The sequence below is a fragment of the Phyllobates terribilis genome, unplaced genomic scaffold, assembly GCF_046119375.1.
Source record: "Phyllobates terribilis strain yellow unplaced genomic scaffold, ASM4611937v1 Scaffold_1__5_contigs__length_1240528914, whole genome shotgun sequence".
Lineage (NCBI taxonomy): Eukaryota > Metazoa > Chordata > Amphibia > Anura > Dendrobatidae > Phyllobates > Phyllobates terribilis.
The window spans coordinates 709,951,356-710,079,892 of record NW_027362761.1 but is presented as its reverse complement, the minus strand read 5'-3'; the positions used below and the strand labels follow the sequence as shown (position 1 = coordinate 710,079,892).

At 45.2% G+C, this 128,537-nt stretch overlaps 1 protein-coding gene across 4 annotated transcripts; it reads right to left on the bottom strand.

The window, feature by feature from the left end:
• Positions 1-11,114: 11,114 nt before the first annotated feature.
• Positions 11,115-79,246, bottom strand: DAZAP1 (DAZ associated protein 1). 4 transcript variants are annotated; one of them, XM_073686257.1, is made up of 13 exons: positions 79,091-79,246; positions 68,577-68,617; positions 50,274-50,440; positions 47,984-48,049; positions 47,335-47,448; positions 47,130-47,178; positions 42,899-42,981; positions 39,717-39,870; positions 31,526-31,555; positions 31,290-31,433; positions 31,018-31,194; positions 30,639-30,700; positions 11,996-12,107 (listed from the first exon to the last, which is right to left on the bottom strand). In XM_073686257.1, exons 1-12 carry the CDS (start codon positions 79,117-79,119, stop codon positions 30,663-30,665), a joined length of 1,092 nt encoding a protein of 363 aa, XP_073542358.1. In that variant the 5' UTR covers positions 79,120-79,246; the 3' UTR covers positions 11,996-12,107; positions 30,639-30,662. The 4 variants fall into 4 exon arrangements, with proteins under 4 accessions (XP_073542356.1, XP_073542357.1, XP_073542358.1 ...); XM_073686258.1 differs by having other exon boundaries at positions 11,998-12,107; positions 31,290-31,421; XM_073686255.1 differs by lacking the exon at positions 30,639-30,700 and having other exon boundaries at positions 11,115-12,107.
• Between the last annotated feature and the right edge of the window lie 49,291 nt (positions 79,247-128,537).

Here is a 128,537-nt window from a genome sequence, read left to right as displayed (position 1 = left end):
GCAGTCATCAAAGCAAAAGGTGGCTACTTTGAAGAACCTAGAATATAAGATATATTTTCAGTTGTTTCACACTTTTTTAAGTACATAATTCCACATGTGTTAATTCATAGTTTTGATGCTTTCAGTGTGAATGTACACTTTTCAAAGTCATGAAAATACAGAAAAATCTTTAAATGATGTGTGTCCAAACTTTTGGTCTGTAGTGTGTGTGTGTGTGTGTGTGTGTGTGTGTGTGTGTGTGTGTGTATATATATATATATAACAAAGAACTGGAGGGGAGATTGTTAGCTCCAGTGATCTAAACATAGAAAAATGCACCAGAACACGAAGTGATGAGAATGGTTAATCAGACATGTGTAGTGCTAGGTTGATTACACACCTGTTTTCAGGCATTTCCACTGAAGTTGGATCAGCCTGCAATTTGATTTTACACTTTGATTTGGAGTATCATTCCAAATCCAGACCTCCAAACCTTCTGGGACTGTTTTACCACTTGCTGAGTAGGCTAAAGAAATGACCTCCCTAATCTGCCTACCAATTGTGTGTTTTAAGGCTTTAAGCCCTTTTCCTGGAACCCTGGTAGGACACGAACAATGAACTATTCTTTCTACAGTTTTCCGTAGCAGACAGGTATCTGACTATACATCTTCTAACATCCAAAGTATGAAGTCTTTCTTCCATCTGGTTCCTTGGATTAGAACAAAAGGACAACCTCCTGCAATCTGTGAAATGTATGTAAGTACATGGATAAGAATGAAGTGATTAACCAGAGTCAGCATGGGTTTGTAACTAACAAGTCATGTCAGACTAACTTAATTTCCTTCTATGACAGAATCACTGACTGGGTGGATCAGGGAAATGCTGTAGATATAGTATATCTTGACTTCAGCAAAGCATTTGACAAAGTATCTCACACCATCCTTATTGAAAAAATGACCAAGTATGCAATGGACCAGGCAACTGTTAGGTGGATTCATAACTGGCTTAGTGATCGGACTCAAAGGGTGGTTGTAAATGGCTTCACATCCAGCTGGATGAATGTCTCAAGTGGGGTACCACAGGGCTCCGTTCTGGGACCTGTATTGTTCAACATCTTTATCAATGATTTAGATGAAGGAATTGAGGGTAAACTGATTAAATTTGCTGATGACACAAAGCTAGGAGGGATAGCTAATACTAGAGAAGAGAGAGAGAGGATTCAAAAAGACCTAAATAAACTGGAGCAGTGGGCAGCAACCAACAGAATGGTTTTTAACAGGGAAAAATGCAAAGTACTACATCTGGGCAATAAAAATGAAAAAAGCATATACAGAATGGGAGGAATAGAGCTAAGCAACAGTACATGTGAAAAAGACTTAGGTATACTAATAGATCATAGACTGAACATGAGTCAACAGTGTGATCAGCAGCAAAAAAGACAAATACAATTCTGGGATGTATTAACAGAAGCATACAGTCTAGATCACGTGAAGTCATTATCGGTCTTTACTCCTCTTTGGTCAGACCTCATCTGGAATACTGTGTACAGTTTTGGGCACCACATTTTAAAAAAGACATAGACAAACTGGAGCAAGTTCAGAGAAGAGCGACCAGAATGGTGACTGGTCTGCAAACCATGTCCTATGAGGAACGGTTGCAGGATTTGGGAATGTTTAGCTTGCAAAAAAGAAGACTGAGAGGAGACTTAATAGCTGTCTACAAATATGTCAAGGGCTGTCACATTGTAGAAGGATCATCTTTATTCTCATTTGCACAAGGAAAGACTAGAAGCAATGGGATGAAACTAAATGGGAGGAGACACAGATTAGATATTAGAAAAAACTTTTTGACAGTTAGGGTGATTAATGAGTGGAACAGGCTGCCACGAGAGGTGGTGAGTTCCCCTTCAATGGACGTCTTCAAACAGAGGCTGGACAGACATCTGTCTGAGATGATTTAGTGAATCCTGCTTTGAGCAGGGGGTTGGACCAGATGACCCAGGAGGTCCCTTCCAACTCTACCATTCTATGATTCTATGATTAAATCTTAACGCTACTTTAGATAGGTAGGCTGGATAGGGCTTAAAAATTACTCTGTCATCTAGAATGTGTAAAAGGTGGAGGTATAGAAAGAGCATGAATATCATTGACTCTTCTGGCGGATGTTAATGCTACCAAAACGGCTGTCTTAACTGAAAGAATCATAAGGGGTGCAGATTCTATAGGCTCAAATGGTACGTCCATACCGGCTGCTAGGACCAAATTCAAATCCCATGGGACAAATTATTTCTTTAGAAATGGGCCTAGATCTCGATAACGCTTTAATAAATTAGGACACCCAATACTAGCGAAATCACAGCTGTACAGAGCCCCGAGGCCCGCCACCTGGACTTTTAAGGTACTGGTGGATAGACCTAAATAGAGACCCTTTTGCAAAAATTCCAATATACATCCTACTGGCGCCCCGTCCTCGACTCTAGACCCTGAAGAGGATAAAAACTTTCTCCAAATTCTAGCATATATTCTGGTCGTGGCCTTCCTAGTCTGAAGCAGGGTGAAGATGAGATTAGGAGAAAACCCTCTTTCCTTTAACAGCGCCCTCTCAAATTCCACGCAGTCAAGTGGAGGTTGGCTACTTGCGGATAGTGCACTGGCCCTTGAGAAAGAAGATTCGGGATCTCCAGAAGAACCCATGGATCGTAAACCGACCTTTTCCTTAGCCATGAGAACCATGGTCTTCTGGGCCAAAAGGGGGCAATTAACACAATCCCTGCCCGGTCATCTCTGATCTTTCTTATGACCACCGGGATCAAAGGCTACTGTAGAAAAGGCGTATGCCAGGCTAAAATCCCAGGGAATCAGAAAAGCGTCTACCAATCAAGGATCTTCAGTGAGGTCTAGGGAACAGAACTCTCACCTCTCGGTTTAGCTTGCTGGCAAACAGGTCTATGTCCGGGAGACGCCACATCTGAACTATTTGGTCGAAGATGTCCTGACTTAGCTCCCACTCCCCTTATTTTTGGCGATTGCGGCTTAGGAAGTCCACCCTGATGTTTTCCTTTTATATGTAGAGCCATCAAAGAAAGGATATGACCCTCAGCTAGCTGGAATAAGTGATCTGCCCCCCCCCAGGTGATTTATGTAAGCGACTAAGACTTGATTGTCCGAGAGGATCCTGACCTTGTAGGGATACAAGGAATTTACTTACTGCCTGCTTTACAGCCAATAGTTATTTTGAATTTGACAAAAGTGTTCTCTCACTCCTAGTCCAGACTCCCTGGACCAAATCTCTCTCTAGGTGAGCACCCCACCCTCTGGGGCTTGCATCTGTGGTGACAACCCACGTAACTTCATTAACCCAAGAACACCCCCCCCCCCCTGGTCAGGTTTGATCTGTCAAGTCACCACTGGAGGGATTGCAAAGTTTGTAGGGATAGTTATTCCGCCTTCCAAGTGCCCCCAAAGGGAGATCTTGTTCTGTAGAACATCCCATTGTAAGTTCCTGGAATGGAACTGGGCCCACAGAATGACCAGAAAGCACGATGTTAAAGAACCCAGGAGGGACATTGCACTCCTAAGGGACATGGAGGGACTTGCACGGCTCTCAACTCTTGATTCTGGATTTTTTATATTTTATGTACTGGGAGGCGACATTCCTGCAGCTCCAAGTCCTAGAGGAGCTCTAGAAACTGTTGAACTTTTTTGGGATCTAATCTGGACTTCTTTAGTAGCCAGCCTAGGCCCTTTAGGGTAGCCATCACCTCCTCTAATTGACCCGTACAATGGTGGATTGGATTGACTTGCCCACTACAAGGAAGTCATCTAGATACGGTATGATCAACCCATCCTTTTCCTGGAGATGAGCCATCACCTCCACAATCACCTTTGTGAACACACAAGGAGCTACAGCTAGCCCAAATGGGAGGGCCCTGAATTTAAAGTGCCTGACTACTCTCTCAATGGCTATTGCTACACTGAGGTATTTCTGATGTTCCATGTGTATTGGCACATGATAGTAAGCATCTTTCAAATCCAGGACTGACATGAAACAACAGGGAAAGAGCATATTTATTGCTGACTTAATGGAGTCCATCTTAAAGGACTAAACCCTCAGTAATTTGTTCAAGGCCTTCAGATTTATAATAGTCCTGAAGAAACAGTCTGGCTTATTAGACATAGAGAGCAGTAGAACCCCTCCCCTTTTTCAGACACTGGGACTTTCCAGGAGGACAACTTTCCAAACTAGGTCCAAGATCTATGTCTCTAGAGCCAACTTGTGAGGATCGTGGGGGAGTCAAAACAAGTCTTGCTTGTGGAACTGACTGGAATTCTAACTTCAACCCAGTTTTATCACCCTCCGCAACAGCACCACAGGAGGATACTCCCCATCCTAATAGGGACAGGACAGGAAACTCAAAGATCAAAATAGCATCCCCCTACTTCCTGTGCTTTTCCTGTCCCTATGGGGCATGAGGAGGTCCTCCTGCGATGCTCTGTAGCCAGCGACAGATACTGCGATTTCATACCTCTTGAGCCGGGCAGCTGAGGATGAATGCTTCGGCCTTCCCCTCCTAGAGCTGCTCCTGTCTCCTCTGGACCCAGGACTCTTCCTGCGCCTCTGGGTAAAGCAGAGCGGCATGAGCGGAGGGCCTCCCTGAGCTCCCCAGCTCTCCTCCCTGCTCAGCTGGCATGCAGTGGCCATGATGCGGTGGCGGCGTCATTTCCGATGCACTCCACACTGGAGCACATCGCCGCATCAGAGCTGCCCTGTACACTTCCAGGGCGGGCCTCTGGTGGTCTGGCGCATAACCGGACATCACTTCCGGTGCGTTCTGGGTCATCGCTAGACTCCGGGGTTGGGGGTCCTGGTCCAGCTCATATCTGTGGCGTCATCTGGTGCATTCCACAGTGGAGCATACCGCCAGATAGGAGTCCCCTACAGACAGCCAGAGTGTCACTTCCAGTGCGTTCCACGGTGGAGCGCACCACCGATTTACAGTGTATGGCACTGTGCACATGGCCAGAATGTCTCCACCAGATACAGCCCGGCGATAAAGTTAATTGGGAAAGCCTGTGACTCTGCTTGCACCTAACGAGACGGAAGAGGGGGAGGATCATCCTATCGGATGCTGCACTGGGGTCTCGGGTCCTACATCAAAGGAGCCCAGACTGAAGATGTCACAAGGTAGAATCTTTCTATAATTGAGGGTGGTTGTGCCTCTTGCTCTGCATCTGCAAAACCCAGCTCTATCCCGAACCCAGTAAGTATCTACCTTTGGTGGTTTCCATCTTTGGAGCAGGAGTTCTTAAGGAATTTATATCTGCCCGTTCTCCTTTTTTTTTTTTATATAGGGAGACAAAGGATCCTGCTCCTAACAGCAGACAAGATGTCTCATAACTGTGCCATCTGTTCCAAAAAATTACCACCTTCTCACAAGAAACGCCTGTATCAAAATTGCACAGACAAAATTGTTAAGGAAGAACAGCCCTCCTTGATGGAAGAGTTAAGGGAAATGGTACGTCAGGAGGTCCAATCATCCCTAGCCTCTTTTTCCCAGTCTCTCAGTAACACCTTCAGAGGCTAAGAGGAGGAAGATATGTGTGGAGAAACAGTCTCTCAGGAAAGTCCAAAATCCTTCTCTAATGAGTGGTGGTAGGAAGGAGAGTTGTCCTTGGGGACTGAACAGACCTCAGGTGGTAAAAAAAAAAAAAAAAAAAAAATATTACTTTTCATCAGAACACATGGAGGAGCTTCTCACAGCGGTAAGAACCACTATGAATGTGGAGGAGGAAGAAACCACCCAGAACACAGTTCAAGACGAGATGTTTGGGGATCTCAAAACACAAAAGTGCCCAGTGCATGAAAATGTACAAAAATGAATACTTGAGTGGGAACTTCCGGAGAAGGACCTACAAACACCGGCGGAACTGAAAGAGGTTTCCACTAGACGAAAAGATATCCAAATGCAGGTCAGAAATACCCAAAGTGGATATTCAGGTTCCAAAGGTGGCAAAAAAACAACAACTTTGCACTTTGAGGATTCCTCGCAACTAAGAGACCCTATGGATCGCAAGATGGACAGCTTGCAAAATACAGGAGGTTCAAGATGGAATCGTTAAAGACCACCATTCCAATAATAGGACAAAATTTCACAAAGGCAACTATAGACCTTTGGGATGCCTACTACCACATCCCCATTTATCCAGCACATAGGAAATATCTAAGATTTGCAGTGGCTAAGCAGATACTTCATTACCAGCTCAACGTCTTTCAGTTCGGCATTTCTTCTGCACCTGAGTATTCACCAAAATGATGGCGGAAGTGATAGCCTTCATCAGAAACCAAAATATCTGCATGGTTCCTTACCTTGACGACCTTCTAGTAATAGGCCCGTCAGAATCAATCCTCAAAGGTCACTTACGAGAAATCCTTCATCTCCTTACATCCCTAGGGTGGCTGCTAAACTACCAAAAATCCGATTTGTTCTCCTCTACCAAAAATAGCTTTAAAGGGATCCTGCTGAATTCACGGGACCAGATGTCTCTCCTGCCGGAAGAGAAGCAAATTCAGATACGATCCAAGTTAACATCTTTGAGGGATCAGAGGAAAATATCTTTGAGATCTGCGATGTCAGGGAAATGGTACGTCAGGAGGTCCAATCAACCCTAGCCTCTTTTTTGCCCAGTCTCTCAGTAACACCTTCAGAGGCTAAGAAGAAGAAGATATGTATGGAGAAACAGTCTAACTCAGACTTCTCAGTAAAGTCCGAAATCCTTCTCCAATGAGTGGTGGTAGGAAGACGAGTTGTCCTTGGGGACTGAACAGACCCCAGGTGGTAAAAAAAAAAAATAAAAATAAAAATTATTACTTTTCATCAGAACACATGGAGGAGCTTCTCACGGCGGTAAGAACCACCATCAGAGGAAAATATCTCAGATTTGCGATGTCAGCCCTAGGTTCGATGGCTTTGTGAATCCTGGGGGTAGCATGGGCTCAGGTCCACACAATAAGCCTGCCAATCCTACATTTTATCCTGCTGGGACGGTGCTCCGGGATCCCTAAGCAAAACCATCCACTTATTAGGTCAGGTAAAAGCCTCACTCAGCTGGTGGTTCAATCCCAGAAACCTGAACAAAGGAGTAGCCTGGGATCAAAATCTTCAACAGTCACAACAGACACCAGCAGAAGAGGATGTGAAGCCAAAGTTTTGCATGCCACATTTCAAGGGTGAGTGCCTCAAAACATCAGTCTCCGCTCCTCCAACTTCAGGGAATTGAAAGCAGTGGAAGAAGCACTAAAAGCTGCGGTGCACTTGATAAAAGGAACCCATATAAAACTATATTCAGACAACATGACCACAGTTGCTCATCTACGCCAACAGGGAAGCACAAAACTGTCTAGATGACTTTTTTTTCGTCTGAATCCATCTTTCTTGCCTAAGATAGACTCAGAATTTCACATGTCCCAGAAAATTGTGCTGCCTTCCTTCCGTTAAAACCTGTCCAGTAGTAAAAAGATGGAGTTCCATACTTTGGACATACGAAGAACGGTCCTTCATTATCTGCAAAGATCAAGATCCTGGAGGAGGGATCAAAATATCTTGGTACAACACCATGGACAAAATAAGGGGAAAAAGGCTTCAGAGGGCATGATCGCAAATTGGATCAAGAAAGCAAGATGTAGAGCTTACGAAAACCAAAAATTGGTACCTCCAGAAAAGTTCCCGCCACATTCCACCAGAGCCGTATCGGGCCCATGGCCTGAAAGGGCAAGACCCTCCATCGAGCAGATTTGCAGAGCTTTACCTGGTCCTCGGTCCATACCTTTTTGAAACATTACAGACTAGATCTAATGTCTAATACTGATCTAGCCTTTGGGAGGAAAGTCCTCCAAGCCATTGTCCTTCCCTAGGGAATGATTCTTTGGCATTCCTCCTGTGGTGCTGTCGTGGAGGGTAACGCAAAGAGAAAATAGAATTAGACCTAACAGTAATTCGATTTCTAGGAATCCTCCACAACAGCATGAGTAATCCTACTATTTTAGTTGCATCATTGTTGGTGTAAATAAATGTTGAAGCATTATATAATTATATATATATATATATATATATATATATATATATATATAATTTTTGAGAGGAAGTAGGGGGGTCTATTTGACCTCTGTTTCCTGTCCCCATTAGGGCAGGGAGTATCCTCCCGTGGTGCTGTCGTGGAGGGTTCCTAGAAATCGAATTACCGTAAGTCTAATTTTGTTTTTATCAGGCTAAAAATACAGCTACTGTTTGAAATTCCCTCCCAGGCAGGGAAGGAGGAGGAAAGCTTTCCCTCCACCTGGGAAAGGAGTCATTGACCAGATTTCCTAGCATCTTGGGAAGAGATCAAAAACCTGAAGCCTCTACCTTGCATTCTGCGATATTCCCATCTATCTTGCTCCCTGGGACGTTTTCTTCAGACAAACTTCCTCTTTCGGAAGGATCGTCTGTATGGATAGGCTAGGGAATCCCTTTTTTTGGCATCCCCCGCTTTCTCCAGAATTTCGTCCAAGGCTGGGCCAAACAGATACTCCCCCTCACATGGAATGGTACATAAATCTTTTTTTGGCCTGAATATCCTCTGGCCAGCACTTCAACCACAAGCCCCTAAGGGCTGCGTTGGACAGGGCGCCCAACTTTGCAGTCAGCCGAACAGAGTCTGCAGAAGTGTCCGATAAAGCCGCTGCTCGCCAAATAAGCGGAATAGTGGCCAAGATGTTGTCCCTTGCCACCCTGTCCTTTAACTAGAATTCCAGGCGATCCAGGTCAGATCATTAAGGACCTAGCCGTGCACGCTGTAGCCACAAGTTTCAGGGCCCCGTTGACGTTTCCCATGTACCCTAAGAAAGGTGTCCGATTTCCTATCGAGGGGATCCCTCAATGCCGCCATATCAAAGGGCAGAGAAACTTTCTTGGAGGCCTTTGTTATTGCCATATGCAGGTTAGGGGCTTTGTCCCAGAAAGATGAAGAAGGCTCGTCAAAGATATTTCCTTTTAAAAGGATAGGGGAAGAGAGCCCCTCTTTTCCAGCTTTCTCCACTCCTTCTGGAATCTTTCATTTAACGGAAAGGCTTTATGCTTTTTCTGGTCTTTTCCCTGGAACAATGTCCTGCACAGATTTTTGCGGCCTAGAGTCCACTATGCTCATCGTGGATCTGACTGCCTTAGTCTATCCACTTCAAGCAGGAAACAATGATCCCCTGAGCCACTGTCTGAAGAGGAGGACTTGCAGAGTCATCCTCGTAATCAGATTTAGTGGAAGTATATGACACCGGGGATAACTCCCTAGCCCCTTTAATCTTCTTCCCTTTATGCCGCTCTGAGAGGGATTTAAGGGATTCTTTAACCTCCGCCCTCATGATGGACCTTAAGTCAGTGACGAAGTTAGCGGTCTACTCTGCAACTGTCTGCTCTATGCAGGACTGGCAAAGCCTCTTCCGACAGTAAGATGTTATTCCCCGATACCTGAGTGCACATTCCTTGTGCTTAGATTTAGCAACACATTTCTTTCCCTGGCAACAAATGAGAAAAAAATAAAATAAAAAAATCTGTCTCCATTCTCCTGAAGGGGACAGGCGAGCTAGGAAGCACATGAGCAATGGTGCCAGCTTGTTTTATACTGGCCCATGTGCTCCTCCCTGATACTACCCGGAATTTCTAGGTCACATGGCTCCTGCATTGGCATCAGTACGCCCATGTCAGTCGGGTGCACGTCGCCACCAACACGCCTCTCGGCGTGCATCACTGCATTGCGCCTGTAAGTCATCCGGGCACACCTTCCCGCGTCATACCAAGCAAGCCTCCCGGCGTGTCACACAGGCCCGCCTCCCAGCCTGAGTCATCAGGCCGGCCACGCTACATCAGCATTCTGAGCTACAGGGAGGGGACAACAGCAATGGAGCAAGCTCAAACCATAGACCACCTGCCGCATTGAGCCTGCCCGGGGATGCGGCTCATCTGCGTCTGCACAAGCATGAAAGTCCCCTTGGACCCGCTCTGGCACTTCCAGGGACCCTGCATCGGCAAAAGCAGAGAAGGGATAGCTGCCTGAGCCGGCCAGCCAGGCCTGGGAAAGGAATACTCCAGTCTTCTGACTCCGGTACGCCTGCACGAGGTTCCCCAGTCAAGGACAGGAAACCAACTGATGCAAAGGGGAAGAGGTGCCGCCCTTTTTTAGCCTGTAGGTATCCTGTCCTTGGTGGGCAGATCCCATCTCTCATGGTGCTGTCATGGGTGATCGATAAAAGTTGTGAGTTTGTCATGACCGTAGTAAAAGAAACATGACGATATGGCTCTGTTCACACTATCACAACTTATGACAAGAACCGTGGATAAACAAAAAAAAAAAATTGTACTGTATTTATTAGAACAGAGGTCCCCAACCTTTTTTGCACCAGGGACCGGCTTTAAGCAAGACCAGTTTTCCACGGCCCGGTGGGGGCGGGGCTTTGGTCATATGGGGGTGGGGTTATGGAGGGGTGGAGCTGTATGGGGAGGATGCTGGCGGGACCTCGGTGTACAGCGCTGCTAAGTAGCAGCATTGTACATTGAGCGTCAGTGTATACAGCGCTGCTGCTTAGCAGCGCTACACACTGAACACCGGTACCGGGAGCCGCGTCACTGAAGCCAGTCTGCTGCCCCAGCACGCCCCACATAACATGTTCTGCCGGGGGCGTGTCAGTGAGGAGAGCCTGCCGCCCCACCCCATCAGGAACACACCATGCTGTGCAGGAGGGCCGCGTCACTAAGACCCGCCCGACGCCCCACCCCGTCCTGCATAATGTTCTCTGCCGGGAGCTGCGAGCTGTCACGGCTTTGGCAGAAAACCAGGCGCAGAGCCGCGGAGCTAGCTGTCAGCGGCGCCGCGGACCGGCTGAAAAACCCCAACGGCCCAGTCCTGGTCCGCGGACCGGCGGTTGGGGACCTCTGTATTAGAAGACAGGGGGACATGATCATACTAATACAATTAGATTATTCTGTGAAATATAGGTATAGCCTTTTAAATTGTATCAGAGGGGAAATGTGTATGTGAATAATTTTCTTTTGTTCTGAATTTGTTGAGATAAAACTGAAAGTCTCTTAAAAGAAAGACACCACAAGGTACAATCCAAAAGGATTTTTTCTTTATTCAAACCAGGAGGTATTCACCAGTTAGTGCAAAATGCACTGCAAACCTTCAGCCTGAGGAATTTACATTGAGAGATGGCTCCTTTACCCCGGATTATCAGCAAAAGGATGCGACAGGCACGGGGCATAAATCAAGTCTCTACATCGGTGACTTCGGAGCAGGTGGCTGTTCCCTGCACTCTGTCTCATGTCAAGTAACAAAATTAAGAACTACACTCAGTAGGAACTCATTGGGTAACTTGGAGATGCTGACTTATTGCCCTCAACAACCCACAACCCCAAAATAAAATTAAGGAAAATATATTCAGAAGCAAGGAGTTAAAAATTTTTCTGAACTCCAGTGTCACCGGAAACCCTGCAATTAAATTAAAAAATAAACCTGCATACATAGTAGAAAATTTTCTTTTAAAAAATTCACAATCTTTAAATGTATATATTTTATATCTTTAAACATAAAAGTTTACAATTCATGGTAAAACAAAGGCTCAGAAAAGAAAAATTCCCCCCCACCCCCCCAAAAACAGGAAAACAAAAATGAACCAATAAACCTGAAGAGTTCTGTTAAAGCTGCAGATGTTTTCAAAACCCTGTTTGGAACCAGTGACTCATTGGCTTTATTTGTGCTGATGGGTCAAAAAAATGATGTAAAAACTTTAGTCCAAACACCCACAGCTTCTCCTTCAAACGTACAACCTCCAAAAGTCTCTAGCAGGATGTGTCTTCACCAGGTGATTGTCACAAGTTCAGAGGTGGATGTACCCTCTAGTCTCCTCTGTGCATACGCTTCCCTGATGTTAACGTCTGTAGGGGTGGAATTGCACATTGTGATTCTGCCCTCGTCCCGCGCCACTTCCCCCAGCGGCCGGGCCTGCCGATGCTGGTGCAGTGGGTCCTGTTGTATAAGATGGGGGCTGTTGGCTGAGGTCCGAGAAACTCTGTCCAAACCCACTCATGTCCTGTCCATATCCTACAATGAATAAAGGACAGTATTAGGTTACATATGACGAGTATAACTTGTCACTACTCGTGGCCATTTTGTTGGTAGGATGCACTTCGTTACTAGTAACGGTACTAACAGTTCACATAGGGATTGTGTACTTCACAAGGGCATAGCAGAAGCAATTTTTGTATCAATTGGCAAATGTACCGCATTTTTCGGACTATACGACGCATCGGACCATAAGACGCACCTAGCGTTTAGAGGAGGAAAATAGAAAAAAAAATGAAAGCAAAAGATGTGGTCATGATGCCCTGTTAAGGGGGAGGGGGTCTGCTGCTGACACTGTTATAGGGGGTAATGTCCCCCAATTCTGTTACTATCCACCATCCTGGTATATATGGCCCCCTATTTCCTGTTATACGTGGCCCCCTCTTCCTGCTATGCATGCCCGCCCCATCCTTCATCCCTCTTCCTGGTATGCATGCCCCCACCATCCCTCTTCCTGGTATGCATGGCCCCCTCCCACATCCCTCTTCCTGGTATGCATGGCACCCTTCAAGTTTAAATTACCATTTAAATTTTTGCTTGTCTAATGTCTCCAGTCCATGGCTGCTTACAGCTTAAGATGTGGTGTAGGGATGAGCGAGCACTAAAATGTTCAGATGCTCATTACTCGAACCAAGCAATTCCTAATGCTTGGGTGCTCGTTTCGAGTAATGAGTATAATTGTAGTCGATGGGAAATCCGAGCACTGTTCTGGCAGACCCTACAAGGAGGTCTGGGGGGCCAGTGAAAATGCTGAAATGGATGGGACAAAGTGCTGAATGGGGAACAGCATGGGGAAGACCCCTGGAATAATCTAGGACTCCCAAATCGCTACTGAGAACAATGGTGTCATACTTTTACTCGACTTTAAGAATTGACAATAAAACATTCAAAATTGATGAGAAATTGGCGTTTACAGGGAAAAAACTTAAACGTTCTTTCCTCTATGACTTGTATATAAGGCAAAATGTAAAAAGGATTTAAAAAAAAAAAATTTAAGTAAACCAAAATTGAAATTAAAAAATTGGAAATTTCAGTGTAATTTACGAAGGAAGCAAGAACTGCCAACAATTTGATGGAACAGGGACCTCAGGTACACCCTGCATTAGACAAAGGAGGGCCTCACACATGTTCAAATTGTAATGTAGTGTTACTCCTAGACTCAAAGGCTATGCACCAAGTGCAAAGCCTGCCAAAAATTAAAAGCAGGGTCATCCATACACACTTGATGGCACCAAAAGAGTGCCTCCTAAAAAAAAAAAAAAAAAAAAAAAAAAATTAAAAAGTGTAGTTGTTGCACTTCTACACTCAAAGGCTTTGCACACGCTGCAAAGCCAGGAAAAATTATAAGGAGGTTAATACAGTCATCCATAGATCCTTGAAGGCAACAACTTGCGGGCCTTATTCAAATACTGAAGTTTAAAAACACTGTGCTGCTGTCATCTGGTGGTGTGGACAAGTCGGGGCTAATCCAGGCTTTGTTCATTTTTATCCGAGTGAGCCTATCAGCACTTTCAGTTGACAGGCGAAAGCGCCTGTCTGTTATGATCCTCTTGGCGGGACTAAAAACTCGCTCAGACAAGATGCTAGCGGCAGGGCAGCACAACACCTCCAAGGCTCAGGTATCCAGATTTGAGACCCAATAGTTGAAGGTCGTAGAGGAATTAGGGAATACACTGTTTTTGTCGGCCATGTATTGTTTGACCATCTTTAAAAACTTTTCCTTCTTTGTCAAAAATATCCGATCAGGGCCTGGACGCTGGGAGGGTGTCATAAAATTGGCCCAGCCCTTTGATAGTGTACCGCTGCCTCCGCTGTACCTGGTGTGTGTTTCCCTCGCCTCTCCTCCTTGGTTGGGCAAGGAAGCTTGCCCCTGCTGCTTGTGTCTGGTGGGAATTTTTACAACATTTTCTACAATGGCCTTTTGGTATAGCACCATTTTAGTAGACCTCTCCTCCTCAGGAAGTAGAGATGCAAGGTTCTCCTTGTAGCGTGGGTCTAGCAGGATGAACAACCAGTACTCTTTTGGCAAAGATGAATGTAATGCGAGGGTCATAGGAAGGGCAGTGGTACATAAAATCAGTCATATGTGCCAAGCTCCCTCCAGCCAACACTTCCCTGTCTACACCATGACTATTACTCTCCATCTCCTCCTCCATCTCTTCCTCCTCATTCTCCTCCTTAGCCCATCCACGTAGGAGACGGGTTGAAGCTTGTGTGGGCACTAGCCTCTGTTGTGCTAGCAACCAGCTCCCATTCCTCCTCCTCAGCCTCCACTTCCTCATTGTTACCCAATCCGCGCTGAGCAGATGAGATGAGGCTGGGTATTATCTCCGTCTCAGGTCTTCTTCCATCTCCACCTGGTATGCATGCAAAGCTTCAGCTTTAACTGAGCAGTGACTGTTTAAGTAGGCACAGAAGTGGGATTGTTGCGCCGATTATGGTGTCTTCGCCGCTCACCATCTTTGTGGCGTCCTAAAAGTCTTTGAGAATCACACAAATGTTAGACATACATGCACACAGTTATGTGTGGAGGCTGCCCAGAATACAGACTGAGCTGGTATTCGACAACTGGCTTCTGCTGCTCATAAAGCCTTGCCAGCATCTGTAGGGGGGAGTTCCAGCGCGTGGGTGAGCTGGCACTGCATGCGCAGCTGCAGAACTGCCAGAGTGGTGGCAGCTGTAGCAGACTTGTGGAAATGGGCGCTGATGTGGCATACCTTTACCAGATGCTCTGGCAAATCTGGGTACGTTTTCAGAAACCGCTCAACCACCAAGTTGAGCACGTGGGCCGCCACCAGGTTACGACCATTTTCACACACGACCATGCCTGGTAGAAGGCTCGTCTGCGAGAGCAACAGATCTGTCTGGTTTGTTATTCCTTTCAATAACTGCATCGGTGTGCGATTTGTCTCCTAGACAAATAAGCTTCAGCAGAGCCTGTTGCCACTTCGCTGAGGCAGTGCTGCAGAGCTTCCAACTTCTGGCTGATATTGACGACGTGCTCAGAGATAAATCTGAGATGGAGGATGAGCAGGAAGGGGTGCAGGAACTGGTGTAGGAAGTCCTGATACAAGTAGGGCCAACAATCCTCAACATCAGTAGCACTTTTGCCATGCCTGGGTGGGACTCTGCCCCGGCCTCCACAATGTTCACCCAGTGTGCAGTCAGGGAAATGTAGCATCCCTGCCACAAGCACTTGTCAGTGTGTCGGTAATTAAGTGTACAATGTCAGTAACTTCGATGTTAAGGACACGGGTGATGTTCCTGAACACGTGCTGGTACAAGGCGGGGACGCCAAACCGAGAGACTGTGTGGCAGCTGGGAACAGAGTACCGAGGGGTGGCTGGGGACAGAGTACCGAGGGTTTGCTACCACCATGAGTCAAAAAAAAACAAAAAAACTTCAGTGTCTACAATCCTAAACGGCAACATTTCCTCGGCAAGCAGCCTGGAAATGTGTCAGTTTAGAATTTAGACCTGTGGTGGGTGGATGGGAACTTTCTTTTTCGTTCCAAGGCCTGTGTTAGGGACAGCGGAACACTGTGCTGGGACAAGTTTTAGGAAGTGCCTAATGATGGTGCCTTTGAACGTGCAAGGACAGGTGCAGGGCGGGAGGCATCTGCGCCAAGAGTTAAAGACAGGGATTGGGAAGCACCTAGCACAGTGGAAGAGGCAGTGGTGTCACCCACTGGCACCAACTGTGGACACAGGCAAAAGGACCACCGAGTTGGGTGCTTAGATGAGATGTGCCTGATCATGCTGGAGGTGGTTAGGGTCTTAGTGGTCAGGCCCCTGTTGATCTTGGCATGGCACAGTTTGCAAATTACCATTTTTTTTTTTGTGTGTCTGAACGCTCTTTAAAAAAAAGCCCCAGATGGGGAACACCTAACTCTTTGACAGAGAAATTCACGAGTGTCGGACCTGTGGAAGTTTCCTGCCTTCTCCCTCTGGTCACCCCACTGCCTGCTTCGGTGCTGCCAATCTCTCCCCCTCAGCGCTGCTGGCCTCACTTTGCATGCCAGCTTCCCAGGTTGGGTCGGTGACTTAGTCATCCACAACCTCTCATCTTCAACCGCCGCACCCTGGTCCACTTAACTTGGTGACTTAGCAACCTGACTTATCGGCAACTGTGCCTCATCATTATCTACCTTCCTAGACAAAATTTGCAGTTCCCCCACAGTTATCTTCTTGTGGCCATGGCTTAAGTTTTGTGCATCACTAAACAGCATCTCCTCCCTCTTGGACCATGCAGGGTGAGAGGCCACAACCAAGAAATTATGTTGTAAAGAGCTATTCAGAGTGTCATAGTGTGGGATCACTGGTCTCCTGGGACTCGACATGGTGGGAAGGAAGGAGGATCAGATTGAGGAATAAGTGATCCAGACTGTTAGCTGGTGAGACCGGACCGTGTGGAAGACTGGGTGGTGCTGGCAAGCATGCTGGAAACATTATCTGCTATCCAAACTACCACCTATTCGCACTGGTGTGGCTTCAGAAGTGGTGTCCTGTGCCTCCCTGCAAAGTGGGACAGGAAGTTATTTGTCGTGGATTGGCGTGTTTATTATGCTCCAGCAATAGGCGTAGTCACGCCTGCCCCATGTCCACCATCAGCAATTCCACTTCCCGATCTCTTATCGCACACCTTATGCATTTTCTTTTTAATCAAATATTTTTCACTGAAAAACTACAAATTCAAATTTTCCATCTTTCAAATAACAAATGACAGTAATTTCATAAAACATGAACAAAGTATCTTAACTTCAATTTCCTAACCCACCCTAAACCCAAACCCAGTTCTAGAATAACGGAGTATAACATTCGTAGAAGGGGGATGAAGATAAAAAAAAAGTGAGTAACAAAGGGATAGAATATTAATAATGCCATCTCTAATTAGAAGATTTGTGGGCAACCCTGGAGTATCCAACCAAGGACTCCATATACAGTACAGACCAAAAGTTTGGACACACCTTCTCATTTAAAGATTTTTCTATATTTTCATGACTATGAAAATTGTACATTCACACTGAAGGCATCAAAACTATGAATTGACACATGTGGAATTATATACTTAACAAAAAAGTGTGAAACAACTGAAAATATGTCTTATATTCTAGGTTCTTCAAAGTAGCCACCTTTCGCTTTGATGACGGCTTTGCACACTCTTGGCATTCTCTTGATGAGCTTCAAGAGGTAGTCATAGTTTTGATGCCTTCAGTGTGAATGTACAATTTTCATAGTCATGAAAATACAGAAAAATCTTTAAATGAGGTGTGTCCAAACTTTTGATCTGTACTGTATTTTCGAATTTGCGAATAGTTACGTTTATGATATAATCTGGTTGGAAAGAGGAGGCCATTTATCCTTCGTTGTAGCTCTCCCATAGATGGAGGATGTGTGTCTAACCAGTGAAATGCAAGAGGTTTGTGTGCTTGAAATAAGATTCAAGAGATACCTATGCCTTACGCATTTTCTAATTGCTAAGTATCTGGAAACCAAATTTATTGTTAATAAAAATAAAAAATTGGTCACATGCAGCAGGGAAAGCGGCTTTTTGAAGTTTAATACCACTGTAATGTAACACTAAGCACGTTAAACTTTATGGATGACCATATAGTAAATTTTTTTCAAAGAAAAAAAAAAAAGGAATGGTCACATGCAGCAGCTATACATTTAGCAATGGACTGCAAAACCCTAAGCCCTGCCTATTAGCTGTATTCTGCCACTCTCCCTGCTCCTGCAACTGTCCTAAAGCTAAATGCTGAATGTATTTGATACAAACAGCAAAGCACAGGATTAGCCCTTAGGACTGTTAGTATGATGGTTCAGTATCAGCACCAGTATCACCACTACAGGACTCTGATTAGTTAAACTGTGCACAAACAGGCCTAGATAACTGCTCTCTCCCTTCAATCACAACTGTCCCTGAACTATGGAATAGCGTCCCGAGCATGGCAGCACCTGTCCTTTAATGATCTCTGATGAGGTAATGCGGCCAGCCAATCACAGTAATACCACTACAAAGATGGCTAAGGCATTACAGTGACTGGCAGGTAGTCACTGGCTGTGTAACAGGTGCCAAACATGAGGGGCGGGAATTTGAGCTTTAAATCTTAACACCAGCCAATGCTCATTGAGTGCCGAGCACCCAGATACTCGAGTGATATCAGAGTATCACAGAGTACGTTCGCTCATTCTTATAGTGAACTGGCAAGTGGCTGATCAGCAGTAGGGAGATGCAAACACAGACTCCCAGGGAATCATTGACTAGTGATAATGGAGCAGCAGGGATTTTTCATCTTAACAGCCCTGAAAACTTATTTATAGGGATTGTTCACGACATATTTTTGTATTAAAATGAGCCGACGGGGGTCATAGAAAAAAAAAAAAAAACCCACACATCACCAACTAGACCCCTGTTGCTCCTCCACATCACTGACCATCACCCACCAGTTTCCTCACTTCCTTTTCTGGTGGGCAATCATGTGACCTTGGCAATCAATCAGCGGCCATGGATTGGCTGCAGCCTTCAACGTTCAATCTGAGCTGTAAGAAAAAAGATCTTTTTCCGGGACAAACAGAACGTCATGGCTACGTGGGGACAATACACTGTCCGTGCATTTTAAACATTTCCCTGTCACTTGTGGGCAACAGCATGACAATAATACATTTCATATCAAGTTAACGGATAGGACTTTTCATTGATGCAGACTTGCAAGATACTGTTTTGTTACTGTACAAAAATAACGTGACAGGAAAATTTAGCAACGTCAAAAATGGTATAGGTACCTATGAAGTGTTTAAGGGGGTGGTGGGGAAGGGGAAATTTCCGCCATCACCATGTAGAAATGCGGGAGTAACCATAAACTACAATTTAGTAACCAACTAATTTTAAATACCATCACTTTTATCTGCAGCAGATCTACCAGTTGTCTGAATGCCGCTGTTCGGCAGCTTTTTGCACATGTACAGCGTGTACAGAAGGTTGCCAGTGTGTGGGGGTGGGGTTATACAGGGCTCATGAATATGCTTAACTACCTGGCAATCGATTTACTAGTCCTCTAATGATGATCTCCTGCTGATGAAACAGATTTTATGGAAACTACAGTAAGCAGCCCAGTAAGTGACATTGCTGGATTTTGGGTCTCTCTCACTACATTATTTTGCTCTCAGAATAGGTGTCAAAAACCCGATGACAGATTACCTTTAAAATTCAAAAACAAATGTTTTTCAGCATGAGGGACTATGGGTCTTTGACGCCATACATCTGGGGATATGTTGCAACAAATTAAATTGGGATCTGTGTACATCACATATATCCATAGAACTAAAAAGTATACATAATTATAGATGGGTAAGATTTATATTTGACAATACTTCTTGTTTTAGTAAAGCAGGGGTGGGAAAGCTTCAGCCTGCAGGCCGTACACTGCCCACAATGTCATTTTTGCAGACTCCTGGGCACTGCTTGGACCGGTGGCCCTGTTTTGCCATGCCTTTAATTAGTCTTTATTTTCACACTTGAGCACGCACACGCAGCGTTCACTACTTAACAGTGCGGCGCATGGAATGAAGGATTACGTCCGGACGCTGGCCAGTGCAAGCATAAGGACGTTCTTTGTGGGTGAAGTTAGTGCACTCTGCACTCCCGTCCCCATTAAGAAGGCAGCAGTCACAGTGTCTCCTATGTGATGTATAAGCTCCAGCCAGTCTCCAATGTGATGTATATACAACAGTCCCAGCGTCTCAAGTGATTATATACACTTTTCTCAGCATCTCTTAGGAGATGTATATACAGCAGACCCAGGGTCTCCTATGTGATGTATTTATACCAGCCCCAGTGTCTCCTATGTGATGTATATACAGCAGTATTGGTGTTTCCTATGTTAGGTATACAGAAGACCTCCTACTGCTTGAGTTCTATAAATGTAACGTGAGCACTAATGAATTTCTCACGGTCAGGAAACATACCTTGTAATATGCATCTGTGTTCAGAACAACTTATTGCTGGGAGTAGTTCTTGACAAAACTTACTGCAAAGAGTTGACTTTCACCCATCACATTAGGGGTGAGTTAAAGAGAATCTGTAACCGCATTTTAAACTATATAAACGATTAATATGGGCACACAGGCTATAGACTGCTGAAAAGAAAGATACCAGTATGTCTCATATCACATGCTTTTCCAGGCTATTGCCAGTACGTTGCCCGGAAAATAACGGCTTCCACACTTCATCTCCATATATTTCGCCCCCTATCAGCCTTACTCTGTCCCTGTAACGCGGGAAGAGGAATTCTCCCACATGCGCATTACTGTTCTTTCCTCTGCATTCTTCCGCCCTTCCATGGGCATAGGTGCCATTCCCAGCAAGATTAGACACGAGCGCCAGAGAACACTAGGAATGGAACATACGCTGATGGCACTATTACACATTTAATAGGTTTAAAGAGGGAGAATTTTTTATAAAATGTGATAATTGTATTAAAATTCCTATAGCATTTTATAACCTGTTTACATGCAGCATATAAACTGCAGATTAAATGTATATTTGGTTCAGAATGAACGCTAAAATATTACAAATAAAGCACTGTACAATATCTGTAAACTGTGTAAAACGCTATCCAGATGACAAAGGAAAGCCGAGCATGCATTTGAGAGCCTGCTTTTTTTAAGTTTCACATTTTATTCCCAATATATACATATTTTGCAAATTTTAATTTTCCTCCAAAAAAAAACAACCAATTAGCCAAAGGCTCAATTCTGAAAAGTGGATATATAAATCAATCTTAGACCAAGGAAAATAATATACACCCTATAAAATTTAACTTTTAATAGATATGTTAAAAGTATCCATAATAATATACAGTACAGACCAAAAGTTTGGATACACCTTCTCATTTAAAGAGATTTCTGTATTTTCATGACTATGAAAATTGTACATTCACACTGAAGGCATCAAAACTATGAATTAACACATGTGGAATTATATACTTAACAAAAAAGTGTGAAACAACTGAAAATATGTCTTATATTCTAGGTTCTTCAAAGTAGCCACCTTTTGCTTTGATGACTGCTTTGCACACTCCTGGCATTCTCTTGATGAGCTTCAAGAGGTAGTCACCGGAAATGGTTTTCACTTCACAGGTGTGCCCTGTCAGGTTTAATAAGTGGGATTTCTTGCCTTATAAATGGGGTTGGGACCATCAGTTGTGTTGTGCAGAAGTCTGGTGGATACACAGCTGATAGTCCTACTGAATAGACTGTTAGAATTTGTATTTTGGCAAGAAAAAAGCAGCTAAGTAAAGAAAAACGAGTGGCCATCATTACTTTAAGAAATGAAGGTCAGTCAGTCCGAAAAATTGGGCAAACTTTGAAAGTGTCCCCAAGTGCAGTTGCAAAAACCATCAAGCGCTACAAAGAAACTGGCTCACATGAGGACCGCCCCAGGAAAGGAAGACCAAGAGTCACCTCTGCTTCTGAGGATAAGTTTATCCGAGTCACCAACCTTAGAAATCGCAGGTTAACAGCAGCTCAGATTAGAGACCGGGTCAATTCCACACAGAGTTCTAGCAGCAGACACATCTCTACAACAACTGTTAAGTGGAGACTTTGTGCAGCAGGCCTTCATGGTAAAATAGCTGCTAGGAAACCACTGCTAAGGACAGGCAACAAGCAGAAGAGACTTGTTTGGGCTAAAGAACACAAGGAATGGACATTAGACCAGTGGAAATCTGTGCTTTGGTCTGATGAGTCCAAATTTGAGATCTTTGGTTCCAGTCACCGTGTCTTTGTGCGACGCAGAAAAGGTGAACGGATGGACTCTACATGCCTGGTTCCCACTGTGAAGCATGGAGGAGGAGGTGTGATGGTGTGGGGGTGCTTTGCTGGTAACACTGTTGGGGATTTATTCAAAATTGAAGGCATACTGAACCAGCATGGCTACCACAGCATCTTGCAGTGGCATGCTATTCCATCCGGTTTGCGTTTAGTTGGACCATCATTTATTTTTCAACAGGACAATGACCGCAAACACACCTCCAGGCTGTGTAAGGGCTATTTGACCAAGAAGGAGAGTGATGGGGTGCTACGCCAGATGACCTTGCCTCCGCAGTCACCAGACCTGAACCCAATCAAGATGGTTTGGGGTGAGCTGGACCGCAGAGTGAAGGCAAAAGGGCCAACAAGTGCTAAGCATCTCAGGGAACTCCTTCAAGATTGTTGGAAGACCATTTCCGGTGACTACCTCTTGTAGCTCATCAAGAGAATGCCAAGAGTGTGCAAATTAATCATCAAAGCAAAAGGTGGCTACTTTGAAGAACCTAGAATATAAGACATATTTTCAGTTGTTTCACACTTTTTGTTAAGTATATAATTCCACATGTGTTAATTCATAGTTTTGATGCCTTCAGTGTGAATGTACAATTTTCATAGTCATGAAAATACAGAAAAATCTTTAAATGAGGTGTGTCCAAACTTTTGGTCTGTACTGTACGAGGAACAATAATTCACATAAAAGTATGGGGGAGGAATAATAGGGGAAAAAATAGACAGTCCTACTTACCCTATAGGCCCCTAAAGGAAAGAATGCCCTGCCTGACAGCGGAGTTTTCACCCTAACAAGTCGGCGTGGTGTCCCTGCTCCATGGTGGCTGTCCCTTACCTGTCCCTACCTAACCCTATACAGACATACACATAGAAAAAAGAAAAAATACATCACTTCAGTGAATAACCAGACAGCAATGTCGCAGTTAACATGCTGAATGAAAAAGGTAAAAGAAAAGCCATGCATCAGTTATATTGGTAGACGGGAAAATTCAGATACCAGATGGATTATTATTAATACAAGCAGAAGTTATCCCAAATACAGGATTCCATTTAATGACAGAAGTTCAGTCAGAGGAAAATTGATTATCTTGGTATCAAAACAGAATCCGAGGCATACAGTTGGCCAATGTAGAAGGTATTAATCCCCAAAGTGACTGACTGTTATAGTACAAACCCACGAATAATCAGATCAGAAAAAGACATCACTTCAGTGAATAACCAGACAGCAATCCTGATCTGAATATTCGTGGGTTTGTACTATGATAACAGTCAGTCACTTTGGGGATTAATACCTTCTACATTGGCCAACTGTATGCCTCGGATTCTGTTTTAATACCCAGTTAATCAATTTTCCTCTGACTGAACTTCTGTCATTAAATGGAATCCTGTATTTGGGATAACTTCTGCTTGTATTAATAATAATCCATCTGGTATCTGAATTTTCCCCTCTCCCAATATAACTGATGCATGGCTTTTTTATTACCTTTTTCATTCAGCATGTTAACTGCGACATTGCCATCTGGTTATTCACTGAAGTGATGTCTTTCTTTTTCCTATGTTTGTATGTCTGCATAGGGTTAGGTAGGGACAGGTAAGGGACAGCCACCATGGAGCGGGGACACCACGCTGACTCGTTAGGGTGAAAACTCCGCTGTCAGGCAGGGCATTCTTCCCTTTAGGGCAAGTCTGACTGTATTTTTTACCCTACTATTCCTCCCCCATACTTCTATGTGAATTATTGTTCCTTGTATATTATGGATACTTTTAACATCTACCGGTATTTAAAGTAAAATTTTATAGGGTGTATACTATTGTTTTCCTTGGTCTAAACTTTCATTTTCCCCAAAATGACAGCATAATCTGGGGATAATCTTCTCTGGGACATTGTGATGATTGACCGTGCTTGCTTTGGAGAGCTGCCTGATGTAACTCCCTAACCCCTTACATACGGACACTGCATGGACCAAGTGCGCACACAGTGTCAGTGAAGGAAACTGATTCTATACAGAATCTGAATAGTAAAGGGAACTTTGTGCTCAAGTCTGGTAGGATTTAGTCTGATTTGCTGTTATGTCAACTCAACTCCCCCATGGAATACAATGGGAGAATTGATTTACCCATTTTTCCCAGTGCATCCCAATGAGCAGTGAATCAGTAAATCACAAATAAAGTAAAAATTTCAGGAGCCTGAACTTTACTTCATAAACATTATTATTATTTATTAGCCATGTACATCTGTGTCCCTGGGTATTAAAGAAGCACTCCCATCAACATTTTTATTTTCCTAATATATTGCAATCATATTATACGGCACTGTGTACTTACAATTGCTCATTTTGCCTTTCTACCCAGCTAATTCTTCTATTTTCCATTAGGCATATGACAATTAAAAACTGACTAGCTGAATTCTTCTAAGCTCTATGTAGAAAAAGGAGGTCGATTTTGTTGGCAAAAGTCTCTGGCAGGGTGGAGAAGTGTAGTAGCTTGGTCAGGAGTTGAAGAGGGGAATGATAAATGCAGGGACAAGAGACTTCCTGTTTCTACATATTAGCAGATAAAAGAATAATTAGCTGGGTGGAAAAGAAAAAATGTGCAATTGTAAGTACACAGAGCTATGGATTTTAAGATGATTGCAATATACTGATAAAATCTTTGATGGGAGTGCTTCTTTAAGCAGCTCACAAAGGACGATGCAGTTAGTTCTTAATGATTAACATGCTATGGACATGGCCAATTTCCATTTTTGTGTTTTTATTTTTTCCTCCCCTCCTTCCCAGAAGCATAACTATTTTTCTGTCCACATAGACATATGAGGGAGTCTTTTTGCAGGACGAGCTGTACTTTTGAATGACATCATTCATTTTACACAGTGTACTGGAAACTGGGGCAAAAAATTCCAAGTGGGGGGAAATTGTGAAAAAAAATACAACTCTGACATTTGTGATTTGATTTTATGGTGTATATTTTGTCGTAAGAATGAACAAGCAATAGGATTCTGCTCATCAGTATAAATACAGCGATACTAAACATGTCCAGTTTTTTTTTACTGCTGGAAAAAAAAAATCAGAAGTTGGCAAAAAAAAAAAAATTGGGGGGGGGGGGGCTGTCATTTTTCGAGACCCAGGGGCGAGACAGTTTCTTTTGACACCATTTGGGGACAGATGTGACGTTTTTCTCGCTTGTTACAGCATTTTGTAGTGGAATTGTAGGGTCCAAAAATACCTAATTTAGGCTTCCTTGATTTTTTTTTATGTTTATGGTGTTTACCGATCGAGTTAATTATTTTTATATTTTGATAAAATTGGACTTTTGTGAACGCAGTGATACTATGTGTGTATTTTTTTTAATATCTCTTTTATGGGGGAAAAGAGGGGTGATTTTAACTTATTTTTTTCCTTTTTTTTGTTCTTAATAGTCCATTTAGAGGACTTGAAGCTGTGTTCGTCTTGAGTTATATAGAGCGATGTCACAGCATTGCTGTATATAGCAGAAATCATGGCCTCCTTTGAAACCCAGCCACAGGCACGGAGATCTTCTACAGACCCAGTCATAGAAACCCATCGGCGACTTGTGATCACGTCATGGGCGCATGAAATTATGTGCCCCCAAGCCAGTTCATGTTAAATGCCGCTGTCAAGAGTTTGACAGCAGCATTTAACAGGTTAAAAATCACAGGCAGAGCTCTTCCTCCCCCACGATTGTTTGAGGCATGACCTAGCTGTAACACAGCCATCACCTGCAGAGTATGGAGCAGGCTCATCCCGTGAGCCCGCTCCATACACCCACTTCAGACTTGTGACGTACATATACGGTGCATGTCGGGAAGGGTTAATCTACAAGAGGACAGAGCTGCAGCTAAAGAGTTATAATGCGAAAGAAGCAATTGGCTGCCTGCAAACGGTTAATCTATGTACAGTACGTAGTAAGAGACTCAAACAGCCACAATACACTGAGAAATCTGTGGCATGATTCACCTCAGTTACTTTTTTTTTCTAGCCTTCCCCTGCTGCACTAGAATACAATGAGATCCATTTTGCATCTCTTGTTACATAATTACATCCATCAAAGATTGACAGCGACAAAGGTCTCTCTCCTGTATTTACATGCTGCGCACTCCCAGTTTTCGATATTTCCCAGGTCCGAAGCAGGAAGTCTCAGAGCTGTCAGAATAGTGAAATAGTGGAGAGCCCATCTATTTAGTCTCCTTGTAAAGTAGGACTTTAGTATGACTAAATTAAGGTTTTACGTCTCTTAAATGTATTAATTCAGGAATGATTTTATATTTAGGTTTCAATTAACTTGATGAAGACTTCCACTTGTTAATAGTACCTCTTTAACGCAATATAATGTAAATGTAGGGTCACTGTGTGGAGGGGACTCAGGAGCTGAGCTCTCTCCACAAGCAGTAGCTACCGGCTATGATACATAGCCAGCATGTTTTTAATACCACACGAGCTCCAATTGCTGCAGTTAATCATTTAAATCAATCTCTGACAGTAGCATTTAAATGAAGTGGTTCCGAGTGCGCATCCCATCAGGCCCCGTGTGACATGACTGCAAGGCACTGATTAGTTACCACCATATCAGCAAGGGGTCTGACATTCCTGTGAAGCACAGCCAAAAGGCAGAATTTTCTGGAAGACAGTGATTTTCACTATATACAGTAATACTAAAAAAAATATTGCCATATATAGTATACGCGATCAGACAAGAGCAGGTTCAAGTTCCAAAGGAGACTAAAATTCGGATCAAACCTTTTTTCCCATATCAAAAATAATGAAAAAAAAAAAGGGTCTCAGAGTTGCTTGTGCCATTGCAGACAATAAGACATAGGGAGACTTCCGAAAAGACAGAGCTGGACCCGGTGAGGTTGGGAAAATCAGTTTGTTTAAGGCTATGTGCACACGATGCAGAAATGAAGCAGAAAATTTCTGCATCATTTCTGCATCTCCCTGGCAGAAAAAACGCATGCATATTGTGCATGCGTTTTCCCTGCAGAATACATGCGTTTCCGCATGCAGATTGACAAGCGCTTTCCAGGCGATTTTAGCATCACCTGGAAAGTGCTTGACAACTAGGTCACACTATATAAATCCATGCAAACAGCATGGATTTATATAGTGTGACCCGAGAGAATGTATATACTTACCTCCGATGGCCCGCGCTGTCCTGCTCACTCCGTTCTCCCGGCTGCCGGCAACTTTGAATTGAAAGACCCGCCGACGTCAGCGTCACGTCACCGCAGGTCCTACAACTGACGTCACCGCAGGTCCTACAACTCACTGCAAGTGCCGGGAAGCAAGCAGGAGCAGTGCGCGGGCCGACAGATGGTAAGTATATATATATTTTTTATTTTATTCTTGTTTTTACAGCTTTTTTAATGGTACCTGGGTGTGGATGAGACTCTCCTCTCCTCCACACCCAGGTACCATCCGCACATTAGAACGCACCAATTACGCAAGTACAGATGCAGTCTTGCGGAATTGGCGCGTTCTAATGCAAGTCAATGGCGGTGAAAACGACGCGTTTCCGCAAAATTAAATGACATGCTGCGGATTTTTGAGCGCAGCATAAACGCTGCGGAAAAATCCGCATCATGGGCACAGCACATGCGGATTTCAATTGGGGAACATTGCTGCCCTTCTACCATGCGTTTTTCATGCGTTTCCGTGGCGTTTACGCAACTGCAAAATCGCCGCGGAAACGCATGAAATACGCATCGTGTGAACTCAGCCTTAGTTTTGCAGCCGAGAAAAAGGGGTTATACTTTGTATATCAGTTGAAAAGTGGGAGTATCTATTGAAAAGTATCTAATGTGTATGTCGGATGGAATTCTTCCTCATTGCTAAATTGACAGGGTAGATAATGATTGGGCAAATGTTATTTTAACCCCTTAGTGACCAGGCCAAATTGTTCAAATCTGACGGGTCACTTTGTAGCAATAACTCTGGAATGTTTCAACTTAATATATAACATTTACTTCATGTCGGCTTTACAGCAGCACCATTTGTAAAATGATGTTTTATTTTGTTGGGATGTTAGAAGCTTTAAAATAATACCCGTCATTTTTCATTTTTTCAAGGAAATTTACAAAAGTTATTTTTTTAGGGACCTATTCAGTTTTGAAGTGACTTTGGGGGACATATATTGGAAAACCATCCAAAGTGATACCATTTTAAAATCAGTACCCCTCAACATATTCAAAACTGGTTTCAGGTAGTTTATTAACCCTTCAGGTGCTTTTCAGGAATTAATGCAAAGTAACATGACCGGAATCAAAAATGTTATTTATACCACCTAAAATGTTGCTAACTTCTGAACAGGTCTCTACAGCTGGCAGACAGTAAGACCATTATTACTTGGCCATGAATTGCCATGGCATGCAGCAGGACCACACAATCATGATCTCAAGGTGCAGATGGGGTTAAAGAGGGAGCCCCCACACTTTGTTGACCATCTAGATGCAGTAGTTACTTTTTACAGAAGCATCTAAGGGGTTAAACGGCCACGGTTGGTGTCAAAACAGACAGTGGCTGATGCAGCAAGGTGTCAGCTATAGTGTACAGCTGACAGCTGCTGCATTTTCACTCATCTCTCAGGTCAGTTTTAAGTCGTATTGGTGGTCACTAAGGGGTTAAAAAGGTGTTGTCCACTATTAGGACAACACCTTCTCATTCCTCACCTTTGGCCCCGTTAAAATGAAAACACCTATACTCGCCCCGATGCTGGTGCAGTTCCAGCCGTGTCGGCACTTGCGTTCCCAGGGCTCATGTGAGGTTATGTCACATGAACTTGGCACCCAATCAGCATCGGCGTCACTTTCCCCGCCTTCGAACGTATTAAAGATCAACAGGAAGTCAGGGCTGCGGCATCTCTCAGATTTCCTCTTGATGGTAGATTTGTCCGAAGGCAGGGACAGTGACGCCAGCGTTGATTGGGCGAAAGGTTCACGTGACAAAACAACCTCACGTGAGCCCCAGGAACGCGAGGGTTGACTCCGCTGGAATGGCGTCGGCACCAAAGGTGAGGATAGGTGTTATTTTAACAAGGCTAAACATTAGGAATGAGAAGGGGTTGTCCAAGTAGTGGACAACCCTTTTAACTGAACATTTGTACTGGTCTCAGGAAGATAAGCGGCCACCAGTTGCCAGCTTACTCCTCTCCTCCTATAAATAACACCAGCTTGCTCGTGTGTATAGCCAACCTTAGAGAATTACATTTAAACACGCAAAACAGTTAAAATCTAGTATATGAGCACAAAAGATAACTGGTATCAATCTCATTGACTATTTGTTGTACATATAGACACACACACACACACACGTATATACACAATATATATTCACATATAATCACCATCCATGGATAAATTAAAGGATTATTCAGATCTGGGATGGAAACAAATGAATAAATTTACTATAATCACAATGCATACTGGTTCATTTCATGTGAACCTGTCATCCCTCCCTCCCAAACTGATCTATTTAGACATTTATATAGGGGACTTAGCCACTAAAATAATCAAAGTGGTAGTGTATATTTCAGTAAATTAGTTCTGTAGAAAAACCATGAGGGGAGTATTATACTCGAGGGGGCGGAAAGGTGCATTGAGTCTTTAGCAACGCCAATGGTGTGTCAGAGCCCTTTCATTTACATATCTAATAAAATGTTTTTTTCTATAAAACAAATTTACTAAAATCTACTGTACCACTATATGAAAAGGTCTAAGTAGTTCAATTCCAGTTGGGGATGGCAGATTCCCTTTAAAAGACTTGCTAAAAAAATAAAAATAAATCAATAGTGATTTAAATACCTTTCTAAAAATCCCGGAGTTTCCCCCATAATTCTGCAGCTTTTTACAGCTTTAGAAGGTGTTTCTCCATTGCAAAGATATTCACATTAATAGCTTTGGAACACCATACACGACATCTCTGCTTGTAGTCCAACTGGGCATTTCTTCACAGTCTTTTCTAGAGGCGTGCTTTACACCACTCCCTCCCAGACACTGCCAATCATAGGTAAGAAACTCATTTTGCAGTCTAGCAGTCTCACACACTGCCGAGTTCTGATTAGCAGCGTCTGGGAGGGAGGTGTGACAGTGCGCTTCCAGAGAAAACTCTGAAGAAATGCTTAGTTGCACTACAAGCAGAGATTTCACATATTGTGCTCCAAAAGTAATAACTGTAATGGAGCGACGCAGAACAAAATGGGAAACAAAGAAGCAAAATCAGGTGAGCACAGGGATTTGTACAAGGTGTTTAACTCAATTTTCTGAGCAAGTAACATTCTCTTTAAAGTGTAGGTTCAGTTTAAATATCCCTGATGTGGCAGTTAACACTGCTGTGCAGTAAGCAGAACACAGTTAACTTGACATCTGAGCAAGAGACAAAATTTATATAAACTATCAAGTAAAAGTGTTAGCAGCCATTGGTTAGAAGTCATTTTAAATTGAACCTAAACTTAAAAATGTCATGAAAGTAATGTAGTTCGGATTTTATAAAAATAAAATGAATGAATGAATAATATGAGAAGGGGCATCATTGTGCATGTCCAAAAATGTCAATACCAAAAACTGACTGGAACCCATTAAACAGATCTGTTCTAGGGAAGGCTATTTTTTCCATGCATGTGCATCCCACGGGCCTCCAAAATTGAGCTGGAGGATCCAACGCTACCTACCATTTCTTACCTTTTTATGTCCTTCATAGTGAGCTCAAATCCACTCGGACAATTTCACAAAGCAGGCATTTCCTGGAAAGAGTGATTTCTTCAGGCTTTTTAAGTGGGAGGGTTAAGGCATGCACTACAACCCCAACCTGACATCCCGCCCAGCCAGGTAATAGGCTTTTTGTGCATGGCAAGGTCAGACAGAGGTCCACTCTGAAGTTTGGGTGGGACATGGGAGTCTCAGTTTTACATGAAGATGCAAGGAGATTACTAATACTTTTGCAAAGACATTCAACACAGTCAGTAGGTCAGTGGGACATTTTTCAAGAAACTTTGAAACCCACCCAGCCTCCCTCAAATGACATATAGTGGGATAAAACTAGCACAAGGACACCACTTACCAAACTGGCTAAAAGCAAAGTCTTGCTGACCACCAAGGGGTTTACTGGGATCCTGAGCTGATTGCCCTGGTGGTGGAGGGTACGCCAGTGGCGCTGCTCCTGGAGTACCAGGTGGTGCTGGAACTCCTGAAGGGACGAACTGATCAGGAGGGGGAGGGGGTGGGCCATAGCCATAGCCTGCAATAACACATCAAAAATATATAGGGATAGCTCGGGGTTAGTTCTATTAGAAGAGCCTGAACGATATAGGATAAAATTAAACTATATCTTACCAAAAGGAGGAGGTGTTGCATATCCCGGTGGAAAGCCTTGTGCAGGAAATCCTCCTTGTGGTGTTGACACTAGGAAGGGGAAAGATGGAGGTGGGGGAGCAGCACCCCGGCCTGCAGGAGGACCATACCCGCCTGTGGAGAAGACTGCATTAGGAAGAACCAAAAGGTAGGAGAGATTGAAGTGAATTGCCCCCGAGTGATAGAGTAACTACAAAGACATACGTCCAGTTACTTACCAATTGTCTGTCCAGCTGGCATCCACATACCTAAAGAGAAAATGGTTTAAGAATGTTAGGCCAAGAAATAAACAATTATAAACTGTAGCAGAAACAAAGAACAGGGATTTAAAAGGGTTATTCCCATCTCCAAGATCCTATCCCAATATGTAGTTGGTGTAATAACATTAGCAAATACCTTTAATTAGAAATGTAGTATAGTTTTCCTGATTTGCGATGTCTTTCCTCATGTGCAGGCATTGCAGGACCTTAGGTATCCATGGTTACAACCACTAGCAACTAACTAAATTACTCACTATATCAGTGGTCGTAACCATGAATACCCTAAGGTCCTGCACATGAGGAAAGAGCAAATCAGATAAACTACACTACATTTCTAACTGGAGGTAATTGCAAATATTTATTTATTTTACTCACATATATAGCGCCATTATTTCCACAGCGCTTTACAGACATTATCATCACTGTCGCCATCGGGGCTCTCGATCTAAATTCCCTATCAGCAGGTCTTTGGAATGTGGGAGGAAACCGGAGAACCTTGAGGAAACCCACGCAAACACGGGGAGAACATACAAACTCCTTGCAAATGTTGGTGAGATTTGAACCTAGGACCCCTGATATTATTACACCTACTATATATTAGATAGGATCTTGGAGGTGGGAATACCTCTTTAATACATTAAAGCAAATGTAAATATCTTCTGTGGTACTGACAGGGAATGTAGATTGTGAGCCCCAATGGGGACAGTGCCGATATTGTCTGAATTGTAAAGTGCTGGGGAATATGTTGGCGCTATAATAATAATAATCTTTTTAATTGGTTGCAAGGGGGTTACAAGACCCCCTTGGTTACAAGACCAAAGCAATGGAGGCAGTGTAGATAGTAGATAGGAATGCGACAGGTTCCCTTTAAAGTTAAAATTGGCTCCTGTGTTCTCAGAGAAAGCCACCGCCAGACATGTCTGGCATCGGCTGGTCTCTGGGAGAAAAATGTGATTGGCAGGCCGAAATCAGACGTGCCAGATCGATATTTTCCCCAACAATAAATTGTCTAGGGCTCCAATACACGACTGCCGGTTGAAACCAATGATATTGGCAGGTTCGGCCGACATTCCCCTAATGCAGGGATGAGGAACCTTCTTTCTGCCAACGGCCATTTGTGCCATCCTTAGGGGGCCGTACAAATTGTGCGCCAACTCCACCCGAAGAGTCAGTCTTGACGCTGGCACTGGTGTCAGGACATAATCTTTCATTGCACACGCCTCAGCGTTCAGTAGTGAATGCTGCGTTCATGTGCTCACAGAGCAAGAAATTAAAAAGCTGGTGGCCATCAAAACAGCTGCCAGTCCAAGCACAGTGGTCCCCAGGAATCTGCCTTGGGGGCTGGAAAAAGGGTCATCGAGGGCTGTAAATGGTCCTCGGGCCTCAGGTTCCCCACCCCTGCGCTAATGTGTATGTGAGGTTTAACGCTTTAGAGAGATCTTTTTAAATAAGTCAAGGTAGTGAGACAATGGTTTATGAGTGTAAATCCTGGAGACAGGTTCGAGGACAATGCTATCACATGATTATGAATTAGGCCGATTCCATAACTCCTAATGCCCCTATAGTTACCATGATGCGCACAATGCTAAAAAAGTGATTATGCAATATGGTCACATGCTAAATGTGGCATCGCAAAGCCGATGGCTTTATTGTGGCATATTGCAGAAGGGTTGATAAAGTGGAACTTTATTTTTAAAGTACATTGGTAAAATTCAGCACTTGCTGGAGAAAATTCCCGAAGGAGAAAAACAAATATAAAAATGTTTTTTCAAACTAAGAAATGTCAGCACGATTGCATACTTGGTCACTTTTCCACTCACACGGCATGGGAATACAGGGAAATAGTGACAGTGAGAGCCCAGAAAACGCCTTAAAAGGATATGGTCACCTGATTTTTCTCTTTTTCAGGCGGGTTTGGAGCAGGTTCAATCCGAAGCCTGCCAGAAAAAGTGCTAACTAAGCGTTCAAAAAAAATTAACATATTAATTTCTATGTAAAAATAACTTGCTGTGCTTAAGCTCAGACTTTTAGGCTAAGTGCCCACGATGCATAAATGCTGCGGAGCGTTTCTGCATCTCCCTGGCAGAAAAAAACGCATGTGGATTTTACATGCATTTTTTCTGCCAGGTAGAAGCGTTTGTGAAGCGTTTTGAACATGTGATTTCGCATGCGGGTTGTCAAGTGCTTTTCCAATCGATTTTAGCATCACTTGGAAAATGCTTGTCAACTTGGTCACACTATATAAATCCATGCAACCGGCATTGATTTATGTTGCGAGACCAAGTTAAAATGCTGCAAATGCAGCATCAATAGTAAAAAAACAAAACAAACAAAAAAAAAAACAAAACATACTCACCTTCCGATGGCCCCCAGAGTCCTGAACGGTGTGTCCGGTGTCTTCGGCGGCTCGCGGTGCTCTAAAAAGGACCTTCCATGACATCAGTCATGTGACAAGTCACGCGACCTTCGACGTAAGCGGTCATGTGACCTGTCACATAACTAAATGACGTCATGGAAGGTCCTTTTACACCACCGCGAGCAGACAGTGGGCCATCAGTTTGGTTCAGGACAGAAGGAAGGTAGGCCTATTTCCTGAGACATATGAAATTTAGAAACAATTTTAGGAAGGAAAGCAGGGTCTGGTCTCAAAACTACCCTATCGTCTAGCGCTAAGGTAAAAGGTGGATCTGCAGACAAAGCCTGTAACTCACTAACCCTCCGTGCTGATGTTAAGGCCACCTGAAGTATTGATATAGGGCGAGTGATTTTATGGACCCTGAGCTAAGGGGCTCAAAGGGAGAACCTGTTCGTCCTAAACGCGTTAAGTTTAAATCCCAAGAAGGGACCCTTATTATAGGGGCTGGATTGGCTCTACTGCATGCCCTCATGAACCTGGAAATCCATTTGTTACCGGCCAGATTATAACTACACAAGGCCCCTAAGGCAGAGATTTGGACCTTTAAGGTGCTAACTGCTACGCCTTTCTCCAGCCCTTTTAGAAGAAATTCCAAAATGGCCGTTATGGGAACCCCCCCGCCAGGGAGAATCCCTGAGATGACGAACTTCTTCCAGACTCTACTGTAAATTTTAGCAGTGATTGGTTTCCTACTACCTAGATTCGATGAGAAAACCCCGACCCTCTAGCAACGACCTCAAGTTCCAGGCCGCTAAGTGCAATCCTTTCACCTGAGGATGGAATATAGAACCTTGAGCAAAAAGGTCCGGAATCTCTGGAAGAATCCAGGGGTTCGTGACTGACATGCTCCTTAGCCAAAAGAACCATGGTCTCTTGGGCCAGAAGGGGGCTATGAGGACCACTCGAGCCTGATCCTCCCGGATCTTCCTCAACACTACTGGAATTAGGCACGTTGGGGGAAAGGCATAGGACAGACTGAAATCCCATCTGCACTGGAAGGAGTCTACTACTAAAGGGTTTTCCGTGGGATTCAGGGAGCAGAACTTTTTTAACTTGCTGTTCTGACGGGTCGCAAACAGGTTGACCTCTGGAGACCCCCACATGGCCACTAGCTGGTGGAGGACTGAGTGATTTAGAGTCCATTCTCCCAGCAATAATGGCCTGCGACTTAGAAAGTCTGCCTTCGTGTTGTCCTCTCCTCTGATATGAAGGGCCTTTAAAGAGAGAACTTTTCCTTCCACTAGAGAAAATATCCTCCCCGCAATCTGCATTAGCGATTTTGAGCGAGTTCCCCCCTGGTGGTTTACATATGCCACCGTGACCTGGTTGTCGGACAGAGTTTATATGTGATGCCCTCGTAGAAGGGGTAAGAAGCTTATTAGTGCCTTCTCTACTGCTCGTAGTTTCCACATGTTGGAAGACTCCAGACTCTCCTCCTCTGACCAAGTCCCCTGTATCGGGCGGTTGTCTAGGTGCGCCCCCCACCCCCTGGGGCTGGCATCCGAAGTAATCACTCTGGTAAATTGGGGAACCCAGGGGACGCCTGTCTGGAATGTGTTGGTCTTTAACCACCAATACAGAGACTGAATTACATCTTGTGGGAGTGTTAACCTGCCCTCCAGATGTCCCCTGAGGATGATTTCGTTCTTTAGGACGTCCCATTGCAATTCTCTTGAATGAAATTGGGCACAGCATACCGCTGGGATGCAGGAGGTGAGGGATCTCAACAGATACATGGCCACCCTGAGAGTCATTACTGGGTCTGTTATGGCTGTCGAGACTAAATTTTTTATTTTCTCTTTTCTGCTCGGGCAGGCGGCATTCCTGTCGAACCGAATCCAGAGTAAGGCTTAAAAAGATCTGAGTTGTATGCGGGATCAGTTTTGATTTTTCTAGGTTTAAACACCATCCTAAGTTTTTTAAGATGGTGCACACCTGATCCACTTGGGCCAGGCAGTGATCGTAAGTTTTACCCACTATTAGGAAGTCGTCCAGGTACGGAATGATCAATCTGTTCTCCTCCCTGAGATGAGCCGTAACCTCCGCTATAAGTATTGTGAATATGCGGGGCGCTACTGCTAGGCCGAAGGGAAGAGCTCTGTACTGGAAGTGCTTGACGACTCCCTGTACAGTTACGGCTACTCTGAGGTATTTTTGAAAGTCGTGATGGATTGGCACATGGTAATAAGCATCCTTTAGGTCCAACACTGCCATGTAGCAGCCAGGGAATAGAAGGCTTATCGTTGATTTTATTGTTTCCATCTTGAATGATGGAATGTTCAGGAATTTGTTTAGGCCTTTCAAGTTGAGGATGACTCTGTATGAATTGTCCGGCTTCTTTATAAGGAACAAGGGGGAATAGAACCCTCTTTCTTTCTTGTTGTGGTGATACCTCCCTCCAGCAAGACGTTCTTTTGCAGGAGACCTGAAATCTCTTCCTCCAGTGCCCGCTGTTCTGGTAGAGGATCTTAAGGCAGTCGGGATAAATTTCTCTGGTGGGTTCCTCAGAAATTCCAGTTTTAAACCTGATTTTACTAAATTGAGGATCCACTTGCTGGAAGGAAGAGATCCTTTGCCAGGCTGGTAGGAAGAGATCCTTTGCCAGGCTGGTAGGAAGAGATCCTTTGCCAGGCTGGTAGGAAGAGATCCTTTGCCAGGCTGGAAGGAAGAGATCCTTTGCCAGGCTGGAAGGAAGAGATCCTTTGCCAGGCTGGAAGGAAGAGAGAGAGTCTCCCTCCCACCTGGGATAGAGTCATTTTGGCGGTTTGCGACTATCCTGGGAGGGCCCGCCGAACAAAAACCCTTTCCCTTTCCTGGAACGATCCTCCCATCTAGATTGTTCTGTGGACGTCCTTCTGCGGCCAAATTTCTTCCTCCGAAAGGACTGCTTAAAAGTTGAGCAGGAAGATTTAGCAAATCCTTTTTTGTTGTCACCTGCTTTCTCCAGAATTGTGTCAAGAGAGGCACCGAAAAGAAAATCTCCTTCACACGGAAGAGAACATAGCTTTCCCTTCGTTTGTATGTCCCCCGGGCAACATTTCAGCCAGACTGCTCTACGGCCAGCATTAGACAGGGCTGCAGATCTTGCTGCTAATCTGGCAGAATCCGCAGAGGCGTCCGATAAGAAGGCCGCTGCTCCTTTCAATACAGGTAGAGAGGCCAGAATGGAGTCCTGTGACTCGTTCATAACCTGGTCTTCTAACCTGTCTAACCAAACCATAAGGGATCTTGCGGTACAGGTTGCTGCTATGGCTGGTTTCAATGCCCCTGCTGATGACTCCCAAGTACCCTTAAGGAAGGTGTCTACCTTTCGGTCCAGTGGGCCCTTCAGCATCCCTGTGTGTTCAAAAGGTAGAGAAGATCTTCCCGTCCCCGCAGCTTCCGGTACCTCCCCCGAAAATTACATCCGGTGGTCAGAGATCCCGGCGTGCGTCATCGGGGCGCGACTTCCGGTTTTGTCACTTCCGGGACGCGGGGGTTTGCCGGCTACCATGCTGTGTAGGTGCCGCAAACCCACGCCCGCACGCGGGGAGACCATATGTCGGCGCCCCCCGTGGCGCTTCCAGTAAGCACGGGACGGGCTGCAGCAGAGACTGTGCTCGGCCACCACCGACCAGCCCCGGTAAGCTTGAACTTGCTGCTGTCGCCGCCGACGAGAAGAAAGGTCCTCCATCAAGGACAGGAAACCACTGAGGCGGAGAGAGGCATCACCCTTTTTTATCTTGAAGGCTTCCTGTCCTTGAAGGGCAGATCCCCTCTCTCGTTGTGCCGTCATGGGTGACAGAAAAACATGGCAGACAACTTGAGCATTTTTGCGGAAGAAATGGCGCCGCGGAAACTCATTAAATCCGCATCGTGGGAACGCAGCCTTAGGCATACTAACTGCTTCAGATTTCCAAAGATGCCAAACATTTAAAATGTGTCCTGAACTATACTATAAAGTCAAAGGGAAGGCTCAAAAGATGTTCGGGAGCCTTTGAGCCTTTTTGACCATTTTGTCAGCATTTTTGCTTCAAAAACTGCCATGCAAGTCAATGAGTGTGTGGAAATTATCAGATTGCACTCAGATAATACGAGTGCACTCAGATAATACGAGTGCAGTCCGATTTCCGAGCACTGACACAATGGAGATGGAGAAGTTTTGCTCTCCATCTTCATAGTGTGCTCCTATTCTCTCTCATTCGAGTGTAATTTGTATAATCTGCTGGATCCTCTCGGATGAGAATCTATGGCCGTATGCATCGGACATTATATGGAGTACAAAAAAAAAAAAAAAAAAAAAAAGAGTCTGGAATATGACAGTTCAGAAGATGGCCAAAAGAATGCAAAAACAAAAAAACCCCACAAGCTTCAGATTTACTAATATGCCAAATAAAAGGCTTTCCGCCTTCGACTTATAAAACGGATGGTTTTGGCAGCCTGAAAAAGATGATGTGTACAATGACCTTGGCGTGAAAGGATTAAGGCTATTTCATTTTTTAATTTTCGTTATTTTCCTCCCCTTCTTCCAAGAGCCATAACTTTTGTTTTTCAGGACGAATTGTTCTTTTGAATGACATCATTCATTTTATCATGTGATGCACTGGAAAGCGGGGAAAGAATTCCAAGTGCGTTGAAAGCGCATAACAAGTGCAATTCCACAATTTTTTTTTATCTACCATGATCACTGTACAGTAAAACTGACCTCCGGACTCCTCAATTTCCATGACTCTGACTCCCTCATACACGGCTCATGTTTAAGTGATACATTTACTGTAGCGCAGATTCATCTCAGCTAAAAGTCTAGACCCTTAGATCAGGAATAGGACAGACATTTATAGGACATTTCATAACTTTCCCAAATTCTTATGGAAAAATATTCCCCACGAACTGTAATGAACTACTGTACCCAATTTATTATATATTTAAGGGATTGGAGTCGGTTCATTTTATACAGACTGACTCCACCAAAATGGACACAGATTCAGACTCCACAGCCCTAGCTTGTACAGCACAAAGCAGTGCATTAGCACTGCTATGTATAGTGAAAATCACGGTCTCCCATGAAAGCCAGCTAAACAATGACTTTCAAAAAAGAGCCGTCATCACAAGCACAGAGGTCTTCAGTAGACCACCGGCTGTCATGGCAACCTATCGGCGCCACGCAATCAAGTCACGGGCGCCGATGTAAGCGTGGAATGACACGACCAGCACATTGTATCAGATACTGACTGCGGCATTTAACATTTTAACAGCCAAGAGCGGAGCGCTGGTCAACCTGCGGCTGTTCGAGGCAGATAGCTGAATAATTCAGCCATCATCGGTTGGGAAAGATGCAGACTCGGTGTGAAAGCCTGCATCAAAAATCAGGGACCCGACATGATGGAACTATACGTCATATGTCGGGAAGGGATTAAAGAGTTTGGACCAAGTTTATCGAAAAGATAGGTAGTAACTTACTGATCTCTGGATGTGTCTGACTGCTGAGAACTCCTAATCAAAATGAGCTGTACAGAGCACTATGTCAATGGAGTGAAGGTTGAGAATGCACACCTATCCTCTATTCATAGCCGGCAGGATTGCTGGTGATTGCAGAGCGCACTTTACCATGCCATCTCTGGCAGTAAAATAATATTTTTTGTATTTTTTTTGTAAACATTCTGCAAAAGAGCTGGTGGATTCATGATACACATCTCAAATTGCCCACTCCCTTTAGGATTTCAACATTAATTTCCACATAATAATCGGTCTCACCTTGTGGACTGTAGCTCTGTGGCCATGTGGCAGGAGGCTGGCCCGTCCACCCATTAGCTGCACTTTGCATTCCTCTACCTCCCCACTGGTTAGAACCTGCAGATCCAAGAGTTTGGCTTTTGCTATCACGGGGTTCAGCGCGTTTTACTTCCACCTAAACAAAGACAGAGACTGGTCAGAAAATAGTTCAATGGTTACTGCCCACTCCCCACCCACTACACCCAAAATTATACTTATAAGCTTAGCATTCTAATACTTAATTTAACTTATATTAAAGGACTCTATATGGGTCTCTGAGAAGCTTAACATACACAGTATAAAGCAATTATATATCTTACTCTAGGTGGAAAACTAGGGATTATTACTATAGCTCTAAAAAGAAAACAACGCTCTCATCCGGACTGTAGGGACGTGTCGGGACTGGACTTGGCTTCATGTGAATAGTAGTCTGGGCTCTCCTCACATCAGAGAATCTCATGGGGCTGGGATATTGCTAGGGAGGCTGCTGATTGGCTGCGTCAAAAATAGCTAATGGAAGATAAAGACTTACCTTCCCCAGGCTAACGCTTTAAGAATCTCAATTTAATTAACTCGCAAATAATGTCAGAGGGAATGGATGTGGTAAGAGAATCTTACACTATATCTAACAAAAAAGTAAACAAAACATGCAAGTAATACAAAATGGACAGTTTGGTCAATAAGAAGCATAATCTTCATACTGTGTTGTTAAGTTACATCACACAAGTAACACTTCATTGCTTGGGCCTCACCCACATTTTTTTTTTTGTAAGTAGATTGGAGTCCTGTCAACATCTTCTATTTGGACTATTGTGTGCTACATATATACTATAGATATAAATTACTGTATACAAGACAATCATAAAAAGTAATCAGCAGCTGGAAACTGCATTACATAAAGTCTTTAACGTTTTCCCTTATATTAGACAACTATATACAAAAGGAAAAAAAATTCCATCCTGAATTTTCATTTACTGTCCTCTATTATTCATACTGTCTAGCGATCCATGCATGGAATATAAGAGGATGAATGAGGCCCAGAAAAAGTTTTCTTCTCTATCCTCATTCTAACTAGTGTGACCTCCATCAAATGATTGGACCAACCAGCCAGTCTGAACAATAAAAATTACCATTTTTCAGCCAGTTTTATACAGTGGGGAAAAATAAGTATTTGATATGCTGCCGATTTTGCAAGTTTGCCCACCTACAAAGAATTGAGAGGTCTGTAATTTTTATCGTACGTACACTTCAACTTTGAAAGACAGAATCTAAAAATAAAAAAAACAGAAAATCACATTGTATGATTTTTACATAATTAATTTGCATTTTATAGAAAAACATAATATTTGGTACAGAAACCTTTGCTTGCAATCACAGAGGTCAGACGTTTCCTGTAGTTCTTGACCAAGTTTGCACACACTGCAGCAGGGATTTTGGCCCACTCCTCCACACAGATCTTCTCCAGATCTTTCAGGTTTCGGGTCTGTCACTGGGCAACATTGAGTTTCAGCTCCCTCCAAAGATTTTCTATTAGGTTCAGGTCTGGAGACTGGCTAGGCCACTCCAGGACCTTGAAATGCTTCTTACAGAGCCACTGCTTAGTTGCCCTGGCGGTGTGCTTCTGGTCATTGTCATGCTGGAAGACCCCGCCACAACCCATCTTCAATGCTCTTACTGAGGGAAGGAGATTGTTGGCCAAAATCTCGTGATATATGACCTCATCTATCCTCCCTTCAATACAGTGCAGTCGTCAAACCGGCCTGGAAATGTTCTGGTGTGAGCAGGGGGACCTTGCCTGCCCTGCAGGATTATAATCCATGACGGCATAGTGTGTTACTAACGGTAATGTTGGAGACTGTGATCCCAGCTCTCTTCAGGTCATTGACCAGGTTTTCCCATGTAGTTCTGGGCTGATTCCTGACCTTTCTCAGAATTATCCTTACCGCACGAAGCAAGATCTTGCATGAAGCCCCAGACAGAAGAAGATTGACAGTCATCTTGAGTTTCTTCCATTTTCTAATAATTGTGCCAACAGTTGTTCTCTTCTCACCAAGCTGCTAGTCTATTGTCCTGTAGCCCATCACAGCCTTGTGCGGGTCTACAATTTTGTCCCTGGTGTCCTTAGACAGCTATTTGGTCTTGGCCATGGTGGAGAGGTTGGAGTGTGATTGATTATGTGGACAGGTGTCTTTTATACAGGTAATGAGTTCAAACAAGTGCAATTAATACAGGTAATGAGTGCAGAGTAGGAGGGCTTCTTCAAGAAAAACCAACATGTCTGAGAGCCAGAATTCATGCTGGTTGGTAGGTGATCAAATACTTATTTCATGCAATAAAATGCAATTTAATTTTGTAAAAATCATACAATGTGATTTTTATTTTTTTTTATTCTGTCTCTCACAGTTGAAGTGTACCTACGACAAAAATAACAGACCTCTCCATTCTTTGTAGGTGGGAAAACTTGCAAATCGCCAAATTTCTCTAAAGAAATTAATCTTGTGCCATTTAGTAAACATTCAGCCTGATTGTGGCACTATTAGCTGTAACTACAACGGCCACGTCTCCTACACAGACTTCTCGGGCCACGGAATAAATGATGGGGAACCTACATATGAGCCTTCACCACTATAGCTAACCCCTAATGTTAGTGATGTAACTAGACCTCCCAGACATGACAACACAGTATGAACAGTTCACTTTACTGCAGAATGGTTAAACTACTGAGAACATGGCTTTTGTACCAAAGATTCACAGTAAGTGACCCAGTAATGAAACAGTAACAGCATCCAATCCTTCGTGAAGTCTTCCATTGGCCAAATACATATTATGATACTCTTTCTGTCCCCATTCCATAATGAATTTTAAGCCCCGTGACTTCAGAAGGAGTGGCATCAAGCCAAACCTTAGGCAGCAGAGATGTCCTTGAGGGCTCCATGACTTAGGAGCAAAAAGAATACAACAGTCACTGAATTTAACTGAGCATCCTTCCAATTTTTTAACATGAAACATTCCCTCTTCCTACCTGGACTATAAATTACCCACCACCCTAACTCTATATAATAAATATATAAAAAAAAATATATAAACATCAATTCGCCAAGGACATTGACTGCTTCCCAAGACTTCGCTTTGTCTTAAGGTAAAATAAAACTACAACTACACACTTTTTTGCCCATGATGTCGTGAAAATGCATGTTGACAGCCTGGTCCACTGATTGTTCGTCCTCGAAAGTTATAAATCCAAAACCTAGCCAACGACGAAGAGTGAATCAAGGTAGCAGGGTGTTGTGACACAAAACAGGATGATGAACAGTATTAGGAGCAAAACCAAGACCTCAGCAGCAGGATCAGGGTATAGCAACTGCAGCCGGAGTGAAACAGCAGGCTAACTTGTAGACAAGTGGGAGAATTAATCTAACCACTGAAAGACATTAATCTGGATACAAAGGGATAAAATGTCAGTAAAAGATCACTAGTAGTGTTGAGCAAGTATGTTCTATTAACCCTTTCGGCAAGTATGCTCGGGCCGAGCTCCGAGTAGTTACAGCTGCTCGGTGATGTGTTTAAATCGCTCCCGTGTGCATGATTTGCAACTGTTTAACAGCTTTATGACATGTGAGGAATGTCTATTACTTACACATTCCTCACATGTAATAAAACTGTCAAACCGTCGCAAATCATGCACAAGGGAGGGATTCAACCATATCACCGAGCAGCTATAAATACTCGGTGCTCGCCCGAGTATACTAGGCGAAAGGGTTAACAAAACATACTCGCTCATCACTAATCACTAGTCAAAGCTGAACAAAATGTCAGGGGATGGGAGCCAGAAACAAATCATTTTGTAAGGTACCTAATTAGCACCCATGTCATCTTGTGAATGGTACTGATGGCATCAGTGTGTACTTAGAAACTAATTTGTTCTGTGAAGTTGCTTGCAACCCTGCTGCTTCCTTCTTGGTGGCATTTTGCTTTGCAGCTAGTGCTGACAGCAGCCATACATATTTCTAAAGCGTTAAACAGAAATACAATATCTATAAACAGCTAAGGACTACCAAAGCTTTCCCAACACTGTTGGAAAAGCCCAGAGTCTAAACTGGAGAGAAAGCTATATGAATACACAAAGATACAGGCCAAGCTGAGATCCAGCCGACAATTGTAAAATATTCTAAAGGTTTGCATTTCCCACACTACGGCGACTGAGGTGTAAATGAAGTATCAGTAGATGGGCAAATAATCCCCATGTAGATCATTAACACTGGTATAGAAGCAAAAACCTTCTCACGCAAACAAAGAAAACGCCAACACAACTGTAATACGGGCACCTTTTTGTTTCTGTATTACAAATCTTGGCCTGACACAGCTCTGATCATCATAATGAACTAGAAATATGTTCGTTCGGATGAGGTGACCCATATTCAGTATGATGCCTGTGTAAAATTGACTTTAGATGTAATATCTTCATGGACATTCAACCTACATCTTATGCATAATGCTATACGCATCCTTCTGTCTGAAGCCGGGATGGGCGGTGCCTGAGCAGTGTGGCGCCGGAGTCCGCGCTTGCGCATACTACACTACGGCGGCATTTTATTAAAGACACTGTGAATTTTCAGACAGTGTCTTAAACAAAATGATGCTGGATATCGCAGGATGCGCACGTGTTGACTCCGGCACCATTTTATTGAAGAATTCTACTACAACGTCAACATAGTAGTGCGGAGGCACCAGCCATCGCCATTATCCCTATGGCGGGTGATTGAACACTGCTAAGTTGACGTTGTAGCACATTGCTTCAATAAAATGGCGCCAGAGTCAGAGCGTGCGCATCCTGCGATTTCTGGCGCCATTTTATTGAAGCCACTGTATATGTAAATTTGCAGACATAGTGTCTTTAAAAAAAATGGTGTCTGATAGCAATAAAAATGCTCGCCACCCAGGCGTAGAACAGGTTCAATAGCTAGTGAGAGTATAAAGGAAGAAGTCTTATGGCAACCTAGGCAGGGGCAAAAGGATAGAAAAAAATTACTACTCAAGATGTCTGCTAATGTATAAAAGCGAAGGAAGCCTCTCTAAGGTCCACAAATATGTAATAAACTTGTTCATTTTAATGCTACATTCACACCATCGTATTTCTGGTTCAAGTGCTGTCTGTGAAAACACTGACAGCACTTGGACCAATGTTATTTAAACGACTGTTGAGGACTTTTTTTCCATGAACCAAATGTTCTCGAACAATCTGCAGCATGCACTAGTCTCAATATGCAAGTCAATGGGTGTCCCAAAAAATGGGATCCTGAATAGATCAACCGTATAGCATCAGAATTTTACAGATACATTCCATTGTATTGTATTTATTTAACCCCTTCATGACAGTTATGTCATATGTCGTACCCCTGCCTTTCATGCGGGCTCCCAAGCTGAACCGCATATTTCCGTTATCACTCTGACAGTGCCAGTTAACACACGCCGGCAGGGGCATCATCCCACGCACCTTTTGGCACACCCGTGACAAGATTGCAGGGCACCGATGGGTTGCTATGACAGCCAAGGGTCTGCTAAAGACCTCCGTACCTTTCATTACGATACCCTTGTGAAAGCCAGCGTTTAGCTGGTCCTCATAGGAGATCCTGATCTTAGCTATACATAGCAGTGCTGATGCACTGCTGTGTGAAGTACACACAATCAGACGACCGCAGCTTCATGTCCCCTAAGGCAACTAACAAAGTAAAATGAGAAAAAAGGTTTAAAAACATGAAGTTAAAAAAAAAAAAAACATTTGGTATCTCTGCATTCAGAAAAGTCCGATCTATCAAAATGTAAAAATAAATTAATCCAATCAGTAAAAGGCTGAGTTTACTGATGAGATAATGAGAAAGAATCGAAACGCCAGACTTGTTTTTTTGGCCACCACAACATTGCAATAAAATGCGATCACAACATCGTATCTCTCCCAAAATGGGATCAGTAAAAACGTCAGGTAGCAAAAAAAATAAGCCCTCACCAAGCCCCAGATCCTGAAAATTGAGAACGTTACGGGTCTCGGAATTAAAAAAAAAAAAAAAAAAAAAAAAAAGTTTTCTTTTTTTTGTTTACACAATTTTTTTCCCACCACTTACGCACTTGCAATTTTTTTTTTTTCACACTTTGCAGTGCATCACATGATAAAATTAATGGCGCCATTCAAAAGTACAAGTTGTCCAGCAAAAAAACAAGCCTTCATATGGCTATGTGGACATAAAAATAAACTTAAGGTCATGAAGGGGTTAACAAAAAAAACTATTTGTTCTTGGAAATTTTAACAACTGTTGATGCGTTCAAAAACGGATGCCATACGGATTGCACATGGATGAAAAACATGGTTTGTCTAGATGAAAATTGCACAATTTTTCACTCATCTGATGACCTTTGCCTTAGAAGAATTCACATGTCAGCTAGTATGGCCAATGGAAAGATTGTGAAAGGAGGGGGGAAGGTCTGTCTAAAAGTCACAGAATTAAACAGCTAAAGTTTAACAGCACACAAATCCCTAAACATACAAAAATTGTACTGACACTTCGTTTACACCCCAAACGTACAGCAGCACCCCCAGCTTATCTAACTAGACTGGCCTGTACCTGAGTGATAGAGCTTAAACACCTAGAGAAAAGAAAGCTAGAGAGAAAACATTAATCACAGTCAAACAACAAACAACTTAACAATACTTTACAGTAACTTAAAATGAAGAGGAATGGGGGAAAAAAAAAAGAAAATATGCCTTAGCTTAAAATGGAAAGGAACACTACTATATATATATATATATATATGGTCTTAATGATTAGGTGAATAGTAGGACATTCAGATGGCAAACAATTTTGACAGCATGTATGAAGCAGGTAATGGATGTTCTGTGGCCAGCACCAGCACGTAACCTGGGCTCTGGAGAGGAACACTGAATTGGACAACAGGACACAATGCATCTGGCACCCAATACAGAACACCCCAGATTCTGATTGGTGCACTGGCATTATTTCAGTAGGACCATACACGTGTAACAAAGGAAAAGTAAGAATGGCAGTTTGAAAAAAATACAGTTCATGTAAAAGTGAAACATGTCAGATGTCTGAGACACAAACGTCACAGCTTGCAAATGACCCAATATGCAGCACAATAAAGTAGGCTGCTGATTTTTTACTTTTTTGGGAGGGAGCAATATTAAGATATTCAAGCTCAATTTACAAAGGCTGTCAGTTTGTCCACAATACAAACATTTTCAATGCAATATGGAGCAAGCATTAACCCCTAAGAAGTGAAGACAGGTAATGTGTGAAGCTTGGTCACTCGGAAAACTGTTTGCCATCTAAATGAGGAGAAGTATGAAAGATTGGAAAATAAGAAGGATCAGTGTTTATTTACCTCTCGGCCTCTGCTTCTCTGCATCATAAATCATCACAACTTCCGTGACCTGGAAACCAGATAAATCCCTTTAATTATATAATATACTTATTATTTATGAAACAGCGCAAAATGCAAGTTCCAACTGGTATATAGAAAGAAGTCTGTCTCCTCCGTCAGATCATATACATTACACAAGAACATTCTGAAGGATTGCTGGACTTACCACTCCAAAACGCTTGAAGTAATCTCTCAGTTCAGCTTCCCCACAGTTATGTGGAATTCCACCCACAAATATCTTGTTAGATTTATTGCTTTCAGTTCTAGGGCTCTTCTGCTGCTGTACAAAGGAAGACATACTCAGGGTCAATACCATATTCAGCTCCACAACTAGATTTTGCATAATGATCCCCTTTAAGAATCCTTTATTTCACCAACATGTGGAATTAAATGGACCATCACCACCTTAATGCTGCCCTCTGTAGGGTGCACAAAGCAGTTGCAAGTTGTGCTCTTGAACCCAGGAGTCCAGGGTGTTCATAAACTGGAGGTTTAATCCACCAATCTTTGAAATCCAGCTGTTGATGTAAACTTATCCCTATGTATAGTTATAGGGAGAAAGCTGTCAATCAGCACGAGGGAAAGGGGGGTGGAGGGCTTTGGCTTGTGAATACGGAGGGTTCCTTTCCAGCGTAATGCAAAAGCTGAAAAGAACAGTGCACATTTCCCAAGAGCAACACAGCAAGCACATAAACACTAAAATCATGTCTATCATTATCTTATAATGCATAAAGGTGTGGTACGATTTCCATTCATTTCTAAGCCCCCCACTGGAATTATTCACCCATTCAAACAGTCACATCACAGATCCTTACCCATCCTTCTCTTGGCCTGGTCCTTTCGGGTTGCATACCACGAGGTGTGCATGGCTTTGGATCAATCTAAAAACAGGACAATGCAATGAATAGAAACACACTAACTTCTTAAAGGGTACCTGTCACATTTCTTCCTATAGTCCCCAGCTGGCTCTTCAAAAGTATGTTTTCTCTAAAACACCAGAGCACTACAGAGAAAGACATTCACCATATGCAGCCAGACTGATTCACGCAGCATGAATTGAGTGACATGTTCTCTAACAATTTAAAGGGAACTTGTCACCATGAAAATGCCATCCAATCTGCAGGCACCATGTTATAGACCAGAGGAAGCGTAGATCGATATATAGTTTTGTGAGAAAAGATTCAGTAAAAATTGGATTGCTTTTTCTGGGATTTTCAGTCCAGTGGGCCGTCTTATCAGTGGCAGCTTTCTTTGTATAAGTGTGCATGCAGAGATGGCTGTCAATCACTGATAGGACACCGCTCACAGGACTGAAAATCCCAGAAAGAGCAGAGTTTTAATGAAAATACTGAATCTTTTTTCACAAACCTATAGATCAATCTACTCAGCTCCCCCTGCTGTATAATTTGGTGCCTGCAGATTGGACTGCATTACCATGGTGACAAGTTCCCTTTAAATGCCAGTGCATCAACAAGAACAGAAAAAAAAATAGAAAAGGACTTTATACAAGGTATACATGCAAATTTCTAGCTTAAAATATTGGTCAGGTAACTTGTTCACAAGAGTCTAATTATGCTCCAGCCTGCAAAGCTAGCCATAAGGCTATGTGCCCACGATGCAGAAATGAAGCAGAAAATTTCTGCAGCATTTCTGCATCTCCCTGGCAGAAAAAACGCATGCAGATTGTACATGCAGATTTCTGCAGGAAAAACGCATGCACATACAAGCGGATTCACATGCGTTTCCGCATGCAGATTGACAAGCGCTTTCCAGGCGATAGCATCACTTGGAAAGTGCTTGACAACTGGGTCACACTGTATAAATCCATGCAAACGGCATGGATTTATATAGTGTGAACCGTAAAAATTAAAACAAAGCTATACTCACCCCCGAGGCCCCGGCGTGGCTGCAGCGCTCGTTCCTGTCTGGTTCCCGGCTGCCGGCATATCGCGAGACAGAGCGGTGAAGGGCCTGCGGTCACATGACTGTGACGTCACCGCAGGTCCTCAAGCGATGCCGGCATTCAGAGAGAAGCCTTCGGAAAGGTGAGTATAAACTTTGTTATTTTATTCTTTTTTTACAGGTACAATGGTACCCAGGTCTGGATGAGAGTCTCCTCTCCTCCAGAACTGGGTACCATCCGCACATAGAGACGCATAGAAGCCGCTTGTACAAATGTACAGTCGCGGTTTCTATGCGTTTCAATGCAAGTCAATGGCGGGAGTTCCGCTGCGCTTCCGCAAAATTAAATGACATGCTGCGGATTTTTGTACGCAGCATAAACGCTGCGTAAAAATCCGCAGCATGTGCATAGGACATGCGGAATCCCCTTGGGGACCATGGGGTGCGGATTACCTAGCGTTTCACAAGCGTTTCCGCTGCGGAAATTCCGCAGCATAAGCGCTTGAAAAACGCTACGTGGGCACCCAGCCTAAATATGAGATCAATTGCAGATAAGATTGGAATAAGATGATCACACTTATTTTGTGTGTATGACCACTACAGACATCAGTAGAGCTCACAAAATGTATCTGGATCCACCAATAAACTGCAGATACATTTCTCATGCATATGGTCATCTTAAAGGAAAGCCATGACCTATTGTTCAACATCAAGTTTTCCTGTTCCTTTATTTATTTATTTTTTTAAATGTGGGCAATATACATCACAATCTTTAATGCAAAATAAAATTTCTAATCCGACAATTTTCACATTTGTAATGCTACAATTTTCACACTGGCCACCACTGTTTCTTTTTAGACTCCTACTATGACTATTGCACACGCTCACCACATGCTTCAATACAAAAAGACAGAGTTGAGGGTCTGACCATTGTGGCTAACGATTACTGTGTTGTTCTCTGAAAGAATAGGAAGCTAGAATTTAAAAAAAAATCCCCAGCAGCCAGTGTGAAAATTCGAGATTTATATATTTTATTTTTAATACAGATTGTGATATGGGATTTAACAAAAAAATCTGATATAAACAATAGGTTATTTTCTGATTATCGCTTCCCTTTAAAATTAATCATGAAGTTACACCATAAAATATTTTTGAGGCTGTCATTTTTGTACCACAGCAGATCATGGTAAAAAATATACTTACATTTCTGCCATCCAGTGTGTGAGGTCTACTGGCCAGCACTGTGCCAACACAGTTTGGATCTTTAAATTTTACAAAACCAAATCCTCTTGATTGATTTGTTGTTTTGTCCTTCATTATCACACAGTCGACAACTTCTCCATACTGGGAAAAGTAACTTCGCAGGGTCTCTGTAGAAAGTACAAATATATACAATAGGTGTGAGGTTCACAAAGCAGCCACAGTTGTTGTCTATAGCAAAATGTTAAACACCAGGGGAAAAAAGAAATGTCTCATTAAACAATTATGCTTAGAAAGATCACTATAGACCTTTATAGCGGTTTGAGCATCGCTTTCTAATATAGATCTCCTATTCCTCAGCAAAGAGTAAGGCTATGGTCACACATGTTGGGTTTTTCAGTGTTTTTTTGCTGCAGATTTTTATGCAAATTTTCAGCTGCGTTTTGCAGTACCAGCAAAGTCTATGAGAAACCAGAATTCTCTGTTCACAAATCATGGGTGTTTTTTTTGTGGATTTTGTGCCTTGGTTGGTTCTTTGGAAAATAGAGCGTGTCACTTTCAGCATTTTTCACCCATGGGAAGTAATGGGTGGTGAAAAAAAACACACCAAAATTTGCATCAGTGTTTTTGATGGAAAAATAGAATGGGGTTTTTTTTTCACAGAACTTTATGTACATGCATAAATCGAGACAGAAGGACAGTACAAAAAAAAAAACAGCAAAATCTGCATTTTTGACAGCCGATTTCCTGCCAGAGATTAGGTTTTGCTGCAGATTTGTGATGCTAAAAACCCAACATGTGTGAACATAGCCTTAAAAGGAATCTGTCATGACAATCAAACCTCTCCAAACTGCTTATATTTGTCATGAAGATCATCCTCACCCTAACTTAAATTTGCATGCAGCTCCTTGAAAGAGGAGCCAATTTATACATTAATAAAACTTGTCACTATAAACCATATGCAGAGGAGGCTGAAGTGCTCTGGGCATGATTGGAGCACTTCTGCTTGACTAGCAGCTGACTGGAGGTGAGCTGACAGTCAAGCAGAAGATGGTCACTAGGCAGTGAATAGAGCCAGGAAGCATTTGAACCTAATTTGATTATGGATTGAAGTGGATTTTTTTAGTTACTGCGCCGATGAACAAAAGTACAGTATATATTGGCTCATCCTTTCAGTGACTACATGACAAAATAAGTAGTTGGGTGGGGGTGGGGGGTGGGTGATTGTCATAACAGATTCTCTTTAAAAGGATAACCTCTTGACTGCACATATAAAGCACCAGAGGGACCAAACATTTATTACACTCTTATCACTGAATTCCATGAATAAACGGCAGGCAGCTAGTGATGGCTGCAGCCAGGAGATTAATTCAAGGGTTATTCCAATCTGAAAAAGGGAAGACATATCTAGTATATGCCATTACCTCCGTGACCTCAACAATCCTGAAAATTAAGGTGATGCAGCGCTGTGTCAACGTTTTCTCCATAAAACCACACCTAGCCATACATGGTTGTATACAGGGAGACGCCACACAATTCAATTCACTGCAACAGGACAGTGCTACAGCCCCCTGCAAAGCTACGGAGTAAGGTACCCCTTTCTAAGTGGTTAACTAAATAGAGGAAATTTGGACAATCCAAACCAGCACTACCACTCCTTCATTCTCAGGGTTAGTGGGTTCCTAGGAGGTCAAACTTCTATTTGCCATAAAGTGATCTTAGCAATATACCCAATGTACCATTGTTTTATCAGACAGGAATAACCTTTCAACTCTATGCATGCAGTCAAACTCTGCATCCGATCGCCTTTCGAAACAAATACAATAGCATTACACTACTATGGCTTCTGCTCAAGCCTCTGATTTTTTAGAGAATATGGAAACTCTCAGTTTTATGGGTGGAAACTATCTAGAAAACGATAGAAAATGTAACAGCTCAGAACACACAAGCCTAAATATATGCTGAAACAATATTGACAGTGCTCTCATCTATGAAAGACCTAAGGGGAAAAATTACAAAGGATCAGGTCATGGCGACATGGTGTACTATTGTAGTATGGCAGTATATCAAAGTGTCCACATCTGCAATGTTAAAAATAATTATCACCATGAAAAGCAGTCCTGACCTTCTATAAAAGTGCGGATAGCTAAAAACACACCAATTCCGTCAATGTAATTATCTCTGAACTCCCTTTCACTCCCGTGCAGTCATGCTCTCTATTAGGCCACGGCCCCACTACCAGTATTTGGTCAGTATTTTTTCTCCGGAGTGGGAGCCAAAACCAGGGGTGGGTGATAAATGCAGAATTGGTGACTTGTTTCTGTTATACCTTTTCTCTGATTGTTCCTCACCTGGTTTTGGCTCCCACTCCTGAGAAAAAATACTGACCGAATACTGACCAAATACTGATAGTGGGGACACATATATACAACACAAAGTTTTAGGCAAGTAAGGAAGAACTGCTATAACGTTAGAAAGCTTTCAAGAATAGAAGCTTTAGTTTATTTTTATTAATTACCAAAATGGAATGTGAATAAATTAAAGAAATCTAAAATCACATCCATATTTCGAAACAGCATTAATTCTTCTAGGTATACTTGCACAAAGTCAGTGGTTTTATAGGATTATAGTCAGGTCAATGAATAACCAATTATACTATGCAGGTGATAATCATTTTTATATGTAGGGTGAAACAGTCAAACTGAAACAAACAGCTGAGTAAGAGGCTTAAAATTGGGTCAGGAAAGGCCAAACCCTGCAACAAAGATGAGGTTGTGGAAGACAGTTTCATGTCACAGTTCATACACGCAAGACTGAGCACAGCAAGAAGGAAAAAAGGTAGTTATACTGCATCAGCAAGGTCACTCCCAGGCAAAGATGTCAAAGGGAACTGAGGGTTTCAAGAGGAGCTGTTCAAGCCCTTTTGAAGTACCAAAAATGGGCAACGTTGAGAACCATAGGCACCAGTGGTCAGCCAAGGAAACTTAGTGCAGCAAATGAAAAACAAATCAGGCTTAGGCTAAGTGCCCACTATGCGTTTTTCAAGCGTTTATGCTGCGGAATTTCCGCAGCGTAAACGCTTCAAAAATGCTTGGTAATCCGCCCCCCCATGGTCCACAATGACAAGCCGCACTGTCAATGCCCATGCTGCGGATTTTTCCGCAGCCTTTAAGCTGCGCTCAAAAATCCGCAGCATGTCCATTAATTTTGCGGACATGCAGCGTAATCGCCGCCATTGACTTGCATTGAGACGCATATAATCCGTGTCAGTACATTTGTACACATGGATTATATGCGTTTCAATGTGCGGATGGTACCCAGTTCTGGAGGAGAGGAGACTCTCATCCAGACCTGGGTACCATAGAAACTGTAAAAAAAAAAGAATTTAAAATAAAAAATAAAGTTTATACTCACCTTCCGATATCCTCCCGCTGTTTTGTCTGCTCCGTCCGCTCTCTTGCAATGTTCCCGCTGTTGTGAAGGACCTGCCATGACGTCACCGAGTCATGTGACCCATCACATGGCTCAATAACGTCACCGCAGGTCCTTCACACCACCACAAGCCGCCCAACACACTGGACGCGGCAGAGAGAACACCGGGAGGACACCAGAAGGAGAGTATAAACTTTATTTTTTACCATCTTATTCTTTATTTTAACTATTACTTGGTCACACTACTATAAATCCATGCCGGTTGCATGGATTTATATAGTGTGAACAAGTTGTCAAGCACTTTTCCAAGAGATGCTAAAATCTTTTGGAAAAGCGCTTGATAACCCGCATGCAGAAATGCATGCAAAAACACTTGACAAACGCTTCTACCTGGCAGGAAAAAAACATGTATAATCCGCATGCATTTTTCCTGCCAGGGAGAAGCGTAAAAAATATGCAGCATTTCCGCATCGTGGGCACTTAGCCTAACTTCCCTTTGTAATTGGAAGGCATCCAGCAGTGCCGTCAGCCCAGAAATCGTAACAACCAGTAGGACCTAACAATGCCTATCTACTGTTCAGAGAAGCCTAGCCAGTAGTGATCCTGATAGAAGAAATGTGGCTGAAAAGCCAGAAATGAAACATTGAAACAAGGCCAAGCAAATGAATTATGCATAAAAACAGAGGCAGATGCAGAAAAATGGCAGCAAGTGCTTTGCACGGATTTGAAATATTTCAACAGAAGCAGTTTGTTCAAAGGGCTGGAGAACGGTACATTAATGAGTGTCTGCAGGGAACAGTGGTGCATGGAGGACGTTCCTAGCAAGTTTGGGGTATATTTCAACAAACGGAGTTGGGGATTTGGTCTAGATTAATGGTGTCATCAATGCTGAGAGATATAGGCAGATACTTATCCATCATACAATACCATAAAGGAGAGGCATCGAATTTGTTTCAAAATTATTTTGCAGCAGAACGACCCTAAACATACAGCCAATACAGTTATTCAGTGTAAGGCTATGTGCCCATGATGCAGAAATGCTCCAGATTTTTCCTGAGCGTTTCTGCATCTCCCTGGCAGAAAAAACACATGCGGATTGTACATGCGTTATCCTGCCAGGGACATGCGGATGTGAAGCGTTTTTGCATGCATTTCCGCATGTGGGTTGTCAAGCGCTTTCCAAGCGATTTTAGCGTCACTTGGAAAGTGCTTGACAACTTGGTCACACTATATAAATCCATGCAAACGGCATGGATTATATAGTGTGACCCGAAAGAATGTATAAAAATAAAGAATAAATCTATACTTACCTTCCAATGGCCCCTGGAGCCTTGCTTCACCGTCCCGGCTGCCGGCAGATCGCGTTACACTGAAGGACCTGCCGACGTCAGCGCAGGTCCTTCAGTACATCGCGAACTGCTGGCATGAGAGGAGGAGCGCATTGGGGGCCGCCAGAAAGCAAGTATATATTTATTTTTTATTTTATTCTTTTTTTCACAGTTTCTATGGTACCCAGGTCCGGAGGAGAGTCTCCTCTCCTCTAGACCGGGTTACCATCCGCACATTAGAACGCATGGAATGCACATCTACATATACAGTGATGCGGAATCCATGCGGTCTAATGCAAGTCAATGGCGGGGAAACGCAGCACTTCCGCAAAATAATTGGTAGTGCTGCGTTTTTTTCCGCAATGATAATCCGCAGGTGAAATTTCCGCAGCATGTGCACAGCACATGCGGATTATCATTGGGGAACGTGGCAGGCCTTCTACCATGCGTTTTTTAAGCGTTTCTGCAGTGTTTTTGCCGCTGCGGAAAAACTTAAACGCATCGTGGGCACACAGCCTAAAGAAAAACAATAAATCCTTGAAGTGAGGATATGGCCTCCAGAGAGCTCGGATTTCAACATGGAGTCAGTATGGGATTACATGAAGAGACAAGGGTTTGCACAAGCCTATATTCACAGAAAATCTGTGGTTAGTTCTCAAAGATGTTTGGAACAATTTCCCTGCCACGTCACTTCAAAACCTGTGTGCAAGCGTACCTAGAAGAATTGATGCCGTTTTGAAAGCCAAAATGATGGTCACACCAAATATTGATGCAATTTAGATTTCTCTTTGGTTCATTCACTGTGTATTGTGTTATTTGATAAAAAGAAACTTCACTCTATTACTGAAACACTCAATTTCAGGATTTGATTTATATTATGTCTATGGGTAAAATGCAATTCTTGTCCACAGATATGTAAAGAAACAGCAGCACCCAGATTGTGGTAGAAAATAAGACTTCTTCATTCTATAATTGGCTGAGCCTGTTCAGTCATTTTTTTTTTGGGCATAAAATATATTTTTACTCATTTTATGTCAGCAGTGCATTACAGAGGCTGCTCGACATCTGCGTATTGTAGTTGGCCTATATTACACTAGATCATTGACAAAAGCAATCATATACACAATCCTATTGACAGTACACAGAAGTATCAGACCTCTTTAGGTACGAAAAAATAAAGGTCTTTTTAGTGTTCATGTTGTTCATCCAGGTTGTGCTCTCATGTCCAAGTAGTAGGCACTCTTACATAATCATACATAGTAAATATGGACATATACATACATAACATGCACATATAGACATTCACAGCTAAGTAGCAAGCAGAGGTCTACATGATATAGGAAACAAAAAATTATATACAGGGTGGTCCAAAAGTAGGTGGACAGAAAGTGTAATAAGGTTATGTAGGGGGAGATTTATCAAACATGGTGTAAAGTGAACCTGGCTCAGTTGCCCTTAGCAACCAATCAGATTCCACTTTTCATTCCTCACAGACTCTTTGGAAAATGAAAGGTGGAATCTGATTGGTTGCTAAGGGCAACTGAGCCAGTTTCACAGATCTAGTTTTCACAGATAGATCTCCCCTAAATCTGTTTTCTTTTCAGATAATTCAGATAACACATAATGGCTAATAATTTAAATACAGATCAAAGAAAATGGATTTTAACAGAATATTGGAAATCTCAAAATGCTGAAACCGTTAGAGCAAATTGGGCTAAAACTTTTGGTACTCAAGCCCCAAAGAGACAAACCATTTACCGCATTCGTGACAAATTCAATGCCACTGGCTCAATCCGTAATGCTCCAAAAACTGGTCGACCCAAAACAGTCTGTACAGAAGATAATAAACAACTTGTTGCTGAAACATTTGTTCAGAGTCCAAAAAAGTCCACCAGAAGAGCCTCTTTGGAATTTGGAATTTCACGAGCTTCTATCATGCGAATCCTGAAATCTATTGGGTGGAAAGCTTATTGCCCACGTCTAATTCATGGTTTATTGGAGAATGATCCAGAAAGACGGCTGCAATTTAGTGTTTGATAAATCTCCCCCTTCATAACCTAATTACACTTTCTGTCCACCTACTTTTGGACCACCCTGTATATCCTATTTTATGAGAAGAAAAACAGTCATGTAATTTAATATTTACCCAGTGCTTGGTTCCAAACACAAGCTAGTCAAAACATATTTAGGGCATGTCAGATCTCTGCGAGAATTTTGGCGCTCCCACCGTACAACTGACTTAAATGAAGTCTTTCACCACCTAAACACTTATATGGGTATGTAGGGGATTTGGGCACTGTATGCATACGCGAAAATACATGCGCGAAAATACATGCGTACATGCGTGAATATACATGCGTGCCTGCGCCAAAGGGCATGCGTGCCTGCGCCAAAGGGCATGCGTGCCTGCGCCAAAAGGCATGCGTGCCTGCGCCAAAAGGCATGCGTGCCTGCGCGAAAAGGCATGCGTGCCTGCGCGAAAAGGCATGCGTGCCTGCGCGAAAAGGCATGCGTGCGTGAAAAGGCATGCGTGCGTGCGCGAAAAGGCATGCATGCGTGCGCGAAAATACATGCATGCGTGCGCGAAAATACATGCATGCGTGCGTGAAAATACATGCATGCGTGCGTGAAAATACATGCATGCGTGTGTGAAAATACATGCATGCGTGTGTGAAAATACATGCATGCGTGTGTGAAAATGCATGCATGCGTGAAAATGCATGCATGCGTGAAAATGCATGCATGCGTGAAAATACATGCATGCGTGAAAATACATGCATGCATGCGTGAAAATACATGCATGCGTGAAAATACATGCGTGCGTGAAAATACATGCATGCGTGCGTGAAAATACATGCATGCATGCGTGAAAATACATGCATGCATGCGTGAAAATACATGCATATTTGTGTGAAAATACATGCATATTTGTGTGAAAATACATGCATATTTGTGTGAAAATACATGCATATTTGTGTGAAAATACATGCATATTATATATATATATATATATATATATATATATATATATATATATATATATATATATATATATAATATTTTAATATAAATTATTATTATTATTTTTTTTACATTTATACTTTGTCCCACTATGGGACTTTCATTTTTTGCAGTCTGATCGCTTGCACATCCCCTATGCTGTGTAGTCTGTAATCCCTGTGCACACAAGTTAGGTAGATTTTGCAGTGAGCACAATCTACCTATCTTCCTGATGCCTGGTGGCCCGGATGTTGTCATGATGACAACGGATCACCGTGGTAACTATCCGGACCCAGCACACACAGCACGGGACCACAGATAGAAGGTAAGCGGGATGCTCTTACCGATTCTTGCCCCGGAAATTCTACAATGGTCTTCGATCGCAGCATTTCCGGGGTTAATTTGCCGGGAGCGGGGCGGCACCGCTCTTGGCATATAGTACCGGGTGTCAGCTGTTAGAATCAGGTGATACCCGGCGACGTCGCGCCAGCACAGCCTCTGTGCGGGCGCGATCGCCAGGGCGTAATAATACTTATCTGGTCCAATAGGCCCAGGGCGCAGATACGTATTATGCCCGTCGTCAGAAAGGGGTTAATACTGTAGTGCAGACAGGAGTCAGTCTTCTGCACGGTCACTGTGGAGGTGCAGAGCTGGCTGGTTGAGTTCATGCTTGAGTGCTGTCAATCAAGGTATGACAAAGTGTACAGTATGCAAATTGAAGTGCTGTAATGGTGCACTCCTTTGCCACGCCAAGAGTGTACCCAAGTTCCCTCATTTTACATAAGAATTAAAAAAAAAATTCTGGCAGCTAAACCACCAATATAAATACTAAAGCTATTATTTTTATATGGGTATGTAGGGGACTTGGGCACTATAAGTGTTTAGGTGGTGAAAGACTTCATTTAAGTCAGTTGTACGGTGGGAGCGCCAAAATTCTCGCAGAGATCTGACATGCCCTAAATATGTTTTGACTAGCTTGTGTTTGGAACCAAGCACTGGGTAAATATTAAATTACATGACTGTTTTTCTTCTCATAAAATAGGATATACCGTATATTCCGGCATATAAGACGACTTTTGAAGACTGAAAAATCTTCTGTTTAGTCTGGGGTCGTCTTATACGCCGGTAATGCTTTTGAACTTTCAGAAATTGACATGCGGGGATACTCTGGGGGTGTTAATAAGCTGCCGTGGCCGTATCCCTGCCATGTCGGAGTTAATATAAGGTGGAGGGAGTTAAAATACGGCGGCGGTAGGTCCAGACAGTCAGCGCTTCTGTGCTGAAACTGACACATCGCTGCGTATTCCCAGCTCCGGACACAGCGCAGGGCTTCTGTGCCGACAGCTTTCACTTGTCACAGAAGCGCTGCGCTGTGTCCGGAGCAGGGAAGTTCGCATCGCTTCTGTGACAATATATGAAAAGCCGGCAATTCAGCAGCGGCATAAGCCGGCACCCGACAATTTAGAATAGAAAGAATAGAGCTTCACACATAGATTAGATAGATAGAAACATGTCAGTCACATATATATATGAAGTACAGTGACAGTGCTGGTTACTGTACTTGTCATCTAGTGTTAAAATAACGGATTTATTTAAAAAAAAATTGGCGTGGGGTTCCCCGTAATTTTAGGCTCTAGCGGAGGTTAAGCAGACGGCTGGGGCAGATGTTTGAAGCCTGGGAAGGGGGTAATACCCACGGAGCTTCCCAGGCTACTAATATCAGCCCCCAGCTGAATACATAGCCTTTACTAGCTATTAAAATGGGGGACCTCCAAAAAAAATGACGTGGGGTCCCCCCTAATTTAATAGCTAGCAAAGGCTAGGCAGACAGCTGGGGGCTGATATTAATAGCCCAGGAAGGGAGCCATGAATATTGGCCCCCTCCCAGGCTAGAAACACCAGCCGCCAGCCGCCCCAGAAATGGCGCATTCATAGGATGCGCCAATTCTGGCACTTAGCCTCGCTCTTCCACGCTGCCCTGGTGCGGTGGCAGGGGGTAATAGGGCTGGGGTTGATGTCAGCTTATAATGCCAGCTGACATCAAGCCCAGGTTAGTAATGGAGAGGCGTCTATAAGACACCCCCATTACTAACCCCATAGTCAAAGTTAAAAAAAAACACAAACACCCAGAATAAAGTCCTTTAATTGAAATAAACACACAATTCTTTATTGTTCTAAATTAAACCATACTTACCATCACGCCCATTCCAGCTGAAGCCAACGATCTCCTGCAATAAAAGTAAAATAATAAACCAACATCATCCTTACCTTTCCATGGTTCCCAGGACAGCTCCAGCTCTGCTACATCGAGATGACAGGCTGGACCGCAGCAGAACGCTGCCATCCAGCCTGTCATCCCGCAGACACTGAGAAGCGCAGGCATGCTTGCGCTCCTCAGTGTCTCGCTGTGACGGCATCCAGATGAGCCGACAATGAACTCAGCTCACCTCCTGGACGTCCGTCACTGACAGCGTGGGAAACTTCTACTGCGCATGCGGGGAGCAGGAGAATTTTCCCACGCTGTCAGTGACGTGCATGAGGTGAGCCGAGTTCATTGGACATGATCTCGGCTCATCTTTATGCCGTCACAGTCAGACACTGAGGAGCACAAGCATGCCTGCGCTTCTCAGTGTCTGCCGCATGGCAAGCTGAACGGCAGCGTTCTGCTGCGGTGCAGCCTGTCATGTGAATGTAGCAGAGCTGGACCGGTCCTGGGAACCATGGAGAGGTAAGGATGAGGTTGCTTTATTATTTTACTTTTATTGCAGGAGATCGTTGGCTTCAGCTGGAATGGGCGTGATGGTAAGTATGGTTTAATTTAGAACATTAAAAAATTGTGTCTTTATTTCAATTAAAGGACTTTATTCTGGGTGTTTGTGTTTTTTTTAATTACTTTACTAGAAATTCATGGCGGTCATGTCTAATATTGGCGTGACCCCATGAATTTCGGGCTTAGGGCCAGCTGATAATGCCAAGCTGGCCTTAACCCCTTTATTACCCAGTGAGCCACCGCACCAGGGCCCTGGATGAGTTGGGTACAGCGCCAGAAGATGGCGCTTCTATGAACGCGCCATTTTCCGGGGTGGCTGCGGACTGCAATTTGCAGCGGGGGGGGGGGCCAGAAAGCTTGGGCCTCCCTGCGCTGCGGATTCCAGCCCCCAGCTGCCTAGTTGTATCTGGCTGGACACAAAAATAGGGCGAAGCCCCACGTCTTTTTTTTTTAAATTATTTCATGAAATAATTAAAAAAAAAAGGGCTTCCCTATATTGTTGTGTCCGGCCAGGTACAAATAGGCAGCTGGTGGTTGGGGGCAGCCCGTTCCTGCCTGCTGTACCTGGCTGGACACAAAAATATGGCGAAGCCCACGTCAACATTTTTGGGAAAAATTAATTACAAAATTAATAATAATTTAGGGACTGCATCTTTATTAACCCCTCAATTGTCATTTAGTGTTAAAATAAAGGATTTTTTAAAAAGAAAATTGGCGTGGGATCCACCATCATTATAGTCTCTAGCGGAGGTTAAGCAGACGGCTGGGGCAGATGTTTGAAGCCTGGGAAGGGGGTAATACCCACGGAGCTTCCCAGGCTACTAATATCAGCCCCCAGCTGAATACCTAGCCTTTACTAGCTATTAGAATGGGGGACCCCCCAAAAAAATGACGTGGGGTCCCCCCTATTTTAATATGTTTATGAGTGACAGTTTTCCTGCTATATACCTGCATGTCATAAGAATTTAAATTAAAAAAGGACCATGTTAAATTCAAATCTGTTTTTTTTTTAATTTTTACCGGTGTTTGGTATGCGTTGGAAAAGGGGTAGTCTTATACGGTGAATATATCCTAAACTCTATATTTTAAACAGGAAAGTAGGGGGGTCGTCTTATACGCCGGAATATACGGTATATAATTTTTTGTTTCCTATATCATGTAGACCTCTGCTTGCTACTTAGCTGTGAATGTCTATATGTGCATGTTATGTATGTATATGTCCATATTTACTATGTATGATTATGTAAGAGTGCCTACTACTTGGACATGAGAGCACAACCTGGATGAACAACATGAACACTAAAAAAGAGTTTTATTTTTTCGTACCTAAAGAGGTCTGATATTGATATATATATAGAAAAAATAATACAAAAAAATAAAGATACTGTACCCATAAATAAATATGAAAAAAACAAAACACAATAAAATTACACATATTTGGTATCTCCATATCTGGAGCAACCTGACCTATAAAACTGACACTAGTTTTTATACTAGTCCCACCCTTTAGTGAACACGGTAAAAAAAAAACAAAGGAAAAAAACAATGCTTTATCATCATACCTCCAAACAAAAAATGGAATAACACGCGATCAAAAAGACGAACGTAAATAAAAATGGTACCGCTGAAAATGTCATATTGTCCCGCAAAAAACAAGCCGAAAATCAGCTCCATCAGCCCCCCCCCCCCCCAAAAAAAAAGTTATAGCTCAGAATAAAACTATGCAAAAAAACAAAAAAAAAAAAAACATTTTTACTATAAAATTGTTTTTATTGTGTAAAAGCGCCAAAGCAAACTATATAAAATGTGGTACCGCTGTAAAAGTACAGACCAGAAGTATAAAGCTACCTTATCAACTTTACCACACGCGTAACGGCATAAAAAATAAAAAACAAAATTCCTGAGTTTTTGTTTATTCTGCCTCCCAAAAGTTGGAATAGAAAGCGATCAAAAAATGTCACGTGCCCGAAAATGGTACCAATAAAAATGTCAACTCGTCACGCAAAAAACAAGCCGTCACATGACTGTCGGCCAAATTATGGAAAAATTATAGCTCTCAAAATATGACGATGGAAAAAAAAAAAAAAAGGGGGAGGGGGGGGGTTTTAGTGTGCGATAGCTGTCAATCAAAAAACCTGATATAAATCTGGTATCGCTGTAATCGCACCAACCCGAAGAATAAAGTTGTCTAATCACTTATACCGCACGAGGAACGGCGTAGAAATAAACGCTAGTGTTGCACCAGGGTTGTGATTTTTTCAAAAGTAAAGGAAAAAAAAAAATAAATGACGACAATATGGTGACTAGTGTTGAGCGCAAGTGCTCGCTACTTGAGTTTGCATCGGGTGCTCGGGTATTCACCATGTATCGCAGGTGCTTGAGTGATATGCTCAAGTCTCCGCCCCATATGTTTTACATGTGAATGTTTTGCCATGCACGAGCGATCCCTGCATGTTTTTTTTGGGGTGTCTAACAACCGTGAAACGTGGGGCGGGGACTCGAGCATGTCACTCGACCACCTGCGATACATGGTGCAAACCTGAGTACCCGATGCAAACTCAAGTAGCGAGCACTTGTGCTCAAGAATAATGACAACTTATTCAATATGATGACCTAATGTTAAATGGTGTCACTTGTGGGGGGGTGTCCGTTAATTATTCAAGCAAATTTTACATCCAAAAAGTCAAATGGCGCTCCTTCCCTTCCGAACCCTGCCGTGCGCCCAAACAGTGGTTTTCCCCCACATGTGGGGTAATGGCGTGCTCAGGAGAAATTGCACAACAAATTTTGGGGTCCATTTTGTCCTGTTACCGTTGCAAAAATAAAAAAAAATTGGGTCTAAAAATAACATTTTCTTCTATAGTCCAAAAATTCCTGTGAAGCACCTGAAGGGTTAATAAACTTCTTGAATGTGGTTTTGAGCACCTTGAGGGGTGCAGTTTTTAGAATGGTATCACTTTTGGGTATTTTCTCTTATATAGACGAATCAAAGTCACTTCAAATGTGATGTGATCTCTCAAAAAATGGTTTTGTAAATTTTGTTGGAAAAATGAGAAATCGCTAATCAACTTTTAACCCTTATAACTTCCTAACCCAAAAAAAATTTTGGTTCCAAAATTGTGCTGACGTAAAGTGGACATGTGGGAAATGTTATTTATTAACTATTTTAAAGAGGTTGTGGCACCATAAAGAATACATTTAACTAAGCAGAAAAGGTGGAAATACATTGTTTTATCATTTACAACATGTTTTCATCTTCTGACGTATGCCTCCTGCTCTGACAGTGAACGCAGGGAGCAGATTGTTGGGAAGCACAGGAAGCGTGTAAGTGATGCTTCCCCCTGCGCTTACACACGTCTGACCTCTGGGTGAGATCGTTCTACTTCATATGTGTGCGGTCAGACCTGTGTGAGCGCGGGAAGAGTCTGTCTGCAATCACGCTCACACAGGTCTATGAAGCACTTGCATTGAGCGAGGCTGCTCCCCATCTAGAGACGTGGCCGACTAGAGCGAGCCTCGCTCAATGCAAGTGTACTTTGTTCATTGTTTTATTTTGAATGGGGCGAGAGATAGATGGATATTTTTTTTAACTTTACACATGCTTTAATAGTCTCCGTGGGAGACTAGAAGCTGTGATTGTCTGATCACCTCTTCTACACAGGTGATGTGATGTCTCCTACAGACCCCGGGTTGTCATGACAACACATCGGCGACCCACAGTCACGTGACACGGGCACCAATGGGCGGGACTTATGACGTCCTTCCGCTGCTGCCAAGTTAAATGCCGCCGTCAGAGATTGACAGCGGCATTTAACATGTTAACAGCGGCAGGTGGATCGCGATTCTACCCGCGGCTGTTGAGGGCACATGACAGCTGATCAGATCAGCTGTCATGTCCCCAGAAAGGTGCAGGCTCATCACCGGAGCCCACACCAAAGGGAGAGACCAGACATGTGCCATCTATGTAGGGCATATGTCGGAAAGGGGTTAATTAAATTAGTGAGGTGTAAAAGTAAACAATGCCTGAGCAAAGTGTAAAATTGAACAATAACTGACCAATTCAAGGGCCGACCAATGTATGAAAGTAAACAGTGCCCGACCTACAAAATGCACAGCTAATGTCTTTGGTAAACTATTCCTGACCAATTAAACTCCCCCCACTGTTTTTACAATTGTTTATTTCTTCATGAAGTTTTTCTTATCAGAATAGTCACAATTTTTTCAGACATAAAAATCTTTTTCCACTAAATAATTTGAACAAATTGCCCTTTTTTCCTCAAAAATGTTTTATGGTTTTAAGAGCAGGAAAAAAAAATCTGCACCAAAAATCTCAAAAGCACCAATATATAATTACCTGCCACACAGTATATTGCAAACCGGTATTGTGGGATCTCAGGTGCAAACCTGGAGAAAACAGTTGCCAGAGGTTGCACTCACTGTCCTATGAGGAGCTGGCCACTTACTAAAGACTGAGACTTTACCAGCACGGAGCTCTGTTTCCGATGATATTATTGTGTATTATTAGAGATTTGATTGCTGTGCTTTATTAATGCTCTGCTTGCTCGTCAGTTTATGTGCCCCAATTTTACTTGTAAAGTGTCCAGCATTCCAGTAATCTCATCTGTATCTCAGGAGCCGTCACCACAGGGAGTCTCACATGCAGACCCAGGTGATGGGTTCGAAAAATACCTCCACTAATGCACACTTAGCTTTGGGGGGGAGGAGGGGTGAGAGCAGTTCTGGGGGCTGATCCCAGGGAAGGAGAAAAGAAGCCACATGTTTAGTGAGGAGTTGGTGGAATGATGTCGAAGGGGTAGGATTTAACCTGAGGACCTGGACCATGGATGGATCGATGGCATATGGAGTCTTGGAGATCAGTACGGGCTGGGCGAACGTGCTACAGTTGTGGGATATGTCATTGGAATTTAAACTTTCTTAAAGGACTGTTGCTACTGGTTACCTGTGCTTCCATCGTTTTATCTGTCGCCTGGGAGGATCGTGGACTGTGGCTACAGACAGGAAATCTGTGGGCCAATCAGAAGTTGGGAGAGAGCAAGTATCGCCTGATACAAAGTCAGTGGAACTACTGATCCCAGGTTGGGAACTTGAGGGCAGAGAACTGAATTTTGGCCATTTACATGGAGTTGCTGTATTACCATGGATGTGAGGAATAAAATAATATTGCATTGTTAACCTGCCTAAGTGATTATTTACAACCCACAACCTCAGATCTTCACAATCCATTTAAAAGTCATTTATTGCATTGAAGCTAAAAACATGAAGGCAGTTCAAAGTTGTGAAGTGGTTCAAAGTTGGACGACGGCCGTTTCGCGCCTCATAAGGTCACAGGGAAGCGAAGGAGGCGTGAAACTGCCATAGTCCGACTTCGATCCACTTCATTCCCCTGCCTGCATGTTTTTAGCTGTAATGCAATAAAGGACTTTTAGAGGGACTGAGTGCAACCTTTTTTTTCCTTTTTACATGGACTAGTTTTCATGATTTTACAGGTCTTACATTGGCAGCCTAACACCTTGCATTGTTCATGCTTGTATGGTGGATGCAAAGTTGAACTTTGGGATCCTGAAAAGTGCAGCAAAAAAAAAAAAAAAAGCCACAAAACTCAGTAAACACAAGTATGCAAAACACAAAGTCAAGTGACTGCTCTTATGTGCTGGAAATAAAAAGGAATCTCGGCCATGTGCATAATGCTAAGTCTTGGCAATTTGAAGTCACAGAATGACTGCAGAAATTTCTATAGAACCTAGAAAACCCCTTTTAAAGAGAAGCCATCATAAGAAAATTACCTATTTGTCATTTTTTTTTGTGTTACAAGTAATTATAAAAAAAAATTGTTGGAAAGGTTTGTCTTTTCATGTCCTGATCTTTATTTTAAAATAAAAATCTTGCAATTTTCACATAAGCCACGAAGGCTTTTTTATACTCCTACTTTATGTATTCACAGGAGTTTATTTTTATCAGTAGAGGCAGGGTTACAATTACAGGTAACACCTATATACACCGCTGATAACACAGGATCCACCAATCACAATAGGCGATCTCACAACTGACCTTTGTAAAGGCCCATTAGACACATCAATACAAAAAATAGGGTCAGGATCCAACAATTGTGGATTACCGTGTACAATTACATGTGTTATTTCCTGAAACAAGAGGAAGTCGGTGTCTAAAAAAGCCCTAGTGGCCAGTGTAAAGATTGCAAAACTTCAATTGTTTTTTTTTAGTTAAAAGTGATTATGCTATATAACAAAGCACAAATTAATAAAAATAAATTTAAACACAAAAACCTGATTTAATCAAAAGGGTCATTTTCTGATGATTGCTTCCCTTTAACCCTTTACTGACATACATGTACGGCGCAAGTCGACACTGAATGGATGGATCGGGGTCACGGGGTGAGCCCGCACCATACCCGGCAGGTCATGGCTGTGTGTTGCAGCCAGGACCTGCCTCCAACAATCGCGGGTAGCGCTGCCCAATTGTTAACTTGTTAAATTCCACTGTCAAACTGAAAACAGTATTAACAACCCCTTGGTGGGGAAGTGGGTGAGGTTTGAAGGGATGCGTCATTCCATGCTACCATTGTCTAGTCTGTGACGAGATCCCGGGTCGCCGATGGGTTGCAATGGCACAGGGATCTGTTGAAGACCTCCGGTACTTGTCGTTACAGAGCTCCCTTGAAATACTGCCTGTGGTCAGGCTTCAAAGGAGGCCGTGAGTTTCACTATGTATAGCACAAGCAATCAGACGATTGCATGTTAACAAGGACTAACAAGTACAGGGAAAAAAGAAAGAAATTAAGATAAAAAAAAAAAAAAAAAAAAAAAAAGTTCAAATCACCCCTATTTCCCCTAATTAAAATAAGGATACAAAAAAACACACATTTGGTATCGCAGAGTTGAAAAAAAATCTGATCAAAATATAAAAACAATTAACCTGATCAGTAAACACCGTAAACTGAAAAAATTCAGGAACGGCAAATTTACATTTTTTGGGTCGCTGCAATACCACAAAAAAATGCTGCATCAAGCAATTAAAATGTCAAATGTATCCCAAAATGGTTTCAATACAAACGTCGTCTTGCCCTGCAAAAAATAATCCGTCACACTGCTCCATCGACAGAAAAATAAAAATGTTACAGGTCTCGAAAAATGGCAACATAACCCCCAAAATGTTTTTTTTTTCCTCTCACAATTAATGAAAAAAATTGACGTTTTCTATGGCTGTAACTGTACTGATGAGCAGAAAACATATTGAGGGGTCATTTTTACCACAAAATGGAAGCTGTAATAATTCTTAAAAAACCTGGTCAGAATAGCATGTTTTTTTTTTTATAATTCCACCGCACTTGGATTTTCTTTGCCCATTTTCCAGTACACTATGCGGTAAAATGAATGATGCCATTCAAAAGTTCAATCATTCTGCAAAAAACAAGCCTTCATATGTCCATTAGGACAAAAAAAAAAGTGGAAACGCAAATCAAAAAATTGGCCACATCAGGAACATGTTAAGAGCAATAAGGTCTGTGTATCATATACCCTTTACGGTTTCCGAAAAAAAGACATATAAAAAGATCCAGAAAACAGCTTTAGGTGCATGACATAGCCAAGGGATGTTTGAGTATGACATCCCTGGTCTAGACATTATATCAAACATTCAAGGATTAATTTGCCCCTCTCTGCTTATGTTCATTCTATAAATTGAACACACAGTGAAAAATAAGGTTTTATATACCCAGGTCATTTGGCATCAACTTACCCTGCGTTGTACTCCAATCAAGGCCACCAACAAAAAGTTTCCTGTATAAAAAAAAAAACAACTTTAGTCATTCCAAAAGTATAAAAAAAAATACACTCTCAAAACGCTGTATTACATTTACATATCGATACTAAAGGGGAACGTAGGGAATGGTGGAGCTGCGTGTAATGCCATCTGGAAGAAAGCACTGCATGTTACTGTCATCTCTTCCCACTGCCCTAGCACCGCCCCAATGAACCCCAGGGAATATACAGAAACATTTATTCATGTTATCACCCCACTTAGTAGTCATGCATATATGTCACACCTGGAGGGGCCAAGAGAACTTTTTTCCTCTGTATTAGGGTATGTGCAGACGGTTAGGAGCCGCTGCGGCTTTGATGCTGCGTATTATGCAGCATCAAACCCACAGCAGCCAGATGTTACAGCATAGTGGATGGTGTTTCTAGAAATCCCATGTCCACTAAGCGTATCTGGGCACCAGCGGATCACCCGCGGAAACTGACATGCGGCATCTTTCCAGACTGTAGCATGTCAATTTCTCTAGGGGGTCCGCAAGCAGGCTTTCCCCATAGACCTAGCCTAACCTCTATGAGGAAAGTCCGCAGGTGGGAAAAAATAAAACGCACCGCTCATTTGTATATATATACAAATGAGCGGCAGCCGCCAGCAGCTATTCCGCAGCCGACTCCAGATGGTGAGCACATAACCTTAAGAGGAATCTGACCTACTAATATGGACATACAAGTGATAGAAATGTAAATCTATACCTACCTGTATGCCTCATATTAGAGGTCTTGTTGCTGTGAAATATCTTTTTATTCATACAAGGCGAGTCACTGTGACTTCCCATCGCCTGCGCACAAGATCCCTGCAGTACTATGACTGCATAGTACAAGTGCTCCTTCTGTAAAAAGTGAAGTGTGTAGGTGCAGCATTTGGCCGCCACACATCAGAAACTTGTATGAATAAAAAGACATTTCACAGCAGCCAGACCTCTAATATGAGGCATACAGGTAGGAATAGATTTACATTTCTATCCTCTGTATGCTCATATTAGTAGGTCAGATAAGTGCCAGGGGGTGACAGATTCCCTTTAAAAAAAAGGTAGAGAAGAGGAGTAGCTGCACAGGCTTCTGCTCATCAGTAATCTGTGACTGTGTGTGTCATGTGGAAGATGTAGATTGGTCCATTTACTTCGAACCGCAGCGAGAATGGACACTGAACTTGCAGCTCTCCTACTTCTCCCTTTATTACTCACCTGCTGCCTTCCTCATGTGTCAGTGAGTTGTCAGAGAGGAGGCATGCGGCAATGGTTGAGGAAAAGGGAGAGAAGCAGGAGAGCTCTAAGTGCAGGGCCCACCCACTGCACTTGAAATTGTATGCTAATGAGATGCAACTATGGCTCTGTACAAGAAAGGCAAAGGTTTAATCAACATCAAAGCACATTTATAGATGTGCCCTAAAGCCCCCATCTCACATAGCGAGATCGCTGCTGTGTTACGGTTTTGGTGACGCAACAGCGACCTCACCAGCGATGTCGCTATGTATGACACTTTGCAGCTATCAGGACCCTGCTGTGAGGTCGCTGATCGCTGCAAAGTGTCCTGGACCATTTTTTGGTCGTTGCCCTCCCGCTGGTCAGCACACATCGCTGTGTGTGACCAGCGGGAGCAGCGATCAGGCTGGTAACCATGATAAACATCGGGTTACTAGGGGCACACGCGCACTTAGTAACCCGCTGTTTATCATGGTTACGAGCCTGCTAAAGTGAGCGGTAACCTCCCGCTCACCGTAGCAGAGTGCTAACCATGATAAACAACGGGTTACTAGGTGCGCGTGTGCCCCTAGTAACCCGATGTTTATCATGGTTACCAGCCTGCTCCTGCTTCAGCAGGCTGGTAACCGGAGCAGGACATCGTGGAAAGATTCTTTCCACGATGTCGCTGCTCCCCTGATCGTTGGTGAGCCTGCCTGTTTGACAGCTCACCAGCGACCACATAGCGATGCAGCGACGATCCCTGACAGGTCGTATCGTTGTCGGGATCGTTGCAGTGTCGCTAAGTGTGACGGGGCCTTAAGTCAGCCGGTTGTCCTGTGTGCTATATACTGAGAAGTGCTGATATCACTGAGTACATAGGACAAACAGCTGACAGGGCAGAAGGAGCCGGGTGCCCACAACCACCAGCTGACAGAGTGGAAGACTGGCGATACACCGAATGCATTAGACTCAGCCATGAGCATGCGCTGTTTAGGCTCCACCCTGATCCTTAGATAGCCGTATTCAGTATCTGTGGAACCGAATACAGATTGAGAGCTCATACTCATTTGCGAGAAAAACGGACGAGTGCAATCCTCATCTGCGATTTTTTTTCTCAGCTGAAATCGGACTAAGAAAAAAAAAAATTGCAGCATGCTGCGTATATCAGATGAGCCTCGCCAATGCAAGTCAATGGGTGCGAGAAAAAAGACGAACGGAACTCGGACTATCCGTATGCCATCCGATTTTTACAGATACATTACCATTCTGTAGCATAGAACACTGTAAATGGTCCTGTAAATGATTGCAGAATAATAGTTGCAGAGAAAAGAAACGCATTGCATATTGATGATAGGTGTGAAAAATCGCATGGCACTTGTCCGATTTTTCGATCCAAGTATCGGAACTTTTTTTTCACACATATGGGTATGAGCCCTTACCCTGACAACGAACAAATTGTCTGGTTCAGAAACAGCATAGGAACCATCTTCTAGAACGCTTTAGAAAGGTTTTTATTTGGATTTCATTTATAAAGGTATATTTAAAAGTTTATTAACATCACTTTCTCTACATTATTAAAGGGGTTGTCAACTACTATGGATAATGCTCCCAATGTATTTAAATGGTGGAAAAAAGATTATTTCTAATTACCTTGTGTAGTCCTTCTTGCCTGTGAGTAGCGCTATCGCGGGCCGTTCACAGGCATCATGTGACCCCCGGCTGCAGCCGGCTCTGACATCCGCTGATGTCACATCAAGTTCCAGCTGCAGCCGGGCGTTACTCAGTGCTGCGTTCCACGGTGGCTGTAGGGTTACCCCGCGTGTCACACCCAGCATCCACCCCGCGCTCTCACTCTCCTCATTCATCAAGAAAGCATGCGGTGGATGCTGGGTGTGATGCAGGGATTAACCCCACCCACAACCACCCAGAAGCCAACACGTCACTGATGTCACGCCTCACTTGACGTGACATCAGCGGGGGTCACGTGACGCCTGTGAGCAGCCAGCTATAGCATAGCAGCACAGGGTATTTACAAAGACACTTCTTTTCACCATAAAACTACATTGGGGCATTATCAATAGTACTGGACAACCCCTTTAAATAAAAACGACAGTTACGCTTTACAGGGCTATTCCCATCTCAAAGATCCTATCCCAATATCTAGTAGGTGTAATAGTATTAGCATACATCTCCAATGAGAAATGTAGTATAGTTCTTCTGATTTGCTAAGCCGCTTTCCTCATGTGCAGGCATTGTAATAGCTTAGGTATCCATGGTTAAGACCACTCATGACAGTTAGCTAGTTGCTAGTGGTCATAACCATGGATACCTAAGCCACTTCAATGTCTGCACATGAGGAAAGATAGTGAATCAGAAGAACTATACTACATTTCTAATTGGAGGTATTTGCTATTATTACACTAACTACATATTGGGATAGGAATGCCCCTTTAAGTAAAGCATACCATTACCACCTATACTTTTAAAGAGATATTCTACTTAACAGCCATCAGCTTAGGGCATGTTCATATCACATTTTAGCCACACGTCACTCTGTCGGGGCTTCCTTTTGAAGCCCTAAAAAACAGGATCTGGTGCACTGATGGAGCCATTGACTTTAATGATGCAGATGGAGTCACTGAGCTGTCCGACAACATTTTCAACAGTATACGCCTATTTGAGGTAGACACCAAAGCAGTCAGCCACATTTTGGTGTCCACCTCTATTAGGCATATGCTGCCAAAAAAAAAATGCAAAGTGCATCATTAAAGTCAATGGCCCTTTCAGCTCAAACGTCCAGATAATTTTTCAGGGCTTCAGACTAAAACTCCAACGAAGTCACTGACAAGTGTATTAAACATGATGTGAACATAGCCATAATACAGAGTCATTGATGTAAGGCTATGAACACAGAGTCAAAAGTAATTAACAGCTTCACGTCCATGGTAAAACCATTATATCTGACAGGTCTGTCACAAAGCGTCAGGACATCACAGTGGGGGATTCTGTAAGCATCTGGACCCATTCAGTTCTGAATGTCCCCTCTTCACACATTTCTGGTAAAATCAACAAGTGTATTCAATGAAATAGGATGATTAGAGTTAAAAGTTGTCTGCTGATGGAATGATACTTGCAGAACAATGCTTGTGTTCATTTCTGGAGTGAAGGTTGGATAAAACCTGCTTTTCCTTGCACTGAATTAGTAGCAAGCGATAACACTATTAGGCCATCGGCCTCACTATTACCTAGTGAGGCTGATTGTTATGTGGGAGCACGGTATGAATGTCTGAAACCTAACAGATAGTTGCTGAAAAGCTGGTTAGTCATGTAAAATTTCATGTAGCCACTCATTGCCTGCAGCACTATGTGTATGACATATGATTTCTTTGAATGTTCGAGCCAATTCAGTGTAACGTGCATCTTAGGCCACGTTCACACGTTCAGTATTTGATCAATATATTACATCAGTATTTGTAAGCCAAAACCAGAAGTGGAACAATCAGAGGAAAAGTATAATAGAAACACCTCACCACTTCTGGATTTATCACCCACTGATGTAAAATACTCAACGTGTGCACGTGGCCTATAAGGGATCACTTGTACAAACAATACCATGTATAACTTGGTACACGTTAACTGCCTATTACTAAAGCCCCCTTCTGTCTGTATAAAACACATACGTGAAAAAAACAAACAAACTGTGTTTTCCACCAGTTTGTCCATTTTTATCATCGGTGTTTTTCCGGTATGGATATAGAAATAAATGACAGCTTCTCCGGTACTTTACAATGTTAAACACGGACAGCACACAGACTGTACACTGACGCCACCTGTGTGCTGAATGTTTTTCAGACATGTGCATAGCACCATAAATTATAATAGATATATTTGTTAGCCGCGAGAATAAAAAAAAAAAAAAAAAAAAAAAAAAAAGACGTACTGGAAACACGGATGTGTGAAGGAGGTCTTAAAGTGTATGGCCTGCTTCAGTCAAAGGCCTTCTACTTCTACATTAATCAAGTGTGGGACAGAATATTGATTGGATGGCTTTAGATCAAACCTGTAATTCATTTGTTAGGTAGGGGGGTTGTTTTAATTTAAGCAAAGATAATGTAAATGACAAGTGATAAACAATGATATTTATGTTTTGTTTTTTTTTAAATCTCTTTACTGACAATCCCCTCAGCAGCAACTGCACCAGAAACTGCACGGAAATCCACACCAAAACGTGCAGGTATTTTTGGCGATTTGCATCAGGACAGCCGAATTAACACTATACTACTCACCTCCAGTGGCAATTCCATGGCTTCCTTGCCAGGTGATCTGCCAGTCTCCTGTCTTGTCCCTGGCAGAGTAGAGGGCCAAGCAAGAGACCCACAGAAATCCCAACAGGCAGTGATTACAGTGTTTCAGGTTTTTTAATTTTAAACTGCAAAGTGTTTTTTTTCCCCCAAGAATTGTAGATTTTGCTGGTAGTAACAAGTGGAGTTTGCCAAAGATTTTGATTTTCGCATTGAACCCCACGATGTAAATCCACAAATGATCTGCACCAACATTTAAATGGGCACTGCAGCTCAATTTCTGTGTAGATTGTTTTGGGGTGCCGTGTAGATGAGAGCGCTTAAAATCTCATGCCCCATTTACTACTACTGTTCCACCATATCAACAAACTGCTGCTGTCAAATCTGCTTTTCATGATGAAAATGCATTTGAGTACCATTACTCAATATACATATGGATATAATCTCTAAAAATAGACGGTGCAGCACTGGGGTCCTGGGGTCAAACACCACCAAGGACAACATCTGTAAGGAGTTTGTATGTTCTCCCCGTGTTTGTGTGGGTTTCCTCCCACAATCCAGTGACATACTGATAGGGAATGTAGATTGTGAGCCCCAATGGGGACAGTGATGATCATGTCTGTAAAGCACTGGGGAATTAATGGTGCTACAGTGCTGGCCAAAAGTATTGGCACCCCTGCAATTCTGTCAGATAATACTCAGTTTCTTCCTGAAAATGATTGCAATCACAAATTCTTTGGTATTATCTTCATTTAATTTGCTTGCAAGGAAAAAACACAAAAGAGAATGAAGCAAAAATCAAATCATTGATCATTTCACACAAAACTGCAAAAAAGGGCCGGACAAAAGTATTGGCACCCTCAGCCTAATACTTGGTTGCACAACCTTTAGCCAAAATAACTGAACAACCGCTTCCGGTAACCATCAATGAGTTTCTTACAATGCTCTGCTGGAATTGTAGACCATTCTTCTTTGGCAAACTGCTCCAGGTCCCTGATATTTGAAGGGTGCCTTCTCCAAACTGCCATTTTGAGATCTCTCCACAGGTGTTCTATGGGATTCAGGTCTGGACTCATTGCTGGCCACCTTAGAAGTCTCCAGTGCTTTCTCTCAAACCATTTTATAGTGCTTTTGGAAGTGTGTTTTGGGTCATTGTCCTGCTGGAAGACCCATGACCTCTGAGGGAGACCCAGCTTTCTCACACTGGGCCCTACATTATGCTGCAAAATTTGTCGGTAGTCTTCAGACTTCATAATGCCATGCACACGGTCAGGCAGTCCAGTGCCAGAGGCAGCAAAGCAACCCCAAAACATCAGGGAACCTCCGCCATGTTTGACTGTGGGGACCGTGTTCTTTTCTTTGAATGCCTCTTTTTTTTCCTGTACACTCTATGTTGATGCCTTTTCCCAAAAAGCTCTACTTTTGTCTCATCTGACCAGAGAATATTCTTCCAAAACGTTTTAGGCTCTCAGGTAAGTTTTGGCAAACTCCAGCCTGGCTTTTTTATGTCTCGGGGTAAGAAGTGGGGTCTTCCTGGGTATCCTACCATACAGTCCCTTTTTATTCAGACGCCGACGGATAGTACGGGTTGACACTGTTGTACCCTCGGACTGCAGGGCAGCTTGAACTTGTTGGGATGTTAGTCGAGGTTCTTTATCCACCATCCGCACAATCTTGCGTTGAAATCTCTCGTCAATTTTTCTTTTCCGTCCACATCTAGGGAGGTTAGCCACAGTGCCATGGGCTTTAAACTTCTTGATGACACAGCGCATGGAAGACACAGGAAGATTCAGGTCTTTGGAGATGGACTTGTAGCCTTGAGATTGCTCATGTTTCCTCACAATTTGGTTTCTCAAGTCCTCAGACAGTTCTTTGGTCTTCTTTCTTTTCTCCATGCTCAATGTGGTACACACAAGGACACAGGACAGAGGTTGAGTCAACTTTAATCCATGTTAACTGGCTGCAAGTGTGATTTAGTTATTGCCAACACCTGTTAGGTGCCACACGTAAGTTACAGGTGCTGTTAATTACACGAATTAGAGAAGCATCACATGATTTTTGAAAGGGTGCCAATACTTTTGTCCACCCCCTTTTTTAAGTTTGGTGTAGAATTATATCCAATTTGACTTTAGGACAATTCTTTTTGTGTTTTTTCATTGAAGACAAATTAAATGAAGAGAATAATACCAAAGAATTTGTGATTGCAATCATTTTCAGGAAGAAACTGAGTATTATCTGACAGAATTGCAGGGGTGCAAATACTTTTGGCCAGCACTGTATATAAGTGAGTAAAATAAATTAAATAAAATAAGTGCAAGGCAACACATACTGTACTTTACAAGGTGTTGCAGCCTTTTTTAAGCTATGTGCCATTTACAAGGCAGTAGTATGCTTGGCCAAGAAACAAATACATAGAAATCACCCATGGTTTGCCATAACTCTGGTGGCACAAAATTAATATACATCCACTTACTTGCTGATGAAGCGCATTATATTTATGTACCTCACCTGGATTTACAAAGAAACCATTGCAAATCAAGCAGTTATGTGCTTATGTCGCTTACAACACCTCTGCAAATGCCATGTGAAAACCCAGCCTTAAGGCCAGGGCCAGCTGGTTGTAAATGAAAATGGTCAACAAGGTAGCCACCTGGCATAGCGCTGACAGCTGAGTAGCTGTAAGGATGTATACACACACACATCAGATTTGACGCTACAATTTCTTGTGACTAAACATTTGATTGCAGTGGATTCTGCAGCACAGATTTCCACAGCCTTCATTCACACATATGGGACAGCCACAGAAATCTTTGCAGTAAATCTGCTGCATGTAAATTTCTAAATCTAAAGATCTGGGCTTTTAATTGAGATGAATCTGTGCTGCACTTTATGTACACGCTCAGTAGTGAGGCAGGGCTGGGGAGTCGGGAGTTTGGGAACTTGAATCGTTGGATGTTTGGCTTACACCACCTGACTTGAGGCATTAAAGGGTACCAGTCAGTAGGACCAACCCTCCTGGGCATGTAGGTCATAGGACGTTGAATAAAATTATATCTGCGATCTGATGTCCCTATTCCAGAGAAATCCACAATTTAATATATAAACAAGATGTTAAGATCTATGGGCTGCACGCAACTCTCCCTTAGAATCTGCCTGCATCTTAAACGAAGGGGTGTTACCAATGTGAAACATGTAGTCCAGGGGATCAGACTGTCACTACATGTCCCACATTGGTAACGGCCCCTTTCATTTAAAGTGAGCTCTGGAGACAGATTCTCAAGGAGATCAGAGTCCGGCCCATAGATCTTAACAGCTCATTTACATATTAAAAAACACAGATTTTTCAGGATCAAGACATTGGATTATAGATATCAAACCATCATTTTATTCCGCTTCCTATGACCTACATGCCCATTTAAACGGCTTCGGAGGATTGATCCTACTGACAGATGCCCTTAAGACTGCCGATCAGTAAATATTTAACACAGCGGTCGTTTAATAGCCTGTTCATGCAGGCAAATAATGCTAAATAATGCACACTGAACGATCTGTAATATACAGATAAGTGCACATAGGCTGCCATTATTCATGGCTCAATCGTCGGTTGATCAACACCGTTTACACTGTCCGATTGTAGTGAATAAGTGCACGTAGGAACGCACATTTCACAATAATCTTGCAGTGTTAATGGACCTTAAGATGCACTACAATTTCCAATTTGGATAACTGCAGGATGAACAGGTTCTTCCAACTCCTCTATACATATACATGCTCAGCCCTGCAGCTTATCTGCCCAAGGAACAATAGGATCAGACATGTCTGCACACCACCTAATCCTTATCTAGCCTGCCATCACCCAGTGGGGCCAGCTGGGAGGAGCCCATACATATAGGCTGGTTGGCTTATCCTATAGGAGCGCTCTACTGCCGCCAGAGATGCTTATTTCCACATTGTGAGCTTTGGCGATATCATTACGACCCACACACAATCGGCAGGTGTTGTGTAAATGTCTTAGGGTGCACGTACACTGGCTGCAAAATTGTTCTCGGCAGCACATCCTTTTTACATAAAACAATGTGCTGCCGAGAATGATTGTTTAAGCAAGTAGGTTGTAAAGGGGAAACTGTACTCTGAAAAGTTAATTCACAAAGTGCAGACCCCTCAAGAAGGTGAAAACAAATACCCCGATGGCCGCTTTTCATCCATCGGCCACGGACCCACTATCAGTATTCGGTCAGTATTTTTTCTCAGGAGTGGGAGCCAAAACCAGGGGTGGGTGATAAATGCAGAATTGGTGACTTGTTTCTATTATACCTTTTCTCTGATTGTTCCTCACCTGGTTTTGGCTCCCACTCCAGAGAAGAAATACTGACCGTATACTGACCAAATACTGATAGTGAGGCCGTGGCCTAATAGTGGTGAGAGGAAAGGCCCCTAGCCATAGTGACCCCTATAATACACCTGTCCGTGAGATCAGTGAGCGCAGAGAAAGGAAAGTGACAGCAAACATGGCAGAGGGCGGGCAGCATCTGCAGCTACCGCCTGGAGCCACAGGGGAGCGCCACCCCCGCCATAAATACTAGTGCTGGAAATAGAGCGCCCCCCGGGGCAGCCCGACACCCCCGAGGCTGCAGGAGCATCATGTGGCGAACAAACAGGTGCTGCACTCAGCAATTAACACACAAAGCCCCAAGCGGCCAAACCGGTTCTCAGCCCACAGCGCAGAGCAAGGCTCGGGCCGGCAGCTGGAGGAGCCGGGGTCCTCACACAGCAGAGGGCCGCACGGTATGTGCAGGCGCCGGAGCACCGTGCCTAGCCTGCATGGCGGCAGCGCACACGTCCCGGGCTTCCTCACACGCCCAGGCCCTCGGCTCCCTCACTTTCTCAGGGTCACCTCACTTCCTGTCATCATGACGACCCCATATAACCCGCCACCCGCTCCAGCCTCTCACCCGATCTCATCCCCGCCCTGGTTGTTCATTTCTCTGCGGCAGATCTCGTGCCTCCGCCGCCTCGCTCAACACCTCCGACCAAGGGGTAACACAGCGCGAGGCTACGGGGTTTCCAGGCAGGGGGCGGCGTCAGCGTCACTACGCACGGGTTACTTTGGACACTAGAGGCAAGGTCATGATTAGAAGGAGCGACGCCATTTTGCTGGAGCCATGTCATGAGGGGAAGGGCTGTGCAGCCGACATTTCTGCTGCGTTGCTGAGCGCTCTGTCGTGGCAGACAGTATTCTCACTTATGGCGGATGGTAACTACTGTACAGAGCCAGGAATTGTTCTCACTTCAGGCTAGGGAGCCTTCACACGTGTGCGGGAAGCGGCAGCAATGCCGCACTAAAGGACCTTCTGCCATCAGATTAATTGCTGCTGCTTACTAGGAAACATTTCTATATTCCATAGTACCATTGCCCTAAGAATTGCCACCATCCACCTACTGCAGCCATTTATCCCCGGCCTAAGTTCTCCCCAGCTTGTAAAAGGTTTCTATCTTCATCCAGCTGATCTCCCATGTGTAATGCCGTGGTACTCCGCCATGCGCTGTACTCCGCCATGTGCTGTACTCTGCCATGCGCTGTACTCCGCCATGTCGCTGCTGACATCCGTGCGTCCATCTTTTACAGGTGTATGGCCTCCGTTTCTTACATGAACAACTTAAATAATAAAGGACAAATACCATTTCTTATCTTAGAGAACCTGACAGCTGATACATGCAGCCAAATCTGTGAGCAACTTGTATCAGGCAGTGGCGGTGCGATCTCTGGCAGGTATGTTTAGCTGTGAAACGCTGCGGCATGTCAGAGAGGAACATCCTTTACAAGCAGCCAGGGACAGACCATGCTGTAGACTAGTCAGACAGGTGGGTCCCCAGGGGCTTCTCTCTGCCCGCTGCCCTGGATTGACAGATCTCTGCCTCTGCAAACGTTAAAAGTGGAGCCCCAAATTCTAACATATTGCACCAGTACACTCAAACATTTAGGTTGTATGTACATGCACTGAGTTCAGGCCATTTAAACGACTGTAATCAATAATATTCAAGCCGTTCGGCGCTTGCTTACCTGCCTCTTTACATTGGCTGAGGAAGAATGATGGGGACAGAACAGCAAAAATATATATTCTTGTACCGTGTTAGCCAGTAGATAGAAAAATATTTAGATTTGAGAGTCCTCAGTGGTTGATACCTTTTAATGGCTAACTGAAAAGATGGTAACAAGTTGCAAGCTTTCCAGACTACTCAGACCTCTTCATCAGGCTAGTATAACCCAAAATCTGAAGAGTCACATATTTATACACAATAGGGCACAGAAATAATGCAATATATGAGACAAGTGACTTAAAGCAGAACTATGAGTATGGGAGAGGGATAAAGAGTTCTGTCCGTAAATATTGGAGCAGTTCATAGATAAGAAGTGTGAAAGTTTTATTGTCCTGTGATTGCAGTCTGGATGAGTTTTGTGATGACCCCACAGGTCCGAGGAGCACATTCCTTAGTTGATGTAGAATGACATAAATCCATGCGACATATTCATTCCTGCACTGAGTGTGTCAAAGCTTGTCATTAGTTTGTATCCCCTGACTCTCCTGTCTCTCTGAGATTTGAAATTACCTTTTAATACCAGCAATTTCATGTCTATGATGCTGTGATCAGGGAAACCAAAATATTTTGCCACAGGTAGATCTATTCTTTTTTCTTTTATTGTGTGGCAATGAGAATTCATCCCTGTTCTAAGTTTTTGCCATCTCCCCTACATACAGACACCCAGCTGGACATTTGGTACATATAATTAAGTACACCACATTAGATGTGATGCAGCTGAAAGTACCTGGGATCTTATAGTCCTGATGTGAATTGGGGATCTTTATCTTGTCCGTGGTCATTATAAATAAACAGGTTTTACATTTTTTCTGGTTTCAGGGAAGGGTTCCTGTAGCTGGTAAAGAGTCCAGAGAGCTTCTGCAATGATGCTTTTTAGATTTGAGGGCTGCCTAAAACAGGGGTCCTCAACCAGTCCGCGGTGCCGCCGCAGACCATCACTAAACACTGACAGTGTGCTCTGTGGCGGCTCAGAGCACACTGTGTGGGGTGGATGCCGCCCGCTTCTGCAGGGTGTGACTGAGCGGGGAAGCGGGCTGGCCTCAGCAAACACCGGCTTTCGGCAGAGAACATTATGCGGGGCGGCGGGCTGGGCTCAGTGACGCGGCTCCCGGCAGAGAACATTATGCGGGGTGGGGCGGCGGGTTGGCCTCAGTGACGAGGCTTGCAGCACAGCACATTATGGGGGGTGGGGTGGGGCAGCGATCTGGTCACAGTTAATTTCAGTACAGGAGTAGTTGAGTGTTAGGTTGAAGGTGGGATTGAAATTCATTAAAGTGTTTATGTAACGTCTTTAGCTGTTGCTCAGACTCCGTCCATTTGATTAAAATATCGTCACTGTAACGATAGTAGGCCAGAGGCCTGATGGGATTTGAGGACAAAAAGTCAATTTCAAGCTTGGCCATGAAAAGATTTGCATACTGTGGAGCCATTTTACTTCCCATCCCTGTACCAGTGTCCTGTAGATACAGTGAAGGAAATAATTATTTGATCCCTTGCTGTTTTGTAAGTTTGCCCACTGACAAACACATGAACAGTCTAGAATTTTAAGGGTAGGTTAATTTTTTATAACTAATTTTTATTAAAATTTTTCACATATTTTAGCAAACATAGAGCACAGAAAAGTCATTCACATTTTCATATCAGAGAAAACCCTTAGGCCTCCAACAGGCCGGCCCATTAGAGATCACTTTAAAGCTTTCAAATTCAAATATCTGATATGACATCCATTTTAAATAACAGTCCATGAAACACAAAGAAAAAAAAAAAAAGACAACACAGAGCGAAGGAAGGGAAAGGAAGAACGATATAGACAAAAGATCAAGAAGCAGTTGATCATTCACTACGCTGCGCCCAATAGTAGTCCCATGGGGCCCATACTGTCTCGAACAGGTCCATCTTTGCATTAAGACTTGCAGTCAAGGACTCCATCCGCCTCACATCACAGACCCTAGCGTAGTACTCTTGTCTAGAGGGTGGTGAGTCCCTTTTCCAGCAAAGAGCAATCATGCATCTCGCTGCTGTCAACAAGTGGAGGAGCAATTTGGAAGAATGTCTACCCATTCCCCCAGGGGTCACATTGAGATGGAAAACAGAGGGCTCCAGAGAAATCTCTGTAAATAGCACCTCCTGAACCAGTTTTCTTATTGTTTCCCAAAAGGGAACTATTTTGCTGCAGGACCAGAAAACGTGTCAGAGTGCCGACAGATGATCCACATCTCCAGCATATACTCGGGACCTGCGGGTTCATTTTATTCAGGACATCCGGCATGTGGTACCAATGCATTAAAATTTTATATTGGTTCTCCTTGTATAGGGTACAGATTGATGTCTTAGCTGCTTTAGACCATATTGTCTGCCATGTCTGAGGGGAAAGCCTCCTTCCCAGGAATCCCTCCCACTCAGACATATAGGGGTGCTGGAAGATGGGTCCACCCACCGGTGAGTTGATTATTTTATATATATCCGAGATCAATCCCTTGGTAGAGGGACCTCTCCTGCACAGCCTCTCAAACTCCGTGGGGATGGACACTTTATATGAGCCAAACAGGGATCTTGCAAAATACTGCATCTGTATGTACTGATAGAATTCCCGGTTAGTGATGTTAAAACTTTCTTTTAAATAATCAAACTGATGTATTACTAAGGTGTTTCTGTCCACTATATCCGCAAATCTAAATAAACCCGCATTGATCCAGGGATGAACCATCGATGATTCTTGGCTCTGAGGGAGCAAAGGCTGAAAGACAAACGATATCATCGGGGAGTGTTTAGAAGAAAGAAGAAATCTCCTCCTACAGGTGTCCCATATGTCTCTAGTGAATTGCATAGGGCCCAGTAAAGTGGTTTGGAGTTTAACAGATTTCTCAGACCACAGTAGTGAATTCGGATGAACTGGGGCTATCCATAATTTTTCAATTTCTGTCCACTTATTATATGCCCAAAGGGATGACCACGAGGGAATCCTTCTCAAGTGAGCCGCCCAATAGTATTTTACCACATCCGGGACCGATGACCCCCCCTGCTCCCTCCCCGAGATCAGTACCTGCTTGGAGATTCTATGCCTCCCATTATTCCATATAAACTTCATTATACAGGATTGGAGAGCCCTCAACTCCCCCATAGGAACCTCAACTGGTAGAGTTTCAAAATGGTAGTTGAGTTTAGGAATAAGGGACATTTTCACCGCCGATATACGCCCCAAAAATGAGATAGGAAGATTGGCCCACTTGACCATAAGACCCTTCAATTCTTTAAAAAGGGGCGGAAAATTATGAGCAAACAGGGTCCCATAGTCTGACGTTATGTTAATCCCCAGATATTTGATACTCTCTGACTTCCACTGGAATTTGTAATTCAGCTTAAGATGATCTAATTCTTCATGGGGAAGGTTTAGTGGAAGTGCCTCTGTTTTTTTAGAATTAATCTTATATCCTGAGATCATGCCATATTCCCGAAGTGTCACTTTAAGATTAGGGAGGGTGATATGCAGATTCGTGAGGGTCAGTAGCACATCGTCTGCAAATAGGGAAATTTTAAATACTTTACCCCTTACCTCCACCCCCGATATGTCAGGATTGACTCTTATTGCTGCCGCTAGAGGCTCGATACACATGGCAAACAAGAATGGGGATAAAGGACAGCCTTGCCTTGTACCATTTGCTATAGAGAAACTGGGTGATACACAATGGGGAAGTTTAATGGACGCCGTGGGAGAAGAATAAAGGGCCTTTAGTGCTGTTAGAAAAGCACCTGATATCCCAAAAGTCTTCACTGTCTCAAACATAAAGGGCCAATTAAGGCGATCAAAAGCCTTTTCCGCATCAAGACTGAGGAGAAGCGCCCGAGACTTATTCCTATTGACCACATCCACCAGGTCCACAGCCCTCCTTGTGTTGTCTCCTCCCTGCCTGAAGGGCACAAACCCCACCTGATCCTTATGAATCATGTGCGGAAGCCAGACATTCAGTCTATTTGCAAGGAGACGGGTAAATATTTTTAAATCCGAGTTCAAGAGGGCTTTGGGCCTATAGTTGGCGCAGTCAAGGGGATCTCTACCAGCCTTGTGAATTAACACCAAATATGAATGAGACAGCGAGCTAGGAATCGGGGTTCCCGTCAGGAAGGAGTTAAAAAGGTCAACCATATAGGGGAGTAGTATATCCGCAAAAGTTTTATAATATAGATAGGTCAAACCGTCCGGGCCTGGTGACTTACCCAGGGGCAAATCTTTCAAAATGTCAGTTAATTCCTCAAGAGTGATCTGTTTGTTAAGGGAATCTTGTGCCTCCGTTGAAAGAACTGGCAGACTAATCCTCCGAAAAAAGCTGTCTATCTCTGATCGCCTATATTCTGGATTGCCTGCCAGTGGGTCCTGAAGATTATATAATTTCTTATAAAATTTATAAAAGATATTTGACAATTCCCCCGGGTCATAGTGGGTAGTTCCCTCATCGTCTCTAAGATCCTGAGGAGCCGCGGCCACAGAGCGATCCTGCAATTGCCTAGCCAACGGTATGGGCCTTGTTCCCTTTTTCATAATATCTCTATTTTGAAAATACAAGCATCTTCTCCACTTTATGGATGGAGAGATCCTTCAATTTGTCCCTAGTGACCAACAGCTTCCTCAGAGTCCCAGTCGACGGAGAAGAGGCAAATCTACGTTCCAGAAGGCGAATCTGAGAATTAAGATTCGAGAAAAGTTGCCTTGAATTTTTTTTAAGCCTCGCTCCCTCTGCAATACAACAACCTCTTATTACCGCCTTATGCGCTTCCCACAAAATAGGAAGGGAGGGCACAGATCCCGAATTTAGTTCAAAATACTGGGTTAAATGATTTGATAAAGATTTTTGAATACAGCGATCCTTTACCAGAAATTCATTCAGTCGCCAGTGACAGGCTCTGGAGGAACTGAGACCCAACTTTAAATTTAATATTACCGGCGCATGATCCGACCATGTTATGGACCCCACCTCCACATTCTCTAGCATTCTAAGTGTGACAATATTAGCAAAAAAGTAATCGATTCTGGTATGAGTCTGATGCGGATTTGAATAAAAAGTGTAAGCTTTTTCTTTGGGATGATCTATTCTCCACATATCAAAAAGGGAATTTGCCCAGATCAATTTTCTAAATTCCAATGATAATCGGGACGAACCAGCAGATGGCGGGTTCCCCCTCAAAGCAAGCCTATCATTTATTTCTGAGAACGGGATATTAAAGTCCCCCCCCACCAACAATGCCCCAGGCTGCAGCCGTCGAGGGCTAGTTAGAACCTTGCGAATAAAGGGTATTAGGCCCGAATTTGGGGCGTAAATGTTGCACAATATTATTGCTTTGCCCTGAAAAAAGCCCTCCAGTATCAAGAATCTACCTGCCGGGTCCTCATGAGATTTAGAGATTTGAATTGGACATAAAGATGATATAAGTATGGCCACTCCACCCTTTTTATTATTATTATAGGCAGAGTAGGCAGAAGGGTAATGATGGGCCGCAAATCTAAACGTCCCACTCCGGTCATAATGGGTCTCCTGTAAAAAGGCAATGTCCGCTCTCTGAGCCTTCAACTCCTGCAGTGTGAGCCTTCTTTTTCTAGGGGAATTAAGCCCCTTTAGATTCAAAGTGATCAACTTAACCATTGCTAGTGAGAAAAGGTGAACTACTGCTTATAATCATACTCACTGACAATCGTTGCAGCCTCCCGCCCCATAATGACCTGCCATGGAGCTTCATGAATGACCCCTGCTCTCTTTATAAGGAAAAGAAAAGGTAAAAAGGAGGGAGGGGAAAGACAGTGGGATGTGGGGGAGACACAGACTGAAGCAAACTAACATAAAGAGAAAACATGTACAAATATCAAAACAGATCAGAACAATTTTCCCAAGAGTAACTCTTGGAGAAGGGTTGTTACCGTGGCACAAGGTGAGCCCACTAAGTTTCAAAAATGTACTATGCAGTTAAGGGAAATCACAATGTCCTTGCTATCCAACAACCCTTTGGAAAAATATATTGGAGGGAGTCCAGAAAAAGGGGAAAAAAAAACCTTCCTGTGAGAAGAGAAACAACCAAAATCCTTGTCCCAAAACCCAAGGAACCCACTGAGCATTTATAAACAGGTTGTCAAAGTGACACTTTAAAATATTCATTCATTTAAGGCATAGAAAAATATCAAACATAAGTATTTCAGAACTTGACGTCGAGTACCAGCTTGTAAGTGAAAAAGAGCGATAAAGACAAAAAGTAAACCCTCAAGCGAAGCCGCTTATGCTCCGGGTTTTACAGTCAACCATAGTTATTCTTATGCACTCCAGAGGGCGGGCCCTGCTCTCCAGGCCTGCGAGGTGTCGTTCCCCTTTGCCCCGCCTCCCCACCTTTTGCCATACGGGAGGTGGAGCCTCCGGGGGGAGAAGATAGTCCCATTCCGGAATGTTCGGTGCTGTTAGTTGGAGGTCCCCACAAAACTTGGCCAAATCCCCCACAGAGCGGAGCACTGCCGACACCCCATCCGTGCGAGCCATTAAAGCAAAGGGGAAGCCCCATCTATAGGGAATCTTCTTATCCAGGAGCATGCTGAGCAGAGGTTTAAGATGCTTTCTCTTCTGCAGGGTAATTCTAGACAGGTCCGGGAAGAGCCGGATGTCCGCCCCCCTATACTTTATGGCTTTCTGGGCCCGTGCCTTGGCCATTATCGTTTCTTTCAGCTCAAAGTCATGCAAGCAGCATATTACATCCCTCGGAAATGCTGTAGTACCTTTTGGCTTCAAGGCTCTGTGAGCTCTATCAAATTTGATCGAGGCAGGCTGACTATCACCCAGGATAGAGTTAAAGATTTCCTGAAGTATAGCTCTAAGATCCTCCACCCCCTCCGACTCGGGGAGACCCCTCATCCGTATATTGCTCCTTCTTCCCCTATTATCAAGATCTTCAATGTGGGCATGCATATCCTGCATCACTGATTTTTGCTGGGTGGTCACTTGTTGTAGCTTGGTTACATGAGCGCTAGTAGTATTATGATCATCCTCCAGTATTTCTATACGATTTGCCAAGTGCCTCAGGTCTTGTCTCACACAAGCAATCTCTGACCTGCAGGTGTCCTTGACTTCCTTTATAAGGTTTTTGAAGTCTGTCTTGGAGGGTAAATGCTCTAGGTAACTCTGCCATGCAGGGGCACAGGGCTGCAGGCTCCCAAACCCCCATTCATCCTCAGTACAGCCAGGGGAAGAGGACAAGTCTCCACCCCCTTTACCATGGACAGTGAAAATATTCCCCTCTCCCTCAGTCTCCCCGGCTGCCTCTCCGTCTTCTGATGGGGGCTGGGGATGATCAGCAGCACATGCTGTTATCTGTGCAATTGTCTTGGGGAGGGGGGCTCTGATGTGCACCTCGTGTGCGCTGTAACAGTCTTATTTGCAGAGGAGACGACTCTCACAGCTCTGCCTCGGCTTTTTGCTGTTAGGTGCCCCTGCAAATCCACATCAGAAGGGGCCGCAAGCTGAGATTGGTTCCCACTCCCCTCACCTCTGTGCTCTGTCTGAGGCTGCTGCAGCCCGGTCTGTTCCAGCCAAGATGGCTCCGGGACACCATGAGGTGCTGAGTCCTTCTGAAGAAAGGTGTCCAGTGCGGTCGCCATCACTGGCCCTGGAGTGGATGCCGGTGTCCTAGCACGTCGTGGCCCCATGTGTGCTGTAATTGAGGTGAAAATGCCGACACTCTGCCTCTTCTATGCCTCTATTGTGTTCAGTTCAGCAGGAGCTCCTCACACACACTTCTTCTCACATTGAGGTCCTGGCCACGCCCCCAGGGTAGGTTAATTTTAACATGGAGAGATAGAATATCCCCCCAAAAAAATCAAGAAAATCACATTGTATAAATTAGATAAATTTATTTGCATTTTGCAGTGAGAAATAAGTATTTGATTCCTCTGGCGAACAACACTTAATACTTGGTGGCAAAACCCTTGTTGGCAAGCACAGCAGTCAGACGTTTTTTGTAGTTGATGATGAGGGTTGTGCACATGTCAGGAGGAATTTTGGTCCACTCCTCTTTGCAGATCATCTCTAAATCATTCAGATTTTGAGGCTGTCGTTTGGCAACTCGGAGCTTCAACTCCCTCCATAAGTTTTCTATGGGATTAAGTTCTGGAGACTGGCTAGGCCACTCCATGACCTTGATGTACTTCTTTTTGAGCCACTCCTTTGTAGCATTGGCTGTATGTTTTGGGTCATTGTCTTGCTGGGAGACCCAGCCACGACCCATTTTTAATGTCCTGGCGGAGGTAAGGAGGTTGTCACTCAGGATTTTACGGTACAAGGCGCCATCCATTCTCCCATTGAAGTGGTGAAGTAGTCCTGTGCCCTTAGCAGAGAAACACCCCTAAAACATAATGTTTCCACTTCCATGCTTGACAGTGGAGACAGTGTTCTTTGGGTCATAAGCAGCATTTCCCTTCCTCCAAACAAGGCGAGTTGAGTTAATGCCAAAGAGCTCAATTTTTGTCTCATCTGAACACAGCACCTTCTCCCAATAACTCACAGAATCATCCAGGTGTTCATTGGCAAACTTCAGACGGGCCTGCACATGTACCTTCTTGAGCAGGGGGACCTTGTGGGCACTGCAGGATTTTAAACCTTTAAGGCGTAATGTGTTACCAATGGTTTTCTTGGTGACTGTGGTCCCAGCTGCCTTGAGATCATTAACAAGTTCCTGTGTAGTTTTAGGCTGATCTCTCACCTTCCTCATGATCAAGGATACCCCACGAGGTGAGATTTTGCATGGTACCCCAGATTGATGTCGATTGACAGTCATTTTGTATTTCTTCCATTTTCTTACTATTGCACCAACAGTTGTCTCCTTCTCACCAAGCATCTACTTATGGTTTTGTAGCCCATCTTTGTGCAGGTCTATGATCTTGTCCCTGACATCCTTAGAAAGCTCTTTGGTCTTGCCCATGTTGTAGAGGTTAGAGTCTGATTAATTGAGTCTGTGGACAGGAGTCTTTTATACAGGTGACTATGTAAGACAGCTGTCTTTAATGCAGATAACAAGTTGATTAGGAGCGTCTAACTGGTCTGTAGTAGCCAGAACTAATAATGGTTTGTAGGGGATCAAATACTTATTTCTCACTGCAAAATGTCAAAAAAATTATCTAATTTATACAATGTGATTTTCTTGATTTTTTGGGGGGGATATTCTATCTCTCAATGTTAAAATTAACCTACCCTTAAAATTATAGACTGTTCATGTCTTTGTCAGTGGGCTAACTTACAAAAACACCAAGGGATCAAATACTTATTTCCTTCACTGTATATGTTGTTATCAAATTCAAAGTAATTTTGGGTGAGGATGAATTTTGTAAGTTTCACCACAGAATCCGCATCAATTCCTGTATTTTCCATAAATACTTTGTGTGGGATATTAGAGTACAACAATTCCACATCCATGGTGGCCAGGTTGGTTCCTGGTAGGGGACCTATTGCTGCTATTCAATAGGTCTGTCGTGTCCTGAATGTAGCTGGGTGTATTCTTTACCAGGGGTTTAAGATCACCCTCTACGCATCCAGAAACTTGCTCAGTAAGGGTGCCCGCTCATGAAATAATTGGTCTTCCTGGATTTCCAGATTTGTGAATTTTGGGAAGCATATAGAGTGTCCCTATTCTTGGACTCTCTGGTATCAGGTCATCGGCTCTTATGGATACATCAGGCAGACAAGATACCAACTTGTTTAATTCCTTGTAATAGTCCTGTGTAAGGTCAGACTGCAATTTTTTGTAGTAGCGTGTGTACCATCAGTTGACAGTTTTGTAGTAGCGTGTGTACCATCAGTTGACAGAACAATCACTTATAGATGAATCTGTCCCCATACAGTATCATGTTATCAGCAGCACTTTTGCAGTTTTCACCATGCAATGTGCTGCTGAGAACAATGATTCATCTCCAATCTCCTGATGAATGAGCATCATTTTTGTGATGAAAGCCGGCCGGTGGGTGCAGCTCTCTGGCGCCCCCTTACCTCTCAGGTCAGTCAAGGTACTGCACCTAGAGAAAGTAGTGCCAGGAAGCTGCAACCAGCGCAGGGAACACGGTAGTGTGTTATCCCTTCAACGTCACTAAACCGTAACGTCACTACACAGCACAACTCGCTAGCGCCCTCTTAGCCTCAGGTCAGTCAAGGAACTGCACCTAGGATAAGCGGTCGCCAGGGAGACTGTCCTGTAACCTACTGGGTATCGGGGCCCTCTGTAGTGAGGGCGGTATATATATCTTCCTTGGCCGCGCCAGGAATATATATATCTGAACCTCCGACCGTCACTACCAGCCTTCCCCAATCCCCAGTTGGTATGCTGCCACCAGTCCCTATTTTAGATATACGCCCAGTCCGTGAATGGGCCTATATCGGGTCAGGAACCAACCCTGGGTAGCGTTTTTGGCTTGAGCCGAGCTCACACGGACGTGCGTTCGTTATGCAGAATAAAAGGCAGGCCCACAATTACTTGAGGTAATTGATTATAATAATACACTAGATACACGATATACAACTAAATATACACAGGTATAAGGTCAGGCTAAACTATACAACAATGGAATACAACACACAGAATCACCACAGCATATCAGTTACCGGTTTCTTGATTTTCTTGTGACGCAGGGAGAGGATTCTGCGGTCGCAGGCACGGTTCTTTGTTACAGGCTGAGGCCTACCACCGCATGGTCAAACTGCTCCTCCCCTTGGTGGCCTCAGCTGGTGCTCAGATGTTCAGCACACCACTCTTGGGTCAAAAACTGACTTGTCTCTTGTCTGTCCTGCTATCTTACCTGCCCCGTCCCGCCCACTGCTGGTGAGGTCAGCTGGCTCAGTCTCCACCCTCAGGTCTAACTTCGATCAGAAGCCCAAATTCTATGGAACCCAATAACTTCTTCTGGGATGGTCTCATGATACCCCCAGGGGTTCCCATGGATTCGGGCCGCCGTAACCGACCTTTTGATATCAATTATGATACCATACGGTCCTCAGGAATGGCTCCGCGCTATATCTTGGCTTCCAGAGCACGTACAAACGTCTACCGCGGAGGCTTGTGTGCGCAATGGCTCCGGGACGCCGTGATATTTTTTTATTGGCCCATCCCACGCAACATGCGTGTACTATTCATGTTTCTATATCTTATGCCTCCATGCTTGTGACAGACAAAGAAACTAGTCCTATGGGACAAATGGTCAGGTACAGATAGACGAAGCACCCCCCCCTGCTGGCTGTGTTTCCTCTCGAAGTCTTTGAAGCTCCTAGCATTCAAGTGTTAAGTAGGCTTCTTATCTTACAGGAGCCTGGATGGGGGGAAACTATCTAGTTGACGTTTTAACAGAAGGTCCCAAGGGTGGGGGCTGCTGAAGTGTGGCCATCCCTGGATATGATTTATCATTACCAAGATGGCGGCTACAGGTTCATCACACCTCCCCCTATACGAGGGCGCGAGGGGGTAGCACATTCCTGTGTTCCCCCGTGCGTCCTTCTGCACCCTCCCCTTGCCGGGATAACCCGTCAGCGTTACCGTGGTCACGGCCTCTTCTGTGGCGAATGGAGAAGTGGTACTGCTGGAGAGCGAGGCTCCAGCGTAGCAACCTGCCATTCGACCCAGAGACCGTGTGTAACCAGCTGAGGGGGTTGTGGTCCGTCTCCACGGTGAAATGGCTCCCGTACAAGTAGGGCTGCAGACGCTGCAGGGCCCATACAATTGCCAGGCATTCTTTTTCCACCGTGGAGTAAGCCACCTCCCGGGGCAGTAGCTTCCTGCTCAGGTACAAGACAGGATGTTCCTGGCCTGTCGTGTTGACCTGACTTAGCACAGCACCGAGGCCAAAGTCACTGGCGTCGGTCTGTACCACAAACGGCCGGTCGAAGTCGGCAGCTTGCAGTACAGGGGAGCTACTTAGGGCGGCCTTGAGTGCCCCGAAAGCTGTCTCGCAGGCGACTGTCCAGTCGACTGCGACGGGCAGCTTCTTCTTGGTGAGGTCCGTCAGGGGCTTGGCCAGGGTGCTATAGTGTGGGACGAACCTCCTATAGTACCCGGCGGTCCCCAAGAAGGACATCACCTGCTTTTTGGTCCTAGGAGTGGGCCAGGATGCGATGGCATCCACTTTCCCCGGTTCTGGCTTCAGAACCCCCCCGCCTACCCGGTGACCCAGGTAGAGGACCTCACTCATGCCCAGCTGGCACTTTTCCGGCTTGATGGTCAAGCCTGCCCGGTGGATCCGACCGAGCACCTGCCGCAGGTGCTCTAGGTGATCCTCCCAAGTGGGACTGAAGACTGCAATATCGTCCAAGTACGCAGCCGCGTACCCTTCAAGTCCCTCAAGCAGCGTATTGACCATCCGCTGAAAAGTGGCAGGGGCATTCTTCATGCCGAATGGCATCACTGTGGACTCGTACAGTCCAAAAGGGGTGATAAAGGCAGAGCGTTCCCTTGCCGCGGGGGTCAGAGGAATCTGCCAGTACCCCCGGCTCAGATCCATGATGGTCAGGTACTTAGCCCCGGCCATCCGATCGAGCAGGTCATCGATGCGTGGTATGGGGAACGCATCGGTGGCCGTTACAGCGTTGAGCCCCCGGTAGTCCACGCAGAACCGTGTAGTTCGGTCCTTCTTTGGTACGAGGACTACAGGCGAGGCCCACGCGCTGCTGGATGCCTGGATCACCCCCAGCTTCAGCATCTCGTCTATCTCTTGGCGCATGTTTCCCTGCACCTCGAAAGAGACCCGATATGCTGAACGCCGGATCGGCGGGTGATCGCCAGTGTCCACGTCGTGGACAGCCATCTCAGTCCTTCCGGGCAGGCTGCTGAACAGCCCCCGGAAGGGGTGCAGGGTGGTCCCCAGCTGGGACCGTTGGTCCTCCGTGAGCTGGTGGCCAACCCCCACATCCTCGATGGACCCACCCGCCTTGGCTTGGGTGAGCAGATCCAGGAGGGTTTCTACCTCTCCTTCCTCGGGAAGGTTGCACACTGGGTGGGCAGTCGCTTCCCGCTCATGATGAGCCTTCATCATGTTCACGTGGAAGGCCTTCCTCCTTCCACGGGCGTGATCCAGGGTGACCAGATAGGTGACGGCATTGAGTTTCTGGTGCACGAAGTAGGGACCTTCCCAGGCTGCCTGAAGCTTGTTCTGTGGTACGGGGACCAGTACCCACACCTTTTGACCCACCTGGTAGGTCCTCTCACAAGCATTCTGGTCGTACCACCGCTTCTGGTCGGCCTGGGCCTGGGCCATATTGTCCTGCACCAGCTTTGCCAAGGCCATCATCCTGTCCCGGTGGCGCACGACATACTCGATGACCGACACCTCGGGGGTGGCCAAATCCCCTTCCCATGCTTCCTTCACCAGAGCCAGGGGGCCCCGTACCCGTCGCCCGTACAGGAGCTCAAAGGGGGAGAACCCCGTTGAGGCCTGCGGAACCTCCCGGTAAGCAAATAGGAGGTGTGGGAGGTAACGCTCCCAGTCTCTCCCGTGGGAGTCGACCAACATCTTAAGCATCTGCTTTAAGGTGCCATTGAACCGCTCACACAGGCCATTAGTCTGTGGGTGATACGGGCTGGCCACCAGATGTTGCACCTGCATTTGCTTACAGAGGGACTCCATCAGCCGCGACATGAACTGGGTCCCTCGGTCGGTGAGCATTTCTTGGGGGAAACCCACTCTGGAGAAGATCTCCAGTAAGGCGGTAGCCACCTTGTCGGCCCGAATGGACGACAAAGCTACCGCTTCCGGGTACCGGGTGGCATAGTCCACTACCGTGAGTATGAAGCATTTCCCGGAGTGGCTGGGAGTGGACAGAGGTCCAATAAGATCCACAGCGACCCTCGAGAAAGGCTCTTCGATGATTGGCAGAGTTACCAGTGGGGCTTTGGGGCGCGGCCCCGCCTTCCCCACCCTCTGACAGGTGTCACACGAACGGCAGTAGGCACCCACCGCGGCTCCCATCCCAGGCCAGTAGAAATGCTGAGCTATCCTGGCCTTGGTTTTAGCGATCCCTAGGTGTCCGGCCATCGGAATCTCGTGTGCGATCCGCAACAATTCCGCCCTGAACGGATAGGGTACCACTAACTGTCGGTCCCTGGGCCACGCCTCCGGTGAACCCTGCTGGACCGTTACCCGGTACAGCCGTCCCTGGTCCCAGACCACACGCTCGCAGTCTGACTCCATGGGAGGCTGTGCCGCCTGTTCCTTGAGAGCTTTCAGGCTGTCGTCTGCTTCCAACGCAGCCTGAAATTCCTGACTTGATGTGGCCAGAATCGACGAAACTGCCACATCCTCTGTCAGCCCCTCCGGGCATGTCACCTGGCCGCTGTCTGACCCGGCAGACACTTGGTCAGAAGTGGGGAAGCCGTCGGACCTCTGCAAGGCTCCTTGGGCTCCGGCGCTCCCACTCCTGGTGACAGCGGCTATGACCGCTGTGACCGTGGGTAGTGCCTGCTTCCCCTCTGTTTCTGACCAAGCCGCCCGATCAGGCAGGCTTCCTAGGCCTTTGGACATCTCGGATGTGGGGAACTCCTGCCCTGGGGTCTTACCTGGCGGCTCCTCTCTTGGGACACCCCCACCTCCCATGGCCTGTTCCTCCCCCTGCAGTGGGCCTATACTCAGCAGCCTGGATACCCCTGGGAGCCCTACACTGCCGGTAGCTGCCCCCCTCTCCATCCCTGAGCTTCCCTCTACAGAATCCTGCCCGCCCCCTCCCTCACCGGAGGACAAGAGGTCACGGCACGCCGGCTGAGCACCTCTGCGGGCATCCCCACACTCCCCACCTGCTTTCACTAACCCTGTTTGTGTTGTGTCTGTGCAGGTGTTACCCTCAGGTTTCACTCCCTCCTCCTCAGCAGGACACACACTACATACAACATGGTTGGCATTAGCAGCAGACAAATCAATACACTCTTGGGGGGCCGAACTTGGGGGTTCAGAGGGTACATACTGCGATACTAGACGCCCCAAGTCGGTCCCTAATAAAACATTTGCGGGAATATTTGGCGTTACTCCCACCTCCCGCATCCCCCTTCCGGCACCCCAGTCCAAATACACCATGGCAACGGGAAGTGCCGGCTCCACGCCTCCAACCCCGGAGACGGAAAGAGTCTTTCCTGGTACCAAGTCCTGGGGGGACACCACCTCAGGCCGTACCAGTGTTCGTTCAGCGCCCGTGTCCCGCAGTCCCATGACCGCAGAACGGCCTATGGTGACGGGTTGGATGTTGTCCAGGGACCTACCACCACCCCCTCCCACACACAAAACATTGGGCGCTCTCTGGGACTGGGATGGGGTCTTTTGGCGCTGGGGACACTCAGCCCTAAAGTGTCCTGGTTTGTTGCATAGATGACAACGTCTTACGTCTGGTCCTTGCCTGGAGAGGGCAACAGGGGGATACACCCCTTGTGTTCTAGGGGCCGGGGAAACAGGGGCATGACTGGGCTTACCCCCTCTCCAGGTGCTGCTGGCAGACTTCTTCAGCTCAGGCGCCCTGTTATTGGCATACTCGTCTGCCAGGGCGGCTGTAGCAGAAGCCCCTGTTGGTTTTCGGTCACGGAGGAACTGTCGGAGGTCCTCTGGGCAGTTCCACAAGAACTGCTCCGTGACGAACAGTTCCTGGACCTCCTGGCGGGTAGTAAGCGCTAGACCCGAGGTCCAGTGCTCTGCGGCTCTCAACAGCGCCCGCATATGATCGGTCCAGGTGTCCTTGGGGCCACGCAGCAGGCTCCGGAACTTCTGGCGGTACGACTCGGGAGTGAGGTTGTACTGCCGGATCAGGGCCCGCTTGATGCAGTCGTAGTTCTGTACCTCCCCGGCAGGTAAGTCCCCCAAGGCATCCAGGGACTTACCCCTCAAACGGGGGGTCAGGTATCTGGCCCACTGATCCCGGGCCAGATGGTGCTGAAGACAGGTCCGTTCAAATGCCACCAGAAAGGAGTCCAGGTCCCCATCCTTCTCCAGTAGAGGGAAGTCCTCAGCTCGGACTTTGGACGACTTGGTCTCCTGATGGGTTGGTTGCTCTAGCGGAAGCCCCCGCTGGGCCAGGTCCAGTTGGTGCTGGCGCTCCGCAGCTCGCTCTGCACGCTCCGCAACCTCCCGGCGCTCTGCAGCTTCACGCTCCGCAGCCTCCCGGCGCTCTGCAGCTTCATGCTCCGCAGCCTCCCGGCGCTCTGCAGCTTCACGCTCCGCAGCCCGCTCCGCAGCCCGCTCCGCAGCCCGCTCTGCACGCTCCTCCTCCGCTGCCTTCTCTGATGCTGCCAGGAGGGTTTTGTAGACGGCATCGCCATGAGACTGGAGACTTGCCATAGCCGCTTGTAAAAGGGCTTGTGATCTGGACAGGCTGGGCTGGGTAGGTGGTGGGCAGCCCACTGCGGGACCGTATACTGGGGACTGGCTCCCTGAGGTGCCCGGGCTGGACTCCTCCTCGCCATGAGTAACAATGTCCTCCCCTCCTGCCACACGGACCGTAGCATTAGACTCCTGCAGGGTCTTGCTCCTGGTGCCGTCTGCCATCTTGGTAACCGACACCGCTGCAACCCTGAGTTTGCACACACCTTGTTATACTTTTAGCCTGACCGTCTAACGTTGGGCTGACCTTAAGACTCCAGCAGTGGAAGTTACCACTGGCAGTCTTTAGTGCCTGGGAGTAGGGGTCCCACAACACTATTATTCTGCAATCCCACCGCTCTGCCACCAATGTGATGAAAGCCGGCCGGTGGGTGCAGCTCTCTGGCGCCCCCTTACCTCTCAGGTCAGTCAAGGTACTGCACCTAGAGAAAGTAGTGCCAGGAAGCTGCAACCAGCGCAGGGAACACGGTAGTGTGTTATCCCTTCAACGTCACTAAACCGTAACGTCACTACACAGCACAACTCGCTAGCGCCCTCTTAGCCTCAGGTCAGTCAAGGAACTGCACCTAGGATAAGCGGTCGCCAGGGAGACTGTCCTGTAACCTACTGGGTATCGGGGCCCTCTGTAGTGAGGGCGGTATATATATCTTCCTTGGCCGCGCCAGGAATATATATATCTGAACCTCCGACCGTCACTACCAGCCTTCCCCAATCCCCAGTTGGTATGCTGCCACCAGTCCCTATTTTAGATATACGCCCAGTCCGTGAATGGGCCTATATCGGGTCAGGAACCAACCCTGGGTAGCGTTTTTGGCTTGAGCCGAGCTCACACGGACGTGCGTTCGTTATGCAGAATAAAAGGCAGGCCCACAATTACTTGAGGTAATTGATTATAATAATACACTAGATACACGATATACAACTAAATATACACAGGTATAAGGTCAGGCTAAACTATACAACAATGGAATACAACACACAGAATCACCACAGCATATCAGTTACCGGTTTCTTGATTTTCTTGTGACGCAGGGAGAGGATTCTGCGGTCGCAGGCACGGTTCTTTGTTACAGGCTGAGGCCTACCACCGCATGGTCAAACTGCTCCTCCCCTTGGTGGCCTCAGCTGGTGCTCAGATGTTCAGCACACCACTCTTGGGTCAAAAACTGACTTGTCTCTTGTCTGTCCTGCTATCTTACCTGCCCCGTCCCGCCCACTGCTGGTGAGGTCAGCTGGCTCAGTCTCCACCCTCAGGTCTAACTTCGATCAGAAGCCCAAATTCTATGGAACCCAATAACTTCTTCTGGGATGGTCTCATGATACCCCCAGGGGTTCCCATGGATTCGGGCCGCCGTAACCGACCTTTTGATATCAATTATGATACCATACGGTCCTCAGGAATGGCTCCGCGCTATATCTTGGCTTCCAGAGCACGTACAAACGTCTACCGCGGAGGCTTGTGTGCGCAATGGCTCCGGGACGCCGTGATATTTTTTTATTGGCCCATCCCACGCAACATGCGTGTACTATTCATGTTTCTATATCTTATGCCTCCATGCTTGTGACAGACAAAGAAACTAGTCCTATGGGACAAATGGTCAGGTACAGATAGACGAAGCACCCCCCCCTGCTGGCTGTGTTTCCTCTCGAAGTCTTTGAAGCTCCTAGCATTCAAGTGTTAAGTAGGCTTCTTATCTTACAGGAGCCTGGATGGGGGGAAACTATCTAGTTGACGTTTTAACAGAAGGTCCCAAGGGTGGGGGCTGCTGAAGTGTGGCCATCCCTGGATATGATTTATCATTACCAAGATGGCGGCTACAGGTTCATCACAATTTTGCTCATTTATTGAGTGATTGCCGACAAGTTTAACCCCTTAGATAATACTCAGATTCTTCCTGAAAATGATTGCAATCACAAATTCTTTGGTATTATTATCTTCATTTAATTTGCTTGCAAGGAAAAAACACAAAAGAGAATGAAGCAAAAATCAAATCATTGATCATTTCACACAAAACTCCAAAAATGGGCCAGACAAAAGTATTGGCACCCTCAGCCTAATACTTGGTTGCACAACCTTTAGCCAAAATAACTGCAAACAACCGCTCCGGTAACCATCAATGAGTTTCTTACAATGCTCTGCTGGAATTGTAGACCATTCTTCTTTGGCAAACTGCTCCAGGTCCCTGATATTTGAAGGGTGCCTTCTCCAAACTGCCATTTTGAGATCTCTCCACAGGTGTTCTATGGGATTCAGGTCTGGACTCATTGCTGGCCACCTTAGAAGTCTCCAGTGCTTTCTCTCAAACCATTTTATAGTGCTTTTGGAAGTGTGTTTTGGGTCATTGTCCTGCTGGAAGACCCATGACCTCTGAGGGAGACCCAGCTTTCTCACACTGGGCCCTACATTATGCTGCAAAATTTGTTGGTAGTCTTCTGACTTCATAATGCCATGCACACGGTCAAGCAGTCCAGTGCCAGAGGCAGCAAAGCAACCCCAAAACATCAGGGAACCTCCGCCATGTTTGACTGTAGGGACCGTGTTCTTTTCTTTGAATGCCTCTTTTTTTTCCTGTACACTATATGTTGATGCTTTTTCCTAAAAAGCTCTACTTTTGTCTCATCTGACCAGAGAACATTCTTCCAAAACATTTTAGGCTTTCTCAGGTAAGTTTTGGCAAACTCCAGCCTGGCTTTTTTTATGTCTCGGGGTAAGAAGTGGGGTCTTCCTGGGTATCCTACCATACAGTCCCTTTTCATTCAGACGCCGACGGATAGTACGAGTTGACACTGTTGTACCCTCGGACTGCAGGGCAGCTTGAACTTGTTTGGATGTTAGTCGAGGTTCTTTATCCACCATCTGCACAATCTAGCGGTGAAATCTCTCGTCAATTTTTCTTTTCCGTCCACATCTAGGGAAGTTAGCCACAGTGCCATGGGCTTTAAACTTCTTGATGACACTGTGCACGGAAGACACAGGAACATTCAGGTCTTTGGAGATGGACTTGTAGCCTTGAGATTGCTCATGCTTCCTCACAATTTGGTTTCCCAAGTCCTCAGACAGTTCTTTGGTCTTCTTTCTTTTCTCCATGCTCAATGTGGTACACACAAGGACACAGGACAGAGGTTGAGTCAACTTTAATCCATGTTAACTGGCTGCAAGTGTGATTTAGTTATTGCCAACACCTGTTCAGTGAAAAACTGACAGAAGCAAAAAGAAAAGCTTGTTATCACAAGACCGTAAGTATGAAAATCACATATGAGTGAAGGGGCCATGTGATGACTGCTGGAACCTGCAGGCAGAGCTGAATCCCAAGGGCAGAGACAGACGTCCGTATAACTTGTGCAAGCATCGCATCATAAACTTGGTATTGGCTCTCTGTCCTCCTGACCAGAGCTTGACAGCCGCATAGAAATACATCATTCTGTCATGCTCAGGTCAGGAGAGGTGCCGGCCAGTCCGTTCAGTGCGATGCGATTATCGCCCAAGTTATATGATAGTGTGTCCCTGCCTTACAGTGAGTATATTACACGCTGTTAGGATTGGCAACAGGGCTTTATCTTATAATTAAAGGACTTGTTCAAGTTAGAGATGAAAGTCTGCAGTCACACAGTGACTGCAAGCTTCTGAATTCTCACAGCGCATGCATTGCACAATTTTACGATTCTCCCTTGCCGGTGGCAAGACTGGAGGGTCATGTCAGCACAAGTATGTGATTTGTATACTTATGGCCACATTCTGACTAGACGTGTCTGGCCTCGCTCAATTCATTGTCGTTGAGTGACGCCACATATGTCTTGTCGGCATGTGACCACATGTACAGTATGTAAATCGCCAACACGAGAGAATCCTGGCAGCATGCAGTGCGCTCTGTGAGAAGTCAGAAGTCTGCAATCACATAGAATGACTGCAGACTCATCACAAACTTGGTCAACCTATTTAACCCCTTAAGCCCCGCGGGTGGTTTGCACGTTAATGACCGGGCCAATTTTTACAATTCTGACCACTGTCACTTTATGAGGTAATTACTCTGGAACGCTTCAACGGATCCCCCTGATTCTGAGATTGTTTTTTCGTGACATATTGTACTTCATGATTGTGGAAAAATTTCTTCGATATCACTTGCGTTTATTTGTGAAACAAACGGAAATTTGGCGAAAATTTCAAAAATTTTGCAATTTTCAAAATTTGAATTTTTAAGCCCTGAAATCAGAGCGATATGTCACACAATAGAGTTAATAAATAACATTTCCCACATGTCTACTTTACATCAGCACAATTTTGGAACCAAAATTTTTTTTTGTTAGGGAGCTATAAGGGTTAAAAGTTGACCAGCGATTTCTCATTTTTCCAACAAAATTTACAAAACCATTTTTTTAGGGATCACATCACATTTGAAGTCACTTGGAGAGGTATTTTTGACAGAAAATACCCAAAAGTGACACCATTCTAAAAACTGCACCCCTCATGGTGCTCAAAACCACATTCAAGAACTTTATTAACCCTTCAGGTGCTTCACAGGAATTTTTTGAATGTGGAAGAAAAAAATGAACATTTAACTTTTTTCACAAAAATGTTACTTTAGACCCAATTTTTTTTATTTTCACAGGGGTAACAGGAAAAAATGGACCCCAAAATTTGTTGTGCAATTTCCCCTGGGCACGCAGATACCCAATATTTGGGGAAAAAACACTGTTTGGGCGCACGGCAGGGCTCGGAAGGGAAGGAGCGCCATTTGACTTTTTGATTGTAAAATTTGCTTGAATAATTAGCGGACGCCATGTTGTGTTTGGAGAGCCCCTCTGTGCCCAAACTTTGGAGCTCCCCCACAAGTGACCCCATTTTGGAAACTAAACCCCCCAAGGCACCTTTCTAGATGCATAGTGAGCACTTGGAACCCCCAGGTGCTTCACAAATTGATTTGTAAAAATGAAAAAGTGAAAAAAAAAACACTTTTTCATTTTTATGAATCAATTTGTGAAACACCTGGGGTTCCAAGTGCTCACTATGAATCTAGATAGGTGCCTTGGGGGGTCTAGTTTCCAAAATGGGGTCACTTGTGGGGGAGCTCCAATGTTTGGGCACACAGGGACTCTCCAAATGCAACATGATATCCGCTAACAAATTGAGCCGACAATTTGTTAGCGGACATCATGTTGCATTTGGAGAGTCCCTGTGTGCCCAACTCAGGTATGCACCATGTACAGCGTGTGCTCGAGTGACATGCTCAAGTCCCTGCTCCGCATGTTTCACGGTTATTAGACACCCAAAAAAAAACATGCGGGGATCGCTCGTGCATGGCAGGCAATCCCCGTAAAGTTTTTTGGCCGCGAAGCATATGGGGCAGAGACTCGAGCATGTCACTCAAATACCCACGATACTCAATGCATACCAGAGCACCCGATGCAAACTCAAGTAGCGAGCACTTGCTCTCAACACTAGTCGCCATATCGTCATCTTTTTTTCTTACTTTTGAAAAAAATCCCAACCCCAGCCCTAACCCTAGCACAACCCTAGCCCTAGCACAACCCTAGCCCCAGCACAACCCTAGCCCCAGCACAACCCTAGCCCCAAACCCAGCCCTAACCCTAACCCAATCCTAACCCAAGAGTTTATTTTTGACGCCGTTCCTTGTGCGGTATAAGTGATTAGACGACTTTATTCTTCGGGTCGGTGTGATTACAGCAATGCCAGAATCATATGGGGTTTTTATGACTGACAGCTGTCACACACTAAAAGACGCATTTTTTGTAAAATCTAGTTTTTGCATCGCCATATTTTGAGAGCTATAATTTTTCCAGATTTTGGCAGACAGTCATGTGACGGCTCGTTTTTTGCGGGATGACTTGACGTTGTTATTGGTGCCATTTTCAGACACTTGACATTTTTTGATCGCTTTCTATTCCGATTTTTGGGAGGCAGAATAAACAAAAACCAACAATTCAGGAATTGTTTTTTTTTTTTTTTTTTTTATTCTGTTCCGCGTGTGGTAAAATTGATGAGGTAGCTTTATTCTTCGGGTCAGTACGTTTACAGCGGTACCACATTTGTATCATTTTTCTATGTTTTGGCGCTTATACACAATAAAAGCTATTTTATAGAAAAAAATATTTTTTAGCATCGCTTTATTCTGAGAGCTATAACTTTTTTATTTTTCGGCTTATGGAGCTGTATGGCGGCTTGTTTTTTGCGGGACGAGATGACGTTTTCAGCGGTATCATTTTTATTTATATGCGTCTTTTTGATCGCGTGTTATTCCACTTTTTGTTTGGCGGTATGGTGATAAAGCATTGTTTTTTGCTTCGGTTTTTTTTTTTTTTTTACCGTGTTCACTGAAGGGGTTAACTAGTGGGACAGTTTTATAGGTCAGGTTGTTCCGGACGCGGCGATACCAAATATGTGTACTTTTATTGTTTTTTTGTTTTTTTTTATAATAATATTTATTGATGAGTACATTATATTCTTATTTTTGGTGTATTATTTTTTTTATTTTTTTATAATATTTTTGCACATTTTTTTTTTTTTCCACTTTCACACAGTTTATACACTTTATTACTTTGTCCCACTCTGGGACTTTCACTTTTTTTTTTCTGATCGCCTGCATGGCACAGGAATGAAGCACCATCCCTATGCCATGAAGGCTGTCAGAAGTGCACAGTGTGAAGATTGCTTGGAGATGCACTGCGCATGCCCAAGCAATCTTCCTGCTCTCTGGTGACCCGGATGTTGTCATGACGACATCGGGTCGTCATGGCAACACCCGGGAAGCCTTTGCAGACTGCGCTGGAAGCCGGAAGAGGAGGTGAGTATCGCCGATCACCTCCCCTTGCCCCCGCAATGCCGCGATCGACTTCGATCGACTTCGATCGCAGCATCGCGGGGGTTAATGTGCTGGGAGCGGTGCAGGACCGCTCCTTGCACATAGTACCGGGTGTCAGCTGTGACAATCAGCTGACACCCGGCGGCGATCGCGCCCGCACAACCTGTGTGCGCGCGCGATCGCCATGACGTACTAATACGGGTCTGGCTCTTAAGTCCCAGGGCACAGACGCGTATTAGTACGTCAGATGTTATTAAGGGGTTAATGCTCCTAACAAATAAAAACATGAGGATTAGTCAGTATCACAAATAACATTTACATCCAGGTACCTGATAGATGATGTCTCTAGAGTCGTTCTCTTTATTTTCTTCTTCATTTTGTCCAGACACCATGATGACTTTTCCCATCCACAGCTTGTCTCTGCAGACTTTCATCTTCTCCAGTCTTCTGCAGCACATCTCAAGATGATGCCCTTAAAGATATCAGTGTCATTATAATGCTTCTAAATAAAAATATCTGCCCTACACTGAGCCCCTGAATAACTGATTGCCCCTCACTATATTCCCTGCACAAAATATGACCCACATACTGTCCCTGTTATAATACATGCTCTCCACACTGCCCTCTCCTTTCCATACTGAGCCCCCTCTTCACACTGTCCTCACACTGTGTCCCCCCTATAGGGTCCAGTCTCTATACTTGTGCCCCTTCATTACACTCCCCCCTCCCTGGTATACTGTCCCCTCCTGGCTGTGCCCTTACACTGTCCCCCCATGCTAACCCCCTCCACATTACTCAGTCTCTATTTTGTGCTCACTCACACTTTTTCCCCCCATACTGTATCCTCACACTATTCCCCTCCCTCTTCATACTGTCTCCTCTCACATTCCCCCTGCTAACCATACTGTCTCCTCATATTTACTCCCTAGCTCTCCATACTGCCTCCTCACACATTCCCTGACTCCTGATACTGTGTCCGTACACATCCCATCATCCTCACTCCCCATACTGTGTCCGTACACATCCCATCACCCTCGCTCCCCATACTGTGACTGCACCCATGCCCCCACTCGCTCCCTGTATTGTGTCCACATACATTACCCCTTCACTCCCCATACTGTGTTCGCACCCATCCTCCCCATTTTGAATCCGCACCAATACACCCACTCACCATACTGTCTGCACCCTTCCTTCCCTCATACATCCTCCCCACATCTCATACTGTGTCCGCACCATCCCCCCACTCACCATACTGTTTCCTCATGCATGTCCCCCATTTCCCCCCTTTGTTCCTCATACAGAGTCCTCAAATTTCCCTCCAGTTGCACCAAATTTCCCCAACCCCTCCCCGTTACACTAATTCACCCCCCCTACTAAATACCCCATCCTAAATCACCCCCACACACTAAATACCCCCATCCCAAATCACCCCCCACTAAATACCCCCATCCCATATCTCCCCTCACACACTAAATACCCCCACACACATAAAATACCCCCATCCCAAATCACCACCCCCACATATAAAATACCCCCATCCGAAATCTCCCCTACACACTAAATACCCCCATCCCAAATCACCCCTAACACACTAAATACCCCCATCCCAAATCACTCCTCACACACTATGCCCACATCCTAAATCACACCCATAGCACATTGAATACAGCACACTACGTTTCGGTGTCTTCAGTTCCAGTGTGGAGCACTTACCATCAATGTGCGCCCCTGTCTGCACTGGAGCGCCGGTGAGTGATGTCAGCAGCGTGATCACATGACCGGATCACGCTGCTAGCGTCGCTCTGACCCTGCAGTGCAGTCAGAGCTTCAATAGCCGGTGCTGCAGCTTCTCTGAGCCGGCTATATCAGCCGGCTCAGAGAACTGCTGACTCTCAGTCCAGGGGGCGGCAGAATGCAGCTGCCGTGGAGCCACATCGGACCACCGCATTAGGCAGCCCGACTGCGCCCCCCCTCCCGGCTGCGCCCGGGGCACATGCACCGCCCTAGATACGCCTCTGGATATGGGCCTATATGAGTCAGGGATTAAAGGGTCTTTACCTGGCTTAGGTATGACTACTATCACCACCTCTTGCATTGAATGGGGTAGGGTTCTCCCCCTCACCGCTTCCTCAAAGGTAGCCAGTAAGTGGAGAAGTAAAATATTTCCAAATTTCTTATATATTTCTGTGGGAAGCCTGTCAAGTCCTGGAGATTTGTTATTAGCCAGAGAGGCTAATAAGCCATGTTAGTAGCCATAGAGGCTACTGCCATTTGTAACTCCTCTAGCTGTAGTGGTCTATTTAAAAATTCTTGATCTTTACTGCTGAATGTCGGTAGTTTGATTTCCCTCAAGTAGGATAAGATCTGTTCTCTATTAAATTGCAGTTTGAATATATATAGATCTTTATAAAATTCTAGCAGAGTGTTTGAGATCTGGTCAGTCTGGTTTATTACCACCCTATAAAGATCAAGCTTCATGTCTAATTAATTAAAGAATACAACATCTACATTAATAAATCACCAGAACCACCATCAGGACACGACTACATCACCAGAACCACCGTCGGTACATAAGTACATTACCAAAGCCATCATCAGTACATGAATACATCACCAGAGCCACTGTCAGTGCATGGCTATATCAACAGAACCACCGTCAGTGCATGAATACATTACCAGAACCACAGTCAGTACATAAATGCATCACAGAACCACCATCAGTACATAAAAACATCACCAGAACCACAGTCATTACATGAATACATCACCAGTACCACTGTCAGTGCATGATAACATCACCAGAGCAATCATCAGTACAGAAATACAGCGCCAGAACCACCATCAGTACATGAATACATCACCAAGGTTGGTACAGTGATCACTTGCAATTTCAGGTTAGCCCCCAGCATATACACTTGTATTGCATGAAACTGCAACTCTCAGCATGCCCTTAAAAATGGTAAGGAGATGATTGGAGTTGTTACGAGTCATCAGACTGCAGACCATATGGGAACCACCGTACTGATTAGTTGTAGGCAATAGCAGTAATAAACATTTAAAGAGTAACTTAGCTTTTGGGAGCTATCTTATATGTTTTAGGTCCATTAACTCTGAGCAGATTGGTGCAGCAGTGTGTCCTGAGACCCACAATGATTGCTCAAAACACCTCTTAGAAGTGCACAGTTCAGGAGACAGGACTATGACTTTTTACTGCATCCACTCTGCTCTGTGTGCTCTCCTGTCTCATGAGCTGTGCTTTTCTAAAGAGGTCTTTTGAGCGATTGGTGGGGGACTCAGGACTGGTTTCCCACAGATCTGCTTAGGATGAATGACCCTAAAACATATAAAATAATTTCTAAAATGTTTACTTACTCTTTAAGTTGCATTTACACTTCAGCTGATTATCGGTCTTCCTAAACTTGCTATCATTCACCCGCTGCAGGAGCAAAACATTTGTTCGTATGGTGAAATTTTTAAGCTTATTTAACCCCTTCACTCCCCAAGCCTGTTTTCACTTTTATGACCAGGCCAAATTTTACAACTCTGATCAGTGTCACTTTATGAGGTAATAACTTTGGAACGCTTCAACAGATCCCAATGATTCTGAGAATATTTTTTTCGTGACATATTGTACTTCATGATAGTGGTAAAATTTGTTTGATATAACTGGCGTTTATTCGTGAAAAAATCGGAAATTTTGGCAAAAATTTTGAAAATGTAGCAATTTTCAAAATTTTAATTTTTATGCCCTTAAACCAGAGAGTTATGTCACACAAAATAGTTAAGAAATAACATTTCCCATTTGTCTACTTTACATGAGCACAATTTTTAAAACATAATTTTTTTGTTAGGATGTTAGAAGAGTTAAAAGTTGACCAGCAATTTCTCATTTTTCCAACAAAATTTACAAAAACATTTTTTAGGGACCACATCACATTTCAAGTGAATTTGAGAGGCCTATATGACAGAAAATACCCAAAATTGACACCATTCTAAAAACTGCACCCCTCAAGGTGCTCAAAACCACATTCAAGAAGTTTATTAACCCTTCAGGTGCTTCACAGGAATTAATGCAATGTGTAAGGAAAAAATTAACATTTAACTTTTTTTCACAAAAATTTTACTTTAGACCCCAATTTTTTTTATTTTCACAAAGGTAACAGGAGAAAATGAACTACAAAATTTGTTGTGCAATTTCTCCTGAGCACGCTGATACTCCCATGTGTAGGGGGAAACTACTGCACACTGCAGGACTTGGAAGGGAAGAAGCACTGTTTGATTTTTTGAACGCAAAATTGGCTGGAATCGAGAGTGGACGCCATGTTGCATTTGGAGAGCTCCTGATGTGCCTAAACAGTGGAAACCCCCCACAAGTTACCCCATTTTGGAAACTAGACTCGCAATAAACTTATCTAGATTTGTTGTGAGCACCTTGAACCCCCCAGGTGCGTCAAAGAAATTTAGAACGTTGAGCCATGACAATAAAAAAAAATCAAATTTTTTCAACAGCAATGTTTTTTTAGCCCAAAATTTTGCATTTTCTCAAGGGTAACAAGAAAAAATGCACTGTAAAATTTGGTGTGCAATTTCTCCTGATCACGCTGATACCCCATATGTGGAGGAAACCTACTGTTTGGGCGCACGGCAGGGCTCGGAAGGGAAGAAGCGCCATTTGACTTTTGAAGCCAAAATTGTCTGGAAACATTAGCGGACGACATGCTGCATTTGGAAAACACCTGATGTGTCTAAACAGTGGAAACCCCCCCCAATTTACCTTATTTTGGAAACTAGACCCCCCCAAGGAATTTATCTAGACATGTGGTGAGCACCTTGAACCCCCAGATGCTTCACAGAATTTTACAACGTTGAAATCTGTGAAAATGAAAAAATATATATTTTTCACACAAAAATGTTGTTTTAGCCCCAATTTTTTTTCATTTTCACAAGGAAAGCAGGAGAAATGGACCCCAAAATTTTCTGTGCAATTTCTCCTGAGAACACCGATACCATATATGTGGTCAGAAACTACTTTTGGGACATAGTGCAAAGCTCAGAAGGGAAGAAGCGTTATACTGGAGTTCAGATTTTGCTTGACTGGTTTGAGAGTGCCATGTCACATTGGCAGAGCCACTGAGGTGCCAGAACAGCAGAAGTGTGGCACCCCAGGGGTCTGGTTTCCACAGTAACAGCTATGTTATGTCTGAGAGCAGGTGGGAGGTCTCTTGGTCAGGGATCCTATGCATGCCACACCTCCTGCCCAGTCCTGGGAGGGGAAGAACTTCCCCTATATAAACCTAGGGCTGAGGCAGGGTTAGTGTGTAGAGAAGAAGTAGAGACAGAGAAGAGAAGCAGATATAGGAAAGGAACATCAGGAGCTCTGTGGGAGCAGTGCTATAAGGAGTCAGGGGCTGGCAGCTGCAGAGCTCGCCCTGACTGAGAAGCTATCACCGGACCCGGAGTCCGAGGCTGTGGGGACTAATCTTTACCCAGCAGCAGAAACCGCCCGGCAGGGGATTTCAGGTCCTCTGGCCAAGAAACCCGAAGGCACGGTCACACGCGTGGGACCAGCACCGCCGTCGTGGAGCGGACGCCACTAGAAGGCCCCGAGTCACCGGCCATACGGGTGAGCACCACACGGTACACTCAGGGACGTGGGCTACTTATACCCGCCTCTAGCAAGGTAGCCAGAAGAGTACAGTCAGTTTGGGAGGCCTACAACTCCGCCTGGCCAGGGGAGATCCCATCTGCTCAAGGACTCACCAGGCCCCGATCGCTAGCCAGTACTCCGGGAGGGTCTATCTTTATCACCAGTAAAGACCCTGAACTACACCGCATCGTCTCTGAGTGATTCCTGCTACCTTCATCATCCACGTCGGCTGCCCTGAGGCCATACCCCTCCCGTTGGGGGTGATACTATCACGCTGCACAATCCTACCACCGGCCTCAGCGGTCTGCCCTGCAGCGGCAGCTCCTTCGCTGCATTCAACGGGTGGCGTAGTCGTCCAACATCTACCGCTAATACAACGCCACTTAGTCTGACTCCCTGGGCACGGACCGGGTCACCGCCACGAGACTACAACCCTCAACAGATCCGGCTTCGGGTAAGCTCCTGCATGCGCAACGCTGTGCGACACAGGCCCAGGGGTGCGTCAACTTTTGGCGTAGTCGGCAGGATTTCGTGCCCGCAACCACCGGGTACTGCGTGCCTGAAAAAGACTGTTCAAACTTACCAGTGGTGAAGATTCCCGCCATCCGTGGAGGTTTCCCGCCATCCGGCGCCATCTTCTACCTTCTTCCCGCCATCCGCGAAGTTTTCCCGCCATCCGGCGCCATCTTCTGCCTTCTTCCCGCCATCCGTGGAGTTTTCCCGCCGTTGGACGCCATCTTGAAGACGCCGCGCGGGAAGAAGAGGGGCGTGGACTCCGAAAGCGCGCGAGAACTGAAGCCCCGCCTCACGTCCGGACGTTGCGTAAGGTCCTGGAAGGAGCCCAGCAGACGCCGACGTCACAGGAGCGCGACGGAAGGTCCTCAACCCTGACGATCCACTGCGGAGCCGCGGCCTACGGAAGAGGATCATCGCAAGGTAGGCCACGGTCCACTAGGGGGGAGGAAGATGTCGGATACGGAGGAGAGCTTCACTGCCTCAACCCCCGCCAGCGCCACCGCTGCTGCAGTCATGCCTTTCACCATGCCCTATATCCCGGGAGCGGCCTGGCTACCCCAGTACTCAGGGGAGTCACATACCCTGCATGACTTTAGAGAAAAGCTGGATAGCCTCTTCCAGGTGTATCCCCTCACAGAAGAGCAAAAAGTGAGCATCCTGGTGGCCCAATTAACCGGGGCAGCCCAAAGGGAGGTAAAGTCCTGGCCACCTGGGGGGAGGACTGTTGCAGGGATACTAACCCGGCTGAGGGACACCTTTGATACCCGCACCTCAGCCGAGATCAAGCTTAGATTCTACGGGTGCAAGCAGCGAGCACACGAGAGTATAAGGGACTATGCCCTGAACCTACAAGAGGCCCTGAGAGCCATTAAGCAGACCGACCCTGACGGCGTGGGAGACGAGGACAGGCTGTTGACTGAACAATTTATAGAGGGTTTATATTGCAATGCCCACCGAACCCAGTTGCGGGCAATGGCCTTACAGGACCCTCATCTGGGATTTGCACAGTTCAAGGACAGAGCCATCCGGGTGCTCCGAGAACCGGCACCAGGTGGCGTTGTGACCCACAGACGCCCCACTACCACTTACCACCAGGAGGCGGCGCCCTTGTCGGCAGGGCCTGTGGGAGCTGATGCGCAGCCTTTGAACAATGACCCGGCTCCAGACCTGCACCATCAGGTCCAAGAGCTAGCTAAAAGCGTTGCCGCGCTAACCCGAACTGTGCAGTCTTTACAGGTTTCCACTCCAGGGAAGATCCAGCTGGCATCCGGACCGGAGGACATCCCGTGGCGTCGACCAAGGAGGACCCCACCGGCCAGAGGAAGACCCAGCGACCGATACAACGAGGACGGACAACCCATCTGCCGCCGCTGCAATCAACCCGGACATATGGCAAGGTACTGTCCTTTAAACTGGCACAACCTGGGGTAGAGGGCCAAACCCCAGGAAAAAGATCATCAGGCCCATCGAACTGGCGCGACAAATATGTGGGAGGACGTCCAGTCTTGCCTGTGGTACTGGATGGCATCCCCATGAGTGCCCTACTGGACACCGGGTCACAGGTTACCACTATCCCGTACGTGCTCTTCAAGCAGTACTGGAATGACTCGGATATCACCCGCTACCCTGACGACGATTTGAGTATCATCACCAGCAATGGTCAGCCCGTGCCACAGATTGGATTTAAAGAGGTGACCATTAAAATCGGTAGAGTTGAACTGGCGGCACAGGGACTGATCATTGTAGACATTGACAAGCACGAGAGTCACCCAAAGATAACTCTAGGAACTAATGTAATTGAAAATTGTCTTGCAGAGGTGATTTTCCTTTTACAGCAGGTTGCCAAGAACGCCAGCTCCGGCCAGCAGCGAGTGCTCCAGAAAGAGATCCGGGCACTGATGCGACGGCAACAGATAGAACTCTCCGGTGGTGAGATTGGTAGCGTAAGAATGTGTGACCCTTTCCCTATTGCCATGCCCCCAAAAAGTGAAATGATGATTTGGTGCCGGGCAGCTATTGGTCTGAGAGGTAGAGATTACCAGGCAATGGTAGAACCAGTTTACTCAGACAGTAGGCCCACCATTTTGACAGCACGGGGGGTGGTCAATGTACGCCATGGGAGGGTGCCCGTTCGCATAATAAATATCGGGAAGAGGGAAGTGTACCTGCCCCGGTATGCCACGCTAGCCAAATTGTATACCATCAATCAAAATTCCATACAGTCCGTAGAACCCTTGCCTCCATCTTCCCCGGAGGAAAGTAACGGCTCTAAGGAAACAATGGAGGACTGGTGTCAGCAACTACATTTGGGTACTGACTCCACTCCCTCACACCAGAGACAGGGAGTCTATCGGGTGGTTCAAGAGTACGAGAGAGTGTTTAGTAAACACCCGTTAGACTTCGGGCGAGTCAAGGGGGTAGAACACCACATCCCCACGGGAGACCATCTTCCCATAAAAGAGAGGTATCGACCCGTACCCCCTGCACACTACCAACACGCCAAGGGGATGCTTAGGGACATGAAGGAGGCTGGGGTGATCAGGGATAGCTGTAGCCCCTGGGCAGCTCCACTAGTCTTAGTCAAAAAGAAAGACAACACCATGAGGATGTGTGTAGATTACCGGAAAATCAACCGTATCACACACAAAGATGCGTACCCCTTACCAAGGATAGAGGAGTCTTTGGCTGCTTTAAGATCTGCTAACTTCTTCTCTACCTTGGATCTCACTAGCGGGTACTGGCAGGTTCCTGTAGCAGAGGCGGACCGGGAGAAGACCGCATTCACCACCCAGATGGGACTTAGCGAGTTTACCTGCATGCCGTTCGGACTCTGTAACGCACCAGGAACCTTTCAACGACTAATGGAGTGCTGTCTGGGCCACAAAAACTTCGAGACGGTCCTGTTGTACCTGGACGATGTCTTCGTATATTCCAAGACTTATGAGGACCACCTGAAACACCTGGCGGAAGTGTTCGAAGCTCTGGCAAACTACGGCCTAAAGGTAAAACCCTCCAAGTGTCACCTCCTAAAACCAAAGGTGCAGTACCTGGGACACGTGGTGAGCGCTGACGGAGTGGCTCCCGACCCTGATAAGATCACCGCAATTAAGGAATGGCCAAGTCCCTCCAGTGTAAAGGAAGTGCGGCAGTTCCTCGGGTTGGTAGGCTATTACCGCAGATTCATCCCCGGTTTCACCAAAAAGGCAGCTCCTATGCAGGACCTCCTGATAGGCCAGTCCCGGAAGGCCAAGAACCAGAAGCCGCCCTTCAAATGGGAGAAGTTAGAAGAAGAGTCCTTCCGCCAGCTGAAGATGGCCCTCACGGGGGATGAAATCCTGGCGTACCCTGATTACAGCCAGCCCTTTATCCTCTACACTGACGCAAGTAACATCGGGCTAGGAGCCGTACTGTCCCAGATCCAGCAGGGGAAAGAACGAGTAATCGCTTACGCCAGTCGAAAACTGCGACCCACCGAAAGAAACCCTGAGAATTACAGCTCATTTAAGCTAGAGTTCCTGGCAGTGGTGTGGGCAGTCACCGAACGCTTTAAGCACTACCTTGCTTCTTCCCGGTTCACCGTGTACACGGATAACAACCCGTTGACACACCTGGACACGGCAAGACTCGGTGCCCTAGAGCAGAGATGGATGGCCCGTCTGTCCAACTACGAGTTCACAATCAAATACCGGGCAGGACGCTCCAATACCAACGCGGACGCCCTGTCCAGGATGCCAAACCTACCGGACGTAGGAGAAGATCCAGAGGGACTGGAAGAAGTCGAACTCCCCGCGTTCCACCGTCATGGGACTATCCAGTATTCCCATCGGGTAAGGAGTAAGCAAGCCGCTATGTTTAACCCCTTGCCTCACTACAACTGGGAGGAAATGCAAGACAGTGACCCTGCCGTCCTACTTGTGAAGGAGATGCTGACTCGGCCAGAGGCTCGCCTTGACCCAGACGCTCCGGAGGAAGCCAAACAACTGTGGGCTGAGAAGAGTCGACTGTTCCTTTACAGGGGGAAGTTGTGCCGCAGAATGGTTAACTCCCGGACGCATGAACTAATCTGGCAAGTAGTGGTGCCACGAAGAGACGCAGCCATGGTGATGGAGGCATACCACGACGGGGCTGGACACTTCGGATGGAAGAAGCTGGAGTTCCTGCTGCGCGGGCGGTTCCACTGGGTAGGCATGAGGGGAACCATCGAGAGGTGGTGCAGAGACTGTGGCCCGTGCAACCTAAGAAGGAAGGACCGTGCCAGCCAGAAGACCCCCCTTCAGTCCATCGTCACCAAGCAGCCATTGGAACTGGTAGCCTTGGATCATGTAAAACTGACCCCAAGCAGAAGTGGCTACGTCTACGCGTTAACCATTGTGGATCATTACTCCCGGTTCTTGGTTGTCGTCCCCGTTAAGGACTTAACGGCTCAAACAGCAGCTAGAGCCTTCCAGCAGCACTTCTGCCGTCCACACGGGTACCCGGACCAAGTGCTGACGGACCAGGGACCTGCCTTTGAAGCGGAGGTCTTCCAGGAATTCTGCAATCTGTATGGCTGCCGGAAGATAAGGACGACACCCTATCATCCGCAAACTAATGGACTTTGTGAGAAAATGAACCAGGTGGTAATGGATCTTCTGAAAACGTTGCCCCTGGAAGAACGCAGTCTGTGGCCTGAGAAGCTGCCCGATCTGGTGGACCTATACAACTACATCCCTGTAGGTTCCACCAACTGTACCCCGGCTTACCTAATGAGGGCAAGGCCTGGTAAGCTACCTGTTGACCTGGAGATGGGAGTCCTGACACCCGAGGACACTTCACCGGAAGCAGACTGGGACACAGAGAGGCAGCAGCAGTACCGGAAAGTACAGGAGAGCGTGGAGCGAAGTCTCTGTCTCGCTAGGGAAAGACAAGAGAAAACTTACAACCAGTATGCTCCCGCTGTTCCCCTGGTACCCGGAGAGCAGGTCTTGAAGAGGAAGAGACGGCTCCACAAGTTGGACGACCAGTGGGAGAAGGACCCGTACACCGTACTGCCCTCAAGCCACGACAACCCAAAGGTCTGTACCATCAGTAAAGACGGAGGGGAAACCACAGCCATTGTATCCCGGGACCACCTGAAGAAGTGTCCCGAACAGCTACGGAACCCAGAAGGAGAGCAAGAAGACCCTCGACCCGTAGAGGAAAGGGAAGATATGGTTAGTACTGTGCTCGGAGACTTCCCTCGGTCCTGGACTCAAGTTAATGGTGCAGTTGTGGTACCCGTCCTCACGTTCCTCCAACCAGCATCCCAAGTGCCTACGGAGCAACAGGTAGAGCTGGAAGAGCAGCCGGTCCAGGAGGCAGCAGACTCCACACAAGCAGAACAGGAGGATCAACCCTCTGCTCATAGTGAGCCTGCCGTACCCCTAGTGAGCCAAAGAGCCCGTAGACAGATGCCCAGTTTACCCTTGACAGCTCCTACACCCTGTAGTTCAGGGCCAGACAGTCAGCTCCGTAGGTCCACTAGGGCCACTAGAGGCCAGTTACCCGCACGTTGGAGGATTTGAAGTGTTTAAATTGTTTTATTTGTGGTCACCTGTCTGTTACTTGTAAATAATTATGTGTTTCTAGTTATTTTTAGGAGTCCTTGGTGGATTTACCGGGAATCCTTGTACAATTGGTTGGAGCGTAACCTAGGAATGGACTAAAGACTGTTAAGGACTCGGGGCAGGACAGACCCCTACCTGGTTACGTCTCCCTGTTTTGGTGAAATGGACACCTTGCTTTTCTTCAAAACTGCACCCGGTTGCGGACACGCCGTAACCATCTTTATCTGTTTTTCTTATTGTATTATAATTGTTTATACCTTGTTATGTTTTTCTAAAAATATGTTTAGTCCCGGAGTACTAAATTTCACTAGGGGGGAATGTGGCACCCCAGGGGTCTGGTTTCCACAGTAACAGCTATGTTATGTCTGAGAGCAGGTGGGAGGTCTCTTGGTCAGGGATCCTATGCATGCCACACCTCCTGCCCAGTCCTGGGAGGGGAAGAACTTCCCCTATATAAACCTAGGGCTGAGGCAGGGTTAGTGTGTAGAGAAGAAGTAGAGACAGAGAAGAGAAGCAGATATAGGAAAGGAACATCAGGAGCTCTGTGGGAGCAGTGCTATAAGGAGTCAGGGGCTGGCAGCTGCAGAGCTCGCCCTGACTGAGAAGCTATCACCGGACCCGGAGTCCGAGGCTGTGGGGACTAATCTTTACCCAGCAGCAGAAACCGCCCGGCAGGGGATTTCAGGTCCTCTGGCCAAGAAACCCGAAGGCACGGTCACACGCGTGGGACCAGCACCGCCGTCGTGGAGCGGACGCCACTAGAAGGCCCCGAGTCACCGGCCATACGGGTGAGCACCACACGGTACACTCAGGGACGTGGGCTACTTATACCCGCCTCTAGCAAGGTAGCCAGAAGAGTACAGTCAGTTTGGGAGGCCTACAACTCCACCTGGCCAGGAGAGATCCCATCTGCTCAAGGACTCACCAGGCCCCGATCGCTAGCCAGTACTCCGGGAGGGTCTATCTTTATCACCAGTAAAGACCCTGAACTACACCGCATCGTCTCTGAGTGATTCCTGCTACCCCCATCATCCACGTCGGCTGCCCTGAGGCCATACCCCTCCCGTTGGGGGTGATACTATCACGCTGCACAATCCTACCACCGGCCTCAGCGGTCTGCCCTGCAGCGGCAGCTCCTTCGCTGCATTCAACGGGTGGCGTAGTCGTCCAACATCTACCGCTAATACAACGCCACTTAGTCTGACTCCCTGGGCACGGACCGGGTCACCGCCACGAGACTACAACCCTCAACAGATCCGGCTTCGGGTAAGCTCCTGCATGCGCAACGCTGTGCGACACAGGCCCAGGGGTGCGTCAGAAGCACCCCCCATAAGTGACCTCATTTTACACACTACACTCTCCAATGAATTTATCTAGGGGTGCAGTGATCATATTGACACCACATGTGCCTCACAGTATTTTATACCATTGTGCAGTGAAGAAGGAATAATTACATTTTTACTACTAAAATGGTAAAATGTTGATTTAGCCCCAAGTTTTTAATTTTTCTAAGAGCTAGTAGGAAAAAATGGACCTCAGTTTCTTGTAAAAATTTCTTCTGAGTGCGCCAATACAATACATGTGATCAGAAAATACTTTTCAGGCACAGTGCAAAGCTCAGAAGGGAAGGAGCGCCATATTATAGTGCAGATTTTACGGTTTTGGTTTGCGGGTGCCATGATCCACTGGGAGAGCCCCTGAGGTCCCAGAACAGCAGAACCCCCCCATAAGTGACCTCATTTTACAAACTACACCTCTCAATGAATTCATCTAGGGGTGCAGTGATCATATTGACACCACAGGTGTGTCACAGAATTTAATACCATTGGGCAGTGAAGAAAAAATAATTACATTTTTACCACCAAAATTTTGTTTTAGCCCCAGATTTTACATTTTCACACTGGGAAATGGGTAAAAATGACACCAAAAATTATCCCACAATTTCTGCTGATTCTAGAAATATTTCATATGTGGCTGTACTGATTAGCCACACGGTGAGACTCGGGAGGGACGTAGGGCTATTTGGCTCAATGAGTGCAGATTTTACTAGAATAGTATGCGGACTCCATATACAGAGCTCCTAAGTCCTAGAAGAGCACAATCCCCCCTCAAGTGACCACATTTTGGAAATTATACCCCTTTGGGAATGTATCAACAGGTGTAGTGACGATTTTGACTCCATGGGGGTTTTCCAGAAACAAGCAGCAGTGGATATTGCTGAGTGAAAATTGCAAACTGCCATTGTAGAACCCAGTTAGTTGTAGTCCCCAGTACGTTGTAGTGCCCAGCTCATGCTTCTGGAGACATGTACCGGTTTATTAGGCGGTTCTCATTGCTACAGAAATGCCAAACATGTGAACGCTAAATGTGGTTTAGACACACTGGGTGTCACGCTGTCTCTGTATACTGGAGGTAGGGGGCCTAAGCTGACCCTAAGCTGGGGCCCTGACTAATCCCTCAACCTGGAGGTACTGTTAAAGGTACAGAGGTCCAGGCCGCCAGCGTAACCCCTACCTCCTGAAGATCCCTGCACCTCAGTAATCTAGTCCTGAGAAGGACCCCGATCACAACCAAAGGGAACAAGAAATAATATGCCCAAACACAGTATTTAGACGAACGAGACAGTACAAGGGAAAAACCAAAACCACCTTGCATACAAACAACTTCTCAACTACAACAGAGGGAAAACCAACGGGAAAGGAGATAAATGATAAAGCGAGGAAAGGGAAAAAACACTTCCAAACACACTTATCTCAGCAACTCCAAACACCACGATCCGCTCTGTCAGTCTGAATGAAATGCTTTCACCGACACCTCCCAAACAGACCAGCAGGTATATGAAGGAGTCTCACTACAGAAGTATTGATTGCAGCTGGGCGAGGCTGGACCTCATCTAGCCCAGAGAGAGAGAGAGAATTAACTCCCTCACTGCCGAGAAACACAAAGCACCAACAAGTCAGCTGCGAGAAGTCAGGCTGTGTACTCGTGACGATCTTCGTGGCAACACACCCGTGACAGTACCCCCCCTTCTACGAGGGGCCTCCGGACCCTCAGGGCCAGGTTTATCCGGGTGAGTCGTGTGGAAGGCCCGAACTAATCGGTCTGCGTTAATATCCGACGCAGGAACCCACATCCTCTCCTCAGGACCATACCCCTTCCAATGAACCAGGTACTGAAGGGACCGGCGATTAAAGCGTGAATCAATGACCCTCGATACCTGGAACTCCAAGTTACCATTGACAACCACTGGAGGGGGAGGTAAAAGTGACGGTACCACCGGCGCCACATACCTCTTAAGCAATGATCTGTGAAACACGTTGTGAATTTTAAACGTAGGGGGGAGGTCAAGACGGAATGCCACCGGATTAATAATAGAACTGATTCTGTACGGCCCGATGAACCTGGGACCCAGTTTCCAGGAGGGAACCTTAAGTTTTATATTCCTGGTAGACAACCATACCCGATCGTTCACACTTAGGTCCGGACCAGACACTCTCCTCCTATCAGCCATACGTTTGTATCGGTTCCCCATAGTATTCAGATTCTTCAGCACCCCTCTCCATACTGAAGCGAGTGATGAGGAAAATCGTTCCTCCTCAGGAACCCCCGAAGAGCCCCCCCCCACTGAAAGTACAAAACTGGGGGTGAAAACCATATGCCCCAAAAAACGGGGACTTACCAGTGGACTCGCTCCGCCTATTATTAAGAGCAAACTCTGCCAGAGGTAAGAAAGAAGCCCAGTCCTCCTGGTTCTCTGACACAAAACACCGGAGATATGTCTCCAAGCTCTGGTTCATACGTTCCGTCTGACCATTGGTCTGAGGATGAAAAGCCGATGAGAATGACAACTGCATCCCCCGCCGTGCACAAAACGCCTTCCAGAACTTAGACACAAACTGAGACCCCCGATCAGACACCACCTCGGAGGGTACCCCGTGAAGCCTCACAATCTCCCCAATGAACACCTGCGCAAGAGTTTTAGCATTAGGGAGAGCCGGAAGAGCGATAAAATGTGCCATCTTGCTGAACCTGTCCACTACAACGAGTATGACCGTTTTACCCGAAGACGGAGGGAGGTCCGTAATAAAGTCCATAGACAGATGAGTCCAAGGACGCTCCGGGATCTTCAAAGGTAAGAGGGCCCCAGACGGACGGGTATGTGAGGTCTTAGAGCGCGCACAAACCCCACAGGACGCGACAAAAGTTACCACCTCCTTATGTAAATTAGGCCACCAAAACCGACGCGAGAGGAGATCCACAGTAGCTTTACTCCCCGGGTGTCCTGCAAAAACTGAGTTATGGTGTGCCTCGATCACCTTCTGTCGCAACTGATCTGGAACAAACAATCTCCCTGGAGGTCCAACAGGGGCGTCCCCCTGAGCCTCCAATACCTCCTCCTCCAGCTCAGAGCATACTGCCGAAACCACCACCCCCTCCTGAAGGATAGGAATCGGGTCGTCCGTATTCCCGGCCCCCGGGAAACTACGAGATAAGGCATCCGCCTTTACATTTTTTGACCCAGGACGATATGTAACGACAAAATTAAACCTGGTAAAAAACAATGACCACCTAGCTTGTCTGGGATTCAGACGTTTCGCGGACTCCAGATATAGCAGGTTCTTGTGATCGGTGATGACGGTGACCGGATGAACAGCCCCCTCCAGAAAATGGCGCCACTCCTCAAAAGCTAACTTAATGGCCAAGAGTTCCCTATTGCCGACATCGTAATTCCTCTCAGCGGACGACAATTTTTTAGAGAAAAAGGCGCACGGATGCCACTTACCAGGGGACGAACCCTGTGACAATACTGCTCCCACCCCTACCTCGGAAGCGTCTACCTCTACAATGAATGGCTGAGACGCATCAGGTTGAATGAGTATGGGCGCCGAGGCAAAACATTTTTTCAAAGAAGAGAATGCTTGACAAGCCTTGTCAGACCACCTAGAAAAATCCGTCCCCTTTTTAGTCATGTCAGTGAGAGGCTTAACCATGGACGAGAAATTACGAATGAACTTCCGGTAATAATTAGCAAACCCCAGGAAACGTTGTAGTGCCTTAAGATTCTCTGGCCGATCCCACTCAAGAACTGCCCGCACTTTCCCAGGGTCCATACGAAAACCGGACGCTGAAACCAGGAAGCCTAAAAACTGGAGTTCCTGTACGGCGAACACACACTTTTCCCACTTGGCATACAGTTTATTATCCCGCAAGATCTGTAACACCTGCCTAACGTGCTCCTGATGAGACACCAGATCCGGCGAGTAAATTAGGATATCATCCAGATATATGACAACAAACTGTCCCACCAAGCGGCGAAAAATGTCATTAACAAAGTGTTGGAACACCGCCGGGGCATTAGTCAGACCGAATGGCATGACAAGGTTCTCATAATGCCCCTCCGGAGTGTTAAACGCCGTCTTCCACTCATCCCCCTCCTTCATCCTAATCAGATTGTACGCCCCCCTGAGATCCAACTTAGAAAACCATTTGGTGCCCACGATCTGATTAATGAGATCGGGAATAAGTGGGAGCGGATACGGATCTCGGACCGTAATCCGATTAAGTTCACGGAAATCCAGGCAAGGGCGTAGGCCTCCATCTTTCTTCTTAACAAAGAAGAACCCCGCAGCCACCGGTGAAGATGAAGGTCTAATATGCCCCTTAGCCAGACTTTCTGAGATATAATCCTTCATGGCCTGCCTCTCAGGACCAGAAAGGTTATACAACCTAGCTTTAGGTAACTTGGCCTCAGGGAGCAGTTTTACAGAACAGTCATACACGCGATGAGGAGGTAGTTCCTGACACCCTTTCTCCGAGAATACATCCTCAAAGTCCGCCAGAAATGGAGGTAAGACCCAAGGAGTAACCGCACCAATGACCGTGTTCATGCAGTTTTTATTACAGAATTTACTCCATTGGCTTATCTCCCTGGTTTGCCAATTAATAACCGGGTTATGCTTAGCTAACCAAGGAAGGCCCAACACAATAGGAGTGGGAAGACCCTCCAACACGTAGCAAGACAACAGTTCTTTATGTATTGCCCCCACTTGAAGTTTTACGTCATGCACAACTTGCAAAAAACTTCCCTGCCCGAGAGGCCTGGCATCGATCGAGAATATGGGGATGGGTTTAGCCAACTCACTCAACCGCATACCTTGAACCCGGGCAAACCGAGCATCAACCAGATTAGCCCCGGCCCCACTATCCAGAAGAACAGATATCCTCTCAGTTCTCGTACCCACCACCACCTCCGCCGGTACGAGAAACTGAGACGAACCTAGGGACGAAATACCTACTCCCAGATTGCCGTCCACCACACAACCTGGGATCAACAGTTTTCCGACGACTCTTCACTCTGCAAGGGACGGGATGGACACCCCCCAATAAAATGTCCCTTTCTCCCGCAGAAGAAACACCTTCCTGCCTTATGGCGCACCACCGGTCCCCTCCCCCGAAATGATGTCCCTCCTAATTGCATAGGCTCCTCTGGACTGACCAGGGGAACCACCATATGAGGGGACCTTGTAGGAGGTGGAGTCATCACAGGGGGTAGAGTTATCCCGCACCTCTCCCGAAGCCGTCTGTCCACGCGAATAGCGAGGGCCATAGCGGCTTCCAGAGACACGGGAGAGTCATACTGTGCCAACACATCCTGTAATTTGTCGGATAAACCATGACAAAACTGGCTCCTAAGAGCCGGGTCATTCCACTGGGTGTCCGTGGCCCACCTACGGAACTCCGAACAGAATTCCTCCGCCGGACGATCTCCCTGCTGGATCCTACGTAACTTAGACTCAGCAAGGGAGATCCGATCTGGGTCATCATATACGAGTCCCAGGGCAGCGAAAAACCTATCCACTGACTGGAGAGCCGGGGAACCCGGGGGAAGAGAGAACGCCCAAGATTGTGGGTCCCCTTGTAGGAGCGAGATGACAATTCCCACCCTTTGTTCTTCACTCCCCGATGACCGAGGCCGCAGCCGAAAGTACAATTTACATGCCTCCCGGAAAACAAAAAACTTGTCCCGCCCCCCAGTGAACCTATCAGGGAGAGCTACTTTAGGTTCTGGTCCGGCTTGCTCCTGAGGATGCCAAACCTTGGACCTAACGTCCGCCAGCTCCATGGACAAACTCTGCAATTGCCGAGCTAGACCGGCTACTGGATCCATAGTAGCTGGAGAAAAACTAAGTGGGTCGGTGAAAATGTCACGCTGTCTCTGTATACTGGAGGTAGGGGGCCTAAGCTGACCCTAAGCTGGGGCCCTGACTAATCCCTCAACCTGGAGGTACTGTTAAAGGTACAGAGGTCCAGGCCGCCAGCGTAACCCCTACCTCCTGAAGATCCCTGCACCTCAGTAATCTAGTCCTGAGAAGGACCCCGATCACAACCAAAGGGAACAAGAAATAATATGCCCAAACACAGTATTTAGACGAACGAGACAGTACAAGGGAAAAACCAAAACCACCTTGCATACAAACAACTTCTCAACTACAACAGAGGGAAAACCAACGGGAAAGGAGATAAATGATAAAGCGAGGAAAGGGAAAAAACACTTCCAAACACACTTATCTCAGCAACTCCAAACACCACGATCCGCTCTGTCAGTCTGAATGAAATGCTTTCACCGACACCTCCCAAACAGACCAGCAGGTATATGAAGGAGTCTCACTACAGAAGTATTGATTGCAGCTGGGCGAGGCTGGACCTCATCTAGCCCAGAGAGAGAGAGAGAATTAACTCCCTCACTGCCGAGAAACACAAAGCACCAACAAGTCAGCTGCGAGAAGTCAGGCTGTGTACTCGTGACGATCTTCGTGGCAACACACCCGTGACACTGGGGCTCAGAAGGGAAGGGGGCATTTTGATTTGGGAGTGCAGAATTTGCTGGATTTCTTTTGGGGGGTGAGGAGCCATTTTGTTTTTCCAGAGCCTTTGTACTACCAGTAACATAGAAGCCCTGTATATTTCTGGTAACAGATGACGGACTTGAGTGGGGATTTGCTTTTTTTGTGGATTGATTTGAAGCTTTTGTTGGGAACATTTTACATAACATTTATCGTACGATCTATGCTGAGCACTTACTTTGGGGTTTCCATCTAAATCTTTGAGTGACATGATTCAGATGAAACCCCTGAGGGATCCATTCACTGGAGGCAGCAGGTTTACTCTGGACTCCCTCTGGCCTCTGTTCAGTGTTGTCCTTCTTTTCAGAAGTGTACAAAACTGTGGCGAATTGCGCTTTTATGCACGCCTAAAAAGACAGACACCGCCAAATCAAAGGCCAGACAGAGTCCACAGTGCCTCAGTCTGCCTCATTATGGGTAGTCTTCCATCGTGGCTCCTGTCTGAATCATGTATTTCAGAGATTGACACGGAAACCTCGATGTAAGCGCTCAGTGTAGAGCGCAGGATAGATGTGAGCTGAGCCATACTGCGATCTTTGGGAGGCAGAATGAAAAAAAAATCAAGAGCAGGTGAAGAATTGATTTTCTTAAATTTTTACGCCATTCCTCGTGCGGTATAAGTGATTAGACAACTATTTTTCTTCGGGTCGGTGCAATTACAGCGATATAAGATTTATATAGTTTTTTTCTGTTTGGCTGCTGTCATACACTAAAAGACTCTTTTTATTGCGCATCGCCATATTTTGAGAGCTATAATTTTTCCAGATTTCTGCCGACAGAGTCATGTGAGGGCTTGTTGTTTGCGGGATGAGTTAATGTTTTTATTGGTACCATTTTCGGGCACATAACGTTTTTTGATCGCTTTCTATTCCAAAGTTTGGGGGGCATAATGAAAAAAAAAACAGTAATTCAGGAATTGTTTTTTTTTTTATTTTTTTTATGCCATTCCACGTGTTGTAAAATTGATAAGGCAGCTTTATTCTTTGAACTAGTACTATTACAGCAATACCACATTTATATAGCTTTTTTTATGTTTTGGCACTTTTACACAATAACAACTACTGTATTTTATTGAAAAAAATATTATTTTTGCATCGCTATATTCGGAGAGCTATAACTGTTTTATTTTTCCACTGATTGAGCTGTATGGCAGCTTTTTTTTTGTGGTACAAGATGACGTTTTCAGCTATACCATTTTTATTTACATCCATCTTTTTTATCGCATTTTATTTTACTTCTTGATTGGCAGTATGATGAAAAAGCATAGTTTCTTGCCCCTTTTTTTTTTTTTTTATTTCTTTTACAGTGTTCACTGAAGGGGTTAATTCGTGTGACAGTTTTATGAAGCGGGTCATTCCGGATGTGGCCGTACCAAACATGTACTTTTTTTGTTTACTTTTTTTTTATTACATAAAAATACTAATTTATGGGTACTATCTATCTATATATACATACACATATATATTTTTCTTTATTATTATTATTATTTTGTGATTAAAAAAAAAGTACAATTTTTTAAACTTTTTTTTACTTTTTTTACTTAGTCCGTTTATGAGACTTTCACTTTTTGCAGTCTGATTGCTGTTATAAACCATTGCAATGCACAAGCATGGTCTATGGGGCTTGCCTTAGCCTGGTGACCCGGATGTTGTCATGACGACATTAAGTTACCATGGCAACAATCGGTCCCCACGATGACTTCTAAATGCTGCGATCGCTATTGATCGCAGTATTGAGGGGGTTAAACTGCTGGCAACGGTGTGGGCACTGCTCCTGGCTGTGAGAGCCGTGTGTCAGCTGTGATATCAGCTGAACACCCAACTGCGATCGTGCAGCTCCTATGTGCTCAAAATCGCCATGACTTACCCAGTTCATCATAGGTTGGGAAGTACTTTCCAACCATGACATGCTGGGTACGTCCAAGGTCGTGAAGGGGTTAAAGGGAGTCTGTCACCACAAAATGCCAATTAAACTGCATAAACATATATAATATGGAACATAGTGCTTATAAAAATCATACCAGGCGTATACAGTTTAACTTAAGCAAAGAAGAAGAAGAAGAACTGAAATTAGAAGTCCATGGTGAGTGTTCAATATAAATAACTTTATTGGTCAAAAATTACATGTATTGGGGTATGTAGGAATTTGTACTCACAGAGCCACGGTGGAGGAAGGCACGGGTTCACGTAGTGATGCAGTCCACGGGTTCAAACAAACCGGTGGTTTATTTAGTGTCCATACACCAGTGAAGAAACAAAAGTAACAGCCTTTTCCTGGCACAAAAAGGAATAACAGAACAAAGCTCAAAATAACAAGTCCATGAAGCACGGCCTCAGCCATTTAAACAAAGTGCTTTTCTCTACCTCCAGCAGACTCTGAGAAGCACATGCAAGGTCTGCTCACCTTGCCCAACACACACCCACAGACTGAGACAGGCGCAGCTGTCTTAAATCAGCCTTCCAAGATCTGGACTGGAGGTAAGTGAGCAGCTGTTCCCCCCAGCTCTTTCAGCTGCTCGTAAAACCCGGCCCTGTAATCCAGGCCCACTAAATTCCTCTCAGCACTATGTGTGCTGGAGCCTGCTTCTCCGGGTCCTACATCACCGAAGCTTGGCACTTCGGGGACACATACCTCCCGTCCACGACCTGTCCGGCAGCCACCTTACAGGTAGAAAAAACAACCAAATGGAAACAGCGAACGCAAATCCGAGTGACAGTCAAAAAATGTCACTGTATGACTATACACATACGTTGCAAGCACCAAAGATAATACATCCAGATACAAGGCATCAAAAGTATAAGAAAATATCAATATATAAATGTAGATAAATCGAAAATATTTATATCAAAATGTAGGCCCTTATAAATATCTATGAATATATTATAAAGTATATAAAGTGCATTAGTGCAAAGATGTAAATAAAGTGCAATAATGCCAATGTGCAGAGAAAACATATATAATATAAGTATATACTTATAGTGACCAGAATAGTATCAACAGGATAACAGGTAAGTAACAGGTAAGTATATATTAGTAGGAAGCCTAAAAAAATGGTAAAGTGCATGTGCATAGGTACTTATGGCGCCACTGAGTGTATCAAGAAAGTACCAACTGTTCACATGGAACTATACTGATGTTATGTAAATAACTCAAATGAGGCATAGTATAAACTTTAGCTATAACACCTGTGTAAGGGGTCAGTAGTGACTGTCACGGGGATGCGTCCACCCCAAGGGGTGACGTAGCATCAGTATAGTTCCATGTGAACAGTTGGTACTTTCTTGATACACTCAGTGGCACCATAGGTACCTATGCACATGTACTTTAGCAATTTTATAGGCTTCCTACTAATACAGGTGCTTCTCACAAAATTAGAATATCATTAAAAAGTTAATTTATTTCAGTTCTTCAATACAAAAAGTGAAACTCATATATTATATAGAGTCATTACAAACAGAGTGATCTATTTCAAGTGTTTATTTCTGTTAATGTTGATGATTATGGCTTACAGCCAATGAAAACACGAAAGAGCACCATGTGATGTTTGGATGCTGACTGTTCCTCCTCATTGAAGCCGCTCAATCGTCTGCCAAAGGCAGGCAGGAACCAGTCATCAGAACAAGCCTGAAGTCACATTGTGTGCACGGCCACATTGACCCTTGGAGCTCAGTGATTTTAGGCAGAGCTTCCTCTTACCAATGGAATGCTGCCAATCAAGACAGGGGACTGGCTTTAGTATGCAAATAGAAGGATGCAATGGTGCACCAAGGCATAGTCCATGCCAAAGGTGCACCGATGCTCCCTAATTTGCATAAAAAAATTAAAGAAGATTTTTCAATATTAAGTTAAACTGTGTATACCTGATATGATTTTTATATGGGCTACGTTGCCTAAATAAATGTTTATGCAGTGTGACAAAGTCACTGGAGGGAAGATATATAGCCCTGAGATTGTTAGCTTCAGTAATATAAACATAGAAAAAATGTTCCAGCGCACAATGTGAGGAGAGGGGTTAATCAGCCATGTTTAGTGTTAGGGTGATTAAATACCTGTAGATAGGGAGGAATCAAGAGGATAAATTCCCAGCCTTTTAGAACATTTGGTGCAGTACTCTTAATACCATCGAAAGATTTAAAGAGATAGTGTTCCTGTGTCTATCTCTATGTGCAGCCGAATGAGCCCATCTACCACAGTTCGTGCTTGAAGTGTTGGCAGGATCCCCAAGAAGCAAGTGTGATGGCTGAGGACAAACTGCATGTCTTGGGTGAAGGCGGCTATAAGAATGGAACAGCGGTCAGAAAAATGGAGGAGCTATCAAGCACCTAGTCCAAAGCCAGCAGCAGCACCAACAGCACCAGCTGCAACAGCACCAGCTGCAACAGCTGCTGCAGCAACAGCTGGCACAACAGGAGACAAGTAAGCTGCTAATGCAACAGAACCGACAATAGCAGCAGATTGATTTACTCACAGAGGCGGTTCGTGGATGGCAGTGGCTCCGACTCCAATGTCAGCTGATGATTTCTTTGTCCGGAAGGCGGTGAGGAGAGCCTTGCAGAAAATTACTCCAGGTGACGACATAGAGGCCTTTTAAACAGTTTTTTAAATGGTCGCGGATAGGAAGAAACTCCCGCCAGAGCAGTGGGCAGAAGTCCTGGCTCCATATTTAATGGGGGAGCCAAAAACGGCTTACTATGATTTAGCCTTACAGGATGACATATAATATGAAAAATTGAAAACAGAAATTTTGGCACGCTTGGGGGTGACAATGTCTGTCAGGGCACAATGTGTCCACCTCCGGGTATATCACCGTGACAAACCCCCTCGCTCCCAAATGTTTGATCTGCTGCATCTCATCCAAAAGTAGTTACAGCTGGAGTCCTCTGCACCAGCACAGATGGTAGAGCGAGTTATAATGGACTGGTTTGTGTACTCCCTTCCGAGACTGATGCAGACTTGGATTGCCCAGGGAGATCCTAGGAACACCGACGACTTGGTCGGACTGGTCAAAAGTTATCAAGGGGTCGACAAGTCTGTGGGGAGGCAACCCATTCCATACTGGGGGGGAGGTTAAAATGGCGGTGGGGCTTCCAACGTCCAAGGGGGCAGCAGAGGTGATGACAAGCCCCTCACCGGGGGATGTATTTTGCTGCAGATGTCACGGCCCAGGTCATATAGCTGCCCATTGTCCTCTGACCACTGAGCAAATGGACTGTAGCATGGGACGTTGGTGTTCATTCTCTGCATGTCCAGCTTGCAGTATGGACTGTCCACCCTCCAAGGGGTCCCAAGCTTGTCCTGTAAAAGTGAATGGCCTGCAAATGACTGATAATACTAGACTCAGGAAGTTTGGTGACCCTTGTGAGGGCCACACTCCCTCTCCAATTGATCCCTGGGAAGAAGGTTGGCGTCTGCTGCATTCACAGAGATGCTAAAGACTATCTTGTGACCAGAGTGGTCATTGAGACGGCCAGAGGTA

Bases quoted from the DNA above. Each gene is read 5' to 3' on its own strand.
- DAZAP1 (XM_073686255.1), bottom strand. From the start codon at position 79,119: ATGAACAACCAGGGCGGGGATGAGATCGG. The intron at 68,618-79,090 runs GTGAGAGGCTGG...TTTTTTATACAG, and splicing joins CAGGGCGGGGATGAGATCGG to GAAACTTTTTGTTGGTGGCC. The intron at 47,449-47,983 runs GTAAGGATCTGT...TCCTTTGTACAG, and splicing joins CCAGGCCAAGAGAAGGATGG to CAGCAGAAGAGCCCTAGAAC.